We start from the raw sequence: 122,500 nt of genomic DNA on the forward strand, positions 1-122,500 counted from the left end.
CTGGCCCACATTATTTTAGCCATGTAGATCCAGTTTTGGACGTGTCGTAAAACCCCCTCCGAGATGTAGGCCACGTGTCCGTCGTGAAACGCGGGATGAGAACCTCTCGGTGAATTGAGGCGAAACCTGATATTTAGAAGTTATCTGTAGCCTGTACAAATGGCTTGTTCTCCGTTGTATATGTTCAAAACCCAAGCCCTCCTTTAGGCCTACTATAAATAACGCTGGTTCAACAGCAACGCGTGTCTTTATTCTGTCAACTTTAATTATCGTTTTTCATTCGGTTTTATGACAACCAAAGGTATTAGAATGATTCTCCTTCCTGGTTTTATGGGGACAACGTCCGCGGCGCGCTTACAATTCAACTTCTGGAGATGTGTGAATGAGATCTGATCTGTAAAATGGTTCCGATTATGTTAAAAAAAAAAGGTCTATTGGGGAGCAGTAGAACGGTGAGCGGACATTATCTCTATTCATATAGGATCTTTGTCCAGCTCCCGTGGAAAGTTTGGATGTGCGTAAAACCCTCCATAGTCTGCATTGTTTTAATATTTTATGCCCACGGAGAGAAATTATGGGGCCTGTAAATGTGACATAGCCTATTTACAACACGTTTTTATTTTGTTTAGAATTTGATTATAATTATTTATTCTCTTTTTAGGCCTGATCGATAATTCATTGAATCTTGCTTATTGACCATTTTTGGCATGTCCACGCTAAGCCATAACGTCATTTACAGTCGGCCTAGTCCCTATATCAGTGTGAACGCTTATTGAAGACATGCTGACAACAATGTGGACTGCAAAATGGGTTCAAGTTAACGTATTTAGCAAATAAAGGTCTACATTTTGTTATTTCGTTTCTGTAAGTCATTTAACAAACTATAAATGGACTAACATTGGAATTGGAGTTGATTCCACGGCAATACATAAAACACCGCAAATACACGACTTGAAGCAACCACGTATTTCGCCACGGAGCACGTTCTGATTGGCCATTGAAAAGGCTAAGCCTCAACACAGCCACAACTTGTTTATTCATCAAAACACTGCCCCTTTTTGCGCCAGCGCCAGCAAATGCACGGATCATTTTCATAGTGAAGATAGTTCAAATATTTCTGATACACTCCTAAACCTATAGCGCTATCGCCTTGGCACAGATGTACCATTGCGTTAGGTTTGTTAAAATAGAGCCCGTTGTCCGTTTGGGACAGTTGTCATCGGCTGACGGCGGGAAATGGAATTGGGGACCCCAACTATAAAGTCTTCTTAAAATGTTTTAGTGATGATGAAGACAGGAATAAAGGCGAGGTTACACACTAACCAGAGATATTTGGTCTAATTCCTTGCCGTAACTGTATCCTAGGGACTCATGATGAGGCCAAGACATAAAGTCATCCTGAATGATGTCAGGAACCCCTGGTTGTCGAGGGCACCCTGTTGTCATGGAACATCACAGAGAGCACAAGGTGGTGTTCCATTCTATATTGTAGACACACTAATGGAATGTTCAGGATTAGGATTGGGTGGGTTAGGTGTTAGGGTTACGGTTTGGGGTTAAGGTTAAGGTTAGGTTTTAGGGTTACGGTTTGGGGTTAAGGTAAGGTGTTAGGGTTAAGGTTAGGTGTTAGGGTTACGGTTACGGTTTGGGGTTAAGGTTAGGCCTGTTAGGGTTACGGTTTGGGGTTAAGGTTAGGGTTACGGTTTGGGATTAAGGTTAAGGTTAGGTGTTAGGGTTACGGTTTGGGGTTAAGGTTAGGTGTTAGGGTTACGGTTTGGGGTTAGGGTTAGGGTTACGGTTTGGGGTTAAGGTTAGGTGTTAGGGTTACGGTTTGGGGTTAAGGTTAGGCCTGTTAGGGTTACGGTTTTGGGGTTAAGGTTAGGTGTTAGGGTTACGGTTTGGGGTTAAGGTTAGGGGTTAAGGTTAGGCCTGTTAGGGTTACGGTTTGGGGTTAAGGTTAGGCCTGTTAGGGTTACGGTTTGGGGTTAATGCACCTTGGAAATTCTTAATGCACCTTGGAAAGCACCTAACCTTAACGCACCTTGGAAAGCACCTAACCTTAATGCACCTTGGAACGCACCTAACCTTAATGCACCTCGGAAAGCACCTAACCTTAATGCACCTTGGAAAGCACCTAACCTTAATGCACCTTGGAAATTCTTAATTCACCTTGGAAAGCACCTAACCTTAATGCACCTCGGAAAGCACCTAACCTTAATGCACCTTGGAAAGCACCTAACCTTAATGCACCTTGGAAAGCACCTAACCTTAACGCACCTTGGAAAGCACCTAACCTTAACGCACCTTGGAAAGCACCTAACCATAATGCACCTTGGAAAGCACCTAACCATAATGCACCTTGGAAAGCACCTAACCTTAATGCACCTTGGAAAGCACCTAACCTTAACGCACCTTGGAAAGCACCTAACCATAATGCACCTTGGAAAGCACCTAACCATAATGCACCTCGGAAAGCACCTAACCTTAACGCACCTTGGAAAGCACCTAACCATAATGCACCTTGGAAAGCACCTAACCATAATGCACCTTGGAATATTGCTGTTCACCCCTACAAGTGTTTTTATTGATGGGCCCAGCCACTCTTTGATGGTGATCTCTGCATGTGTAATTAACAGCAGATGTTTTCCACACAAGTCATTGTAAAACGCAAACTCAGATGTGATTGTGCTATTGTTTTTTTTTTTTACTACAGTTAGGTCTACAAAACACTGAGATCATAGAACATAGTACCATGTGTTTGCTTCATGGTTTACCTCATCTGGGGGCGGCAGGGTAGCCTAGTGGTTGGAGCCAAGTAACTGGACTAGTAACTGGAAGGTTGCAAGTTCAAACCCCCAAGCTGACAAGGTGCAAATCTGCCGTTCTGTCCCTGAACAAGGCCGTCATTGAAAATAACAATTTGTTCTTAACTGACCTGACTAGTTAAATAAAGGTTAACAAAGAACAAAGAACAGTGAGCAGGTTGAGAGGTACTAGTTAAATAAAATCTGGGAAACTCATACTTGCTCCCTTTCTCCATATATTGAGATATATTGCATTAAGGTTAGGTGCATATTATATAGCTTGGGTGGCCTATTGACTTCATCCTCTCCATATTTTCTCCAGTCACAATGAAAAACATTGGCACCTGTGAGGGCTACTGGGAGGACTAAAACCACATCAGCACGTGGGTCTTTCTTCCAATGCGTGAGCCACTAAGCACAGCTGACTGGATTTCATTGATCTAGTAAAAACTATCCCAAGGTAAGTGTTCCGTTTCCTGGAGCACTCGTCCCGAACTTTACTCGTTTTACAGCTCCATCAAGAACCTGTTATAAATGTTCCATTCATAGTTATGATTTTTAAAAAACTGTCAGGAATTATAGGCCGCAAAAAATAAACACTCTGATTGGGTCATGAGAAACAAAGTGAAGAACACGTGAAGCTTCTTGAGAATAGATGATTGGTCCTGAAGAGAACATGTCATTATTTTCCTATAGGTCAGAGGCCTAATAGGCATTAACCTGAGTAGATGATATGAAAACTGACAGTGAAATCCTAAAACAGGTTTTTCAGGTGGGCAGGTTTTGGTAGGTTACTTTCTAAAGGTAATCCGTTACTCCCCAACCCTGCAGGTGGGCCTATAGTTTTCCTGCCAAATTAATACAACTCAAAATATGTCAAGAATTCCAAATGGCATGTCCACGACCACATAGAGCAGTGATTTTCCATGCACCCCTAGACACACGGAGCGATAAGACCCGGGAAAGAGCTCTATCACATCTAGACAAAGGAAATAGACGCCAAAATAAATAAACGCGTCAAACGGCGAAAGAAGAGAAAGATCATCCATCCCTGAACCGTCTCTGTAAAGGCTACAGACCTACATTATGTCCTCCACCCCATATGCCATATTTGTATCTAAATGTTCAATGGGTCTCGGTTTATATCGCAGAGAATATGCTCTAGATTCTGCAACACAGTCATAACAGTTGCATATCTACGCTCCAGACGGTGGCTACCCGCGGACGGCTCGGCTCTCAGGGCTAGCTCGGTTTGCTCCCTCATCCTTCAGAGTCTTACGGAAAGCCTCTTATGGGTTATTCGGGTCCTGTGGCAGCCTTTGACCAAAGGGCAATGGACGAGAGCGAAAGGCATACAAATAACGCATAATGCAACGCAGAAAAAAACATAGAGCTCAGTTTAACTACATGAAATGGACCACAGCGTCGACGCACAGGTTCTTTGCGTCAAATACATTCAGGCAGCATAGGTTTAGTGTGGAGGTGGGTGAACTGTACCTCCAGCTGTGCATCACAACACAGATTACCCAACGCACATCAACATGAAACACACCCACCCCTCCCTGACTATGCTGTGCCCGGCTGTCTGTGCTGCAGTCTCACAGCCAGCCGCTTTCCTTCCAGCAGAGAGAGAGAGAGCGCCGCAGCGCAGTCTATCGCTCTTCCCTTATCTATCACTGTTCTCTCTATCAACAAATCCAGCTCCGCTACTCTCAACCTGTCACTTACGATTAGCGGAATGGTCCTGTGACTGTCATCTCGGTGGATGTCAGGTCGCCCGGGATGGCTCCTGCTGTCCCCGACGCGGGGTTGCGAGGCCGAGGACGGGGATGATGTGTGCGGCTTATTGTCCTGCCACAGGTAATAAAATGTTCCCAGGATCCACGCTACAGTCAAGATTGCGATGGCGTTGGCCCGTATCCTGCGCATTGTGAGCCCATAAGGAGAGCTCCGTCCCTCGGAGATATGCCCAGATGGTTCAGGTTCGGTCGGTGTTCTGCTGGATCAGAAGACCGAGCGGGAGGAGGAGAGTTGGTGATGGCTCCGCACCGCAGCAAACAGCCTCCGAGCTATTCTGATGGAGAGAACGAGCGGTCCCTATGCAGGGATTTGCGCACTCACAGAGCCGTGCGCGGTCCTAACGCCGAGAAGTTCCTTCCGAGGTGTCGTCACCCACTGGCTGCTGCGCTAAGCTGCTAAAGTCTGGCTGCATTACGCACAGATTTTCTCCGTTTGGTTTCTGTTAGAATAGACACTCATCGTACAATTTACATAAATAAAAGAGACAACCCTGACTAAACAAGGATGACAGGATTAATTGTCTCTAATGTGGTTTTAATAAATAGCCTATTTGGCAAACTCCACCAAGCAAATCAGGTCAACTAAAACGATCAAGGAGGCAAAACTGAATTACTGTTTTGGATTGTCTTCCTTCTATGTTCACAAGGGAAATTCTCTCTATTCCTTTGAGATAAAACATTTATATATTTGCAATGTTGACGGACATCTCTGACTTTTGTGGCCTTCAGAATATTACTCGCAGACAGACAGACAGACAGACAGACAGACAGACAGACAGACAGACAGACAGACAGACAGACAGGCAGGCAGGCAGGCAGGCAGGCAGGCAGGCAGGCAGGCAGGCAGGCAGGCAGGCAGGCAGGCAGGCAGGCAGGCAGGCAGGCAGGCAACGGATGGTCAGGTCCCAGCTGGGTTAAGTCTGAAGTGACACCCTATTCCCTATGTAGTGCAGCCCAAAGGCCCTGGTGAGAAGTAGTGTCCTACTGTGATAGGCTATTCTTATTCCCTATTCTATTATATTCCCTTTCCCTATTCTATTATATTCCTATACACTATTCTATTATATTCCTATTCTATTATATTCCTATACACTATTCTATTATATTCCTATTCTATTATATTCCTATACACTATTCTATTCTATTCCTATTCTATTATATTCCTATACACTATTCTATTGTATTCCTATTCTATTATATTCCTATACACTATTCTATTATATTCCTATTCTATTATATTCCTATACACTATTCTATTATATTCCTATTCTGTTATATTCCTATTCCCTATTCTATTATATTCCTATTCTATTCTATTCCTATTCCCTATTCTATTATATTCCTATTCTATTCTATTCCTATTCCCTATTCTATTATATTCCTATTCTATTCTATTCCTATTCCCTATTCTATTCTATTCCTATTCTATTATATTCCTATTCTGTTATATTCCTATTCCCTATTCTATTATATTCCTATTCTATTCTATTCCTATTCCCTATTCTATTATATTCCTATTCCCTATTCTATTATATTCCTATTCCCTATTCTATTATATTCCTTTTCCCTATTCTATTCTATTCCTATTCCCTATTCTATTATGTTCCTTTTCCCTATTCTATTCTATTCCTATTCCCTATTCTATTCTATTCCTATTCTATTATATTCCTATTCTATTCTATTCATATTCCCTATTCTATTCTATTCCTATTCTATTCTATTCCTATTCTGTTATATTCCTATTCCCTATTCTATTATATTCCTATTCTATTCTATTCCTATTCCCTATTCTATTATATTCCTTTTCCCTATTCTATTATATTCCTATTCCCTACTCTATTATATTACTATTCTGTTATATTCCTATTCCCTATTCTATTCTATTCCTATTCTATTCTATTCCTATTCCCTATTCTATTCTATTCTATTCATTTTCCCTATTCTATTATATTCCTATACACTATTCTATTATATTCCTATTCTATTCCTATTCTATTCTATTATATTCTATTCCTATTCCCTATTCTATTATATTCCTATTCCCTATTCTATTCTATTCCTATTCCCTATTCTATTCCTATTCCCTATTCTATTCTATTCCTATTCCCTATTCTATTCTATTCCTATTCCCTATTCTATTCTATTCTATTCCTATAAACTATTATATTCCCATTCCCTACATAGAACCAGTGAAAGGGTAGAACTCTCTCTCCTTCCTCTCTCCCCTCCCTCTCTCTGTCTCTCCCCTCCCAACATTCCCTCCCTCCCTCCCTCCCAGTTACAGCCGGGGGGCATGGGCTATCAGCATGCTTGAGTCCCCTGTGATGTGCAAGCTGGATATTTGATGTGTGTTATGGCTGTGCAAACACAGAGTCAGTCAGAGTACAGAGAGAGAGAGACAGCAGGAATCTGGGCAGGACAGGACAATGGATGGTCTGTGGTACAGGGTCACTATGTGGTTTAACAGTACAGGAAACTCAAAGTGTGAGATGGCTGCTTAAACAGAAAGAGGTAATTGTGTGTGTGTGTCTACTGTCCAGAGCCAGATAGCTTCCCTTCAGCCTCAGACCTCGAGTCTAGACTATTCCAGTATTTAGGTCATTCCCCAGGTCTCACCCTGTGAACGAGATCTGTTAACATCAATGTGACAATCACCTGGTTAAATAAGATATCTTAACATCAATGTGACAACTACCTGGTTAAATACGATATCTTAACATCAATGTGACAACTACCTGGTTAAATACAATATGTTAACATCAATGTGACAACCACCTGGTTAAATAACCCCATATATCACCAGCCAACCAATTATATTTTTTGGGGCCCATAGTACAGTAAGAATGAATCCCAAATGGCAACCCATTCCCTAAAACGTGGGCCCATAGGGCTCTGGTCAGAACTAGTGTGAATAGATTGCCATTTCGTGTGCGTATCCAGTCTTTGGGGCTGGTGGGACCTGCATTGGGCTAAATTGATTCAGGGCACATGGGGGATTAGGGCAGAGAAGGGAGTGTAATGTTTTCCTTCCTCCCTTCCTCCAGCCCCCTTTGAGCTGAGGAGTGCAAGTCTGCAATACTGTACAGTGTACACTTGTCCCACTCTACCACCCCCCCCCCCCCCCTCATTCTCCACTCCTTTAGAATGAGTATAGTTTTGGACCAACAGACCTCTGCAATACTGTAGCTTGTACACAGTACATCAACCAACAGTCCTCTCAGCTTAGCTCATCATAGTGTAACTGCACTGTTAGTAGGACTATGGCTCATTACAATTGGTTGTTCTGGTGCCACTTGAGCAATTTAAAATATTGATTGGGTACCTTCTTACTGAGGAATATGATTGTTTTTCAAGAAAATCTGTGTTTTATATTGTATTAGATGAAGTTCTATATGCAGGGCACCCTTGTGAAAGACTCTGGTCTACAAGGTGACTTCCTGTTTAAATTAAGATATCAAATAAATTCCCTGGTCTACAAGGTGACTTCCTGTTTAAATAAAGATATAAAATAAAGACCCTGGTCTACAAGGTGACTTCCTGTTTAAATAAAGATATAAAGACCCTGGTCTACAAGGTGACTTCCTGTTTAAATAAAGTTATAAAATAAAGACCCTGGTCTACAAGGTGACTTCCTGTTTAAATAAAGATATAAAACAAAGACCCTGGTCTACAAGGTGACTTCCTGTTTAAATAAAGATATAAAACAAAGACCCTGGTCTACAAGGTGACTTCCTGTTTAAATAAAGATATAAAATAAAAGGTGATAGTTGACTTCCAATTGAAACATATTAAATTATTCACACAATCGTATATTAGGGGAGAACAGGGACGAAAGTAACACCGTGCATTTTACAACCAGTTTTTTCCTAATTACTCACAGATCGATAGAGCAAGGGACACCATCTTGAAAACTTTTTTTTTTTTTTTTTTTTTTTTTTTTTTTTTACGACAGAAGTGTGTTTAATACACAGCGACCAACATACACCAAAACACTGTAAAGAGAGTGAATGTTGTAGCTATGTTTGCTATAAAGCTACCAAGGTTTTTTTTTTTTTTTTTTTTATTAATTTCAAATCAATACATAAAGCACATGAGGGAACACAAGCATACATAGATTACAAACAATAGACAATCGAGCTAGGGGCGGGACTGGGGGCGGGGCTAGGGGCTGTACAATATCACATTACAATTACACAAGGACCTTAAGGGACATGCATATACTTACAGTTCTAACAGCTTTTTTGTTAGTAGAGCATTTAACTGTCTTAAAATACAGTTATTTTTGTTGGGTACGAAAATGTGGTTTTCTGTTTGTAAATTTACATTTGTGTATATGAAATTTGGCCAAAAGAATAATGAAATTAATTACATAAAAATGATTCCGCTTATTTCTATTGCAGGTAAAGAATCCAAACAGTACATCTCTCCACAATAGTGTAAAATCTTCATAAATGTGTTCAATTATAAACCTACTGATGTCTTGCCACAGTTTTCTTACATGCATACAATGCCAAAAAATATGCTGTTTCTGGGTGGTCATTACAAAAGGAGCAATTTGAGTTGATGTTTTCCTTAAACTTCTTCATATAGTGGTTGGCAGGATAATATTTCTGAATCATTTTAAAGGAAACTTCCTTAATTTTGTTAACAAGTAGGTATGTATGTGTGGCAACATCCAAACTTTTTTACAACAGATATTATCAATACATCCATTCCAATAAGGCATGACATAAGGCATGACATAAGGCATGACATAAGGCATGACATAAGGTATAGATAGATACAACATCCTGCTGAAACAAGGATCGTATCGCTCTGTTGTTGAATGGACCAAAAGAGAAACAAATCTTTCCTACTGATGAGTCAAATATGTCCTCTACCATTAGCAACTGTAATGTCATTTCTAGGGTAAATGAGTTGAAAGGAAATAGAACGAGAACAGAACTACCGCAACATTACTTTTGTACCTGCTGGCGGGGCTGGAGTAACACAGCCTTGGGAGGGAAGTAACACAGCCTTGGGAGGGAAGTAGCACAGCCCTGGGAGGGAAATAACACAGCCCTGGGAGGGAAATAACACAGCCTTGGGAAGGAAGTAACACAGCCCTGGGAAGGGAGTAACACAGCCCTGGGAGGGAAGTAACACAGCCTTGGGAAGGAAGTAACACAGCCCTGAAGAAGGAAGTAACACAGCCCTGGGACGGAAGTAACACAGCCCTGAAGAAGGAAGTAACACAGCCCTGGGAAGGAAGTAACACAGCCAGCCCTGGGAAGGGAAGTAACACAGCCCTGGGAAGGGAAGTAACACAGCCCTGAAGAAGGAAGTAACACAGCCCAGGGAAGGAAGTAACACAGCCCTGGGAGGGAAGTAACACAGCCCTGGGAAGGAAGTAACACAGCCTTGGGAAGGAAGTAACACAGCCTTGGGACGGAAGTAACACAGCCCTGGGACGGTAGTAACACAGCCCTGGGAAGGAAGTAACACAGCCTTGGGACGGAAGTAACACAGCCTTGGGAAGGAAGTAACACAGCCCTGGGAAGGAAGTAACACAGCCTTGGGACGGAAGTAATACAGCCCTGGGAAGGAAGTAACACAGGCCTGGGAAGGAAGTAACACAGCCAGCCCTGGGATGGGAAGTAACACAGCCCTGGGAAGGGAAGTAGCACAGCCCTGGGAAGGGAAGTAACATAACCCTGGGAAGGGAAGTAACACAGCCCTGGAGAAGGAAGTAACACAGCCCTGGGAAGGGAGTAACACAGCCCTGGGAGGGAAGTAACACAGCCTTGGGAAGGAAGTAACACAGCCCTGAAGAAGGAAGTAACACAGCCCTGGGACGGAAGTAACACAGCCCTGAAGAAGGAAGTAACACAGCCCTGGGAAGGGAAGTAACACAGCCAGCCCTGGGAAGGGAAGTAACACAGCACTGGGGAAGGAAGTAACACAGCCTTGGGAAGGAAGTAACACTTCCTTAACATCATTTCATGTTTGTGTCGATGTGAATAGTTAATGCTATAGGTTTGAAATGTATGAAAATGAATCATGCGTCAACATCAAAATGCTGCGTAACCACTGTATTTTACCTTACAATCTTAATGGGACTACAGTGGATTACATAATAGCTAAATTGACCATCATTTTCCATCTCTCTTTAATGAGAATGTTGTGGGATATCTTTCAAACTATTTTTAATGACTATTCATGCTTAGCCAATCAGGTGCTGCAGCTGTCCTTGTCATGTGCTCCTCGTGTCTTGATAGAATAGTAGCCCTACCAATCAGGTGCTCACGATACTTCACGATACTTCTCCCAGGCTAACACCCAAGACTAGCTAGCATGATACTTCTCCCAGGTTAACACGATACTTCTGCCAGGCTAACACCCAAAACTAGCTAGCATGATACTTCTCCCAGGCTAACACGATACTTCTCCCAGGCTAACACCCAAGACTAGCTAGCATGATACTTCTCCCAGGCTAACACGATACTTCTCCCAGGCTAACACCCAAGACTAGCTAGCATGATACTTCTCCCAGGCTAACACGATACTTCTCCCAGGCTAACACCCAAGACTAGCTAGCATGATACTTCTCCCAGGCTAACACAATACTTCTCCCAGGCTAACACAATACTTCTCCCAGGCTAACACAATACTTCTCCCAGGCTAACACAATACTTCTCCCAGGCTAACACGATACTTCTCCCAGGCTAACACAATACTTCTCCCAGGCTAACACAATACTTCTCCCAGGCTAACACGATACTTCTCCCAGTCTAACACCCAAGACTAGCTAGCATGATACTTTAAACCTGTAATTTAGTCACTAGATTGATTAAGAACATGAAGTTTGGAACCTAAAACAACTAAACACAACTCTACAACCGGAAAAACAACTCCTGGTCCGTTTGTTTTTTACTTACATTGCTCAAAGCCACTTTTTGTTGATAACTCGGCGTAACATGGTCTGTTTTTTAGGGCTGATTTTTTGGTTGTTGTTGGAAGCTCGTTCTCTGCATTAAGAACATGCTGACTTCACTATGTCATTCCAGCTTCTGTCTTATCTGAGAACAGGTTACTTTCTCCCCGTGTTGCTTTGGTCCTTGCTCTCCCTTAGACATCCCAAAATGGCATCCTATTCACAAATAAATACCAAATATCAAGTTCTATTTTGACCAGAACCCTATGGGCCCCTGATCAACAATAGTGCACTAAGTAGGAAATAATGTGCAATCTGGGACGCAGACACAGTCATACAGTAGGAGGAGTGTGGAGATAATGAATTATGGGATGCAATTTTAACCAAAATCTCATCGGTTCCAAGAAATGTGTTCCATCACTCTCTCTGAAGGTGCCTTTGCTATGGCTTAGGGCTGAGCCTGTGTGTGTGTGTGTGTGTGTGTGTGTGTGTGTGTGTGTGTGTGTGTGTGTGTGTGTGTGTGTGTGTGTGTGTGTGTGTGTGTGTGTGTGTGAGTGAGTGAGTGAGTGAGTGAGTGAGTGAGTGAGTGAATGAGTGAGTGAGTGAGTGAGTGAGTGAGTGAGAGAGAGAGTGTGTGTAATAAGTCCTAGGGAAAAACCTTTGAACACAGAACAACAGGCAGTTTAGATTGAAACGCAGCACAGTAGTCTGGATTTAAAGTGGAACTGACAGCATTTTAATGACTTTGCAGATATGAAACAAACAGACCATCGTAATATCAAGTTCCCTGTTTATCCCCAGGAAACCAACTTTATAAGAGGTTTTAAAAATAGGTTCTATTCCGTGACGTACAGTAAGGCATTGCTGTTAGATGGATGTCGTTCAATGCAGATTAATATAATTCACCAATACATTTCTCGGTGGTCCAAAACATATTACGATCAGGTTGTAAATCACAGCTGGCCTGGCACATTGTTTGCCGCCTCTAACCAATCGGTATGCACCGTTTCAGTGTCAAAGACTTGATATTTTGACAAAAACGGACGACTTTAACTAAGACTGGGAATGTCGATACAATCAAACTAGCAGGAGCAATGATCACAAGTCATTTACATGGCTAATAGGCTAGCGTATCTATTTATATAGCCTTTCATTAAGAAATCTAAAAACACGGAGCTTGATGTTAGTTAACTAGTTGCTGGGAAGATGTCATGTCATTAGATGAGTGGGTGTGGCCAACTTTTCCCCCTCATATTGTTTTTCGTTGGCTACAGTTAGAGAGGCGGGTGTCATTTGGTTAGCTAGCGAGAAATTTGAATCGCTTTGCTAGCAAGCTAAGCTAAACTGAACTTGAAAGATTGACATCTAAGAAATATCTGTGCTGTGGATAACAATCAAATGTATTTGGCATCCATTAAAAGGGGCGGGCAGGCAGGAAGTTCCCATTCAACCCATTCATTAAAAGGGGCAGGCAGGCAGGAAGTTCCCATTCAACCCATCCAATAAAAGGGGCAGGCAGGCAGGAAGTTCCCATTCAACCCATCCAATAAAAGGGGCAGGCAGGCAGGAAGTTCCCATTCAACCCATCCATTAAAAGGGGCGGGCAGGCAGGAAGTTCCCATTCAACCCATCCATTAAAAGGGGCAGGCAGGCAGGAAGTTCCCATTCAACCCATTCATTAAAAGGGGCGGGCAGGCAGGAAGTTCCCATTCAACCCATTCATTAAAAGGGGCAGGCAGGCAGGAAGTTCCCATTCAACCCATCCATTAAAAGGGGCGGGCAGGCAGGAAGTTCCCATTCAACCCATTCATTAAAAGGGGCAGGCAGGCAGGAAGTTCCCATTCAACCCATCCAATAAAAGGGGCGGGCAGGCAGGAAGTTCCCATTCAACCCATCCATTAAAAGGGGCGGGCAAGCAGGAAGTTCCCATTCAACCCATCCATTAAAAGGGGCGGGCAGGCAGGAAGTTCCCATTCAACCCATCCATTAAAAGGGGCGGGCAGGCAGGAAGTTCCCATTCAACCCATCCATTAAAAGGGGCGGGCAAGCAGGAAGTTCCCATTCAACCCATCCATTAAAAGGGGTGGGCAGGCAGGAAGTTCCCATTCAACCCATCCATTAAAAGGGGCGGGCAGGCAGGAAGTTCCCATTCAGTTGTCAAAATGTGGGTTGGGACAAGCGTGCATTGGCAGACGAGTTGCAGAAGGACGAGAAGGCTACTAATTCCCTTCATTCATCAGTGCCTGTTTGACGTCCAACTACAAGCTGAAAAAGTATGAGAGGGTTTATCTACTCTTGCCTCATTCGATTTTTAGCTCATCTTGCTCTGGCTAGCATTAGTCGTTGATCTTGGGGAGGGAGACGTAGCCTACCTGTTCATGGTTGTTGATGTGTATAACTGAGGGAGAGAGAGCCTACCTGTTCATGGTTGTTGATGTGTATAACTGAGGGAGACGTAGCCTACCTGTTCATGGTTGTTGATGTGTATAACTGAGGGAGAGAGAGCCTACCTGTTCATGGTTGTTGATGTGTATAACTGAGAGAGAGAGAGAGCCTACCTGTTCATGGTTGTTGATGTGTATAACTGAGGGAGAGAGAGCCTACCTGTTCATGGTTGTTGATGTGTATAACTGAGGGAGAGAGAGCCTACCTGTTCATGGTTGTTGATGTGTATAACTGAGAGAGAGCCTACCTGTTCATGGTTGTTGATGTGTATAACTGAGAGAGAGCCTACCTGTTCATGGTTGTTGATGTGTATAACTGAGAGAGAGCCTACCTGTTCATGGTTGTTGATGTGTATAACTGAGGGAGAGAGAGAGAGAGCCTACCTGTTCATGGTTGTTGATGTGTATAACTGAGGGAGAGAGAGAGAGAGAGAGCCTACCTGTTCATGGTTGTTGATGTGTATAACTGAGGGAGAGAGAGCCTACCTGTTCATGGTTGTTGATGTGTATAACTGAGGGAGAGAGAGCCTACCTGTTCATGGTTGTTGATCTGTATAACTGAGGGAGAGAGAGCCTACCTGTTCATGGTTGTTGATGTGTATAACTGAGGGAGAGAGAGCCTACCTGTTCATGGTTGTTGATGTGTATAACTGAGAGAGAGAGAGAGCCTACCTGTTCATGGTTGTTGATGTGTATAACTGAGGGAGAGAGAGCCTACCTGTTCATGGTTGTTGATGTGTATAACTGAGGGAGAGAGAGCCTACCTGTTCATGGTTGTTGATGTGTATAACTGAGAGAGAGCCTACCTGTTCATGGTTGTTGATGTGTATAACTGAGAGAGAGCCTACCTGTTCATGGTTGTTGATGTGTATAACTGAGAGAGAGCCTACCTGTTCATGGTTGTTGATGTGTATAACTGAGGGAGAGAGAGAGAGAGCCTACCTGTTCATGGTTGTTGATGTGTATAACTGAGGGAGAGAGAGAGAGAGAGAGCCTACCTGTTCATGGTTGTTGATGTGTATAACTGAGGGAGAGAGAGCCTACCTGTTCATGGTTGTTGATGTGTATAACTGAGGGAGAGAGAGCCTACCTGTTCATGGTTGTTGATCTGTATAACTGAGGGAGAGAGAGCCTACCTGTTCATGGTTGTTGATGTGTATAACTGAGGGAGAGAGAGCCTACCTGTTCATGGTTGTTGATGTGTATAACTGAGGGAGAGAGAGCCTACCTGTTCATGGTTGTTGATGTGTATAACTGAGAGAGAGCCTACCTGTTCATGGTTGTTGATGTGTATAACTGAGGGAGAGAGAGAGAGAGCCTACCTGTTCATGGTTGTTGATGTGTATAACTGAGGGAGAGAGAGAGAGAGAGAGCCTACCTGTTCATGGTTGTTGATGTGTATAACTGAGGGAGAGAGAGCCTACCTGTTCATGGTTGTTGATGTGTATAACTGAGGGAGAGAGAGCCTACCTGTTCATGGTTGTTGATGTGTATAACTGAGGGAGAGAGAGCCTACCTGTTCATGGTTGTTGATGTGTATAACTGAGGGAGAGAGAGCCTACCTGTTCATGGTTGTTGATGTGTATAACTGAGAGAGAGAGAGCCTACCTGTTCATGGTTGTTGATGTGTATAACTGAGGGAGAGAGAGCCTACCTGTTCATGGTTGTTGATGTGTATAACTGAGGGAGAGAGAGCCTACCTGTTCATGGTTGTTGATGTGTATAACTGAGGGAGAGAGAGCCTACCTGTTCATGGTTGTTGATGTGTATAACTGAGGGAGAGAGAGCCTACCTGTTCATGGTTGTTGATGTGTATAACTGAGGGAGAGAGAGCCTACCTGTTCATGGTTGTTGATGTGTATAACTGAGGGAGAGAGAGCCTACCTGTTCATGGTTGTTGATGTGTATAACTGAGGGAGAGAGAGCCTACCTGTTCATGGTTGTTAATGTGTATAACTGAGAGAGACGTAGCCTACCTGTTCATGGTTGTTGATGTGTATAACTGAGAGAGAGAGAGCCTACCTGTTCATGGTTGTTGATGTGTATAACTGAGGGAGAGAGAGCCTACCTGTTCATGGTTGTTGATGTGTATAACTGAGGGAGAGAGAGCCTACCTGTTCATGGTTGTTGATGTGTATAACTGAGGGAGAGAGAGCCTACCTGTTCATGGTTGTTGATGTGTATAACTGAGAGAGAGAGAGCCTACCTGTTCATGGTTGTTGATGTGTATAACTGAGGGAGAGAGAGACTACCTGTTCATGGTTGTTGATGTGTATAACTGAGGGAGAGAGAGCCTACCTGTTCATGGTTGTTGATGTGTATAACTGAGGGAGAGAGAGCCTACCTGTTCATGGTTGTTGATGTGTATAACTGAGGGAGACGTAGCCTACCTGTTCATGGTTGTTGATGTGTATAACTGAGGGAGAGAGAGCCTACCTGTTCATGGTTGTTGATGTGTATAACTGAGGGAGACGTAGCCTACCTGTTCATGGTTGTTGATGTGTATAACTGAGGGAGAGAGAGCCTACCTGTTCATGGTTGTTGATGTTTTTTTTTGCTTTCACTCAGAGCTCCTCTGCTCCTCTGTGGAGATGGGAGAACCTTCCAGAAGGACAACCATCTCTGTAGCACTCCATCAATCAGGCCTTTACGGTAGAGTGGTCAGATGGAAGCCACCCCTCAGTAAAAAGCACATAACAGCCTGCTTGGAGTTTGCCAAAAGGCACCTAAAGGACTCTCAGACCATGAGAAACAAGATTCTCTGGTCTGATGAAACCAAGATTGAACTAGATGTTTGTGATTATTTATTTAAGTACCATGATATTGTAGTGGATTCGAGCTTCGACTGGAAGCCAGTGGAGTGTGCAGAGGAGCGGGTGCCATGGGAGAACTTGGGACGGTTGAACACCAGGCGGGCTGCAGCGTTTTGGATAAGTTGCAGGGGTTTGATGGCACTAGCGGGGAGCCCAGCCAACAGCGAGTTGCAGTAGTCCAGACAGGAGATTAGTGCCTTGATTAGAACCTGCACCACTTCCTGTGTGACACAGAGAAGAAGAGAGAAGAGAGGTTGACTGATCCATCTTGAAGCCTGACTGGTTCGGGTCCAGAAGATCGTTCTGAGAGAGATAAAGAAAAAGTTAATCAGAGACAGCACGCTCAAATGTTTTGGAAAGGAAAGAAAGAAGGGATACCGGTTTGTAGTTTTAGACGTTGGGAATGTTGGCTTCTTGAGGAGGGGAGCGAAGTCAGAGGCATTTGGTATTCATTAGGATTCCCATTAGCATTATTGGTCAAGGTCTAAAATACATTAATTTAAAACATCACATATAGCCTAAATATCAGTACATACACACAATATCTAGGTCTAATACATAACACAGTGCAAATTACAATACCAAATATATAAAATGGCTGGTACTCTTCACAATCCCCTTTGTGCAGTAAGGTGTTCTTTAATCTGGTTGTATTGCCAGCTTGAGTTACCTGGGTTACCAGAGAGTTCCAAGTGGTCATGTTACCTGGGTTACCAGAGAGTTCCAAGTGGTCATGTTACCTGGGTTACCAGAGAGTTCCAAGTGGTCATGTTACCTGGGTTACCAGAGAGTTCCAAGTGGTCATGTTACCTGGGTTACCAGAGAGTTCCAAGTGGTCATGTTACCTGGGTTACCAGAGAGTTCCAAGTGGTCATGTTACCTGGGTTACCAGAGAGTTCCAAGTGGTCAAGGATCTATTTAATACTGTGTGTTTCCCAGCCTCTGTTCTGGTACGCCACACAACTGAATTTACATGAGAGAAGCTTCCATGAAGGAAAACCCTTCTGTGTTGTATTAAATAGGTAACTCTCGATCCATAGTAAGGCAAAGGATTCAAATCCATAACACCGATATTTTTTGTCAGCGATAAGTTATGATCAGTGACATCAAAAGCTGGTGAAGTCTAACAACACAGCTCCCACAAACTTCTTACTATACATTTCTTTCAGCCAATCATTTGTGTCAGTGCCGAGCATGTTGAGTGCCCTTCCTTTATAAGCATGCTGAAAGTCTGTTGCTAATTTGTTTTCTGTAAAGTAACTTTGTATTTCATAAATTTCCAAAAGTTTGCTCAACGCACCTGTGAAAGGCTGATGAGTCAGCTATTCAACCATTAAAGGGTGCTCTGCTATTCTTGGGTAGCTGAATGACCGTTGACTCCCTTCATGTCTGAGGGCGCATACACTGCCTTCGAGGCATAAATTGAAGATGTGACAAACAGGAGTCACAATGGATTCTGGTACAAACTTCAACAATTTTACCGTCCAGGTTGTCGGCAGGTTTGTCCTCATTTAATGATTAGCAACAATTTTTCAACTTCCACTTTGTGGAACTCGAAACTACAGCGCTTCATTATTTGGTCCGTTGTGAATATGAAGGCTATGCATTTTGTTGTTTGCATGTTATACAGTGCCTTGCGAAAGTATTCGGCCCCCTTGAACTTTGCGACCTTTAGCCACATTTCAGGCTTCAAACATAAAGATATAAAACTGTATTTTTTTGTGAAGAATCAACAACAAGTGGGACACAATCATGAAGTGGAACGACATTTATTGGATATTTCAAACTTTTTTAACAAATCAAAAACTGAAAAATTGGGCGTGCAAAATTATTCAGCCCCCTTAAGTTAATACTTTGTAGCGCCACCTTTTGCTGCGATTACAGCTGTAAGTCGCTTGGGGTATGTCTCTATCAGTTTTGCACATCGAGAGACTGACATTTTTTCCCATTCGTCCTTGCAAAACAGCTTGAGCTTAGTGTGGTTGGATGGAGAGCATTTGTGAACAGCAGTTTTCAGTTCTTTCCACAGATTCTCGATTGGATTCAGGTCTGGACTTTGACCTGGCCATTCTAACACCTGGATATGTTTATTTTTGAACCATTCCATTGTAGATTTTGCTTTATGTTTTGGATCATTGTCTTGTTGGAAGACAAATCTCCATCCCAGTCTCAGGTCTTTTGCAGACTCCATCAGGTTTTCTTCCAGAATGGTCCTGTATTTGGCTCCATCTATCTTCCCATCAATTTTAACCATCTTCCCTGTCCCTGCTGAAGAAAAGCAGGCCCAAACCATGATGCTGCCACCACCATGTTTGACAGTGGGGATGGTGTGTTCAGCTGTGTTGCTTTTACGCCAAACATAACGTCTTGCATTGTTGCCAAAAAGTTCAATTTTGGTTTCATCTGACCAGAGCACCTTCTTCCACATGTTTGGTGTGTCTCCCAGGTGGCTTGTGGCAAACTTTAAACTACACTTTTTATGGATATCTTTAAGAAATGGCTTTCTTCTTGCCACTCTTCCATAAAGGCCAGATTTGTGCAATATACGACTGATTGTTGTCCTATGGACAGAGTCTCCCACCTCAGCTGTAGATCTCTGCAGTTCATCCAGAGTGATCATGGGCCTCCTGGCTGCATCTCTGATCAGTCTTCTCCTTGTATGAGCTGAAAGTTTAGAGGGACGGCCAGGTCTTGGTAGATTTGCAGTGGTCTGATACTCCTTCCATTTCAATATTATCGCTTGCACAGTGCTCCTTGGGATGTTTAAAGCTTGGGAAATCTTTTTGTATCCAATCCGGCTTTAAACTTCTTCACAACAGTATCTCGGACCTGCCTGGTGTGTTCCTTGTTCTTCATGATGCTCTCTGCGCTTTTGACGGACCTCTGAGACTATCACAGTGCAGGTGCATTTATACGGAGACTTGATTACACACAGGTGGATTGTATTTATCATCATTAGTCATTTAGGTCAACATTGGATCATTCAGAGATCCTCACTGAACTTCTGGAGAGAGTTTGCTGCACTGAAAGTAAAGGGGCTGAATAATTTTGCACGGCCAATTTTTCAGTTTTTGATTTGTTAAAAAAGCTTGAAATATCCAATAAATGTCGTTCCACTTCATGATTGTGTCCCACTTGTTGTTGATTCTTCACAAAAAAATACAGTTTTATATCTTTATGTTTGAAGCCTGAAATGTGGCAAAAGGTCGCAAAGTTCATGGGGGCCGAATACTTTCGCAAGGCACTGTACCTAAGTTTGCTAATCTTGTCTCAACAACAAAACAGTTAATTAAGTGGTTGACAATTACAAAGGGTTTTGTGATGAACAAGCCCTCTGCCTCAATGAAGGATGGAGACAAGTATATACGTATATACATACATACGTATATACTGTACTCTATATCATCGACTGTATCCTTATGTAATACATGTATCACTAGCCACTTTAACTATGCCACTTTGTTTACATACTCATCTCATATGTATATACTGTACTCGATACCATCTACTGGATCTTGCCTATGCTGCTCTGTACCATCACTCATTCATATATCCTTATGTACATATTCTTTATCCCCTTACACTGTGTACAAGACAGTAGTTTTGGAATTGTTAGTTAGATTACTCGTTGGTTATTACTGCATTGTCGGAACTAGAAGCACAAGCATTTCGCTACACTCGCATTAACATCTGCTAACCATGTGTATGTGACAAATAAAATTAGATTTGATTTGATTTGATTTGAAGTCTGCCTAGAATTTCATTTAACTCCAAAACTTTTTTTATATAATTTATCTTTGTTCCATAGTTTCTTCTTCTTTTTGTTTAGTTTTTGTGAATTCTCAATGTTCTGTATGTTTGTCAGACTTATTTGCTATTCCCTTTCAGCCATACAGTTTTGTAATTTCATCGTCTAACCATTGGTATTTGGCAGTTCTAACAGTCAGTTTCTCGACGGGTGCATGCCTATCAGTAACTAGACATGTGCAGTGTCCGGATGTTCCTTATTACACACCACAGACCCAAACACATTTTTTCCCCCCCATCTTCAACATAATAATCATTTGCAAAGTCTCTTGTATGATTGTTTATACACAACTTTTAGGTCCAGCCATTGTTTTTTTCTAGATATGGGTATTATATTGTGATCACTACATCCGGTTAGTGTGGATACTGCTTAAGAGCTGATTTCTGCAACATTAGTAAAGATGTGATCTATACACCACGGATGATTTAGTTCCTGTTCTGTTTGTAAATACCCCGGTAGGTTGACTGATAACTTGAACCAGATTAGAGGCACTGGTTACTGCCTGAAGCTTCTTTTTGAGTGGGCAGCTTGATGACAACCAGGCAATATTTAGCTCACCCAGAAAATATACCTCTCTGTTGATATTGCATACATAATCAAGCATTTCACACACATAGTCCAAATAGACTTTTAGCACTTGGCCAATAGCAACTTCCTACGAGAATAGGCTTTAGGTGAGGCAGATTAACCTGTAGCCATTTTACTTCCATATCATCTGACATGAGATCCTCTCTCAACCTAACAGGAATATGACTCTGGACATTTATAGCAACACCTCCTCCATTTTCTGAATTTCTATTTTCCTATATATTCTATAACCATGTATAGGTACTACTGCATCATCAAAGGAATGATCTGTATTTCCTGTATGCTCCATAACCATGTATTGTGACTATCATTAATGTGATGACTTATTTATCTAATCCACTAACTAGGTTTAATTGTCACCCCGATTAAATTAATCATGTAACAATTAACTCATTAGGAATTTGGGGCACCACGGGAAAAGTTGTTTAACGAGTTACTATCTCACGACTTAAACTCTAAAGATATATAGATTTATTTTACATCAATAACAGTCAATTATTAATTATTACCTCAGTCTCATTCTGAACGTCACATAATCCTTAGATCCCTTCTGAATATTCAGTACGACACTAATTGATTTAATCATTTATTTATTAAGTAACTAAATAATAACACAGAATGCACATGCACGCTTACATGAGATAAAAGTCTCTAGTGGACTGACAAGATATGATGGCTGGAGAGATGGAGAGATGGAGAGACAAAGAGAGACAACACTTGGATACATTTGGAAACTACGCTCATGGAAATATTAATGCATAACACTATAACCACCGCTCATTCAGTTTAGAAATGCAATATATATTTACGCGTAGCTGTACCTGATCGACATCTCTCTGTTGAAGCCAATCGATCCATCTATGGGTAGTGGCTCGATGTAAGGCTCTGGTTGTCCACCAGAGGTCACAATGTCCTTTGTAGAGCTTCTCTGGTAGTGGAGTGGTTGTTAGATTAGATACTTCTGATGTACCAGTGGTTGTCTATGGGGATTCTCCTTCCCACCTTGTGTCTTTAGTCAAAGTTCTATACATGCACAGCTGCAGACTGAATGTTTCTGGTCTCCTAGGTCTCTCTTCTCTTCTAGTGTTGAGGTTGAGAGCATTTCGTCATGCTGACACAAAGTCTGAGCTCACTTGGGCTTGGCTACTGACAGTGTATAGCTTATATGAAAAACAATTGTGTCATTAGAAAACTAAAATCACATTTATATATTTTCAAAAATACTCTCATAATTAATAATTTACACAACATTTAGATCTAAACTTGACAGAATGTGTTTCCTTCCTAAGTTACAGTTACTCTGTTAACTTTTTATGGCTGCAGGGGCAGTCCTGATTAGCTTGGATGACAAGTTGCCCATTGTAAACGGCCAGCTCCTCAGTCTCAGTTGCTAATATATGCATATTATTATTAGTATTGGATAGAAAACACTCTAAAGTTTCCAAAACTGTCAAAATATTGTCTGTGAGTATAACAGAACTGATATTGCAGGCGAAACCCTGAGGAAAATTAAAACAGGAAGTGGCTTCTATTTTGAAAACTCCATGTTCCATAGCCTCCCTTTGCTGGATTTAAAGGGATATGAACCAGATTCCTTTTCCAATCGCTTCCTCAAGGTGTCAACAGTCTTCAGACATAGTTTCAGACTTTTATTTTGAAAAATGAGCCAGAACGATAACATCGCGTCAAGTGGTCACATGAGTTTGGATAGGTATTGCTTTTCCCTCTTCTACTGTGAAAGACATTTGCGGTTGATATATTATCGATTATATATTTTACAAACAACCTGAGGATTGATTATAAAAAACGTTTGACATGTTTCTGTGGACGTTATGGAAACTATTTGGAATTTTCTTCTGCGTTGTCGTGACCGCTCTTTCCTGTGGATTTCTGAACATAACGCGACAAACAAACAGAGGTATTTAGGATATAAAAATAATCTTTATGGAACAAAAGGAACATTTGTTGTGTAACTGGGAGTCTCGTGAGTGAAAACATCCGAAGATCAAAGGTAAACAATTAATTTGATTGCTCTTCTGATTTTCGTGACCAAGCTACCTGATGCTAAGTGTACTTAATGTTTTGTCTAGTGATCGATAAACTTACACAAACGCTTGGATTGCTTTCGCTGTAAAGCATAATTTCTAAATCTGACACGACAGGTGGATTAACAAAAGGCTAAGCTGTGTTTTCCTATATTGCACTTGTGATTTCATGAATCTAAATATTTTTAGTATTATTTATTGAATGTAGTGCTATGCTATTCAGCGGTTGTTGATGACACTTATCCCGTTAGTGGGATTGCAGCCATAACAAGTTAAACCATCCTTAATGACATCACAAAATAATAAACAATGTGACAGGATTATTCTTTACATCCCCCCGAACCATTCTTAACATTCCTATCTTATTAATATTGTTCCATTAAGTTCATTATTTTGAAGAAAAAGGTTTTGGTGGCAAAAGTCTCTCTGAAACAAAGTGATTTCAGTCTTCCCCCTACTATAGAGCCAGAGGGAGAGTATCTGCAAACTATTTATGACCTGCTGTTAAGTCATAAAACCGGCCCAACTCCCCCCTCCTGTGGGAGAGAGGGGGGGGGGGGGGGGGGGGTCTGGCTATCTGTCAGTCATGTGCCAAGCTCACTAGCAGATTTAGGTATGGGCAGCATCTTGCCAGGGGTGGCATGGGGCTCCCGCACAAAACAAATTCGGAATGGGGTTTTAATACACCCAAAACAAACACGTATACAAAACACTGGGATGTACCCAAAGAAAAGAGAGTAAGAGAGAGTAAACCTCGTAGAACGACACAGGACGAGACCCGTAATACACAATTCCCAAAACACGCAGCACAGGCTGAGATAACGCATAGGTACTCACACGACCAACGGACATGGGAACAATAACCGACAGCCCAATGGGGAATCAAAGGGCACATTTATACAATTACAATCAGTGGGAATGGGTACCAGGTGTGCGTAATGAAACAGCTCCGGAGGGATCCGGAGCTGCTGTAACCATACCAACGGTGATTCTATCCACTGTTTCAGAGTAGGAGTGGTCCTTCCAGATTCTAAGGATTACTCTAGCTGCTGTAACCATACCAACAGTGATTCTATCCACTGTTTCAGAGTAGGAGTGACCCTTCCAGATTCTAAGGATTACTCTAGCTGCTGTAACCATACCAACGGTGATTCTATCCACTGTTTCAGAGTAGGAGTGGTCCTTCCAGATTCTAAGGATTACTCTAGCTGCTGTAACCATACCAACAGTGATTCTATCCACTGTTTCAGAGTAGGAGTGACCCTTCCAGATTCTAAGGATTACTCTAGCTGCTGTAACCATACCAACGGTGATTCTATCCACTGTTTCAGAGTAGGAGTGACCCTTCCAGATTCTAAGGATTACTCTAGCTGCTGTAACCATACCAACAGTGATTCTATCCACTGTTTCAGAGTAGGAGTGACCCTTCCAGATTCTAAGGATTACTCTAGCTGCTGTAACCATACCAACAGTGATTCTATCCACTGTTTCAGAGTAGGAGTGACCCTTCCAGGTTCTAAGGATTACTCTAGCTGCTGTAACCATACCAACAGTGATTCTATCCACTGTTTCAGAGTAGGAGTGGTCCTTCCAGGTTCTAAGGATTACTCTAGCTGCTGTAACCATACCAACGGTGATTCTATCCACTGTTTCAGAGTAGGAGTGGTCCTTCCAGATTCTAAGGATTACTCTAGCTGCTGTAACCATACCAACAGTGATTCTATCCACTGTTTCAGAGTAGGAGTGACCCTTCCAGATTCTAAGGATTACTCTAGCTGCTGTAACCATACCAACGGTGATTCTATCCACTGTTTCAGAGTAGGAGTGGTCCTTCCAGATTCTAAGGATTACTCTAGCTGCTGTAACCATACCAACAGTGATTCTATCCACTGTTTCAGAGTAGGAGTGACCCTTCCAGATTCTAAGGATTACTCTAGCTGCTGTAACCATACCAACGGTGATTCTATCCACTGTTTCAGAGTAGGAGTGACCCTTCCAGATTCTAAGGATTACTCTAGCTGCTGTAACCATACCAACAGTGATTCTATCCACTGTTTCAGAGTAGGAGTGACCCTTCCAGATTCTAAGGATTACTCTAGCTGCTGTAACCATACCAACAGTGATTCTATCCACTGTTTCAGAGTAGGAGTGACCCTTCCAGGTTCTAAGGATTACTCTAGCTGCTGTAACCATACCAACAGTGATTCTATCCACTGTTTCAGAGTAGGAGTGGTCCTTCCAGGTTCTAAGGATTACTCTAGCTGCTGTAACCATACCAACAGTGATTCTATCCACTGTTTCAGAGTAGGAGTGGTCCTTCCAGGTTCTAAGGATTACTCTAGCTGCTGTAACCATACCAACAGTGATTCTATCCACTGTTTCAGAGTAGGAGAGGTCCTTCCAGGTTCTAAGGATTACTCTAGCTGATGTAACCATACCAACAGTGATTCTATCCACTGTTTCAGAGTAGGAGTGGTCCTTCCAGATTCTAAGGATTACTCTAGCTGCTGTAACCATACCAACGGTGATTCTGACCACTGTTTCAGAGTAGGAGTGACCCTTCCAGATTCTAAGGATTACTCTAGCTGCTGTAACCATACCAACGGTGATCAGTGCAAATTCCTCCTTTGTTTCATTAGGTTACTCTGTTCTATCGCCCAAGGGAAATATTCTAGTTCGAAACTGGAATTGTTAACTCCAACCATTCCTCTCGAATATTTCAAAACATCTTTCCAGGAAAGTTGCACTAATGAGCATTCCCATATCGCGTGTAAAAATGTCCCAGTGTCTTTTTTGACATTTCCAACACAGAGAATTGTGGGTCAGCCCCATCTGAGGAAGCCCTGTTGGGGTCCAATAAAAACTATGTACTATCTTATATTGAGTGAGTTTCCCCCAGGCTTCCCTTATGTTCCTCCAATTTCACACTTAAAGTCAGTTTGCCATATTGTTCTGAGGTTTCTACAGTCTCTGCAGATGACTAAATATTGAGTATAAAATGGCTGCTTTATGTTTGGGTCGTTCCAAATACTCAGCTATTGGGTTCTTTCTTGGATTTTGGTGATAGCCGGTTAACAACATTCTCTCAATTGTAAATATTTCCAGGAATGTCCCTCATCTCCCACGTCAAATCTGAGTATGACATTAAAACATCTTCTTTGTACAGATCACTTATAATATTAATTTATTTCGGTAGCCATTGTTTCCAGTACACATACATATTTCCTTTCAGGAGCCTAGGATTATGCCACAATGATGAGTATCCTTGATTTAAATGTGAAATTCAACATTTCTTGTGTAATATTCTACACACCTCCACACAAAATTGAGTTGGGAGTTAACAGAACTCTCCCCTGTCAGACTGTGACAAAATATCAACAGACCTCTCCCCTGTTAGACAGAATATCAACAGACCGGCCTCCCGAGTGGCGCAGTGGACCCAAAAGGCTCAGACTTTTCTGTTTCCATCTAGGCGGGCTGACACCTGTGTCTTACAGGACCATGGCTCCTGCGAACCTGCTCTCACTTGGGGCTAAAGCCAGGCATATGGTACTTTTCAGCCAGCATTTACATAACAATGGCTAACTGGGAACTTTAACACCTCACAAAGCAGCTGTTTTGAATATGCAGAGGTTGTTGATTCTGCTCTTCACACAAGTGAACTGTTAGCGCTAGCTATGGAGACACAAGTCCTCACTGTCAGCGCTAGCTATGGAGACACAAGTCCTCACTGTCAGCGCTAGCTATGGAGACACAAGTCCTCACTGTTAGCGCTAGCTATGGAGACACAAGTTCCCTAGTATAACAAGGCTGTATACACTAGTGTAATACTGGTGTTATAGTTTGAAAAACAGCAATAGAGAACACAAATAATTTGGAACATGCTAAATGAATCACTGTGTTTATTCTGCTAACTCTCCCCAGTCCAGGCTGCCAGGACCATAATGCCTCTGCAGGATGGCTGTGTGCCCAACGGCACACTATCCCTATAGGTCCTGCTCAAAAGTAGTGCACTATATAGGGAATAGGGTGCCGTTTGGGATGAACTAGATGCCGTGCTGGAGAAAACAACCAGGAGTTTTGAACGTGTGGTCAATAGAGCGTGGTGTTGCTCTACAGTAACTGTTAGCTAATAATTTCTCTTCTCAAATTCTCCTCCCAAATTCTACCTTGTCTGTCCTCCAAGTCAGGAGTCATAGCTGGAATCCCAAATGGCACCCTGTTCCCTATATAGTGCACTATTTTTGCCCAGGGCCCTATAGGGAATAAGGTGCCATTTAGGAATTTGGTGAACCCCACACACCCTGTTGCAGAGCAGACTGAGACTGGAGATGATAACCCCTCAGACTGGCTCAGCTTAGTGTTAGCTGGAGATGATAACCCCTCAGACTGGCTCAGTTTAGTGTTAGCTGGAGATGATAACCCCTCAGACTGGCTCAGTTTAGTGTTAGCTGGAGATGATAACCCTTCAGACTGGCTCAGCTTAGTGTTAGCTGGAGATAACCCTTCAGACTGGCTCAGCTTAGTGTTAACTGGAGATAACCCTTCAGACTGGCTCAGCTTAGTGTTAACTGGAGATGATAACCCCTCAGACTGGCTCAGCTTAGTGTTAACTGGAGATGATAACCCCTCAGACTGGCTCAGCTTAGTGTTAGCTGGAGATAACCCCTCAGACTGGCTCAGCTTAGTGTTAACTGGAGATGATAACCCCTCAGACTGGCTCAGTTTAGTGTTAGCTGGAGATGATAACCCCTCAGACTGGCTCAGTTTAGTGTTAGCTGGAGATGATAACCCCTCAGACTGGCTCAGTTTAGTGTTAGCTGGAGATGATAACCCTTCAGACTGGCTCAGCTTAGTGTTAGCTGGAGATAACCCTTCAGACTGGCTCAGCTTAGTGTTAACTGGAGATAACCCTTCAGACTGGCTCAGCTTAGTGTTAACTGGAGATGATAACCCCTCAGACTGGCTCAGCTTAGTGTTAACTGGAGATGATAACCCCTCAGACTGGCTCAGCTTAGTGTTAGCTGGAGATAACCCCTCAGACTGGCTCAGCTTAGTGTTAACTGGAGATGATAACCCCTCAGACTGGCTCAGTTTAGTGTTAGCTGGAGATGATAACCCCTCAGACTGGCTCAGCTTAGTGTTAGCTGGAGATAAGCCCTCAGACTGGCTCAGCTTAGTGTTAGCTGGAGATAACCCCTCAGACTGGCTCAGCTTAGTGTTAGCTGATACCCCTCAGACTGGCTCAGCTTAGTGTTAGCTGGAGATAACCCCTCAGACTGGCTCAGCTTAGTGTTAGCTGGAGATAACCCCTCAGACTGGCTCAGCTTAGTGTTAACTGGAGATAACCCTTCAGACTGGCTCAGCTTAGTGTTAGCTGGAGATAACCCCTCAGACTGGCTCAGCTTAGTGTTAGCTGGAGATAACCCCTCAGACTGGCTCAGCTTAGTGTTAGCTGGAGATAACCCCTCAGACTGGCTCAGCTTAGTGTTAGCTGGAGATAAGCCCTCAGACTGGCTCAGCTTAGTGTTAGCTGGAGATGATAACCCTTCAGACTGGCTCAGCTTAGTGTTAACTGGAGATAACCCCTCAGACTGGCTCAGCTTAGTGTTAACTGGAGATTACCCCTCAGACTGGCTCAGCTTAGTGTTAGCTGGAGATAACCCCTCAGACTGGCTCAGCTTAGTGTTAGCTGGAGATAACCCCTCAGACTGGCTCAGCTTAGTGTTAGCTGGAGATAACCCCTCAGACTGGCTCAGCTTAGTGTTAGCTGGAGATAAGCCCTCAGACTGGCCCAGTTTAGTGTTAGCTGTTAACCACAGAATTTTTCACCTCTATATAAAACACAGGAAAATCTATATGGTTTACTGCACTCTGCTGTTAAAATACTTGTTTGAATATATATATATATATATTTACTGAGAACCATTGTGTCTGCTCTAGTGTCTTGGCTGAGATGAGCAGTCCTGTGTCATTGGAGCTTACATGTTGGCGTGACAACTCAAACTAGTTGGTTCAACCTTCCATTTGTATTGACACACTGTGTGACTAACAGGGTTTGGGCAGATCCTCTATACTCTAAAGCCAGCTCAATGTCACAGACTGAAGAGAGGACAGACTGATGCAGATAGACAGCAGGAATGTAACCGTACATTTTGGTAAAGTACCTCAACTTCTCAGATTATTATTTGACAAATCAAAATCTACGGAGTCTACTGTTGGCCTGTGAACATCAACGTAACACCTAAATGTCATTTATTCTTACAGGCTTCTTTAAAGCAACACGGTCATCTGTTTTCCCACTGTGGCCGCATGAGGAACTGCAGTAACAATAGTTGAAAAACCACAACATAACAGTCCCTCAATCTAATAGTCTTTCTGACAATCCTCATGTCCTCTCTCCTCGCCTCCTACCCAATCCAGTCGGAAGAGAAGGTCCAAGGTCCCTCCCCTCTGACCTTCTCCAGTGTGTTTTTAGGAGGCGGCGAGGAGAGAGGATGTAAAGAAATGGAGTATTTGTGTTTTGAGCTGCAGCCATGGAAGGTGAGGTGAGTGTACCTGGGGTATTACTGACATAGAAGGTGAGTGGACTAAAGGTACCTGGGGTATTACTGACATGGAAGGTGAGGTGAGTGGACTAAGGTGCCTGGGGTATTACTGACATGGAAGGTGAGGTGAGTGTACCTGGGGTATTACTGACATGGAAGGTGAGGTGAGTGTACCTGGGGTATTACTGACATGGAAGGTGAGTGGACTAAAGGTACCTGGGGTATTACTGACATGGATTAGTTGTCAGCGCTAATGACAGCTTTACAACGGTACTCAGAATGAAACAATTAGAAAATGGAAACATCCTGCCAGAAGACTTCCTCCAACTCTCAGAGCTGAGGATTGTGCTACCGACGCCACACTCTCCTGGTCATATGGGTGGATCAATCATTCACTGAAGAATTCAGAAGAATTCAGAAAAACCACTGAAGTTTCTCGGGTGAGACAGACTGGATTCACAGTCTGGTGCTGTTCACCTATGGGGATTGGTCTGGGAGACGCAACCATTTAACAACACATTGAGAGTGAACAGAAGGCCCTCCAGTGGCTTGTTGAAAAATGTGGAAACCGGGTATCATGTCTTCAGCAATAAGATCAGGAGTGATGTCACTCAGGTCACCGAGCTACTGGAGAACATAGAGACAGGAAACAGAGGAGGCCATTATGAAACAGAGAGAGAGAGAGAAGAGGACGAGAGGAGAGGTAACCTAATCAAATCAGATCATTTAGTCTGTTGTACTTGGCAATTTCAGAATAAAAAGGGCGATTATGGTCAGGGAGAAAAAAAAGGCAAATAAAAACCTAATGATTATGCCTGTTGCTGTCTGGAGATGTCTGGAGTCCATCAGTGTCCCCGGCCCGTTTTCCAGCGATAAATCCATTCGCTATAATAGAGAGGGTCAGAAGAGAAGGAGCAACGAACATCTCTTTTCGGATGCCAGCGCGCTTCCTGGAAGGAGCGTCATTGCTGCGATTGGACTGCAGGGAGTCAACACTCATCATCAAGTGAACAATTTCCCAGTTCCAACAGAGGAGGAGAACTTGACTCTAGAAAAGCTGTTTTCCACAAGAGGACGACACATCCTTCTTCTCAACGTTAGAAGTCTTCTTCCCCAGATTGAGGAAATTGACCTGCTCTCTAGTAACTGGAAGGTGTGCTTTGCTTTACTGGAACATTGTTGGATTGGTTGATAAAAAATGCTGAGATTGAAGTTAAAAATGTAGTAATTAGAAGAGACCGCAATGGCAAAGATGGGGGAGTTTGTATTTATGTAAGATCAGATACTGGGTTCAACTATAGATTTAAACCATGACGAGATTGAGTGGTTGCACATTTTATTACCAAAATATAAAACTATTATAGTTGGTACCTGTTATAGACGACCAGACCAGGAGACATTTTATGAATTGTTGGAGACTTGTTCCAACTGTACAGACTTTGGTCAATCAGAGGTTATTGTCACTGGTGATTCGAATACAGATTTGCTCTAAAAAGGGCCATGCTACTTTTAAAGCTCTTAAGAATTTCTGTAATCGGTTTGCTTTATACCAGCTGATTAATGAGCCCACCAGGGTCTGTCCATCTACCCAAACCAACATTGACCTTTGTGTTGATGTCAGATTAAAGATATCAAAACAGTGGAGTTGTAACCTATGGGCTCAGTGATCATTCCATAATTTTCTGTATTAAGGAAGGTTCTGAAAACCGTTTTTAATTGTTATAACTTCATAAAAATTAGGGCTATGAAGAATTATAGTGCAGATATTTTTGCTAATTATTTGAGCAAATTGGACTGGTCTGCTGTATTGAAATGCAATGAGGTGGAGAATGCCTGGGGCCATTTTAAATCATTCTTTTTTTTACATGCTGTAGATAAGCAGGCTCCAGTAATACAGGTTAAGCAAAGAACTGAACCACGGATAAATTATAACATTTTAAAGGCAATTAAGCGTAGAAACGAACCCTTTCTGGAGTTTAGAAAATCCAGGGCAGATGATATACTTATAGACTATAAGAAGTTGAGAAATGAGGTCAACAGGATGATACAGAAGATGGTTTCAATGACAAAACAGTTGAACATAGGAACGATCCGAGTACATTATCTAAGTGTCTGATGCTGTTAGGTAACAGTGACAGATTAAAGATCAAAGCTCTCAGTCTCAGTTTGGACATTGGAGGAAAGGTTACATCAGACAAGACCATGGTTACAGGCAGTCTGAATAGCTATTATTATTTATTTTTTTACACCTATAGCTAATTCATTAGTTAGCAAGCTACCATGTCAATCAGGTTGCTATGGGGGGAGAGTCGTGTCTAGCAGTTTCACTCAACAGCAGGGGATTCAAGTAGATGGTTTTTCATTTGAAAAGGTGTCTGAATCAACTGTGCTAGAGAGGCTGAAAGAACTTGACTGTTCCATAGCAACTGGCCTTGACAACATTCCTGACACACAACAAAAAAAAACCAGAGAAAAAACGTCCTGAGTCCTGTTCGGGTTCAAAGTGAAACTGAGGAAATCCCCAGGTTTTAAGGTGGTCGTAGGTGACAAAGTAGTCACAGCAAAGGACTCTGTTAAGTATCTTGGATGTGTGCCAGATAATCATCTGACAGGGGAGAGCACGGCACAAAACGTGATTTCCAAAGTGAACCATAAAATTACGTTTCTGGCTAGAACCTCCAAATACCTGGATAAGAATACAATGGGGACATTGTCAGGGGGCTCTTTGTTCAGTGCCACTTGAACTATGCATGCTCGTCCTGGTACAATATTGGCCCAAAGATAATACAACATCAACTGCAGGTATCTCAGAATAAATTAGTCAGGTTTATTCTTAAACTTACAGCACCTACGCATCTTGACGAATCCCCCTTTCCCTCTTCCTCCTTCCCCATTCCTCCTTCCCTCTTCCCCATTCCCTCTCTCCTCTTCCCCATTCCCTCTCTCCTCTTCCCCATTCCCTCTCTCCTCTTCCCCATTCCCTCTCTCCTCTTCCCCATTCCCTCTCTCCTCTTCCCTATTCCCTCTCTCCTCTTCCCCATTCCCTCTCTCCTCTTCCCTCTCTCCTCTTCCCCATTACTTCTCTCCTCTTCCCCATTCCCTCTCTCCTCTTCCCTCTTCAAAAGGACCACAATGGAAATAAGTTGTTAAGATTTATCGTGTTATCCTTGATGATCTTCTGAAATTGTATGTGGAGGCGTCACCGGCTGGAGGGCCCTTACATATAGTTTTGACAAATTGTCAAATAAATTCAATCAAAGAACAAATTGTTATTTACAATAGACAGCCTATTTATGGTGCTTATTGGTTTGACATTTTTTTAAAATTTGTGCCTCGTTTGATGGTCGACCCTGTTATGTGAACTGAACCCTCGTTTGATGGTCGACCCTGTTATGTGAACTGAACCCTCGTTTGATGGTCGACCCTGTTATGTGAACTGAACCCTCGTTTGATGGTCGACCCTGTTATGTGAACTGAACCCTCGTTTGATGGTCGACCCTGTTATGTGAACTGAACCCTCGTTTGATGGTCGACCCCGTTATGTGAACTGAACCCTCGTTTGATGGTCGACCCCGTTATGTGAACTGAACCCTCGTTTGATGGTCGACCCCGTTATGTGAACTGAACCCTCGTTTGATGGTCGACCCCGTTATGTGAACTGAACCCTCGTTTGATGGTCGACCCCGTTATGTGAACTGAACCCTCGTTTGATGGTCGACCCCGTTATGTGAACTGAACCCTCGTTTGATGGTCGACCCCGTTATGTGAACTGAACCCTCGTTTGATGGTCGACCCCGTTATGTGAACCGAACCCTCGTTTGATGGTCGACCCTGTTATATGAACCGAACCCTCGTTTGATGGTCGACCCCGTTATGTGAACCGAACCCTCGTTTGATGGTCGACCCCGTTATGTGAACCGAACCCTCGTTTGATGGTCGACCCCGTTATGTGAACCGAACCCTCGTTTGATGGTCGACCCCGTTATGTGAACGGACCCTCGTTTGATGGTCGACCCCGTTATGTGGACCCTCGTTTGATGGTCGACCCCGTTATGTGAACTGAACCCTCGTTTGATGGTCGACCCCGTTATGTGAACCGAACCCTCGTTTGATGGTCGACCCCGTTATGTGAACGGACCCTCGTTTGATGGTCGACCCCGTTATGTGAACTGAACCCTCGTTTGATGGTCGACCCCGTTATGTGAACTGAACCCTCGTTTGATGGTCGACCCCGTTATGTGAACTGAACCCTCGTTTGATGGTCGACCCCGTTATGTGAACTGAACCCTCGTTTGATGGTCGACCCCGTTATGTGAACTGAACCCTCGTTTGATGGTCGACCCCGTTATGTGAACTGAACCCTCGTTTGATGGTCGACCCCGTTATGTGAACTGAACCCTCGTTTGATGGTCGACCCCGTTATGTGAACTGAACCCTCGTTTGATGGTCGACCCCGTTATGTGAACTGAACCCTCGTTTGATGGTCGACCCCGTTATGTGAACTGAACCCTCGTTTGATGGTCGACCCCGTTATGTGAACTGAACCCTCGTTTGATGGTCGACCCCGTTATGTGAACTGAACCCTCGTTTGATGGTCGACCCCGTTATGTGAACTGAACCCTCGTTTGATGGTCGACCCCGTTATGTGAACTGAACCCTCGTTTGATGGTCGACCCCGTTATGTGAACTGAACCCTCGTTTGATGGTCGACCCCGTTATGTGAACTGAACCCTCGTTTGATGGTCGACCCCGTTATGTGAACTGAACCCTCGTTTGATGGTCGACCCCGTTATGTGAACTGAACCCTCGTTTGATGGTCGACCCCGTTATGTGAACTGAACCCTCGTTTGATGGTCGACCCCGTTATGTGAACTGAACCCTCGTTTGATGGTCGACCCCGTTACGTGAACTGAACCCTCGTTTGATGGTCGACCCCGTTACGTGAACTGAACCCTCGTTTGATGGTCGACCCCGTTACGTGAACTGAACCCTCGTTTGATGGTCGACCCCGTTATGTGAACTGAACCCTCGTTTGATGGTCGACCCCGTTATGTGAACTGAACCCTCGTTTGATGGTCGACCCCGTTATGTGAACTGAACCCTCGTTTGATGGTCGACCCTGTTATGTGAACTGAACCCTCGTTTGATGGTCGACCCCGTTATGTGAACTGAACCCTCGTTTGATGGTCGACCCCGTTATGTGAACTGAACCCTCGTTTGATGGTCGACCCCGTTATGTGAACTGAACCCTCGTTTGATGGTCGACCCCGTTATGTGAACTGAACCCTCGTTTGATGGTCGACCCCGTTACGTGAACTGAACCCTCGTTTGATGGTCGACCCCGTTACGTGAACTGAACCCTCGTTTGATGGTCGACCCCGTTACGTGAACTGAACCCTCGTTTGATGGTCGACCCCGTTATGTGAACTGAACCCTCGTTTGATGGTCGACCCCGTTATGTGAACTGAACCCTCGTTTGATGGTCGACCCCGTTACGTGAACTGAACCCTCGTTTTAATATGGTGAAAATATTCCTTTTTAAATAGTTTTGTTTCTAAAAGAAACATTGACCATCTAATAGTCAAATTATCGTCTAAAAGCAGGTGAGCTGATTCTATTTGTTTTTTGTTAATCTTTCTGGTGTTTTGTGGTGGAAAACGGAGCTGGTCGAATATAACACGCCAACCCTTTTACCCAGATAAGACAGGCTAGAGATTTTTCTACAATACCATTTTTTGTTTGGATCTTGCATTCAATGGCCCCTCCCTGTTGCACATCACAAGCTTCCACTGCCTGTCACAAGGGGATTCATGACTGATTAAGCTTCCACAAGGGGATTCATGACTGATTAAGCTTCCACAAGGGGATTCATGACTGATTAAGCTTCCACAAGGGGATTCATGACGGATTAAGCTTCCACAAGGGGATTCATGATGGATTAAGCTTCCACTGCCTCTGTCACAAGGGGATTCATGACTGATTAAGCTTCCACAAGGGGATTCATGACTGATTAAGCTTCCACAAGGGGATTCATGACGGATTAAGCTGCCACAAGGGGATTCATGACTGATTAAGCTGCCACAAGGGGATTCATGACTGATTAAGCTTCCACAAGGGGATTCATGACTGATTAAGCTGCCACAAGGGGATTCATGACTGATTAAGCTTCCACAAGGGGATTCATGACTGATTAAGCTTCCACAAGGGGATTCATGACTGATTAAGCTTCCACAAGGGGATTCATGACTGATTAAGCTGCCACAAGGGGATTCATGACTGATTAAGCTGCCACAAGGGGATTCATGACTGATTAAGCTGCCACAAGGGGATTCATGACTGATTAAGCTTCCACAAGGGGATTCATGACTGATTAAGCTTCCACAAGGGGATTCATGACTGATTAAGCTGCCACAAGGGGATTAATGACTGATTAAGCTTCCACAAGGGGATTCATGACTGATTAAGCTGCCACAAGGGGATTCATGACTGATTAAGCTGCCACAAGGGGATTCATGACTGATTAAGCTGCCACAAGTGGATTCATGACTGATTAAGCTGCCACAAGGGGATTTATGACTGATTAAGCTTCCACAAGGGGATTCATGACTGATTAAGCTGCCACAAGGGGATTCATGACGGATTAAGCTTCCACTGCCTCTGTCACAAGGGGATTCATGACTGATTAAGCTTCCACAAGGGGATTCATGACTGATTAAGCTTCCACAAGGGGATTCATGACTGATTAAGCTTCCACAAGGGGATTCATGACTGATTAAGCTGCCACAAGGGGATTCATGACTGATTAAGCTGCCACAAGGGGATTCATGACTGATTAAGCTGCCACAAGGGGATTCATGACTGATTAAGCTTCCACAAGGGGATTCATGACTGATTAAGCTTCCACAAGGGGATTCATGACTGATTAAGCTTCCACAAGGGGATTCATGACTGATTAAGCTTCCACAAGGGGATTCATGACTGATTAAGCGTCCACAAGGGGATTCATGACTGATTAAGCTGCCACAAGGGGATTCATGACTGATTAAGCTTCCACTGCCTCTGTCACAAGGGGATTCATGACTGATTAAGCTTCCACAAGGGGATTCATGACTGATTAAGCTTCCACAAGGGGATTCATGACTGATTAAGCTTCCACAAGGGGATTCATGACTGATTAAGCTGCCACAAGGGGATTCATGACTGATTAAGCTGCCACAAGGGGATTCATGACTGATTAAGCTTCCACAAGGGGATTCATGACTGATTAAGCTTCCACTGCCTCTAAGATGAAATCAGCAACCCTGTTTTTATTTTTACACTTCTCAAAAGGCACCCAATTGGCGGAACGACCCAATATCAAACAGGTGGACGGTTGGTTGTGTGTATGTATCCCAAATGGCATTATTCCCTGGTCTAAAGTAGTGCACTATGTAGGGAATAGGGCTCTGGTCTAAAGTAGTGCACTATGTAGGGAATAGGTCCCTGGTCTAAAGTAGTGCACTATATAGGGAATAGGGCTCTGGTCTAAAGTAGTGCACTATGTAGGGAATAGGGCTCTGGTCTAAAGTAGTGCACTATATAGGGAATAGGGCTCTGGTCTAAAGTAGTGCACTATATAGGGAATAGGGCTCTGGTCTAAAGTAGTGCACTATATAGGGAATAGGGCTCTGGTCTAAAGTAGTGCACTATATAGGGAATAGGGTCCTGGTCTAAAGTAGTGCACTATATAGGGAATAGGGCTCTGGTCTAAAGTAGTGCACTATATAGGGAATAGGGCTCTGGTCTAAAGTAGTGCACTATATAGGGAATAGGGTCCTGGTCTAAAGTAGTGCACTATATAGGGAATAGGGCTCTGGTCTAAAGTAGTGCACTATATAGGGAATAGGGCTCTGGTCTAAAGTAGTGCACTATATAGGGAATAGGGTCCTGGTCTAAAGTAGTGCACTATATAGGGAATAGGTCCCTGGTCTAAAGTAGTGCACTATATAGGGAATAGGGCTCTGGTCTAAAGTAGTGCACTATATAGGGAATAGGGTCCTGGTCTAAAGTAGTGCACTATATAGGGAATAGGGCTCTGGTCTAAAGTAGTGCACTATATAGGGAATAGGGCTCTGGTCTAAAGTAGTGCACTATATAGGGAATAGGGTCCTGGTCTAAAGTAGTGCACTATGTAGGGAATAGGGTCCCTGGTCTAAAGTAGTGCACTATGTAGGGAATAGGGCTCTGGTCTAGAGTAGTGCACTATATAGGGAATAGGGCTCTGGTCTAAAGTAGTGCACTATGTAGGGAATAGGGCTCTGGTCTAGAGTAGTGCACTATATAGGGAATAGGGCTCTGGTCTAAAGTAGTGCACTATATAGGGAATAGGGCTCTGGTCTAAAGTAGTGCACTATATAGGGAATAGGGCTCTGGTCTAAAGTAGTGCACTATATAGGGAATAGGGCTCTGGTCTAAAGTAGTGCACTATATAGGGAATAGGGCTCTGGTCTAAAGTAGTGCACTATATAGGGAATAGGATCCTGGTCTAAAGTAGTGCCTTATATAGGGAATAGGGTCCCTGGTCTAAAGTAGTGGGCTATATAGGGAATAGGGCTCTGGTCTAAAGTAGTGCACTATATAGGGAATATGGCTCTGGTCTAAAGTAGTGCACTATATAGGGAATAGGGTGCCATAGGGCTCTGGTCTAAAGTAGTGCACTATATAGGGAATAGGGCTCTGGTCTAAAGTAGTTTAGACCACAGCCCTATTCCCTCATATCAAACATCTCCAATCGAAAATCAAATCTAGAGTCGGCTTTCTATTCCGCAACAAAGCCTTCACTCACGCCGCCAAACTTACCCTAGTAAAACTGACTATCCTACCGATCCTCGACTTCGGCGATGTTATCTGCAAAATTGCTTCCAACACTCTACTCAGCAAACTGGATGAAGTTTATCACAGTGCCATCCGTTTTGTCACTAAAGCACCATATACCACCCACCACTGCGACCTGTATGCTCTAATCGGCTGGCCCTCGCTACATATTCGTCGCCAGACCCACTGGCTCCAGGTTATCTACAAGTCCATGCTAGGTAAAGCTCCGCCTTATCTCAGTTAACTGGTCACGATGGCAACACCCACCCGTAGCACGCGCTCCAGCAGGTGTATCTCACTGATCATCCCTAAAGCCAACACCTCATTCGGCCGCCTTTCGTTCCAGTTCTCTGCTGCCTGTGACTGGAACGAATTGCAAAAATCGCTGAAGTTGGAGACTTTTATCTCCCTCACCAACTTTAAACATCTGCTATCTGAGCAGCTAACCGATCGCTGCAGCTGTACATAGTCTATCGGTAAATAGCCCACCCATTTTTCACCTACCTCATCCCCATACTGTTTTTATTTATTTACTTTTCTGCTCTTTTGCACACCAATATCTCTACCTGTACATGACCATCTGATCATTTATCACTCCAGTGTTAATCTGCAAAATTGTAATTATTCGCCTACCTCCTCATGCCTTTTGCACACAATGTATATAGACTCCCCTTTTTTCTACTGTATTATTGACTTGTTAATTGTTTACTCCATGTGTAACTCTGTGTTGTCTGTTCACACTGCTATGCTTTATCTTGGCCAGGTCACAGTTGCAAATGAGAACTTGTTCTCACCTAGCCTACCTGGTTAAATAAAGGTGTTCTCAACTAGCCTACCTGGTTAAATAAAGGTGTTCTCAACTGGCCTACCTGGTTAAATAAAGGTGTTCTCAACTAGCCTACCTGGTTAAATAAAGGTGTTCTCAACTAGCCTACCTGGTTAAATAAAGGTGTTCTCAACTAGCCTACCTGGTTAAATAAAGGTGTTCTCAACTAGCCTACCTGGTTAAATAAAGGTGTTCTCAACTAGCCTACCTGGTTAAATAAAGGTGTTCTCAACTGGCCTACCTGGTTAAATAAAGGTGTTCTCAACTGGCCTACCTGGTTAAATAAAGGTGTTCTCAACTAGCCTACCTGGTTAAATAAAGGTGTTCTCAACTGGCCTACCTGGTTAAATAAAGGTGTTCTCAACTGGCCTACCTGGTTAAATAAAGGTGTTCTCAACTAGCCTACCTGGTTAAATAAAGGTGTTCTCAACTGGCCTACCTGGTTAAATAAAGGTGTTCTCAACTGGCCTACCTGGTTAAATAAAGGTGTTCTCAACTAGTCTACCTGGTTAAATAAAGGTGTTCTCAACTAGCCCACCTGGTTAAATAAAGGTGTTCTCAACTAGCCTAAATAAAGGTGTTCTCAACTAGCCTAAATAAAGGTGTTCTCAACTAGCCTACCTGGTTAAATAAAGGTGTTCTCAACTAGCCTACCTGGTTAAATAAAGGTGTTCTCAACTGGCCTACCTGGTTAAATAAAGGTGTTCTCAACTGGCCTACCTGGTTAAATAAAGGTGTTCTCAACTAGCCTACCTGGTTAAATAAAGGTGTTCTCAACTGGCCTACCTGGTTAAATAAAGGTGTTCTCAACTGGCCTACCTGGTTAAATAAAGGTGTTCTCAACTAGCCTACCTGGTTAAATAAAGGTGTTCTCAACTTGCCTACCTGGTTAAATAAAGGTGTTCTCAACTGGCCTACCTGGTTAAATAAAGGTGTTCTCAACTAGCCTACCTGGTTAAATAAAGGTGTTCTCAACTAGCCTACCTGGTTAAATAAAGGTGTTCTCAACTAGCCTACCTGGTTAAATAAAGGTGTTCTCAACTGGCCTACCTGGTTAAATAAAGGTGTTCTCAACTAGCCTCCCTGGTTAAATAAAGGTGTTCTCAACTAGCCTCCCTGGTTAAATAAAGGTGTTCTCAACTAGCCTACCTGGTTAAATAAAGGTGTTCTCAACTAGCCTACCTGGTTAAATAAAGGTGTTCTCAACTAGCCTCCCTGGTTAAATAAAGGTGTTCTCAACTAGCCTACCTGGTTAAATAAAGGTGTTCTCAACTGGCCTACCTGGTTAAATAAAGGTGTTCTCAACTGGCCTACCTGGTTAAATAAAGGTGTTCTCAACTAGTCTACCTGGTTAAATAAAGGTGTTCTCAACTAGCCCACCTGGTTAAATAAAGGTGTTCTCAACTAGCCTAAATAAAGGTGTTCTCAACTAGCCTACCTGGTTAAATAAAGGTGTTCTCAACTAGCCTACCTGGTTAAATAAAGGTGTTCTCAACTAGCCTACCTGGTTAAATAAAGGTGTTCTCAACTGGCCTACCTGGTTAAATAAAGGTGTTCTCAACTGGCCTACCTGGTTAAATAAAGGTGTTCTCAACTAGCCTACCTGGTTAAATAAAGGTGTTCTCAACTGGCCTACCTGGTTAAATAAAGGTGTTCTCAACTGGCCTACCTGGTTAAATAAAGGTGTTCTCAACTAGCCTACCTGGTTAAATAAAGGTGTTCTCAACTGGCCTACCTGGTTAAATAAAGGTGTTCTCAACTGGCCTACCTGGTTAAATAAAGGTGTTCTCAACTAGCCTACCTGGTTAAATAAAGGTGTTCTCAACTAGCCTACCTGGTTAAATAAAGGTGTTCTCAACTAGCCTACCTGGTTAAATAAAGGTGTTCTCAACTAGCCTACCTGGTTAAATAAAGGTGTTCTCAACTAGCCTACCTGGTTAAATAAAGGTGTTCTCAACTAGCCTACCTGGTTAAATAAAGGTGTTCTCAACTGGCCTACCTGGTTAAATAAAGGTGTTCTCAACTAGCCTACCTGGTTAAATAAAGGTGTTCTCAACTGGCCTACCTGGTTAAATAAAGGTGTTCTCAACTGGCCTACCTGGTTAAATAAAGGTGTTCTCAACTAGCCTACCTGGTTAAATAAAGGTGTTCTCAACTAGCCTACCTGGTTAAATAAAGGTGTTCTCAACTAGCCTACCTGGTTAAATAAAGGTGTTCTCAACTGGCCTACCTGGTTAAATAAAGGTGTTCTCAACTAGCCTCCCTGGTTAAATAAAGGTGTTCTCAACTAGCCTCCCTGGTTAAATAAAGGTGTTCTCAACTAGCCTACCTGGTTAAATAAAGGTGTTCTCAACTAGCCTACCTGGTTAAATAAAGGTGTTCTCAACTAGCCTCCCTGGTTAAATAAAGGTGTTCTCAACTAGCCTACCTGGTTAAATAAAGGTGTTCTCAACTGGCCTACCTGGTTAAATAAAGGTGTTCTCAACTGGCCTACCTGGTTAAATAAAGGTGTTCTCAACTAGTCTACCTGGTTAAATAAAGGTGTTCTCAACTAGCCCACCTGGTTAAATAAAGGTGTTCTCAACTAGCCTAAATAAAGGTGTTCTCAACTAGCCTACCTGGTTAAATAAAGGTGTTCTCAACTAGCCTACCTGGTTAAATAAAGGTGTTCTCAACTAGCCTACCTGGTTAAATAAAGGTGTTCTCAACTGGCCTACCTGGTTAAATAAAGGTGTTCTCAACTGGCCTACCTGGTTAAATAAAGGTGTTCTCAACTAGCCTACCTGGTTAAATAAAGGTGTTCTCAACTGGCCTACCTGGTTAAATAAAGGTGTTCTCAACTGGCCTACCTGGTTAAATAAAGGTGTTCTCAACTAGCCTACCTGGTTAAATAAAGGTGTTCTCAACTGGCCTACCTGGTTAAATAAAGGTGTTCTCAACTGGCCTACCTGGTTAAATAAAGGTGTTCTCAACTAGCCTACCTGGTTAAATAAAGGTGTTCTCAACTAGCCTACCTGGTTAAATAAAGGTGTTCTCAACTAGCCTACCTGGTTAAATAAAGGTGTTCTCAACTAGCCTACCTGGTTAAATAAAGGTGTTCTCAACTAGCCTACCTGGTTAAATAAAGGTGTTCTCAACTGGCCTACCTGGTTAAATAAAGGTGTTCTCAACTAGCCTACCTGGTTAAATAAAGGTGTTCTCAACTAGCCTACCTGGTTAAATAAAGGTGTTCTCAACTAGCCTACCTGGTTAAATAAAGGTGTTCTCAACTAGCCTACCTGGTTAAATAAAGGTGTTCTCAACTGGCCTACCTGGTTAAATAAAGGTGTTCTCAACTAGCCCACCTGGTTAAATAAAGGTGAAATAAAATAAATAAAAAATGTAGGGAATAGGGCTGTGGTCTAAAGTAGTGCACTATATAGGGAATAGGGCCCTGGTCTAAAGTAGTGCACTATATAGGGAATAGGGCCCTGGTCTAAAGTAGTGCACTATATAGGGAATAGGGAGCCAATTGGGAGGTAGAGAAACCTTCCACTCTGACATACAGTAGAGCTTCCTTCAGTCCTAGTCAGACGACAACATGATTTAAGAATAAAGACCTAACTTAAATCAAACCTTTTAAACCGTCATACTTCTGTGATTAGGAAGAAAATGGTCGCCGAACTGAACTGATCTTCTTTCAGGTTTTTTCACAAAATGGATTATCGATCAATCAAAAAAAATATGGATTTTTGAAACTGTGGATGTTCAAACAAAAGGCGTCTATGTCAAGACAGAAGATATTATATTTATATTGAGGCAACTGAGATATTTTTTAAAAAGAACAACAAAAAAAAACTTGTTTGTGCACATTGAACCATATTAGAAGTTTAGTCGTTACATTATAATCTGGACTGGTTTTCAACCATTTCCTGAGAAACAAACGGGTCACTGAAAACAACATGAAAAGTGAAAAGCAAAGGGCTGCTTTTTAGTACACACACACACACGCACGCACACACACACACACACACGGCATCAGCTTAACTCTTCTCCTCTATGTATAGCCTATAGCGTGTTGAGTCTGAGGATGAGATGAGTAGAGGAGGAAACGAGGCGAGGCTGATTTTTAATGGAATATCTTCATTGACGTAAAGAGGCCCATTGGATAGAGCCAGTTTACACTGTTCTGTGAAGGGAGTTTGTCTTTTAAAATGATAACCTTGGATGAGCTAACACAACGTGCCATTGGAACACAGGAGTGATGGTTGCTGATAATGGGCCTCTGTACACCTATGTAGATATTCCATTAAAAATCAGCCGTTTCCAGATACAATAGTCATTTACAACATAAACAATGTCTACACTGTATTTCTGATCAATTTGATGTTATTTTAATGGACAAAAAAATGATATTTTCTTTCAAAAAGCAGGACATTTCTAAGTGACCCCAAACTTCTGAACGATTGTGTATAATATATATATTAGTCTCCTTTATCTAATCACCATCAATATTCTTACTTTTTTTTTTACTGTTATTGTTGATTACATTATCTCACTTCGCTTTAGCAACAGTGGCTTAGTCATTCATGCTAATAAAGATTATCCGAATATTAGATAGACAGAGAGTCAGCGAGAGTCAGAGAGAGCGAGAGAGAGACAGACAGAGAGAGACAACGAGAGTCAGAGAGAGAGAGACAGCGAGAGTCAGAGAGACAGCGAGAGTCAGAGAGAGCGACAGACAGAGAGAGAGAGTCAGAGAGAGACAGCGAGAGTCAGAGAGAGAGAGAGACAGAGACAGCGAAAGACAGCGAGAGTCAGAGAGAGAGACAGAGAGAGTCAGAGAGACAGCGAGAGTCAGAGAGAGAGAGACAACGAGAGTCAGAGAGAGAGCGACAGCGAGAGTCAGAGAGACAGCGAGAGTCAGAGAGACAGCGAGAGTCAGAGAGAGACAACGAGATCGGGAGGGAGAGGAACAGCATTCCACAATTCTAGACAGAAGCAGCCAGAGTTCCAGAGATCCAGAGATCCAGAGATCCAGAGTTCCAGAGTTCCAGAGTTCCAGAGATGAGTCCAGCTGAACAGCCAAGCTGCTGTGGAAGTGTTTCAGACAAACCCAGCTCCCTGCCCTCCCTCCGTCCAGGGTGCCGCTAAGGAACATGTAGTCCACAAGAGGACACTATTTTGGTGTCACTGCTCAATAGGACACACCCCTCGGTCCTTACAGCAGAAGTAATGAACGACAACACCGTTGGGATACCTGGCGAAGGCGCTGGACAGGAGAGACAGGTGATTCAGTAACAGTTTATAAACAGAGCCTTAACTACATATTCACATGATCACTTATACAGAATGTATATGACCTAGTTGTAGGTGTTTATAAAGCATTGATGTTAGTACTAAAAGGGGATGGTGTAAATAAACTAAACCAGTGTTACCTGTTGCCTATCTTCTTCTTACAGACCCGGCAGGTCTTCTCTTCTGAGATGGTACACTTGACCTGCTGGTGGAAGATACGCTCCTCCTGGACCTGCACAAACAAACAAACAAACAAACGCACACATCCATCAGGTGGGTAGAAACGACACACAAGCACAACGTCCACCCATAGGAACTCTTGATGACCTGGTCAAATAGTTTCCTCAGCCTTACAAACACACACCCCCCCAGCTCACACCCCCCCCCCAGCTCTCACACCCCCAGCTCTCACACACACACCCCCAGCTCTCACACACACACACACCCAGCTCTCACACACACACACACCCAGCTCTCACACACACACACACCCAGCTCTCACACACACACACCCCCAGCTCACACCCCCCCCCCCCCAGCTCTCACACCCCCAGCTCTCACACACACACCCCCAGCTCTCACACACACACACACCCAGCTCTCACACACACACACACCCAGCTCTCACACACACACACACACCCAGCTCTCACACACACACACACCCAGCTCTCACACACACACCCCCAGCTCTCACACACACACACACCCAGCTCACACCACCCCAGCTCTCACACACACACCCCCAGCTCTCACACACACACCCCCAGCTCTCACACACACATCCCCCAGCTCTCACACACACACCCCCCCAGCTCTCTCACACACACACCCCCAGCTCTCACACACACACACACACCCAGCTCTCACACACACACACACCCAGCTCTCACACACACACACCCCCAGCTCACACCACCCCCCCCCAGCTCTCACACCCCCAGCTCTCACACACACACCCCCAGCTCTCACACACACATCCCCCAGCTCTCACACACACATCCCCCAGCTCTCACACACCCCCAGCTCTCACACACACACAGCCCCAGCTCTCTCACACACACCCCCCCAGCTCTCTCACACACACCCCCCCAGCTCTCTCACACACACACCCCCAGCTCTCTCACACACACACCCCCAGCTCTCACCCCCCCCAGCTCACCCGTAGGAACTCGGCCTGCAGCAGACTCTTGAGCACCTGGTCAAAGCGTTTCCTCTGAGCCTTCTCCTCCAGAACACTCTCCAGGAACACACGGATCTCTCTGATCTGAGTGTTGGCTGGCAGCAGGTTGATGGCCTGGTGGGGAGCAGAGACAGAGATGGTAGAAACAGTGGTGTTAATCAGGGGCAAAAATGACTGTGTAAAATGAATTATACAAATACTGAGCTGCCTGTATTCGGGGACGGCAGGTAGCCTAGTGGTTAGAGTGTAGAGGCGGCAGGTAGCCTAGTGGTTAGAGTGTAGAGGCGGCAGGTAGCCTAGTGGTTAGAGTGTAGAGGCGGCAGGTAACCTAGTGGTTAGAGTGTAGAGGTTAGTGGTTAGTAGCCTAGTGGTTAGAGTGTAGAGGCGGCAGGTAACCTAGTGGTTAGAGTGTAGAGGAGGCAGGTAGCCTAGTGGTTAGAGTGTAGAGGCGGCAGGTAGCCTAGTGGTTAGAGTGTAGAGGCGGCAGGTAGCCTAGTGGTTAGAGTGTAGAGGTGGCAGGTAACCTAGTGGTTAGAGTGTAGAGGAGGCAGGTAGCCTAGTGGTTAGAGGCGGCAGGTAACCTAGTGGTTAGAGTGTAGAGGCGGCAGGTAGCCTAGTGGTTAGAGTGTAGAAGTGGCAGGTAACCTAGTGGTTAGAGTGTAGAGGCGGCAGGTAGCCTAGTGGTTAGAGGAGGCAGGTAGCCTAGTGGTTAGAGGAGGCAGGTAGCCTAGTGGTTAGAGGGGGGCGGCAGGTAGCCTAGTGGTTAGAGGGGGGCGGCAGGTAGCCTAGTGGTTAGAGGGGGGCGGCAGGTAGCCTAGTGGTTAGAGGGGGGCGGCAGGTAGCCTAGTGGTTAGAAGGGGGCGGCAGGTAGCCTAGTGGTTAGAGGGGGGCGGCAGGTAGCCTAGTGGTTAGAGGGGGGCGGCAGGTAGCCTAGTGGTTAGAGTGTAGAGGTTCAGGTAGCCTAGTGGTTAAAGCATTGGACTAGTAACCAAAAGGTTGCTAGATCGAATCCCCGAGCTGACAAGGTGACTGTTGTCCTGCCCCTGAACAAGGCAGTTAACCCACTGTTCCTAGGCCCTCACCTGCCCTCCCTTCGGGAAAATCCGACCACGACGTCATCTTGTTCCTACCGTCTTATAGGCAGAAACTCAAACAGGATTTAACAGTGACTACAACCATTCAACGCTGGTCTGACCAATTGGAAGCCACGCTTCAAGATTGTTTTGATCACGCGGACTGGAATATGTTCCTATCAGCCTCAGAGAATAACATCGACCTATACGCGGACTCTGTGAGTGAGTTTATAAGGAAGTGCATTGGAGATGTTGTACCTACAGTGACTATTAAAACCTACCCTAACCAGAAACCGTGGATGGATGGCGGCATTCGCTCAAAACTGAAAGCGCGAACCACCGCATTTAACCATGGAAACAGGTCTGGGAATATGGCTGAACATAAACAGTGTAGTTATTCCCTCCGCAAGGCAATCAAACAAGCGAAATGCCGGTACAGGGACAAAGTGGAGTTGCAATTCAACGGCTCAGACACAAGACGTATGTGTTTACTGTAGGAGATACTGTATGTGTTTACTGTAGGAGATACTGTATGTGTTTACTGTAGGAGATACTGTATGTGTTTACTGTAGGAGATACTGTATGTGTTTACTGTAGGAGATACCGTATGCGTTTACCCTAGGAGGTACTGTATGTGTTTACTGTAGGAGATACTGTATGTGTTTACTGTAGGAGATACTGTATGTGTTTACTGTAGGAGGTACCGTATGTGTTTACCCTAGAAGGTACCGTATGTGTTTACTGTAGGAGATACTGTATGTGTTTACTGTAGGAGATACTGTATGTGTTTACTGTAGGAGATACAGTATCTCCTACAGTAAACAAATTCAGTATCTCCTACAGTAAACACATACAGTATCTCCTACAGTAAACAAATTCAGTATGTGTTTACTGTAGGAGATACTGAATTTGTTTACTGTAGGAGATACTGTATGTGTTTACTGTAGGAGATACCGTATGTGTTTACTGTAGGAGATACTGTATGTGTTTACTGTAGGAGATACTGTATGTGTTTACTGTAGGAGATACTGTATGTGTTTACTGTAGGAGATACCGTATGTGTTTACTGTAGGAGATACCGTATGTGTTTACTGTAGGAGATACTGTATGTGTTTACTGTAGGAGATACTGTATGTGTTTACTGTAGGAGATACTGTATGTGTTTACTGTAGGAGATACTGTATGTGTTTACTGTAGGAGATACCGAATTTGTTTACTGTAGGAGATACCGTATGTGTTTACTGTAGGAGATACCGTATGTGTTTACTGTAGGAGGTACTGTATGTGTTTACTGTAGGAGATACTGTATGTGTTTACTGTAGGAGATACTGTCGGTGTTTACTGTAGGAGATACCGTATGTGTTTACTGTAGGAGATACCGTATGTGTTTACTGTAGGAGATACTGTATGTGTTTACTGTAGGAGATACTGTATGTGTTTACTGTAGGAGATACAGTATGTGTTTACTGTAGGAGATACCGTATGTGTTTACTGTAGGAGATACCGTATGTGTTTACTGTAGGAGATACCGTATGTGTTTACTGTAGGAGATACCGTATGTGTTTACTGTAGGAGATACCGTATGTGTTTACTGTAGGAGATACCGTATGTGTTTACTGTAGGAGATACTGTATGTGTTTACTGTAGGAGATACCGTATGTGTTTACTGTAGGAGATACTGTATGTGTTTACTGTAGGAGATACCGTATGTGTTTACTGTAGGAGATACTGAATTTGTTTCTTTTTGTGTGCCCTTCCTCTCCCCCTCTCTTGGCAAGACAGGCTCTGGGAGCTGAGCCAGGGGAAATGAAAGCAGAGGCACATTAAAACCCAGTAAGGGAGAGGAGAACCACATTAAAACCCAGTAAGGTAGAGGAGAGAGCAGAACCACATTAAAACCCAGTAATGAGAACAGTAGCAGAATGTCAGCCAAAATCCATCTCCATCCAGCGAAATATGTCTCCTTGTTCTTATCTGTGTTGGAGGTCTTCAGAGTGCTGTGGTGCAGTCTACCTTAGTGGTATTCAGAGTGCTGTGGTACAGTCTACCTTAGTGGTATTCAGAGTGCTGTGCTGTGGTTCAGTCTACCTTAGTGGTATTCAGAGTGCTGTGGTGCAGTCTACCTTAGTGGTATTCAGAGTGCTGTGGTGCAGTCTACCTTAGTGGTATTCAGAGTGCTGTGGTACAGTCTACCTTAGTGGTATTCAGAGTGCTGTGCTGTGGTTCAGTCTACCTTAGTGGTATTCAGAGTGCTGTGGTGCAGTCTACCTTAGTGGTATTCAGAGTGCTGTGGTGCAGTCTACCTTAGTGGTATTCAGAGTGCTGTGGTACAGTCTACCTTAGTGGTATTCAGAGTGCTGTGGTGCAGTCTACCATAGTGGTATTCAGAGTGCTGTGGTGCAGTCTACCTTAGTGGTATTCAGAGTGCTGTGGTGCAGTCTACCTTAGTGGTATTCAGAGTGCTGTGGTACAGTCTACCTTAGTGGTATTCAGCGTGCTGTGCTGTGGTTCAGTCTACCTTAGTGGTATTCAGAGTGCTGTGGTGCAGTCTACCTTAGTGGTATTCAGAGTGCTGTGGTGCAGTCTACCTTAGTGGTATTCAGAGTGCTGTGGTACAGTCTAGCTTAGTGGTATTCAGAGTGCTGTGGTGCAGTCTACCTTAGTGGTATTCAGAGTGCTGTGGTGCAGTCTACCTTAGTGGTATTCAGCGTGCTGTGGTGCAGTCTACCATAGTGGTATTCAGAGTGCTGTGGTGCAGTGTACCTTAGTGGTATTCAGCGTGCTGTGGTGCAGTCTACCTTAGTGGTATTCAGAGTGCTGTGGTTCAGTCTACCTTAGTGGTATTCAGTGTGCTGTGGTGCAGTCTACCTTAGTGGTATTCAGAGCGCTGTGATTCAGTCTACCTTAGTGGTATTCAGAGTGCTGTGGTTCAGTCTACCTTAGTGGTATTCAGAGTGCTGTGGTTCAGTCTACCTTAGTGGTATTCAGAGTGCTGTGCTGTGGTGCAGTCTACCTTAGTGGTATTCAGCGTGCTGTGCTGTGGTGCAGTCTACCTTAGTGGTATTCAGCGTGCTGTGCTGTCGTGCAGTCTACCTTAGTGGTATTCAGCGTGCTGTGCTGTGGTTCAGTCTACCTTGGTGGTATTCAGAGTGCTGTGCTGTAGTGCAGTCTGCCTTAGTGGTATTCAGAGTGCTGTGGTGCAGTCTACCTTAGTGGTATTCAGAGTGCTGTGCTGTGGTTCAGTCTACCTTAGTGGTATTCAGAGTGCTGTGGTGCAGTCTACCTTAGTGGTATTCAGAGTGCTGTGGTTCAGTCTACCTTAGTGGTATTCAGAGTGCTGTGGTGCAGTCTACTTTAGTGGTATTCAGCGTGCTGTGGTGCAGTCTACCTTAGTGGTATTCAGAGTGCTGTGGTTCAGTCTACCTTAGTGGTATTCAGAGTGCTGTGGTGCAGTCTACCTTAGTGGTATTCAGAGTGCTGTGGTTCAGTCTACCTTAGTGGTATTCAGCGTGCTGTGGTTCAGCCTACCTTAGCGGTATTCAGCTTGCTGTGGTGCAGCTCCAGCACGTGTAGAGCAGCCTTTAGATTGGCCTGTGGCTCTGACAGCTCCATTTTGATTGGTCCAAGGCAGTGGACATCAGGAGGGGACAAATACATGCGCAGCAGAGACAGGTACACCTGTATAACAACATGACAACAACATGGGGTTAAGAGACAGGTACACCTGTATAACAACATGACAACAACATGGGGTTAAGAGACAGATACACCTGTATAACAACATGACAACAACATGGGATTAAGAGACAGGTACACCTGTATAACAACATGACAACAACATGGGGTTAAGAGACAGGTACACCTGTATAACAACATGACAACAACATGGGGTTAAGAGACAGGTACACCTGTAAAACAACATGACAACAACATGGGATTAAGAGACAGGTACACCTGTATAACAACATGACAACAACATGGGATTAAGAGACAGGTACACCTGTATAACAACATGACAACAACATGGGGTTAAGAGACAGGTACACCTGTATAACAACATGACAACAACATGGGGTTAAGAGACAGGTACACCTGTATAACAACATGGGGTTAAGAGACAGGTACACCTGTATAACAACATGGAGTTAAGAGACAGGTCCACCTGTATAACAACATGGAGTTAAGAGACAGGTCCACCTGTATAACAACATGACAACAACATGGGATTAAGAGACAGGTACACCTGTATAACAACATGACAACAACATGGGGTTAAGAGACAGGTACACCTGTATAACAACAACATGGGGTTAAGAGACAGGTACACCTGTATAACAACAACATGGGGTTAAGAGACAGGTACACCTGTATAACAACATGGAGTTAAGAGACAGGTCCACCTGTATAACAACATGACAACAACATGGAGTTAAGAGACAGGTACACCTGTATAACAACATGGAGTTAAGAGACAGGTACACCTGTATAACAACATGGAGTTAAGAGACAGGTACACCTGTATAACAACATGGAGTTAAGAGACAGGTACACCTGTATAACAACATGGAGTTAAGAGACAGGTCCACCTGTATAACAACATGACAACAACATGGAGTTAAGAGACAGGTCCACCTGTATAACAACATGGGGTTAAGAGACAGGTACACCTGTATAACAACATGGGGTTAAGAGACAGGTACACCTGTATAACAACATGGGGTTAAGAGACAGGTACACCTGTATAACAACATGGAGTTAAGAGACAGGTACACCTGTATAACAACATGGGGTTAAGAGACAGGTACACCTGTATAACAACATGACAACAACATGGGGTTCAGAGACAGGTACACCTGTATAACAACATGGGGTTAAGAGACAGGTACACCTGTATAACAACATGACAACAACATGGGGTTAAGAGACAGGTACACCTGTATAACAACATGACAACAACATGGGATTAAGAGACAGGTACACCTGTATAACAACATGACAACAACATGGGATTAAGAGACAGGTACACCTGTATAACAACATGGGGTTAAGAGACAGGTACACCTGTATAACAACATGACAACAACATGGGGTTAAGAGACAGGTACACCTGTATAACAACAACATGGGGTTAAGAGACAGGTACACCTGTATAACAACAACATGGGGTTAAGAGACAGGTACACCTGTATAACAACATGGAGTTAAGAGACAGGTCCACCTGTATAACAACATGACAACAACATGGAGTTAAGAGACAGGTACACCTGTATAACAACATGGGGTTAAGAGACAGGTACACCTGTATAACAACATGGGGTTAAGAGACAGGTACACCTGTATAACAACATGACAACAACATGGAGTTAAGAGACAGGTACACCTGTATAACAACATGGGGTTAAGAGACAGGTACACCTGTATAACAACATGGGGTTAAGAGACAGGTACACCTGTATAACAACATGACAACAACATGAGGTTAAGAGACAGGTACACCTGTATAACAACATGCAGTTAAGAGACAGGTACACCTGTATAACAACATGGAGTTAAGAGACAGGTACACCTGTATAACAACATGGGGTTAAGAAACAGGTACACCTGTATAACAACATGACAACAACATGGGGTTCAGAGACAGGTACACCTGTATAACAACATGGGGTTAAGAGACAGGTACACCTGTATAACAACATGGAGTTAAGAGACAGGTAAAACTGTATAACAACATGGGGTTAAGAGACAGGTCCACCTGTATAACAACATGGGGTTAAGAGACAGGTACACCTGTATAACAACAACATGGGGTTAAGAGACAGGTACACCTGTATAACAACATGACAACAACATGGGGTTCAGAGACAGGTACACCTGTATAACAACATGGGGTTAAGAGACAGGTACACCTGTATAACAACATGACAACAACATGGGGTTAAGAGACAGGTACACCTGTATAACAACATGGAGTTAAGAGACAGGTCCACCTGTATAACAACATGACAACAACATGGAGTTAAGAGACAGGTACACCTGTATAACAACATGGGGTTAAGAGATAGGTACACCTGTATAACAACATGACAACAACATGGGGTTAAGAGACAGGTACACCTGTATAACAACATGGAGTTAAGAGACAGGTCCACCTGTATAACAACATGGGGTTAAGAGACAGGTACACCTGTATAACAACATGAGGTTAAGAGACAGGTACACCTGTATAACAACATGGGGTTAAGAGACAGGTACACCTGTATAACAACATGACAACAACATGGAGTTAAGAGACAGGTACACCTGTATAAAAACATGGGGTTAAGAGACAGGTACACCTGTATAACAACATGGAGTTAAGAGACAGGTCCACCTGTATAACAACATGGGGTTAAGAAACAGGTACACCTGTATAACAACATGACAACAACATGGGGTTAAGAGACAGGTACACCTGTATAACAACATGACAACAACATGGGATTAAGAGACAGGTACACCTGTATAACAACATGACAACAACATGGGGTTAAGAGACAGGTACACCTGTATAACAACATGACAACAACATGGGATTAAGAGACAGGTACACCTGTATAACAACAACATGGGGTTAAGAGACAGGTACACCTGTATAACAACATGGAGTTAAGAGACAGGTACACCTGTATAACAACATGGAGTTAAGAGACAGGTCCACCTGTATAACAACATGACAACAACATGGAGTTAAGAGACAGGTACACCTGTATAACAACACGGGGTTAAGAGACAGGTACACCTGTATAACAACATGGGGTTAAGAGACAGGTACACCTGTATAACAACAACATGGGGTTAAGAGACAGGTCCACCTGTATAACAACATGGGGTTAAGAGACAGGTACACCTGTATAACAACATGAGGTTAAGAGACAGGTACACCTGTATAACAACATGGGGTTAAGAGACAGGTACACCTGTATAACAACATGACAACAACATGGAGTTAAGAGACAGGTACACCTGTATAAAAACATGGGGTTAAGAGACAGGTACACCTGTATAACAACATGGAGTTAAGAGACAGGTACACCTGTATAACAACATGACAACAACATGGGGTTAAGAGACAGGTACACCTGTATAACAACATGACAACAACATGGGATTAAGAGACAGGTACACCTGTATAACAACATGGGGTTAAGAGACAGGTACACCTGTATAACAACATGGAGTTAAGAGACAGGTCCACCTGTATAACAACATGGGGTTAAGAAACAGGTACACCTGTATAACAACATGACAACAACATGGGGTTAAGAGACAGGTACACCTGTATAACAACATGACAACAACATGGGATTAAGAGACAGGTACACCTGTATAACAACATGACAACAACATGGGGTTAAGAGACAGGTACACCTGTATAACAACATGACAACAACATGGAGTTAAGAGACAGGTACACCTGTATAACAACATGGGGTTAAGAGACAGGTACACCTGTATAACAACATGGGGTTAAGAGACAGGTACACCTGTATAACAACATGGGGTTAAGAAACAGGTACACCTGTATAACAACATGACAACAACATGGGGTTAAGAGACAGGTACACCTGTATAACAACATGACAACAACATGGGATTAAGAGACAGGTACACCTGTATAACAACATGACAACAACATGGGGTTAAGAGACAGGTACACCTGTATAACAACATGACAACAACATGGGATTAAGAGACAGGTACACCTGTATAACAACATGGGGTTAAGAGACAGATCCACCTGTATAACAACATGGGGTTCAGAGACAGGTACACCTGTATAACAACAACATGGGGTTAAGAGACAGGTACACCTGTATAACAACATGGGGTTCAGAGACAGGTACACCTGTATAACAACAACATGGGGTTCAGAGACAGGTACACCTGTATAACAACATGGGATTAAGAGACAGGTACACCTGTATAACAACAACATGGGGTTAAGAGACAGGTACACCTGTATAACAACATGGGGTTAAGAGACAGGTACATCTGTATAACAACATGACAACAACATGGGGTTAAGAGACAGGTACACCTGTATAACAACATGGGTTTAAGAGACAGGTACACCTGTATAACAACAACATGGGGTTAAGAGACAGGTACACCTGTATAACAACATGACAACAACATGGGGTTAAGAGACAGGTACACCTGTATAACAACATGACAACAACATGGGGTTAAGAGACAGGTACACCTGTATAACAACAACATGGGGTTAAGAGACAGGTACACCTGTATAACAACATGGGGTTAAGAGACAGGTACACCTGTATAACAACATGACAACAACATGGAGTTAAGAGACAGGTACACCTGTATAACAACATGGGGTTAAGAGACAGGTACACCTGCACCAGAATAACACTGGATTACCAGAGGTAATAGAGGTTTACCATAGAGTTAAATGTACAGCTAGTAAGTATTACAGTACAAGTTCAACACGTGTCAATCAGAGGGAGATACTCACATCTTTGTTTCTGTCTGTGTCTTTGTCATAATGCCGGTGACAGTACCTGAAGGGAGAGAAACACAAAATGGCACTATTATAACTGACAATAACATCAGCAAAGACACCGCCTGGAGAGAAATCATAATGTAGATAGTTTAAAAACATCTACGTTTCTTATTTGGAAATAGTTTTTTTTGAATCAGCATGTTATTGTTGATGGCTGGTGGGTTGTTTGAGTGGGAGGCTGCCGTCCCAGTAACTCATCCATAGGGTGGTCAACGGGCCGCCGTCCCACTAACTCATCCATAGGGTGGTCACCTGGCTGCCGTCCCACTAACTCATCCATAGGGTGGTCGACAGGCTGCCGTCCCACTAACTCATCCATAGGGTGGTCAACGGGCTGCCGTCCCACTAACTCATCCATAGGGTGGTCAACGGGCTGCCGTCCCACTAACTCATCTATAGGGTGGTCACCTGGCTGCCGTCCCACTAACTCATCCATAGGGTGGTCAACGGGCTGCCGTCCCACTAACTCATCCATAGGGTGGTCAACGGGCTGCCATCCCACTAACTCATCCATAGGGTGGTCAACGGGCCGCCGTCCCACTAACTCATCCATAGGGTGGTCAACAGGCCGCCGTCCCACTAACTCATCTATAGGGTGGTCAACAGGCCGCCGTCCCACTAACTCATCCATAGGGTGATCACCTGGCCGCCGTCCCACTAACTCATCCATAGGGTGGTCAACAGGCTGCCGTCCCACTAACTCATCCATAGGGTGGTCAACAGGCTGCCGTCCCACTAACTCATCCATAGGGTGGTCAACAGGCGTCCCACTAACTCATCCATAGGGTGGTCAACAGGCCGCCGTCCCACTAACTCATCCATAGGGTGGTCGACAGGCTGCCGTCCCACTAACTCATCCATAGGGTGGTCGACGGGCCGCCGTCCCACTAACTCATCCATAGGGTGGTCGACGGGCCGCCGTCCCACCCACTAACTCATCCATAGGGTGGTCGACGGGCCGCCGTCCCACTAACTCATCCATAGGGTGGTCGACCGGCTGCCGTCCCACTAACTCATCCATAGGGTGGTCGACGGGCCGTCGTCCCACTAACTCATCCATAGGGTGGTCGACGGGCTGCCGTCCCACTAACTCATCCATAGGGTGGTCAACAGGCTGCCGTCTCACTAACTCATCCATAGGGTAGTCAACGGGCTGCCGTCCCACTAACTCATCCATAGGGTGGTCAACAGGCTGCCGTCCCACTAACTCATCCATAGGGTGGTCGACGGGCTGCCGTCCCACTAACTCATCCATAGGGTGGTCAACAGGCTGCCGTCTCACTAACTCATCCATAGGGTGGTCAACAGGCTGCCGTCTCACTAACTCATCCATAGGGTGGTCAACAGGCTGCCGTCTCACTAACTCATCCATAGGGTGGTCAACGGGCTGCCGTCCCACTAACTCATCCATAGGGTGGTCAACAGGCTGCCGTCCCAGTAACTCATCCATAGGGTGGTCAACGGGCTGCCGTCCCACTAACTCATCCATAGGGTGGTCAACGGGCTGCCGTCCCACTAACTCATCCATAGGGTGGTCAACGGGCTGCCGTCCCACTACCTCATCCATAGGGTGGTCAACAGGCCGCCGTCCCAGTAACTCATCCATAGGGTGGTCGACGGGCTGCCGTCCCACTAACTCATCCATAGGGTGGTCAACGGGCTGCCGTCCCACTAACTCATCCATAGGGTGGTCAACGGGCTGCCGTCCCACTAACTCATCCATAGGGTGGTCAACAGGCTGCCGTCCCAGGGTGGTAACTCATCCATAGGGTGGTCAACGGGCTGCCGTCCCACTAACTCATCCATAGGGTGGTCATAACGGGGGCATAGGGTGGTGCCGTCCCACTAACTCATCCATAGGGTGGTCAACGGGCTGCCGTCCCACTACCTCATCCATAGGGTGGTCAACAGGCTGCCGTCTCACTAACTCATCCATAGGGTGGTCGACGGGCCGCCGTCCCACTAACTCATCCATAGGGTGGTCGTCCCACTAACTCATCCATAGGGTGGTCGCGGGCTGCCGTCCCACTAACTCATCCATAGGGTGGTCACTCATCCATAGGGTGGCGGGCTGCCGTCCCACTAACTCATCCATAGGGTGGTCCCACTAACTCATCCATAGGGTGGACGGGCCGCCGTCCCACTAACTCATCCATAGGGTGGTCGACGGGCTGCCGTCCCACTAACTCATCCATAGGGTGGTCGACGGGCCGCCGTCCCACTAACTCATCCATAGGGTGGTCAACGGGCCGCCGTCCCACTAACTCATCCATAGGGTGGTCGACGGGCCGCCGTCCCACTAACTCATCCATAGGGTGGTCCGCCGTCCCACTAACTCATCCATAGGGTGGTCAACGGGCCGCCGTCCCACTAACTCATCCATAGGGTGGTCGACGGGCCGCCGTCCCACTAACTCATCCATAGGGTGGTCGACGGGCCGCCGTCCCACTAACTCATCCATAGGGTGGTCAACGGGCTGCCGTCCCACTAACTCATCCATAGGGTGGTCGACGGGCCGCCGTCCCACTAACTCATCCATAGGGTGGTCGACGGGCCGCCGTCCCACTAACTCATCCGTAGGGTGGTCAAATTCCTGTAACTTTCCCAAAATGCACAGATTTTCCAGAATCTGTGCAATAAAAAAATACTGGAAAATAAGAGACTATTCTGTACTATAGAACAAGCAGGAAACTGCAGTTTTCTTTAAGATCCTCTGCTGAACATGTAATATAGTGTACAACGGTCCCGGGGGGGGGGGGGGGGGGTTGTGGGTGTATGTGGGTGTGGGTGTATGTGTGTGGGTGTATGTGTGTGTTTGTGGGTGTATGTGTGTGTGTTTGTGGGTGTGTGGGTGTATGTGGGTGTATGTGTGTGTATGTTTGTGGGTGTTTGTGTGTGTGTATGTGTGTGGGTGTATGTGTGTGTATGTGTGTGTGTGTGGGTGTGTGTGTGTATGTGGGGGTGTGTGGGTGTGTGTGTGTGTGTGTGTGTATGTGTGTGTGTGTGTTTGTGGGTGTATGTGTGTGTATGTGTGTGTATGTGTGTGTATGTGTGTGTATGTGTGTGTGGGTGTATGTGTGTGTGGGTGTATGTGTGTGTGTATGTGGGGGTGTGTGGGTGTGTGTGTGTATGTGGGGGTGTGTGGGTGTGTGTGTGTGTGTGTGTGTGTGTGTGTGTGTGTGTGTGTGTGTGTGTGTGGGTGTGTGTATATGTGTGTGTGTGTGTGTGTGTGTGTGTGTGTGTATGTGTGTAGCACTACTCACTCCTTGGCCATGTGTGTGTCCTTCAGGACGTGTACGTAGATGAAGAGGGCCTGTTCGTGTTTCCCCATCCGACCCAGCAGCAGGGCCCGCTCCTCCAGAAGACCTGACAGAAAAACGGCATGGCTAGGTTGACGATACAAAGGCTAAAGACAAGTTAGCTTTTAAAAAACACATTCATGAGACCAGCGTCGTTGGTAACTAGCATCGCTGGTCCCATTGTTAAGAATTGTTACTCATTCATGCAAAGACCTCTGGGATATCACAATCAGGACTGCATACGACCACTGCAAGTACAACCAGCCAGGGGGAAGCACAAGAACGGTTGAATCCAATCCATCCAATCCTCACCATCGAAGGGGAAGTCAGAGATAAGTCGGCCTGGTTCGTAGCTGGTAGAGACCTCCAGGAAACACACTAGCTTGCTCCTGAACTCTCCCAGGTCCCCCTCCTCCTTCCCAGCAGCCACTGCAGGAACTCCTACAGGAAGACGGAACAGATAGATTTGATTAGAATATCATATATCAGCTGTGGAGGGAAAGGGGGGATACCTAGTCAGTTGTCCAACTGAATGTCTTCAACTGAAATGTGTCTTCTGCATTTAACCCAACCCCTCTGAATCAGAGAGGTGTGTCTTCCACGTTTAACCCAACCCCTCTGAATCAGAGAGGTGTGTCTTCCACGTTCAACCCAACCCCTCTGAATCAGAGAGGTGTGTCTTCCCCGTTTAACCCAACCCCTCTGAATCAGAGAGGTGTGTCTTCCACGTTTAACCCAACCCCTCTGAATCAGAGAGGTGTGTCTTCCCCGTTTAACCCAACCCCTCTGAATCAGAGAGGTGTGTCTTCCACGTTTAACCCAACCCCTCTGAATCAGAGAGGTGTGTCTTCCACGTTTAACCCAACCCCTCTGAATCAGAGAGGTGTGTCTTCCACATTTAACCCAACCCCTCTGAATCAGAGAGGTGTGTCTTCCACGTTTAACCCAACCCCTCTGAATCAGAGAGGTGTGTCTTCCACATTTAACCCAACCCCTCTGAATCAGAGAGGTGTGTCTTCCACATTTAACCCAACCCCTCTGAATCAGAGAGGTGTGTCTATCAGGTTTAACCCAACCCCTCTGAATCAGAGAGGTGTGTCTTCCACGTTTAGCCCAACCCCTTAACTGCCTTGTTCAGGGGAACAGTGGGTTAACTGCCTTGTTCAGGGGAACAGTGGGTTATAACTGCCTTGTTCAGGGGAACAGTGGGTTATAACTGCCTTGTTCAGGGGAACAGTGGGTTAACTGCCTTGTTCGGGGGAACAGTGGGTTAACTGCCTTGTTCGGGGGAACAGTGGGTTAACTGCCTTGTTCGGGGGAACAGTGGGTTAACTGCCTTGTTCGGGGGAACAGTGGGTTAACTGCCTTGTTCGGGGGAACAGTGGGTTAACTGCCTTGTTCAGGGGAACAGTGGGTTAACTGCCTTGTTCAGGGGAACAGTGGGTTAACTGCCTTGTTCAGGGGAACAGTGGGTTAACTGCCTTGTTAACTGCCTTGTTCAGGGGAACAGTGGGTTAACTGCCTTGTTCAGGGGAACAGTGGGTTAACTGCCTTGTCAGGGAAGGGTGATGGTGCCAAACACCATTTATTTTTCTGTTATATCGATGATACTAGATTTTCCTCAGGACCCCATAAAGTCTTTAGTCCGTTTTGGCAGTCCAGTAAAATACGGAGATTACTGCTTTTCAGTCCAGTAAGATACGGAGATTACTGCTTTTCAGTCCAGTAAGATACGGAGGCTGATAGTGCTGAGAGATTACTGCTTTTCAGTCCAGTAAGATACGGAGGCTGATAGTGCTTAGAGATTACTGCTTTTCAGTCCAGTAAGATACGGAGGCTGATAGTGCTTAGAGATTACTGCTTTTCAGTCCAGTAAGATACGGAGGCTGATAGTGCTGAGAGATTACTGCTTTTCAGTCCAGTAAGATACGGAGGCTGATAGTGCTGAGAGATTGCTGCTTTTCGAGGTTGGTTCGACTTCGGTTTCAATAACAAAAAAATTAAAACACGAAATGCACTGTGGGTTGAATGTCGTAACTCGGAATAAAACAATGAATAAAAGTCCCCTGATGGAAGTGATGGTAGTGACGGTAGTGAGGGTAGTGACGGTAGTGAGGGTAGTGACGGTAGTGAGGGTAGTGGTGGTAGTGACGGTAGTGAGGGTAGTGAGGGTAGTGGTGGTAGTGACGGTAGTGAGGGTAGTGACGGTAGTGAGGGTAGTGACGGTAGTGAGGGTAGTGGTGGTAGTGACGGTAGTGAGGGTAGTGACGGTAGTGAGGGTAGTGACGGAAGTGAGGGTAGTGGTGGTAGTGACGGTAGTGAGGGTAGTGACGGTAGTGAGGGTAGTGACGGAAGTGATGGTAGTGAGGGTAGTGACGGTAGTGAGGGTAGTGGTGGAAGTGACGGTAGTGAGGGTAGTGGTGGTAGTGACGGTAGTGAGGGTAGTGGTGGTAGTGACGGTAGTGAGGGTAGTGACGGTAGTGAGGGTAGTGACGGAAGTGAGGGTAGTGGTGGTAGTGATGGAAGTGATGGTAGTGAGGGTAGTGACGGTAGTGAGGGTAGTGATGGTAGTGAGGGTAGTGAGGGTAGTGATGGTAGTGAGGGTAGTGATGGTAGTGACGGTAGTGACGGAAGTGAGGGTAGTGGTGGTAGTGATGGTAGTGATGGTAGTGATGGAAGTGATGGTAGTGAGGGTAGTGACGGTAGTGAGGGTAGTGATAGTAGTGAGGGTAGTGAGAGTAGTGACGGTAGTGACGGAAGTGAGGGTAGTGGTGGTAGTGATGGAAGTGATGGTAGTGAGGGTAGTGACGGTAGTGACGGTAGTGAGGGTAGTGATGGAAGTGACGGTAGTGAGGGTAGTGATGGTAGTGAGGGTAGTGATGGAAGTGACGGTAGTGAGGGTAGTGGTGGTAGTGACGGTAGTGAGGGTAGTGAGGGTAGTGACGGAAGTGAGGGTAGTGGTGGTAGTGATGGTAGTGATGGTAGTGATGGAAGTGATGGTAGTGAGGGTAGTGACGGTAGTGAGGGTAGTGATAGTAGTGAGGGTAGTGAGAGTAGTGACGGTAGTGACGGAAGTGAGGGTAGTGATGGAAGTGATGGTAGTGATGGTAGTGAGGGTAGTGACGGTAGTGATGGTAGTGAGGGTAGTGATGGAAGTGACAGTAGTGAGGGTAGTGACGGTAGTGAGGGTAGTGAGGGTAGTGAGGGTAGTGACGGAAGTGACGGTAGTAGTAGTAGTAGTGATTGTAGTAGTGGTAGTAATAGTAGTAGTGGTAATGGTAGTAGTGGTATTAGTAGTGGTAGTAGTAGTAGTAGTATATTAGTGATAGTAGTAGTATATTAGTGATAGTAGTAGTAGTAGTAGTATTAGTAGTAGTAGTAGTAGTAGTAGTGGTAGTAGTGATAGTAGTATTAGTAGTAGTAATGATAGTAGTAATAGTAGTGATAGTAGTAATAGTAGTAATAGCAGTAGTAGTGGTAGTAGTAGTATATTAGTGATAGTAGTAGTAGCAGTAGTGGTAGTAGTGATAGTAGTATTAGTAGTAGTAATGATAGTAGTAATAGTAGTGATAGTAGTAATAGTAGTAATGGTAGTAGTAGTATATTAGTGATAGTAGTAGTAGCAGTAGTGGTAGTAGTGATAGTAGTATTAGTAGTAGTAATGATAGTAGTAATAGTAGTGATAGTAGTAATAGTAGTAATAGTAGTGGTAGTAGTAGTAGTATTAGTAGCAGGTCTTACATAGTAGTAGTATATTAGTGATAGTAGTATTAGTAGTGGTAGTAGTAGTAGCAGGTCTTACCCTCGGGCAGGGAGTTGAGGTACTGCTTCATGAGCCCCTGGACCCTCTCCAGGTACAGCTGAATGAGGACGTTATGGAACTCTGGCTCCGTCTCCTCCCAGACGTGTACGATGTGCTCCAGGTAGGGGACAGCCAGCTCCTTAAAGCCCTCCTTCAGGAAGTTCAGGACCTTGTCTCTGGGCAGGGTCTCAACCTCCGTCAGGTCCTCAGTGAAGATCTGGGACAGAGACACACAATATAAATACTGCGATAATTTTCTTGTTTTATGATTTTCAGTGTTTAGAAAATGATGTATTTGTTGATTCCTTTGTTTGATCTCCAAGCCGCTCTCGATTCTGCAGTGTGACTTCATCGAGTGCAGGGGTTTAGGGAAAGGGGTAGATTTGGAATTGAGCCAGTCTCACCTTCAGTCCGTCTTCAGGACAGATCTTCAACACCCAGGGAGAGAACTCAAAGATGATGCCTAGATTCTCCATCCCTGAGGAGAGAAAGAGAGAGAGAGAGGAGAGTGGGAGTGTGTTATAACTGTGTTCAGGTGTTCTCTGTCAGTCGAACACTAATCTGTCTGTCTGTAAAGCCTATTGTATGTCTGTCTGTAAAGCCTATTGTATGTCTGTCTGTAAAGCCTATTGTATGTCTGTCTGTAAAGCCTATTGTATGTCTGTCTGTAAAGCCTATTGTATGTCTGTCTGTAAAGCCTATTGTATGTCTGTCTGTAAAGCCTATTGTATGTCTGTCTGTAAAGCCTATTGTATGTCTGTCTGTAAAGCCTATTGTATGTCTGTCTGTAAAGCCTATTGTATGTCTGTCTGTAAAGCCTATTGTATGTCTGTCTGTAAAGCCTATTGTATGTCTGTCTGTAAAGCCTATTGTATGTCTGTCTGTAAAGCCTATTGTATGTCTGTCTGTAAAGCCTATTGTATGTCTGTCTGTAAAGCCTATTGTATGTCTGTCTATATGTCTCTAAGCCAGTTCTGGATGGTTTAAAACAGTGTTGACGTGGTGTGGGGAGAAACGCTCACCCAGTCTCTGGAGGTACTGCACAGTCCTCTCATGCCCCTTTAGGGGAGAGTTAGCCTTGGTGGACTGGTCCAACAACACCTGTAGGGCTGGGGGAGGAAGAGGGGAGAGTTAGCCTTGGTGGACTGGTCCAACAACACCTGTAGGGCTGGGGGAGGAGAGTTAGCCTTGGTGGAACTGATCCAACAACACCTGTAGGGCTGGGGGAGAAGAGTTAGCCTTGGTGGAACTGATCCAACAACACCTGCAGGGCTGGGGGAGGAAGAGGGGAGAGTTAGCCTTGGTGGAACTGATCCAACAACACCTGTAGGGCTGGGGGAGAAGAGTTAGCCTTGGTGGAACTGATCCAACAACACCTGTAGGGCTGGGGGAGAAGAGTTAGCCTTGGTGGAACTGATCCAACAACACCTGCAGGGCTGGGGGAGAAGAGTTAGCCTTGGTGGAACTGATCCAACAACACCTGTAGGGCTGGGGGAGGAGAGTTAGCCTTGGTGGAACTGATCCAACAACACCTGCAGGGCTGGGGGAGAAGAGTTAGCCTTGGTGGAACTGATCCAACAACACCTGCAGGGCTGGGAGATGGAAACACACACAAGGTGAGTTACAAGACCAGGGGAGGATTGAGGTTACAGTATCATTACGGTCTACTGAGCACAAGTCCTTGAATATTCAGGAGAACACACTCCCAATGGATTACTGTCCTGGATCTACTAGAGGTCGGAGGTCGACCGATTAATCAGAATGGCCGATTAATTAGGGACGATTTCAAGTTACAACAATAACAATCGGAAATAACAATCGATTTTTAAATATATTTTTTAATACCTTTATTTAACTAGGCAAGTCAGTTAAGAAAACATTCATATTTTCAATGACGGTCTAGGAACAGTGGGTTAACTGGCCTAGGAACAGTGGGTTAACTGGTCTAGGAACAGTGGGTTAACTGGTCTAGGAACAGTGGGTTAACTGGTCTAGGAACAGTGGGTTAACTGGTCTAGGAACAGTGGGTTAACTGGTCTAGGAACAGTGGGTTAACTGGTCTAGGAACAGTGGGTTAACTGGCCTAGGAACAGTGGGTTAACTGGCCTAGGAACAGTGGGTTAACTGGCCTAGGAACAGTGGGTTAACTGGTCTAGGAACAGTGGGTTAACTGGTCTAGGAACAGTGGATTAACTGGTCTAGGAACAGTGGGTTAACTGGTCTAGGAACAGTGGGTTAACTGGTCTAGGAACAGTGGGTTAACTGGTCTAGGAACAGTGGGTTAACTGGTCTAGGAACAGTGGGTTAACTGGTCTAGGAACAGTGGGTTAACTGGTCTAGGAACAGTGGGTTAACTGGTCTAGGAACAGTGGGTTAACTGGCCTAGGAACAGTGGGTTAACTGGTCTAGGAACAGTGGGTTAACTGGTCTAGGAACAGTGGGTTAACTGGTCTAGGAACAGTGGGTTAACTGGTCTAGGAACAGTGGGTTAACTGGTCTAGGAACAGTGGGTTAACTGGCCTAGGAACAGTGGGTTAACTGGTCTAGGAACAGTGGGTTAACTGGCCTAGGAACAGTGGGTTAACTGGTCTAGGAACAGTGGGTTAACTGGTCTAGGAACGGTGGGTTAACTGCCTTGGTAAAAATCTGTCGTTCTGCCCTTGAACTTGTCAGCTTGGGGGATTCAATCTTGCAACCTTACAGTTAACTAGTCCAACACTCTAACCACCAGCCTCTCATTGCACTCCACGAGGAGCCTGCCTGTTACACGAATGCCTGTTACGCGAATGCAGTAGAAGCCAAGGTAAGCTGCTAGCTAGCATTAAACTTATCTTATAAAAAACAATCAATCAATCATAATCACTAGTTATAACTACACATGGTTGATGAAAAATCATAATCTGTCGACCTCTAGTATCTACACCTTTAAATTGAGACAGAGAGACAGAGAGAGAGAGAGAGAGAGGCAGAGAGGGAGAGGCAGAGAGGGAGAGAGAGAAACACACAGAAACCTCAGCAGCATTACATCACTACAACAGCTTGTGGCAGACTAATTAAAAACACACACTGGCCTGGCCCAAAACCAGCACTAATAGCATGAAGACAGCTATGATCTAAGAGGTATGAGGATGACTGTCCAACCACAGTGTGGGCCAGCCTCCAGTCCTGGGAGACAAACCATGGGGACTCCCGAGTTTATCTGGGAGGGATCCTTCATTCAGACAGGACACACCACAGAGAGCAGAGCTCTGGGAGGGATCCTTCATTCAGACAGGACACACCACAGAGAGAGCAGAGCTCAGAGGGATCCTGCATGCTCAGAACAACAGATGCTCTCTCTCTCTGGTTCTCCTGCATGCTCAGAACAACAGATGCTCTCTCTCTCTCTGGTCCTCCTGCATGCTCAGAACAACAGATGCTCTCTCTCTCTGGTTCTCCTGCATGCTCAGAACAACAGATGCTCTCTCTCTCTCTCTGGTCCTCCTGCATGCTCAGAACAACAGATCCTCTCTCTCTGGTCCTGCTGCATGCTCAGAACAACATATCCTCTCCCTCTCTGGTCCTACTGCATGCTCAGAACAACAGATGCTCTCTCTGTAACACCGTCTTCTACTCTCACTAGCACAGACTTTGTAGGTCGCAGCTATTTCGGAAGGTTTTAGCCACAATGATGGTGTTGGTATGTGGTTGTTTTACCTATGCAAGTTGAATGCACTAATTCTAACTCTGGATAAGAGTGTTTACTAAATGACTAATATGTAGTGTAGTGTTATTGCTCCACATACCCCGCACGCTGTGACTGATGTCTAGCGTCGATACGCTGCATTTACACATGAAGCACAATTATTGTCAAGGGAGCTGATCTGATTGGTCAAAAGAACCATTAGTGAAGAAAAAACAAAGATCAGATTTGAGCTGCCAGAGCGACAAGTCTCATTACCTTTGAAGCATTGAGGAGGAGGTGTGTTAGTGTTCATTACCTTTGAAGCATGGAGGAGGAGGTGTGTTAGTGCTCATTACCTTTGAAGCATGGAGGAGGAGGTGTGTTAGTGCTCATTACCTTTGAAGCATGGAGGAGGAGGTGTGTTAGTGCTGATTACCTTTGAAGCATGGAGGAGGAGGTGTGATGGTGTTCATTACCTTTCTGATGCAGGCCCTTCTTCTCATAGAGGATGATGAGCTCGCTGTACTTGTGGGCCTTCTTCAGGATGTACTCACTCTCCTCAATGTGACAGTGGTTATTATCCAGACGCAACAGAGGGGACACCAGGGCCACGTTGGTCTGGAGAGAGGAGAGAGACACTAGATTAACACAGGGGACACGTTGGTCTGGAGAGAGGAGAGAGACACTAGATTAACACAGGGTCTGGAGAGAGACACTAGATTAACACAGGGTCTGGAGAGAAGCACTAGATTAACACAGGGGACACGTTGGTCTGGAGAGAAGAGAGAGGCACTAGATTAACACAGGGGACACCAGGGCCACATTGGTCTGGAGAGAGGAGACACTAGATTAACACAGGGGACACCAGGGCCACGTTGGTCTGGAGAGAGGAGACACTAGATTAACACAGGGGGTCTGGAGAGAGGAGAGATACACTAGATTAACACAGGGGACACCAGGGCCATGTTGGTCTGGAGAGAGGAGAAATACACTAGATTAACACAGGGGACACGTTGGTCTGGAGAGAGGAGAGAGACACTAGATTAACACAGGGGACACGTTGGTCTGGAGAGAGGAGAGAGACACTAGATTAACACAGGGGGACACGTTGGTCTGGAGAGAGACACTAGATTAACACAGGGGACACGTTGGTCTGGAGAGAGGAGAGAGACAGTAGAATAACACAGGGGACACGTTGGTCTGGAGAGAGACACTAGATTAACACAGGGGACACATTGGTCTGGAGAGAGACACTAGATTAACACAGGGGACACGTTGGTCTGGAGAGAGGAGAGAGACACTAGATTAACACAGGGGACACGTTGGTCTGGAGAGAGGATAGAGACACTAGATTAACACAGGGGACACCAGGGCCATGTTGGTCTGGAGAGAGGAGAGAGACAGTAGAATAACACAGGGGACACGTTGGTCTGGAGAGAGACACTAGATTAACACAGGGGACACCAGGGCAAATTGTTAAAAAGTTGTTTATTAAACTTTACCATGGAATTACCATGGAATTATCCATACGTACATGCAGGTAGCATTACAATGGAATGGGGGAGTACATCTGAGGTATCCATACGTACATGCAGGTAGCATTTGAGCAGCGTGGTGTCGATGATCTGCAGGAGTTTCTTCCTGCTCTTGATGGTGGGAGTCCCTTCCATGAGGGGAGACGGGGTGGACGGCTCGGAGTCGTTCAGCTGCTTCACCAGGTGGCTGCGTTTCTGGAACGCACACATTTCATTGTATTTATGGAGCCAGGATAGTCCCCTAGGTCGAGATAGTCCCCTAGGTCGAGATAGTCCCCTAGGTCGAGATAGTGCACTAGGGAAGGATAGTCCACTAGTCACTGAGTCGTGGGTTCCATAGAATCAAAAACATACACACGTCATCTAACAGGGACAATACGCATCATCTAACAGGGACAACACACATCATCTAACAGGGGACAGGACACATCATCTAACAGGGACAATACGCATCATCTAACAGGGACAACACACATCACATCATCTAACAGGGACAACACACATCACATCATCTAACAGGGACAACACACATCATCTAACAGGGACAACACACATCATCTAACAGGGACAATACACATCATCTAACAGGGACAACACACATCATCTAACGGGGACAGGACACATCATCTAACAGGGACAACACACATCATCTAACAGGGACACATCATCTAACAGGGACAATACGCATCATCTAACAGGGACAACACACATCATCTAACAGGGACAACACACATCACATCATCTAACAGGGACAACACACATCACATCATCTAACAGGGACAACACACATCATCTAACAGGGACAACACACATCATCTAACAGGGACAATACACATCATCTAACAGGGACAACACGCGTCATCTAAGAGGGACAACACGCGTCATCTAACAGGGACAACACACATCTAACAGGGACAACACACATCATCTAACGGGGACAATACGCATCATCTAACGGGGACAACACACATCATCTAACGGGGACAACACACATCATCTAACAGGGACAATACGCATCATCTAACAGGGACAACACACATCATCTAACAGGGACAACACACATCACATCATCTAACAGGGACAACACACATCACATCATCTAACAGGGACAACACACATCATCTAACAGGGACAACACACATCATCTAACAGGGACAATACACATCATCTAACAGGGACAACACGCGTCATCTAAGAGGGACAACACGCGTCATCTAACAGGGACAACACACATCTAACAGGGACAACACACATCATCTAACGGGGACAACACACATCATCTAACAGGGACAATACACATCATCTAACAGGGACAACACACATCATCTAACAGGGACAACACACATCATCTAACAGGGACACATCATCTAACGGGGACAACACACATCATCTAACGGGGACAACACACATCATCTAACAGGGACACATCGTCTAACAGGGACAACACGCATAATCTAACAGGGACACATCATCTAACAGGGACACATCATCTAACAGGGACACATCATCTAACAGAGAACACACATCATCTAACAGGGACAACACACATCACATCATCTAACAGGGACAACACACATCACATCATCTAACAGGGACAACACACATCATCTAACAGTGACAACACACATCATCTAACAGGGACAACACACATCATCTAATGGGAACAACGCACATCATCTAACGGGGACAACACACATCATCTAACAGGGACAACACACATCATCTAACAGGGACAACACACATCATCTAACAGGGACAACACACATCATCTAACAGGGACAATACACATCATCTAACAGGGACAACACACATCATCTAACAGGGACAACACACGTCATCTAACAGGGACAACACACGTCATCTAACAGGGACAACACACATCTTACAGGGACGACACATCATCTAACAGGGACACATCATCTAACAGGGACACATCATCTAACAGGGACACATCATCTAACAGGGACACATCATCTAACGGGGACAATACACATCATCTAACAGGGACACATCATCTAACAGGGACAACACACGTCATCTAACAGGGACACATCATCTAACAGGGACACATCATCTAACAGGGACACATCATCTAACAGAGACAACACACATCATCTAACAGGGACAATACACATCATCTAACGGGGACAACACACATCATCTAACAGGGACAACACACATAATCTAACAGGGACAACACACATCATCTAACAGGGACAACACACATCATCTAACAGGGACGACACACATCATCTAACAGGGACGACACATCATCTAACAGGGACGACACATCATCTAACAGGGACACATCATCTAACAGGGACACATCATCTAACGGGGACAATACACATCATCTAACAGGGACAACACACATCATCTAACAGGGACACATCGTCTAACAGGGACACATCATCAAACAGGGACACATCATCAAACAGGGACACATCATCAAACAGGGACACATCATCTAACAGGGACAACACACATCATCTAACAGGGACAACACACATCATCTAACAGGGACAACACACATCTAACAGGGACAACACACATCTAACAGGGACACATCATCTAACAGGGACACATCATCTAACAGGGACAACACACATCATCTAACAGGGACAACACGCATCATCTAACAGGGACAACACACATCATCTAACAGGGACAACACACATCATCTAACAGGGACAACACACATCATCTAAAAGGGACAATACACATCATCTAACAGGGACAATACACATCATCTAACAGGGACAACACACATCATCTAACAGGGACAATACACATCATCTAACAGGGACAACACACATCATCTAACAGGGACAACACACATCATCTAACAGGGACAACACGCATCATCTAACAGGGACGACACACATCATCTAACAGGGACAACACACATCATCTAACAGGGACAACACACATCATCTAACAGGGACACATCATCTAACAGGGACAACACACATCATCTAACAGGGACAACACACGTCATCTAACAGGGACAACACACATCATCTAACAGGGACAACACACATCATCTAACAGGGACAACACACATCACATCATCTAACAGGGACAACACACATCATCTAACAGGGACAACACACATCATCCAACAGGGACAACACACATCATCTAACAGGGACAACACACATCATCTAACAGGGACAATACACATCATCTAACAGGGACAATACACATCATCTAACAGGGACACATCATCTAACAGGGACAACACACATCACATCATCTAACAGGGACAATACACATCATCTAAGAGGGACAACACACATCATCTAACAGGGACAACACACATCATCTAACAGGGACAATACACATCATCTAACAGGGACAACACACATCATCTAACAGGGACAATACACATCATCTAACAGGGACACATCATCTAACAGGGACAACACACATCACATCATCTAACAGGGACAATACACATCATCTAAGAGGGACAACACACATCATCTAACAGGGACAACACACATCATCTAACAGGGACAATACACATCATCTAACAGGGACAACACACATCATCTAACAGGGACAACACACATCATCTAACAGGGACAACACACATTATCTAACAGGGACACATCATCTAACAGGGACACATCATCTAACAGGGACAACACACATCATCTAACAGGGACAACACACGTCATCTAACAGGGACAACACACGTCATCTAACAGGGACAACACACATCATCTAACAGGGACAATACACATCATCTAACAGGGACAACACACAACACTGAGTGGCTGCTGCCAACACACTGACACTGACTCAACTCCAGCCACTTTAATAATGGGAATTGATGGGAAATGATGTAAATATATCACTAGCCACTTTAAACAATGCTACCTTATATAATGTTACTTACCCTACATTATTCATCTCATATGCATACGTACATACTGTACTCGATACCATCTACTGTATCTTGCCTATGCTGCTCTGTACCATCACTCATTCATATATCCTTATGTACATATTCTTTATCCCCTCACACTGTGTACAAGACAGTAGTTTTGGAATTGTTAGTTAGATTACTTGTTATTACTGCATTGTCGGAACTAGAAGCACAAGCATTTCGCTACACTCGCATTAACATCTGCTAACCATGTGTATGTGACAAATAAAATTTGATTTGATTTGATTTTTTCATCTAACAGGGACAACACACATCATCTAACAGGGACAATACACATCATCTAACAGGGACAACACGCATCATCTAACAGGGACGACACACATCATCTAACAGGGACAACACACATCATCTAACAGGGACAACACACATCATCTAACAGGGACACATCATCTAACAGGGACAACACACATCATCTAACAGGGACAACACACGTCATCTAACAGGGACAACACACATCATCTAACAGGGACAACACACATCATCTAACAGGGACAACACACATCATCTAACAGGGACAACACACATCATCCAACAGGGACAACACACATCATCTAACAGGGACAACACACATCATCTAACAGGGACAATACACATCATCTAACAGGGACAATACACATCATCTAACAGGGACACATCATCTAACAGGGACAACACACATCACATCATCTAACAGGGACAATACACATCATCTAAGAGGGACAACACACATCATCTAACAGGGACAACACACATCATCTAACAGGGACAATACACATCATCTAACAGGGACAACACACATCATCTAACAGGGACAATACACATCATCTAACAGGGACACATCATCTAACAGGGACAACACACATCACATCATCTAACAGGGACAATACACATCATCTAAGAGGGACAACACACATCATCTAACAGGGACAACACACATCATCTAACAGGGACAATACACATTATCTAACAGGGACAACACACATTATCTAACAGGGACACATCATCTAACAGGGACACATCATCTAACAGGGACAACACACATCATCTAACAGGGACAACACACATCATCTAACAGGGACAACACACATTATCTAACAGGGACACATCATCTAACAGGGACACATCATCTAACAGGGACAACACACATCATCTAACAGGGACAACACACGTCATCTAACAGGGACAACACACGTCATCTAACAGGGACAACACACGTCATCTAACAGGGACAACACACATCATCTAACAGGGACAATACACATCATCTAACAGGGACAACACACAACACTGAGTGGCTGCTGCCAACACACTGACACTGACTCAACTCCAGCCACTTTAATAATGGGAATTGATGGGAAATGATGTAAATATATCACTAGCCACTTTAAACAATGCTACCTTATATAATGTTACTTACCCTACATTATTCATCTCATATGCATACGTACATACTGTACTCGATACCATCTACTGTATCTTGCCTATGCTGCTCTGTACCATCACTTATTCATATATCCTTATGTACATATTCTTTATCCCCTCACACTGTGTACAAGACAGTAGTTTTGGAATTGTTAGTTAGATTACTTGTTATTACTGCATTGTCGGAACTAGAAGCACAAGCATTTCGCTACACTCGCATTAACATCTGCTAACCATGTGTATGTGACAAATAAAATTTGATTTGATTTGATTTTTTCATCTAACAGGGACAACACACATCATCTAACAGGGACAATACACATCATCTAACAGGGACAACACGCATCATCTAACAGGGACGACACACATCATCTAACAGGGACAACACACATCATCTAACAGGGACAACACACATCATCTAACAGGGACACATCATCTAACAGGGACAACACACATCATCTAACAGGGACAACACACGTCATCTAACAGGGACAACACACATCATCTAACAGGGACAACACACATCATCTAACAGGGACAACACACATCATCTAACAGGGACAACACACATCATCCAACAGGGACAACACACATCATCTAACAGCGACAACACACATCATCTAACAGGGACAATACACATCATCTAACAGGGACAATACACATCATCTAACAGGGACACATCATCTAACAGGGACAACACACATCACATCATCTAACAGGGACAATACACATCATCTAAGAGGGACAACACACATCATCTAACAGGGACAACACACATCATCTAACAGGGACAATACACATCATCTAACAGGGACAACACACATCATCTAACAGGGACAATACACATCATCTAACAGGGACACATCATCTAACAGGGACAACACACATCACATCATCTAACAGGGACAATACACATCATCTAAGAGGGACAACACACATCATCTAACAGGGACAACACACATCATCTAACAGGGACAATACACATCATCTAACAGGGACAACACACATCATCTAACAGGGACAACACACATCATCTAACAGGGACAACACACATTATCTAACAGGGACACATCATCTAACAGGGACACATCATCTAACAGGGACAACACACATCATCTAACAGGGACAACACACGTCATCTAACAGGGACAACACACATCATCTAACAGGGACAATACACATCATCTAACAGGGACAACACACATCATCTAACAGGGACAATACACATCATCTAACAGGGACAACACACATCATCTAACAGGGACAACACACATCATCTAACAGGGACAACACACATTATCTAACAGGGACACATCATCTAACAGGGACACATCATCTAACAGGGACAACACACATCATCTAACAGGGACAACACACGTCATCTAACAGGGACAACACACGTCATCTAACAGGGACAACACACATCATCTAACAGGGACAATACACATCATCTAACAGGGACAACACACAACACTGAGTGGCTGCTGCCAACACACTGACACTGACTCAACTCCAGCCACTTTAATAATGGGAATTGATGGGAAATGATGTAAATATATCACTAGCCACTTTAAACAATGCTACCTTATATAATGTTACTTACCCTACATTATTCATCTCATATGCATACGTACATACTGTACTCGATACCATCTACTGTATCTTGCCTATGCTGCTCTGTACCATCACTCATTCATATATCCTTATGTACATATTCTTTATCCCCTCACACTGTGTACAAGACAGTAGTTTTGGAATTGTTAGTTAGATTACTTGTTATTACTGCATTGTCGGAACTAGAAGCACAAGCATTTCGCTACACTCGCATTAACATCTGCTAACCATGTGTATGTGACAAATAAAATTTGATTTGATTTGATTTTTTCATCTAACAGGGACAACACACATCATCTAACAGGGACAATACACATCATCTAACAGGGACAACACACATCATCAAACAGGGACAACACACATCATCTAACAGGGACAACACACATCATCTAACAGGGACAACACACATCACATCATCTAACAGGGACAACACACATCATCTAACAGGGACAACACACATCATCTAACAGGGACAACACACATCATCTAACAGGGACAACACACATCATCTAACAGGGACAACACACATCATCTAACAGGGACAACACACATCATCTAACAGGGACAATACACATCATCTAACAGGGACAACACACATCATCAAACAGGGACAATACACATCATCTAACAGGGACAACACACATCACATCATCTAACAGGGACAACACACATCATCTAACAGGGACACATCGTCTAACAGGGACACATCATCAAACAGGGACACATCATCAAACAGGGACACATCATCTAACAGGGACAACACACATCATCTAACAGGGACAACACACATCATCTAACAGGGACAACACACATCTAACAGGGACAACACACATCTAACAGGGACAACACACATCTAACAGGGACACATCATCTAACAGGGACACATCATCTAACAGGGACAACACACATCATCTAACAGGGACAACACACATCATCTAACAGGGACAACACGCATCATCTAACAGGGACAACACACATCATCTAACAGGGACAACACACATCATCTAACAGGGACAACACACATCATCTAAAAGGGACAATACACATCATCTAACAGGGACAACACACATCATCTAACAGGGACAACACACATCATCTAACAGGGACAACACGCATCATCTAACAGGGACGACACACATCATCTAACAGGGACAACACACATCATCTAACAGGGACAACACACATCATCTAACAGGGACACATCATCTAACAGGGACAACACACATCATCTAACAGGGACAACACACGTCATCTAACAGGGACAACACACATCATCTAACAGGGACAACACACATCATCTAACAGGGACAACACACATCACATCATCTAACAGGGACAACACACATCATCTAACAGGGACAACACACATCATCCAACAGGGACAACACACATCATCTAACAGGGACAACACACATCATCTAACAGGGACAATACACATCATCTAACAGGGACAATACACATCATCTAACAGGGACACATCATCTAACAGGGACAACACACATCACATCATCTAACAGGGACAATACACATCATCTAAGAGGGACAACACACATCATCTAACAGGGACAACACACATCATCTAACAGGGACAATACACATCATCTAACAGGGACAACACACATCATCTAACAGGGACAATACACATCATCTAACAGGGACACATCATCTAACAGGGACAACACACATCACATCATCTAACAGGGACAATACACATCATCTAAGAGGGACAACACACATCATCTAACAGGGACAACACACATCATCTAACAGGGACAATACACATCATCTAACAGGGACAACACACATCATCTAACAGGGACAACACACATCATCTAACAGGGACAACACACATTATCTAACAGGGACACATCATCTAACAGGGACACATCATCTAACAGGGACAACACACATCATCTAACAGGGACAACACACGTCATCTAACAGGGACAACACACGTCATCTAACAGGGACAACACACATCATCTAACAGGGACAATACACATCATCTAACAGGGACAACACACAACACTGAGTGGCTGCTGCCAACACACTGACACTGACTCAACTCCAGCCACTTTAATAATGGGAATTGATGGGAAATGATGTAAATATATCACTAGCCACTTTAAACAATGCTACCTTATATAATGTTACTTACCCTACATTATTCATCTCATATGCATACGTACATACTGTACTCGATACCATCTACTGTATCTTGCCTATGCTGCTCTGTACCATCACTCATCCATATATCCTTATGTACATATTCTTTATCCCCTCACACTGTGTACAAGACAGTAGTTTTGGAATTGTTAGTTAGATTACTTGTTATTACTGCATTGTCGGAACTAGAAGCACAAGCATTTCGCTACACTCGCATTAACATCTGCTGACCATGTGTATGTGACAAATAAAATTTGATTTGATTTGATTTTTTCATCTAACAGGGACAACACACATCATCTAACAGGGACAATACACATCATCTAACAGGGACAACACACATCATCTAACAGGGACGACACACATCATCTAACAGGGACAACACACATCATCTAACAGGGACAATACACATTATCTAACAGGGACAACACACATTATCTAACAGGGACAATACACATCATCTAACAGGGACAACACACATCATCTAACAGGGACAATACACATCATCTAACAGGGACAACACACATCATCTAAGAGGGACAATACACATCATCTAACAGGGACAACACGCATCATCTAACAGGGACGACACACATCATCTAACAGGGACAACACACATCATCTAACAGGGACAACACACATCATCTAACAGGGACACATCATCTAACAGGGACAACACACATCATCTAACAGGGACAACACACGTCATCTAACAGGGACAACACACATCATCTAACAGGGACAACACACATCATCTAACAGGGACAACACACATCATCTAACAGGGACAACACACATCATCCAACAGGGACAACACACATCATCTAACAGGGACAACACACATCATCTAACAGGGACAATACACATCATCTAACAGGGACAACACACATCATCTAACAGGGACACATCATCTAACAGGGACAACACACATCACATCATCTAACAGGGACAATACACATCATCTAAGAGGGACAACACACATCATCTAACAGGGACAACACACATCATCTAACAGGGACAATACACATCATCTAACAGGGACAACACACATCATCTAACAGGGACAATACACATCATCTAACAGGGACACATCATCTAACAGGGACAACACACATCACATCATCTAACAGGGACAATACACATCATCTAAGAGGGACAACACACATCATCTAACAGGGACAACACACATCATCTAACAGGGACAATACACATTATCTAACAGGGACAACACACATTATCTAACAGGGACACATCATCTAACAGGGACACATCATCTAACAGGGACAACACACATCATCTAACAGGGACAACACACATCATCTAACAGGGACAACACACATTATCTAACAGGGACACATCATCTAACAGGGACACATCATCTAACAGGGACAACACACATCATCTAACAGGGACAACACACGTCATCTAACAGGGACAACACACGTCATCTAACAGGGACAACACACATCATCTAACAGGGACAATACACATCATCTAACAGGGACAACACACAACACTGAGTGGCTGCTGCCAACACACTGACACTGACTCAACTCCAGCCACTTTAATAATGGGAATTGATGGGAAATGATGTAAATATATCACTAGCCACTTTAAACAATGCTACCTTATATAATGTTACTTACCCTACATTATTCATCTCATATGCATACGTACATACTGTACTCGATACCATCTACTGTATCTTGCCTATGCTGCTCTGTACCATCACTCATTCATATATCCTTATGTACATATTCTTTATCCCCTCACACTGTGTACAAGACAGTAGTTTTGGAATTGTTAGTTAGATTACTTGTTATTACTGCATTGTCGGAACTAGAAGCACAAGCATTTCGCTACACTCGCATTAACATCTGCTAACCATGTGTATGTGACAAATAAAATTTGATTTGATTTTTTCATCTAACAGGGACAACACACATCATCTAACAGGGACAATACACATCATCTAACAGGGACAACACGCATCATCTAACAGGGACGACACACATCATCTAACAGGGACAACACACATCATCTAACAGGGACAACACACATCATCTAACAGGGACACATCATCTAACAGGGACAACACACATCATCTAACAGGGACAACACACGTCATCTAACAGGGACAACACACATCATCTAACAGGGACAACACACATCATCTAACAGGGACAACACACATCATCTAACAGGGACAACACACATCATCCAACAGGGACAACACACATCATCTAACAGGGACAACACACATCATCTAACAGGGACAATACACATCATCTAACAGGGACAATACACATCATCTAACAGGGACACATCATCTAACAGGGACAACACACATCACATCATCTAACAGGGACAATACACATCATCTAAGAGGGACAACACACATCATCTAACAGGGACAACACACATCATCTAACAGGGACAATACACATCATCTAACAGGGACAACACACATCATCTAACAGGGACAATACACATCATCTAACAGGGACACATCATCTAACAGGGACAACACACATCACATCATCTAACAGGGACAATACACATCATCTAAGAGGGACAACACACATCATCTAACAGGGACAACACACATCATCTAACAGGGACAACACACATCATCTAACAGGGACAACACACATCATCTAACAGGGACAACACACATCATCTAACAGGGACAACACACATTATCTAACAGGGACACATCATCTAACAGGGACACATCATCTAACAGGGACAACACACATCATCTAACAGGGACAACACACGTCATCTAACAGGGACAACACACATCATCTAACAGGGACAATACACATCATCTAACAGGGACAACACACATCATCTAACAGGGACAACACACATCATCTAACAGGGACAACACACATCATCTAACAGGGACAACACACATCATCTAACAGGGACAACACACATTATCTAACAGGGACACATCATCTAACAGGGACAACACACATCATCTAACAGGGACACATCATCTAACAGGGACACATCATCTAACAGGGACAACACACATCATCTAACAGGGACAACACACGTCATCTAACAGGGACAACACACGTCATCTAACAGGGACAACACACATCATCTAACAGGGACAATACACATCATCTAACAGGGACAACACACAACACTGAGTGGCTGCTGCCAACACACTGACACTGACTCAACTCCAGCCACTTTAATAATGGGAATTGATGGGAAATGATGTAAATATATCACTAGCCACTTTAAACAATGCTACCTTATATAATGTTACTTACCCTACATTATTCATCTCATATGCATACGTACATACTGTACTCGATACCATCTACTGTATCTTGCCTATGCTGCTCTGTACCATCACTCATTCATATATCCTTATGTACATATTCTTTATCCCCTCACACTGTGTACAAGACAGTAGTTTTGGAATTGTTAGTTAGATTACTTGTTATTACTGCATTGTCGGAACTAGAAGCACAAGCATTTCGCTACACTCGCATTAACATCTGCTAACCATGTGTATGTGACAAATAAAATTTGATTTGATTTGATTTTTTCATCTAACAGGGACAACACACATCATCTAACAGGGACAATACACATCATCTAACAGGGACAACACACATCATCAAACAGGGACAACACACATCACATCATCTAACAGGGACAACACACATCACATCATCTAACAGGGACAACACACATCACATCATCTAACAGGGACAACACACATCATCTAACAGGGACAACACACATCATCTAACAGGGACAACACACATCATCTAACAGGGACAACACACATCATCTAACAGGGACAACACACATCATCTAACAGGGACAACACACATCATCTAACAGGGACAATACACATCATCTAACAGGGACAACACACATCATCAAACAGGGACAATACACATCATCTAACAGGGACAACACACATCACATCATCTAACAGGGACAACACACATCATCTAACAGGGACAATACTACATGCTGGTTTACAACCCCCCCACCCACCTGTGTCAGGTAGTCTATGAGCGCCAGGTGAGCCTTCTCCAGTTCTGCTCCAGACAGACTGGGCAGGGGGTTGGGGTAGTGCAGCTGTTTACGGTAGTCAGCGGGGAGCAGGTCTGGATACAGACCAATCACATGGGTGGGATCTGTTGGAAGGGAGAAGGTACAGCGTTACTACCACCCTCTGTTCCCTGTACACTGCTGTTGACCAGAGGCTTTATATTAGTTAACATTAACTTTAATGTCCCAGATGGGACGATGGTACGCAGTACTGCTGTACACAACGTAGGTAAGGCAGCATATCTAAAGTAGCACACTACGTAGGGAAAAGGGTGCCATTAGAGACCTGACAGACCCGTTCAGGTAGTTAACGGACAGACCCGTTCAGGTAGTTAACGGACAGACCCGTTCAGGTAGTTAACGGACAGACCCGTTCAGGTAGTTAACGGACAGACCCGTTCAGGTAGTTAACGGACAGACCCGTTCAGGTAGTTAACGGACAGACCCGTTCAGGTAGTTAACGGACAGACCCGTTCAGGTAGTTAACGGACAGGTAGTTAACGGACAGCCAGAAGCTCACCTGTGCCGAGCTTAGCAAACACCTGCATGGAGTCATCGAACCTCTTCTGACAGAACAAATTGAAGGCATAGAGATTCTGGATGTGGTGACAGAACAAATTGAAGGCTGCTGAATCTGCTGTCTCTTATCTCCTTCCACATCATCCTTCATATTCTGGGGGAGAGAGGGATGGAGGAGGGGAAAGAGGTAATGAGGATGGAGGAGGGGAAAGAGGTAATGGGGAGGGAGGAGAGAGGGATGGAGGAGGGGTGAAGAATAAGAGGGATGGAGGAGGGGAAAGAGGTAATGGGGAGGGAGGAGAGAGGGATGGAGGAGGGGTGAAGAATAAGAGGGATGGAGGAGGGGAAAGAGGTCATGGGGAGGGAGGAGAGGAGAGAGGGATGGAGAGAGAGGCATATAGGGATGTAGTGAGTCACACCATGACAGGTCAGTATCATATCTCTGTCCCACTGCTAACCCTCTGACCTATATATTATCTCTGATCCCCCTGAAGGAGTGGTCCGGATCTCCCCCCCCCCCCCCACCCCCTTAAAGGAGTGGTCCGGATTTTAAAACGCAGTGTGTGAATCCATGTGGTAATGGTGGTAGTGGTGGTATGGTGAACTTACTAAACGACTGAGAGTTTGACCGTGTGATATTAGATTGCTTCTTGTGTAAATATTTTCTGCCTGGATTTTAATGATTTGTATGTCAGTGGTAGTGGCGGTATTAGTAGTAGTAGTAGTAGTAGTAGTATTATTAGTAGTAGTAGTATTAGTGGTAGTAGTAGTAGTATTAGTATTAGTAGTAGTAGTATTAGTAATATTAGTGGTAGTGGTAGTATTAGTAGTAGTAGTAGTATTAGTAGTAATAGTAGTATTAGTAGTAGTGGTAGTATTAGTAGTAGTGGTATTAGTAGTAGTAATAGTAGTAGTAGTAGTAGTAGTAGTAGCAGTAGTATTAATAGTACAGATAGTGGTAGTAGTAGTAGTGGCAGTAATAGTATTATTATTATTATTAGTAGTAGTAGTATTAGTATTAGTAGTAGTGGTAGTAATAGTAGTATTATTAGTAGTGGTAGTATTAGTAGTAGTGGTAGTAATAGTAGTATTAGTAGTAGTGGTAGTATTAGTAGTAGTGGTATTAGTGGTAGTAATAGTAGTAGTAGTAGTAGCAGTAGTATTAATAGTACTAATAGTGGTAGTAGTAGTAGTGGCAGTAATAGTAGTATTAGTGGTAGTGGTGGTATTAGTAGTGGTAGTAATATTAGTATTAGTACTGGTAGTAGTAGTAGTAATAGTAGTAGTAGTAGTAGTAATAGTAGTATTAGTACTGGTAGTAGTAGCAGTAGTACTGGTAGTAGCAGTAGTACTGGTAGTAGTAGTAGTAATAGTAGTAGTAGTAGTAGAAGTAGTAATAGTGGTATAATAGTAGTAGTAGTAGTAGTAGTAGTAGTAGTAGTAGTAGTGGTAGTAGTAATAGTTGTAGTAGAGGTAATAGTAATAGTAGTAGTAGTGGTAATAGTGGTATAATAGTAATAGTAGTAGTAGTAGTATTAGTACTGGTAGTAGTAATAGTAGTAGTAGTAGTAGTAGTAGTAGTAGTAGTAGTGATAGTAGTAGCAGAAGTAGAGGTAGTAGCAGTAGTGTGGGATTCTGTGTTTTAAATTATAGCCATTACCATATATATGATTAAATATTATCTGATGTTGGCTGTGTGAGGTATCTGCATTTGTTCACTTGAGTACTAATAGTGTTAGTAGTGGCAGTAATAGTAGTATTAGTAGTATTAGTGGTGGTGGTGGTGGTATTAGTAGTGGTAGTAATAGTACTGGTAGTAGCAGTAGTACTGGTAGTAGTAGTAGTAGTAGTAGTAGTAGTACTGGTAGTAGTAGTAGTTGTAGTGGTAGTAGTAATAGTAATAGTAGTAGTAGTGGTGGTAGTAGTAATAGTAGTAGCAGAAGTAGAGGTAGTAGCAGTAGTGTGGGATTCTGTGTTTTAAATTATAGCCATTACCATGTATATATATATATATATGATTAAATATTATCTGATGTTGGCTGTGTGAAGTATCTGCATGTGTGCACTTGAGTACTAATAGTGGTAGTAATAGTAGTGGCAGTAATAGTAGTATTAGTTGTATTAGTGGTGGTGGTATTAGAAGTGGTAGTAAAGTAATAGTAGTATTAGTACTGGCAGTAGTAATAGTAGTAGTACTGGCAGTAGTAGTAGTAGTAATAGTAGTAGCAGTAGTACTGGTAGTAGTAGTAGTAGTACTCACAGCAGTATTAATAGTAGTATTAGTAGTACTAATAGTGGTAGCAGTAGTAGTGGCAGTAATAGTAGTGTTAGTAGTATTAGTGGCAGTGGTAGTAATAGTAGTATTAGTACTGGTAGTAGTAGCAGTAATCGTAGTAGTAGTAGTAGTAGTAGTAATAGTAGTGGCAGTATTAATAGTAGTATAAATAGTAGTACTAATAGTGGTAGAAGTAGTAGTAGTGGCAGTAATAGTAGTATTAGTAGTGGTGGTAATAGTGGTAGTAGTACTGGTAGTAGCAGTAGTACTGGTAGTGGTAGTAGGAATAGTAGTAGTAGTAGTAGTAGTAATCGTAGTAGTAGTAGTAGTAGTAGTATTAATAGTAGTATAAATAGTAGTACTAATAGTGGTAGAAGTAGTAGTAGTGGCAGTAATAGTAGTATTAGTATTAGTAGTGGTGGTAATAGTGGTAGTAGTACTGGTAGTAGCAGTAGTACTGGTAGTGGTAGTAGGAATAGTAGTAGTAATAGTAGTAGTGGTAGTAGTAGTAGTAGTGGTGGTGTTAGTAATGGTAATAGTAGTATTAGTAGTAGAAATAGTGGTAGTAATAGTAGTATTAGCAGTAGTAGTAGTATTAGTAGTCGTGGTAGTGGTGGTATTAGTAGTGGTAGTAATAGTAGTAGTAGTAGTAGTAGTAGTAGTAGTAGTAGTAGTAGCAGTACTGGTAGTAGTAGTAGCAGTAGTAGTGGTAGTAGCAGTAGTAGTACTAGTGGTAGTAGTATTATTATTAGTAGTAGTGATAGTAGTATTAGTAGTAGTAGTGGTAGTAATAGTAGTAGTAATAGTAGTATTAGTATTAGCGATAGTAGTACTAGTATTAGTAGTATTAGTGATAGTAGTAATATGAACAGTAGTACTAGTATTAGCAGTATTAGTGATAGTAGTAGTAGTGATAGTAGTAATAGTAGTAGTAGTGATAGTAGTAATAGTAGTAGTAGTACTAGTATTAGTAGTATTAGTGATAGTAGTAATATGATATGAATAGTAGTAGTATTAGTGATAGTAGTAGTAGTAGTAGTGGTATTATTATTATTAGTAGTGATCGTAGTAGTAGTAGTAGTGGTAGTATTAGTAGTAGTGGTATTGGTATTAGTAGTAGTGGTAGTAATCGTAGTATTGGTAGTAGTATTAGTAGTAGTAGTGGCGGCATTAGTAATAGTAGTATTAGTAGTAGTGGTGGTATTAGTAGTGGTAGTAATAGTAGTAGTAGTAATAGTACTGGTAGTAGTAATAGTAGTAGTAGTAGTAGTAGTAGTAGTAGTGGTAGTAGTAATAGTAGTAGCAGAAGTAGAGGTAGTAGCAGTAGTGTGGGATTCTGTGTTTTACATTATAGCCATTACCATATATATGATTAAATATTATCTGATGTTGGCTGTGTGAAGTATCTGCATTTGTGCACTTGAGCATCATCGTGAGATTAAACAACTGCTTGCTACATCTACTTGCCTGTTTGCGTGTGTGTGACAAGAACTGAGTAACATGGTGTGACCTGCGTGTTGCAAAACTGTAGATAACAGCCCAGCAGATGCTTTGTCCTTGTGTTTGGATGTAACAATATTGAGCACATGGTGTGACTTGCTGTATCTTACAAAGTTGTGGTCATTTAGGTATAGGGAGGGGTGGTCATCACGAGGTTTAACTGAGATGGAAAAATACTGAACACCACAATAGCAGGAACTGAGCAAATGTTCTAACTAGGCTGCGATACCAGAACAGTAAGGATCTATACATCGACGGAGGGAGGACTCGAAGAAGCGCCAAGAGGCGGGGACCCGCCTGAGCACCTGCGATAGGCTGAGCAAGTTTAAACCACGCCCAGTCTCTACTGTGATAGGCCAACAGACGGGTTGGAACTGTCTATCTAAGAACACTGTTTACAGTGAGCCCGTATATACGAAAGTTGCATTTGCCATTTATTACTTAGCTAAAAAAAAAATACATAGTATAAAATCGGTGACTCATTGTTATATTTATCCTGATACCAGATTAAAATTTACGCAACTCTAACAGTAGTAGTACTGGTAGTAGTATTAGTAGTAGCAGTACTGGTAGTAGTAGTAGGTAGTAGTAGTAGTGGTAGTATTGGTAGTAGTAGTATTTGTAGTAGTAGTAATGGTAGTAGTAGTAGTATTTGTAGTAGTAGTAGTATTTGTAGTAGTAGTAATGGTAGTAGTAGTAGTATTTGTAGTAGTAGTAGTATTTGTAGTAGTAGTAATGGTAGTAGTAGTAGTATTTGTAGTAGTAGTAGTAGTAGTAGTAGTAGTAATAGTAGTGATAGCGTAATTACTCACCGCCAGCTGCAGGGCCAGTTCAAACTGCTTGTCCTGTAGTAACTGTCTGATCTGACTGGCGATGGACACAGGTACCAGGCGCCAGACAAAATGGTTGCTGGCAACGTACACTATATTAGGCCTGGGACAGACAGAGAGGAGGAGGGAACAACAAGAGAAGGGAGAGATTGTTTTTATTACGAGTGTGTGATGGTTGACAAAAACGTTCTACATCAAAAACATGGGATAGTTGATCCAGCAAAGCTATAAAATAACGGCGTCTCATCTGCGTGGCATCTGATCTGCGTGGCATCTGATCTGCGTGACATCTGATCTGCGTGGCATCTGATCTGCGTGACATCTCATCTGCGTGACATCTCATCTGCGTGACATCTCATCTGCGTGACATCTCATCTGCGTATCTGCGTGGCATCTGATCTGCGTGGCATCTCATCTGCGTGACATCTCATCTGCGTGACATCTGATCTGCGTGACATCTGATCTGCGTAACAACATCTGATCTGCGTAACATCTCATCTGCGTGACATCTCATCTGCGTGACATCTCATCTGCGTGACATCTCATCTGCGTGGCATCTGATCTGCGTGGCATCTGATCTGCGTGGCATCTGATCTGCGTGGCATCTGATCTGCGTGGCATCTGATCTGCGTGGCATCTGATCTGCGTGGCATCTGATCTGCGTGGCATCTGATCTGCGTGGCATCTGATCTGCGTGGCATCTGATCTGCGTGGCATCTGATCTGCGTGGCATCTGATCTGCGTGGCATCTGATCTGCGTGGCATCTGATCTGCGTAACATCTGATCTGCGTAACATCTGATCTGCGTGACATCTGATCTGCGTAACATCTGATCTGCGTAACATCTGATCTGCGTGACATCTGATCTGCGTGACATCTGATCTGCGTGACATCTGATCTGGTTAACATCTGATCTGGTTAACATCTGATCTGCGTAACATCTGATCTGCGTAACATCTGATCTGCGTAACATCTGATCTGCGTGACATCTGATCTGCGTGACATCTGATCTGCGTAACATCTGATCTGGTTTCCAGTACGGTTGGTTGGATTCCCTCCTTCAGAAAACAAAAGGTACATATCTGGACAATACATATCCTCTCACCCAGCTGAGGTGATGAATCGTGGTCTCTGTAGCTCCACACTCTGGACCAGCAGTCTGGGTTCAAAGGTCCTGATCTCCACATAGCGAGGCAGGACAGCTATGATGTAGGGGGGCTGATGTTCTGAGAGAGAGAGAGAAACACACAGAAACCTCAGCAGCATTACATCACTACAACAGCTTGTGGCAGACTGATTAAAAACACACGCTGGCCTGGCCCAAAACCAGAGAGAGAGAGAAAAGCTATGACGTAGGAGGGCTGGTGTTTTTCTTAGACAGAGAGACAGAAGAATCTAATTGAAGAATCCATACAATCGAACTACTTCTGGGGATATTGGAACGTACTAAATAAACAACACCACGAAGAGTCATCTATCCAAAACAGAGATGTATGGGTAAACCACTTCTCCAAGCGTATTGTCTCAATAACAAAAAGAACAGAGAGCAAAAACATATACAGGATCAATTACAAATCTTAGAATCAGCTATAAAAAGACTACCAGAACCCACTGGATTCTCCAATTACATTGAACGAACTACAGGACAAAATACACAACCCTTAAACCTAAAAATTCCCGTGGTGTTGAAGATATCCTCAATGAAATTATAAAATATACAGACCACACATTCCAATTGGCTACAAATTACATTTGGCTATACTTAAACTCTTTAACATCATCCTCAGCTCTGGCATCTTCCCCAATATTTGGAACCAAGGACTGATTACCCCCAATCCACAAAAGCGGAGACAAATTTGACCCTAATAACTACCGTGGGATATGAGTCAACAGAAACCTTGGGAAAATCCTCTGCATTATCATTAACAGCAGACATTTCCCACCTGAAAACAATGTACTGAGCAAATGTCAAATTGGCTTTTTTACCAAATGACCATATGACCTTAAATGTCTTACGATCTGAAATGGTCCACCCACACAGACAGTGAGGTAAAGAAAGCTCAACGGCGCCTCTTCAACCTCAGGAAGCTGAAGAAATGAGTCTCGGCCCCTAAGACACTCAAACTTTCAGATGCACCATTGAGAGCATCCCGCCTGGCTGTATCACCGCCTGGTACGGCAACTGCACCGCCCGCAAACGCAGGGCTCTGCAGAGGGCGGTGAGGTCTGCAGAACGCATCACTGGGGGCAAACTACTATATACATAGAATCACTGGTCAATGTAATAATGTTCACATACTGCTTTACTCATCTCATATGTATATACTCTATTCTACTGTATATAGAATCACTGGTCAATGTAATAATGTTTACATACAGTGTATACAGATGAGTAAAGCAGTATTTTAGTCAATGCCACTCCGACTGTCACGCTCTGACCTTAGATATCTCTGTTTTCGTTATTATTTTGTTTAGGGCAAGTGGTGACGAGGGTAGGTATGTTCGTTTTTGTATTGTCTAGGGGGTTTCGTATGTCTAGGGGTGTTGGTAGTTCTAGGTATTTGTAAGTCTATGGTGGCCTGAATTGGTTCCCAATCAGAGGCAGCTGTTTATCTCTGATTGGGGATCCTATTTAGGTTGCCATTTACCCCTTTTGGTTTTGTGGGTTGTTGTTCTGTGTTTAGTGTCAGCACTCGTTTTGTATAGCTTCACGTTGTAAGGAGGAGGCGCAGCTTCACGTTAGTTTTGTTAGTTTGTTAGTTTGTTAGTTTGTTAGTTTGTTATTTTGTTAGTTTGTTAGTTTGTTATTTTGTTAGTTTGTTCAGTGTCTCATTCATTTAATAAAGAAGAATGTACGCGTTTCACGCTGCGCCTCCTCCTTACAACGTGACACCGACATTGCTCATCCTAATATTTATATATATTTCTTAATTCCATGAATTTACTTTTAAAATGTCTGTATTGTTATGAGGAAAAGGAAAAAAAAAGCATTTTGCTACACACACACACACACACACTAATAATGTAGATTTGATAGAACAAGATTCTCTGTTCTGATGAAACCAAGATTGAACTCTTTGGCCTGAATGCCAAGCGTCACGTCTGCAGGAAACCTGGCACCATCCCTACAGTAAAGCATGGTGGTGGCAGCATCATGCTGTGGGGATGTTTATCAGCGACAGGGACTGGGAGACTAGTCAGGATGGAGGGAAAGATGAACAGAGAAAAGTACACAGAGATCCTTGATGAAAACCTGCTCCATAGCGCACAGGACCTCAGACTGGGGGCAAAGGTTCACCTTCCAACAGGACAACGACCCTAAGCACACAGACAAGACAACGCAGGAATGGCTTCGGGACAAGTCTCAGAATGTCCTGGAGTGGCCCAGCCAGAGCCCAGACTTGAACCTGATCGAACATCTCTGACGAGACCTGAAAATAGCTGTGCAGCAATGCTCCCCATCCAACCTGACAGAGATTGAGAGGATCTGCAGAGAAGAATGGGAGAAACTCCCCAAATACAGGTGTGCCAAGCTTGTAGCGTCATACCCAAGAAGACCTGAGGCTGTAATCGCTTCCAAAAGGTGCTTCAACAAAGTACTGAGTAAATGGTCTGATTACTTATGGAAATGTGATATTTCATTTATTTTTTTTGTGCCAAAAAAATGAAAAATGTTTTTGCTTTGTCATTAGGGGATATTGTATGCAGATTGATGAGAAATATTTTTAAATCCATTTTAGAATAAAGCTGTAACGTAACAAAATGTGGAACAAGTCAAGGGGTCTGAATACTTCCTGTATATACTGTATACATTTTTCAACCCCGGTGACCTCTTGCATTAATCCAGCCTTGATTAAAACACATTAAACTACTATTAAAAAACCTACAATTATTAACTAACTATTATTAACTACTATTATTAACTACTATTATTAACTACTATTATTAACTACTATTATTAACTACTATTATTAACTACTATTATTAACTACTATTATTAACTACTATTATTAATTAACAAAAAGCAAAACAATCTAAAACAACAACACATTCTTCAGTAAAAAGGTCATTCTAACAACTGTCTGAAATGCCCTAAAAGGCATCAATTCCTCCCATTTTAAAGTGCATCGTAGATCATTCAACACGGCCCCCCCAGAACAACTGAAAGCAGATATACCCAACTCAGTGTAGATGGAAAGGGTCTGTAGAGTTATTAGAAAAAGGTCTAGTATCTCATTAAAAGACTGAAGTTTATGCAAGAGGGCTTTATAAACAACAAAAAGAGTGTAATGATCTACAGTCCCTTGAGACATTTTCTCCATTTTGTTGTGTTACAAAGTGAGATTAAAATAGATTTTGTTTTTAAATTGTCAACGATCTACACAAAATACTCTAAAGTCCTGTCAAGTCGGTGGTTGATCATGGCTAGAAAGCCATTTTCAAGTCTTGCCATAGATGTAAGCAGATTTAAGTCAAAACTGTAACTCCGCCAATCTGGAACATTCCCTGTCTTCTTGGTAAACAACTGCAGTGTAGATTTGGCCTTGTGTTTCAGGTTATTGTCCTGTTGAAAGATGAATTCATCTCTCAGTGTCTGGTGGAAAGCAGACTGAACCAGGTTTTCTTCTAGGATTTTGTCTGTAAGCCTGTGCTTACATTATAGTATTGTGGAGTAACTACACTGTTGTTGATCCATCCTCAGTTGTCTCCTATCACAGCCATTAAACTCTGTAACTGTTTTAAAGTCACCATTGGCTTCATGGTGAAATCCCAGAGCGGTTCCCTTCCTGACTAAAAATGTTTAATTTATAAATGTAGAACATTTTCTACTAACAAAATTCCACTTTAACATTATGGGGTATTGTGTGTGTGTGTAGACCTAATTTTAATCCATTTTAAATTCAGGCTTCAACAACTAAATGTGTAAAAAGTCAAGGGGTGTGAATACCTTCTGAAGGCACTGTACCAAAAACTTCCAAGAGAGGGCCAGCCTACTTTCTGAAACAATGTAAATAGTCACACCCTGGTCTTAGTATTTTGTGTTTTCTTTATTATTTTGGTCAGGCCAGGGTGTGACATGGGTTTATTTATGTGGTGTGTTTTGTCTTGGGGTTTTTGTAGGTCATGGGATTGTGGTATAGTGGGGTTGTCTAGAAAAGTCTATGGCTGCCTGGAGTGGTTCTCAATCAGAGGCAGGTGTTTATCGTTGTCTCTGATTGGGAACCATATGAATTGTTCAGTTTTCATGTTACGTTTATTGTTTTTGTAGTCTTATCACCGCAAGGCATTTGATTAATTGTTTGGGGGGTAGAAGCTGTTAAGGAGCCTTTTGGACCTAGACTTGGCGCTCCGGTACCGCTTGCCATGTGGTACTAGAGCCAACAGTCTATGACTGGGGTCACTGGAGTCTTTGACTATTTTTAGGGCCTTCCTCTGACACCGCCTGGTATATAGGTCCTGGATGGCAGGAAGCTTGGCCCCAGTGATGTACTGGGCCGTACACACTACCCTCTGTAGCGCCTTACGGTCGGTCGGACGCCGAGCAGTTGCCATACCAGGCGGTGATGCAACCGGTGAGGATCAGGACGATAGTACGCTATGTGTCCCATGGCGTCAATACAGTGGCAGCAGGCATTTACACTGAACACAAAAATAAACACAACAAGTGTTGGTCCCATGTTTCATGAGCTGAAATAAAAGATCCCAGAAATGTTCCATACTGCACAAAAAGCTTATTTCAGTCAAATGTTTTGCACAAGATAATCCATCCACAACAGGTGTGGCATATCAAGATGCTGATTTAACCGTATGATCATTACACAGGTGCACCTTGTGCTGGGGGACAATAGACTGTTCTCTCAGCTTGATTAAAAATGGCGCCAACAGAGAAGTGCCTCGATTCTACTCGTTCGGAAACTGTGCAGTATTTAGTTAAATATATTATTTCTTACATTGTTAGCCCAGAAAACCTTACATGTTATTACATACAGAACTATTGGATATCAGAGAGACTAAATTAGACTGAATGCTGCATATTGTTAGGTTAGATTACTGGTTAGATATTACTGCACTGTCGGGAGCTAGAAGCACAAGCATTTCACTACACTCGCATTAACATCTGCTAACCATGTGACCAATAACATCTGCTAACCATGTGTATGTGACCAATAACATCTGCTAACCATGTGTATGTGACCAATAACATCTGCTAACCATGTGTATGTGAACAATAACATCTGCTAACCATGTGTATGTGACCAATACCATCTGTTAACCATGTGTATGTGACCAATAACATCTGCTAACCATGTGTATGTGACCAATAACATCTGCTAACCATGTGACCAATAACATGTGCTAAACATGTGACCAATAACATCTGCTAACCATGTGTATGTAACCAATAACATCTGCTAACCATGTGACCAATAACATGTGCTAAACATGTGACCAATAGCATCTGCTAACCATGTGTATGTGACCAATAACATCTGCTAACCATGTGACCAATAACATCTGCTAACCATGTGTATGTGACCAATAACATCTGCTAACCATGTGTATGTGACCAATAACATCTGCTAGCCATGTGTATGTGACCAATAACATCTGCTAACCATGTGACCAATAACATGTGCTAAACTTGTAACCAATAACATCTGCTAACCATGTGTATGTAACCAATAACATCTGCTAACCATGTGTATGTAACCAATAACATCTGCTAACCATGTGACCAATAACATGTGCTAAACATGTGACCAATAACATCTGCTAACCATGTGTATGTGACCAATAACATCTGCTAACCATGTGACCAATAACATGTGCTAAACATGTAACCAATAACATCTGCTAACCATGTGTATGTGACCAATACAATTTGATTTGAATACAAGGCCACTAAATAGTGCCGTTTTGTTACACAACACAATGCCACAGATGTCTCAGGTTTTGAGGGAGCGTGCAATTGGAATGCTGACTGTAGGAATGTCCACCAGAGCTGTTGCCAGAGAACTAAGCCGCCTTTAGAGAATTTGGCATAACGTCCAACCGGCCTCACAACCACAGATCATGTGTAACCACGCTAGCCCAGGACCTCCACATCCGGCTTCTTCACCTGATGTCACAATTGTGAACAGAGTGCCCCATAGTGGCGGTGGGGTTATGGTATGGGCAGACATAAACTACCGACAATTAACACAATTGCATTTTATCAAAGGTCAATTTGAATGCAGAGATACTGTAGCGACAATCAGTGTGGCCACTATCCATAATACACAAGCATTAACTCCTCGGGGTGGCAGGGTAGCCTAGTGGTTAGAGCGTTGGACTAGTAACCGAAAGATTGCAAGATCAAATCCCCGAAATGACAAGGCAGTTGACCCGCTGTTCCCCTGAACAAGGCAGTTGACCCGCTGTTCCCCTGAACAAGGCAGTTGACCCGCTGTTCCCCTGAACAAGGCAGTTGACCCGCTGTTCCCCTGAACAAGGCAGTTGACCCGCTGTTCCCCTGAACAAGGCAGTTGACCCGCTGTTCCCCTGAACAAGGCAGTTGACCCGCTGTTCCCCTGAACAAGGCAGTTGACCCGCTGTTCCCCTGAACAAGGCAGTTGACCCGCTGTTCCCCTGAACAAGGCAGTTGACCCGCTGTTCCCCTGAACAAGGCAGTTGACCCGCTGTTCCCCTGAACAAGGCAGTTGACCCGCTGTTCCCCTGAACAAGGCAGTTGACCCGCTGTTCCCCTGAACAAGGCAGTTGACCCGCTGTTCCCCTGAACAAGGCAGTTAACCCGCTGTTCCCCTGAACAAGGCAGTTGACCCGCTGTTCCCCCGAACAAGGCAGTTAACCCGCTGTTCCCCCGAACAAGGCAGTTAACCCGCTGTTCCCCCGAACAAGGCAGTTAACCCGCTGTTCCCCCGAACAAGGCAGTTAACCCGCTGTTCCCCCGAACAAGGCAGTTAACCCGCTGTTCCCCTGAACAAGGCAGTTAACCCGCTGTTCCCCTGAACAAGGCAGTTAACCCGCTGTTCCCCTGAACAAGGCAGTTAACCCGCTGTTCCCCTGAACAAGGCAGTTAACCCGCTGTTCCCCTGAACAAGGCAGTTAACCCGCTGTTCCCCCGAACAAGGCAGTTAACCCGCTGTTCCCCCGAACAAGGCAGTTAACCCGCTGTTCCCCCGAACAAGGCAGTTAACCCACTGTTCCCCCGAACAAGGCAGTTAACCCGCTGTTCCCCGGTAGGTCGTCATTGTAAATAAGATTTTTTTTTCTTAAACTGACTTGACAAGTTAAATAAAGGTAAAATACATTTTAAAAATGAATCATCAGATAAATTTTTCAGTGTTTTGGATACTACCTACAAAGGAATAAGACCGACTAAAAGTGTTCACAAACAACTTTGGGATCAGAAATTTGCCTCAAGTCTTCCAACATGAGGTGTCTGGCTGTGTAGAGACTGGAGCCCTGGAGGCTAGCAGGGCAGGGAGGAAATCTTGGTAGCGCCAGCTATCTACAGCCATAGAATAACATATTAGAACGGCCTGGGACGATGGATGGCTGAACTGAGGAGAAGGATAGGGGGGGGTGGGGACTGGCTGAACTGAGGAGAAGGATGGGGGGGGTGGGGACTGGCTGAACTGAGGAGAAGGATGGGGTGGTGGGGACTGGCTGAACTGAGGAGAAGGATGGGGTGGTGGGGACTGGCTGAACTGAGGAGAAGGATGGGGGGGGGACTGGCTGTACTAAGGAGAAGGATGGGGGGGTGGGGACTGGCTGAACAGAGGAGAAGGATGGGGGGGGGGACTGGCTGAACTGAGGAGAAGGATGGGGGGGGGGACTGGCTGAACTGAGGAGAAGGATGGGGTGGTGGGGACTGGCTGAACTGAGGAGAAGGATGGGGGGGTGGGGGGGGGACTGGCTGAACTGAGGAAAAGGATGGGGGGGGACTGGCTGAACTGAGGAGAAGAACGGGGTGGTGGGGACTGGCTGAACTGAGGAGAAGGATGGGGGGGGGGGACTGGCTGAACTAAGGAGAAGGATGGGGGGGGGGGACTGGCTGAACTGAGGAGAAGGATGGGGGGGGGGAAATGGCTGAACTGAGGAGAAGGATGGGGTGGTGGGGGGGGGGACTGGCTGAACTGAGGAAAAGGATGGGGGGGACTGGCTGAACTGAGGAGAAGAACGGGGTGGTGGGGACTGGCTGAACTGAGGAGAAGGATGGGGGGGACTGGCTGAACTGCGGAGAAGGATGGGGTGGTGGGGACTGGCTGAACAGAGGAGAAGGATGGGGGGGGGACTGGCTGAACTGAGGAGAAGGATGGGGGGGGGGACTGGCTGAACTGAGGAGAAGGATGGGGTGGTGGGGACTGGCTGAACTGAGGAGAAGGATGGGGGGGGTGGGGACTGGCTGAACTGAGGAGAAGGATGGGGGGGGTGGGGACTGGCTGAACTGAGGAGAAGGATGGGGTGGTGGGGACTGGCTGAACTGAGGAGAAGGATGGGGTGGTGGGGACTGGCTGAACTGAGGAGAAGGATGGTGGGGGGGACTGGCTGAACTGAGGAGAAGGATGAGGGGGGGGGGGACTGGCTGAACTGAGGAGAAGGATGGGGGGGGACTGGCTGAACTGAGACGGATGGGGGGGGACTGGCTGAACTGAGGAGGATGGGGGGGGACTGGCTGAACTGAGGAGAAGGATGGGGGGGGACTGGCTGAACTGAGAAGAAGGATGGGGGGGGACTGGCTGAACTGAGGAGAAGAATGGGGTGGTGGGGGGGGGGACTGGCTGAACTGAGGAAAAGGATGGGGGGGGACTGGCTGAACTGAGGAGAAGGATGGGGATGGGGGACTGGCTGAACTGAGGAGAAGGATGGGGATGGGGGACTGGCTGAACTGAGGAGAAGGATGGGGGGGGGACTGGCTGAACTGAGGAGAAGGATGGGGATGGGGGACTGGATGAACTGAGGAGAAGGATGGGGGGGGGGACTGGCTGAACTGAGCAAAAGGATGGGGGGGGAGGACTGGCTGAACTGAGCAAAAGGATGGGGGGGAGGACTGGCTGAACTGAGCAAAAGGATGGGGGGAGGACTGGCTGAACTGAGGAGAAGGATGGGGGGGGGGCTGACTGAACTGAGGAGAAGGATGGGGGGGGGACTGGCTGAACTGAGCAAAAGGATGGGGGGGGAGGACTGGCTGAACTGAGCAAAAGGATGGGGGGGGGGACTGGCTGAACTGAGCAAAAGGATGGGGGGAGGGACTGGCTGAACTGAGGAGAAGGATGGGGGGGGGACTGGCTGAACTGAGGAGAAGGATGGGGGGGACTGGCTGAACTGAGGAGAAGGATGGGGGGGGGACTGGCTGAACTGAGGAGAAGGATGGGGGGGGGGACTGGCTGAACTGAGGAGAAGGATGGGGGGGGGGACTGGCTGAACTGAGGAGAAGGATGGGGGGGGGGGGCTGGCTGAACTGAGGAGAAGGATGGGGGGGGGGACTGGCTGAACTGAGGAGAAGGATGGGGGGTTGGGGACTGGCTGAACTGAGGAGAAGGATGGGGGGTTGGGGACTGGCTGAACTGAGGAGAAGGATGGGGGGTTGGGGACTGGCTGAACTGAGGAGAAGGATGGGGGGGTGGGGACTGGCAGAACTGAGGAGAAGGATGGGGGGGTGGGGACTGGCTGAACTGAGGAGAAGGATGGGGTGGTGGGGACTGGCTGAACTGAGGAGAAGGATGGGGGGGGGGGGGGGGACTGGCTGAACTGAGGAGAAGGATGGGGGGGGGGGGGGACTGGCTGAACTGAGGAGAAGGATGGGGTGGTGGGGGGGACTGGCTGAACTGAGGAAAAGGATGGGGGGGGACTGGCTGAACTGAGGAGAAGAACGGGGTGGTGGGGACTGGCTGAACTGAGGAGAAGGATGGGGGGGGGGACTGGCTGAACTAAGGAGAAGGATGGGGGGGGGGGGGACTGGCTGAACTGAGGAGAAGGATGGGGTGGTGGGGGGGGACTGGCTGAACTGAGGAAAAGGATGAGGAGAAGGGGGGACTGGCTGAACTGAGGAGAAGAACGGGGTGGTGGGGACTGGCTGAACTGAGGAGAAGGATGAGGAGAAGAACGGGGTGGGGGGACTGGCTGAACTGAGGAGAAGGATGGGGGGGGGGGACTGGGAACTGAGGAGAAGGTGGGGTGGTGGGGGGGGGGACTGGCTGAACTGAGGAAAAGGATGGGGGGGACTGGCTGAACTGAGGAGAAGAACGGGGTGGTGGGGACTGGCTGAACTGAGGAGAAGGATGGGGGGGACTGGCTGAACTGAGGAGAAGGATGGGGTGGTGGGGACTGGCTGAACAGAGGAGAAGGATGGGGGGGGGGGACTGGCTGAACTGAGGAGAAGGATGGGGGGGGGACTGGCTGAACTGAGGAGAAGGATGGGGTGGTGGGGACTGGCTGAACTGAGGAGAAGGATGGGGGGGTGGGGACTGGCTGAACTGAGGAGAAGGATGGGGGGGGTGGGGACTGGCTGAACTGAGGAGAAGGATGGGGTGGTGGGGACTGGCTGAACTGAGGAGAAGGATGGGGTGGTGGGGACTGGCTGAACTGAGGAGAAGGATGGGGGGGGACTGGCTGAACTGAGACGGATGGGGGGGGGACTGGCTGAACTGAGGAGGATGGGGGGGACTGGCTGAACTGAGGAGAAGGATGGGGGGGGACTGGCTGAACTGAGAAGAAGGATGGGGGGGGACTGGCTGAACTGAGGAGAAGAATGGGGTGGTGGGGGGGGGGGACTGGCTGAACTGAGGAAAAGGATGGGGGGGGACTGGCTGAACTGAGGAGAAGGATGGGGATGGGGGACTGGCTGAACTGAGGAGAAGGATGGGGGGGACTGGCTGAACTGAGGAAAAGGATGGGGGGGGGGACTGGCTGAACTGAGGAGAAGGATGGGGATGGGGGACTGGCTGAACTGAGGAGAAGGATGGGGGGGGGACTGGCTGAACTGAGCAAAAGGATGGGGGGGGAGGACTGGCTGAACTGAGCAAAAGGATGGGGGGGAGGACTGGCTGAACTGAGCAAAAGGATGGGGGGGAGGACTGGCTGAACTGAGCAAAAGGATGGGGGGAGGACTGGCTGAACTGAGGAGAAGGATGGGGGGGGCTGACTGAACTGAGGAGAAGGATGGGGGGGGACTGGCTGAACTGAGCAAAAGGATGGGGGGGGAGGACTGGCTGAACAGAGCAAAAGGATGGGGGGGAGGACTGGCTGAACTGAGCAAAAGGATGGGGGGAGGACTGGCTGAACTGAGGAGAAGGATGGGGGGGAGGACTGGCTGAACTGAGGAGAAGAATGGGGGGGGGGGACTGGCTGAACTGAGGAGAAGGATGGGGGGGGGGGGCTGGCTGAACTGAGGAGAAGGATGGGGGGGGGACTGGCTGAACTGAGGAGAAGGATGGGGGGGGACTGGCTGAACTGAGAAGGATGGGGGGGGGGGACTGGCTGAACTGAGGAGAAGGATGGGGGGTTGGGGACTGGCTGAACTGAGGAGAAGGATGGGGGGGGTGGGGACTGGCAGAACTGAGGAGAAGGATGGGGGGGTGGGGACTGGCTGAACTGAGGAGAAGGATGGGGTGGTGGGGACTGGCTGAACTGAGGAGAAGGATGGGGGGGGGGGGGGGGGGCTGGCTGAACTGAGGAGAAGGATGGGGGGGGGGGGACTGGCTGAACTGAGGAGAAGGATGGGGTGGTGGGGGGACTGGCTGAACTGAGGAAAAGGATGGGGGGGGACTGGCTGAACTGAGGAGAAGAACGGGGTGGTGGGGACTGGCTGAACTGAGGAGAAGGATGGGGGGGGGACTGGCTGAACTAAGGAGAAGGATGGGGGGGGGACTGGCTGAACTGAGGAGAAGGATGGGGGGGGGGGGGACTGGCTGAACTGAGGAGAAGGATGGGGTGGTGGGGGGGGGGGACTGGCTGAAATGAGGAAAAGGATGGGGGGGACTGGCTGAACTGAGGAGAAGAACGGGGTGGTGGGGACTGGCTGAACTGAGGAGAAGGATGGGGGGGACTGGCTGAACTGAGGAGAAGGATGGGGTGGTGGGGACTGGCTGAACAGAGGAGAAGGATGGGGTGGTGGGGACTGGCTGAACTGAGGAGAAGGATGGGGGGGGGGGGGGCTGGCTGAACTGAGGAGAAGGATGGGGGGGGGGGGGACTGGCTGAACTGAGGAGAAGGATGGGGTGGTGGGGGGACTGGCTGAACTGAGGAAAAGGATGGGGGGGGACTGGCTGAACTGAGGAGAAGAACGGGGTGGTGGGGACTGGCTGAACTGAGGAGAAGGATGGGGGGGGGGACTGGCTGAACTAAGGAGAAGGATGGGGGGGGGACTGGCTGAACTGAGGAGAAGGATGGGGGGGGGGGGACTGGCTGAACTGAGGAGAAGGATGGGGTGGTGGGGGGGGGGACTGGCTGAAATGAGGAAAAGGATGGGGGGGACTGGCTGAACTGAGGAGAAGAACGGGGTGGTGGGGACTGGCTGAACTGAGGAGAAGGATGGGGGGGACTGGCTGAACTGAGGAGAAGGATGGGGTGGTGGGGACTGGCTGAACAGAGGAGAAGGATGGGGGGGGGGACTGGCTGAACTGAGGAGAAGGATGGGGTGGTGGGGACTGGCTGAACTGAGGAGAAGGATGGGGGGGTGGGGACTGGCTGAACTGAGGAGAAGGATGGGGGGGGTGGGGACTGGCTGAACTGAGGAGAAGGATGGGGGGGTGGGGACTGGCTGAACTGAGGAGAAGGATGGGGTGGTGGGGACTGGCTGAACTGAGGAGAAGGATGGGGGGGGGACTGGCTGAACTGAGGAGAAGGATGGGGGGGGGACTGGCTGAACTGAGGAGAAGGATGGGGGGGGACTGGCTGAACTGAGAAGGATGGGGGGGGACTGGCTGAACTGAGGAGGATGGGGGGGACTGGCTGAACTGAGGAGAAGGATGGGGGGGGACTGGCTGAACTGAGGAGAAGGATGGGGGGGGACTGGCTGAACTGAGAAGAAGGATGGGGGGGACTGGCTGAACTGAGGAGAAGGATGGGGGGGGGACTGGCTGAACTGAGGAGAAGGATGGTGGGGGGGACTGGCTGAACTGAGGAGAAGGATGGGGGGGGGGACTGGCTGAACTGAGGAGAAGGATGGGGGGGGACTGGCTGAACTGAGAAGGATGGGGGGGGACTGGCTGAACTGAGAAGGATGGGGGGGGGACTGGCTGAACTGAGGAGGATGGGGGGGACTGGCTGAACTGAGGAGAAGGATGGGGGGGGACTGGCTGAACTGAGAAGAAGGATGGGGGGGGACTGGCTGAACTGAGGAGAAGGATGGGGGGGGACTGGCTGAACTGAGGAGAAGGATGGGGGGGGGGGGCTGGCTGAACTGAGGAGAAGGATGGGGGGGGGGACTGGCTGAACTGAGGAGAAGGATGGGGGGGGGGGGCTGGCTGAACTGAGGAGAAGGATGGGGGGGGACTGGCTGAACTGAGGAGAAGGATGGGGGGGACTGGCTGAACTGAGGAGAAGGATGGGGGGGGGGGACTGGCTGAACTGAGGAGAAGGATGGGGGGGGGACTGGCTGACCTGAGGAGAAGGATGGGGGGGACTGGCTGAACTGAGGAGAAGGATGGGGGGGGGGGACTGGCTGAACTGAGGAGAAGGATGGGGGGGGTGGGGACTGGCTGAACTGAGGAGAAGAATGGGGTGGTGGGGACTGGCTGAACTGAGGAGAAGGATGGGGGGGGGACTGGCTGAACTGAGGAGAAGGATGGTGGGGGGGACTGGCTGAACTGAGGAGAAGGATGGGGGGGGACTGGCTGAACTGAGGAGAAGGATGGGGGGGGGCTGGCTGAACTGAGGAGAAGGATGGGGGCGGGGACTGGCTGAACTGAGGAGAAGGATGGGGGGGGACTGGAAGAACTGAGGAGAAGAATGGGGGGGGGGCTGGCTGAACTGAGGAGAAGGATGGGGGGGACTGGCTGAACTGAGAAGGATGGGGGGGAGACTGGCTGAACTGAGGAGAAGGATGGGGGGGGACTGGCTGAACTGAGGAGAAGGATGGGGGGGGACTGGCTGAACTGAGGAGAGGGATGGGGGGGGGACTGGCTGAACTGAGGAGAAGAATGGGGTGGTGGGGGGGGGGGGGACTGGCTGAACTGAGGAATAGGATGGGGGGGGACTGGCTGAACTGAGGAGAAGGATGGGGGGGGGTGGGGACTGGCTGAACTGAGGAGAAGGATGGGGGGGGGGACTGGCTGAACTGAGGAGAAGGATGGTGGGGGGGACTGGCTGAACTGAGGAGAAGGATGGGGGGGGGGACTGGCTGAACTGAGGAGAAGGATGGGGGGGGGGGACTGGCTGAACTGAGGAGAAGAATGGGGGGGGGGACTGGCTGAACTGAGGAGAAGGATGGGGGGGACTGGCTGAACTGAGGAGAAGGATGGGGATGGGGGACTGGCTGAACTAAGGAGAAGGATGGGGGGGGGGGGGCTGACTGAACTGAGGAGAAGGATGGGGGGGGGGACTGGCTGAAATGAGCAAAAGGATGGGGGGGAGGACTGGCTGAACTGAGCAAAAGGATGGGGGGGAGGACTGGCTGAACTGAGCAAAAGGATGGGGGGAGGACTGGCTGAACTGAGGAGAAGGATGGGGGGGAGGACTGGCTGAACTGAGGAGAAGAATGGGGGGGGGCTGGCTGAACTGAGGAGAAGGATGGGGGCGGGGACTGGCTGAACTGAGGAGAAGGATGGGGGGGGACTGGAAGAACTGAGCAAAAGGATGGGGGGGAGGACTGGCTGAACTGAGCAAAAGGATGGGGGGAGGACTGGCTGAACTGAGGAGAAGGATGGTGGGGGGACTGGAAGAACTGAGGAGAAGAATGGGGGGGGGGCTGGCTGAACTGAGGAGAAGGATGGGGGCGGGGACTGGCTGAACTGAGGAGAAGGATGGGGGGGGACTGGAAGAACTGAGGAGAAGAATGGGGGGGGGGGCTGGCTGAACTGAGGAGAAGGATGGGGGGGACTGGCTGAACTGAGAAGGATGGGGGGGAGACTGGCTGAACTGAGGAGAAGGATGGGGGGGGACTGGCTGAACTGAGGAGAAGGATGGGGGGGGGGACTGGCTGAACTGAGGAGAAGAATGGGGTGGTGGGGGGGGGACTGGCTGAACTGAGGAAAAGGATGGGGGGGTGGGGACTGGCTGAACTGAGGAGAAGGATGGGGGGGTGGGGACTGGCTGAACTGAGGAGAAGGATGGGGGGGTGGGGACTGGCTGAACTGAGGAGAAGGATGGGGGGGGGACTGGCTGAACTGAGGAGAAGGATGGTGGGGGGGACTGGCTGAACTGAGGAGAAGGATGGTGGGGGGGACTGGCTGAACTGAGGAGAAGGATGGGGGGGACTGGCTGAACTGAGAAGGATGGGGGGGAGACTGGCTGAACTGAGGAGAAGGATGGGGGGGGACTGGCTGAACTGAGGAGAAGGATGGGGGGGGGGACTGGCTGAACTGAGGAGAAGAATGGGGTGGTGGGGGGGGGACTGGCTGAACTGAGGAATAGGATGGGGGGGGACTGGCTGAACTGAGGAGAAGGATGGGGGGGGTGGGGGGTGGGGACTGGCTGAACTGAGGAGAAGGATGGGGGGGTGGGGACTGGCTGAACTGAGGAGAAGGATGGGGGGGGGACTGGCTGAACTGAGGAGAAGGATGGTGGGGGGGACTGGCTGAACTGAGGAGAAGGATGGTGGGGGGGACTGGCTGAACTGAGGAGAAGGATGGGGGGGGGACTGGCTGAACTGAGGAGAAGGATGGGGGGGGGGGACTGGCTGAACTGAGGAGAAGAATGGGGGGGGGGCTGGCTGAACTGAGGAGAAGGATGGGGGGGACTGGCTGAACTGAGGAGAAGGATGGGGATGGGGGACTGGCTGAACTAAGGAGAAGGATGGGGGGGGGGGCTGACTGAACTGAGGAGAAGGATGGGGGGGGGACTGGCTGAAATGAGCAAAAGGATGGGGGGGAGGACTGGCTGAACTGAGCAAAAGGATGGGGGGGAGGACTGGCTGAACTGAGCAAAAGGATGGGGGGAGGACTGGCTGAACTGAGGAGAAGGATGGGGGGGAGGACTGGCTGAACTGAGGAGAAGAATGGGGGGGGGGCTGGCTGAACTGAGGAGAAGGATGGGGGCGGGGACTGGCTGAACTGAGGAGAAGGATGGGGGGGGACTGGAAGAACTGAGCAAAAGGATGGGGGGGAGGACTGGCTGAATGAGCAAAAGGATGGGGGGAGGACTGGCTGAACTGAGGAGAAGGATGGTGGGGGGACTGGAAGAACTGAGGAGAAGAATGGGGGGGGGGCTGGCTGAACTGAGGAGAAGGATGGGGGCGGGGACTGGCTGAACTGAGGAGAAGGATGGGGGGGGACTGGAAGAACTGAGGAGAAGAATGGGGGGGGGGCTGGCTGAACTGAGGAGAAGGATGGGGGGGACTGGCTGAACTGAGAAGGATGGGGGGGAGACTGGCTGAACTGAGGAGAAGGATGGGGGGGGACTGGCTGAACTGAGGAGAAGGATGGGGGGGGGGGACTGGCTGAACTGAGGAGAAGAATGGGGTGGTGGGGGGGGGACTGGCTGAACTGAGGAAAAGGATGGGGGGGTGGGGACTGGCTGAACTGAGGAGAAGGATGGGGGGGTGGGGACTGGCTGAACTGAGGAGGATGGGGGGGTGGACTGGCTGAACTGAGGAGAAGGATGGGGGGGGGGACTGGCTGAACTGAGGAGAAGGATGGTGGGGGGGACTGGCTGAACTGAGGAGAAGGATGGTGGGGGGGACTGGCTGAACTGAGGAGAAGGATGGGGGGGGGACTGGCTGAACTGAGGAGAAGGATGGGGGGGGGGACTGGCTGAACTGAGGAGAAGAATGGGGGGGGGGACTGGCTGAACTGAGGAGAAGGATGGGGGGGACTGGCTGAACTGAGGAGAAGGATGGGGGGGGGACTGGCTGAACTGAGGAGAAGGATGGTGGGGGGGACTGGCTGAACTGAGGAGAAGGATGGGGGGGGGCTGGCTGAACTGAGGAGAAGGATGGGGGGGGGGACTGGCTGAACTGAGGAGAAGAATCGGGGGGGGGGACTGGCTGAACTGAGAAGAAGGATGGTGGGGGGACTGGAAGAACTGAGGAGAAGAATGGGGGGGGGGCTGGCTGAACTGAGGAGAAGGATGGGGGCGGGGACTGGCTGAACTGAGGAGAAGGATGGGGGGGGACTGGAAGAACTGAGGAGAAGAATGGGGGGGGGGCTGGCTGAACTGAGGAGAAGGATGGGGGGGACTGGCTGAACTGAGGAGAAGGATGGGGGGGGACTGGCTGAACTGAGGAGAAGGATGGGGGGGGACTGGCTGAACTGAGGAGAGGGATGGGGGGGGGGACTGGCTGAACTGAGGAGAAGAATGGGGTGGTGGGGGGGGGGACTGGCTGAACTGAGGAATAGGATGGGGGGGACTGGCTGAACTGAGGAGAAGGATGGGGGGGGGTGGGGACTGGCTGAACTGAGGAGAAGGATGGGGGGGGGGACTGGCTGAACTGAGGAGAAGGATGGTGGGGGGGACTGGCTGAACTGAGGAGAAGGATGGGGGGGGACTGGCTGAACTGAGGAGAAGGATGGGGGGGGACTGGCTGAACTGAGGAGAAGAATGGGGGAGGGACTGGCTGAACTGAGGAGAAGGATGGTGGGGGGGACTGGCTGAACTGAGGAGAAGGATGGGGGGGGGGACTGGCTGAACTGAGGAGAAGAATGGGGTGGTGGGGGGGGGACTGGCTGAACTGAGGAAAAGGATGGGGGGGTGGGGACTGGCTGAACTGAGGAGAAGGATGGGGGGGTGGGGACTGGCTGAACTGAGGAGAAGGATGGGAGGGGGGACTGGCTGAACTGAGGAGAAGGATGGTGGGGGGGACTGGCTGAACTGAGGAGAAGGATGGTGGGGGGGACTGGCTGAACTGAGGAGAAGGATGGGGGGGACTGGCTGAACTGAGAAGGATGGGGGGGAGACTGGCTGAACTGAGGAGAAGGATGGGGGGGGACTGGCTGAACTGAGGAGAAGGATGGGGGGGGGGACTGGCTGAACTGAGGAGAAGAATGGGGTGGTGGGGGGGGGGACTGGCTGAACTGAGGAATAGGATGGGGGGGGACTGGCTGAACTGAGGAGAAGGATGGGGGGGGTGGGGGGTGGGGACTGGCTGAACTGAGGAGAAGGATGGGGGGGTGGGGACTGGCTGAACTGAGGAGAAGGATGGGGGGGGGACTGGCTGAACTGAGGAGAAGGATGGTGGGGGGGACTGGCTGAACTGAGGAGAAGGATGGTGGGGGGGACTGGCTGAACTGAGGAGAAGGATGGGGGGGGGACTGGCTGAACTGAGGAGAAGGATGGGGGGGGGGGGACTGGCTGAACTGAGGAGAAGAATGGGGGGGGGACTGGCTGAACTGAGGAGAAGGATGGGGGGGACTGGCTGAACTGAGGAGAAGGATGGGGATGGGGGACTGGCTGAACTAAGGAGAAGGATGGGGGGGGGGGCTGACTGAACTGAGGAGAAGGATGGGGGGGGGACTGGCTGAAATGAGCAAAAGGATGGGGGGGAGGACTGGCTGAACTGAGGAGAAGGATGGGGGGGAGGACTGGCTGAACTGAGGAGAAGAATGGGGGGGGGGCTGGCTGAACTGAGGAGAAGGATGGGGGCGGGGACTGGCTGAACTGAGGAGAAGGATGGGGGGGGACTGGAAGAACTGAGCAAAAGGATGGGGGGGAGGACTGGCTGAACTGAGCAAAAGGATGGGGGGAGGACTGGCTGAACTGAGGAGAAGGATGGTGGGGGGACTGGAAGAACTGAGGAGAAGAATGGGGGGGGGGCTGGCTGAACTGAGGAGAAGGATGGGGGCGGGGACTGGCTGAACTGAGGAGAAGGATGGGGGGGGACTGGAAGAACTGAGGAGAAGAATGGGGGGGGGGGCTGGCTGAACTGAGGAGAAGGATGGGGGGGACTGGCTGAACTGAGAAGGATGGGGGGGAGACTGGCTGAACTGAGGAGAAGGATGGGGGGGGACTGGCTGAACTGAGGAGAAGGATGGGGGGGGGGGACTGGCTGAACTGAGGAGAAGAATGGGGTGGTGGGGGGGGGACTGGCTGAACTGAGGAAAAGGATGGGGGGGGACTGGCTGAACTGAGGAGAAGGATGGGGGGGTGGGGACTGGCTGAACTGAGGAGAAGGATGGGGGGGTGGGGACTGGCTGAACTGAGGAGAAGGATGGGGGGGGGACTGGCTGAACTGAGGAGAAGGATGGTGGGGGGGACTGGCTGAACTGAGGAGAAGGATGGTGGGGGGGACTGGCTGAACTGAGGAGAAGGATGGGGGGGGGACTGGCTGAACTGAGGAGAAGGATGGGGGGGGGACTGGCTGAACTGAGGAGAAGAATGGGGGGGGGGGACTGGCTGAACTGAGGAGAAGGATGGGGGGGACTGGCTGAACTGAGGAGAAGGATGGGGATGGGGGACTGGCTGAACTAAGGAGAAGGATGGGGGGGGGGGCTGACTGAACTGAGGAGAAGGATGGGGGGGGGGACTGGCTGAAATGAGCAAAAGGATGGGGGGGAGGACTGGCTGAACTGAGCAAAAGGATGGGGGGGAGGACTGGCTGAACTGAGCAAAAGGATGGGGGGAGGACTGGCTGAACTGAGGAGAAGGATGGGGGGGAGGACTGGCTGGACTGAGGAGAAGGATGGGGGGGACTGGCTGAACTGAGGAGAAGGATGGGGGGGGGACTGGCTGAACTGAGGAGAAGGATGGGGGGGGGACTGGCTGAACTGAGGAGAAGGATGGGGGGGGACTGGCTGAACTGAGGAGAAGGATGGGTGGGGGGGGCTGGCTGAACTGAGGAGAAGGATGGGGGGGGGGACTGGCTGAACTGAGGAGAAGGATGGGGGGGGGACTGGCTGAACTGAGGAGAAGGATGGGGGGGGGACTGGCTGAACTGAGGAGAAGGATGGGGGGGGGACTGGCTGAACTGAGGAGAAGGATGGTGGGGGGGACTGGCTGAACTGAGGAGAAGGATGGGGGGGGGACTGGCTGAACTGAGGAGAAGGATGGGGGGGGGACTGGCTGAACTGAGGAGAAGAATGGGGGGGGGGGACTGGCTGAACTGAGGAGAAGGATGGGGGGGACTGGCTGAACTGAGGAGAAGGATGGGGATGGGGGACTGGCTGAACTAAGGAGAAGGATGGGGGGGGGGGCTGACTGAACTGAGGAGAAGGATGGGGGGGGGGACTGGCTGAAATGAGCAAAAGGATGGGGGGGAGGACTGGCTGAACTGAGCAAAAGGATGGGGGGGAGGACTGGCTGAACTGAGCAAAAGGATGGGGGGAGGACTGGCTGAACTGAGGAGAAGGATGGGGGGGAGGACTGGCTGGACTGAGGAGAAGGATGGGGGGGACTGGCTGAACTGAGGAGAAGGATGGGGGGGGGACTGGCTGAACTGAGGAGAAGGATGGGGGGGGACTGGCTGAACTGAGGAGAAGGATGGGGGGGGACTGGCTGAACTGAGGAGAAGGATGGGGGGGGGGGCTGGCTGAACTGAGGAGAAGGATGGGGGGGGGGACTGGCTGAACTGAGGAGAAGGATGGGGGGGGGGGGACTGGCTGAACTGAGGAGAAGGATGGGGGGGGGGACTGGCTGAACTGAGGAGAAGGATGGGGGGGGGGGGGACTGGCTGAACTGAGGAGAAGGATAGGGGGGGGGGGGCTGGCTGAACTGAGGAGAAGGATGGGGGGGGGGGGGGACTGGCTGAACCCAGGGGGAGATCCAAGGTCTTAGAGTAAGCATTAATAGCAAATATCAGACAAATTATCAGACTATGTACTGTGTGTGTGTGTGTGTGTGTGTGTGTGTGTGTGTGTGTGTGTGTGTGTGTGTGTGTGTGTGTGTGTGTGTGTGTGTGTGTGTGTGTGTGTGTGTTTGTGTGATGAGCATGACCGTGAATATAGAGATGTGTGGACATAACGCTTGGCCGATTCTCTTCCTGTCCAGCCTCCTGCCAAAACCACACGATTGGTCGGCTCAATGTAAACGAGGAAATTGCTGTTTGAATTGAAACCTCCGTAGCTTGGAGCCTTCATTTCCCCTTTCAGACTGTTACTTCTGCATTCCAACGATGCAGACGGAAGACAAAGAGTCTTTAAAAACAAAAAAAGACTTCATTTGCATCTTCTTTTGTCTGAAAAAGGCCTTTAGCAAAGCGGACACGTTCAGGGCAAAATAGACAGCTCCACATTATGTTCCCCAGGTCACCTGTACTCAAACTAACAACACAGCATGTCCTGGGTTGGGTTGTCCTCAGTTGGTTGAGTATGGTGCTTGCAATGGCAGGACAGTGGGTTCGATTCCCTGGACAACCCATATGAAAACGTGTATGTACGGTTGAACTAAGTCGGGATAAAAGCATCTGCTAAAATGGGATATATTTATTATATATTAACTGTAAGATATAAAATGACACTGAGGACAAGAGAAAAAAAGAATGAAACATTGTTTATAGAAAAGAGAGTGATTGTGGATGAGAGAGCTAACAAGGAGTCCCTGTCTAAAATACAATCCCCTCAAAACTCATCTCACCTACCAGATAGGACCATCAAACCGGAATCTAATACCCCTGTCGTCCAGCAGGGGGCAGTAACAACCAACCTGGACGACAGGGGTATTACAACCAAACTGCCTCCTCCAACCACTAGGCTACCCTGCCTCCTCCAACCACCAGGCTACCCTGCCTCCTCCAACCACCAGGCTACCCTGCCTCCTCCAACCACCAGGCTACCCTGCCTCCTCCAACCACCAGGCTACCCTGCCTCCTCCAACCACCAGGCTACCCTGCCTCCTCCAACCACCAGGCTACCCTGCCTCCTCCAACCACCAGGCTACCCTGCCTCCTCCAACCACCAGGCTACCCTGCCTCCTCCAACCACCAGGCTACCCTGCCTCCTCCAACCACCAGGCTACCCTGCCTCCTCCAACCACCAGGCTACCCTGCCTCCTCCAACCACCTGATGTGAAGTGCCTAGTCCACGTAATCGCCCCCCAGATTGGATTCTAATGTCACACGGGTCCGTCCGTTCCCCTCCCTCCCCATCTGATTTGTTACATATGTGATATTAGACTGGAGGATGAGCATTACAGAGTGAACAGTAGGATTTTAGGTGGTCATCTCTAGTCAGCAGATGGCAGTATTGCAGCTCTTGTTAAAGTCGTTTAATCACGAGTCCAGAGGACTCATATCAACAGTATTAAGGGAGTAACACTGGGCTGTATCAGTATCTGATGGAGAATTACTTCTACTTGATAAAAGTCATGTAACTCTCTGACTACGGAAGGCACAGTACTACATAGAGTCATGACCACATGGAACTCTATTCCACAGTACTACATAGAGACATGACCACATGGAACTCTATTCCACAGTACTACATAGAGCCATGACTACATGGAACTCTACTCCACAGTACTACATAGAGCCATGACTACATGGAACTCTATTCCACAGTACTACATAGAGCCATGACCACATGGAACTCTATTCCACAGTACTACATAGAGTCATGACTACATGGAACTCTATTCCACAGTACTACATAGAGCCATGACTACATGGAACTCTACTCCACAGTACTACATAGAGCCATGACCACATGGAACTCTATTCCACATCAAGGAACTCATGCCAGCTGTAAAATTAGATTTAAAAAAACATTTTTTTTTTTTTAAAACACCTTATTGGACAGCGGGGACTGTGAAGCAACAAACATTGGCACAGACACACACACGATAACATACGCACTACACACACACGCATACACATGGATTTAGTACTGTATATATGTGGTAGTGGTGGGGGAGGGGCCTGAGGACACACAGTCAATGTATTGTAATGTTTTTAAAATTGTATAAACTGCCTTCATTTTTGCTGGACCCCAGGAAGAGTAGCTGCTGCCTTGGCAGGAACTAATGGGGATCCATAATAAACCCTAGGAAGAGTAGCTGCTGCCTTGGCAGGAACTAATGGGGATCCATAATAAACCCCAGGAAGAGTAGCTGCTGCCTTGGCAGGAACTAATGGGGATCCATAATAAACCCCAGGAAGAGTAGCTGCTGCCTTGGCAGGAACTTATGGGGATCCATAATAAATACAAAAACAAATTATAATTTTCTGTAGACTTCTATAGGAAGTCTAACATAGCTATAGCCTACATCCATTCACATCAGACAGTGTCCTAATGTCCTAACCTACTAATGCATATGGCACTTTGTATGGTACACCCTCAATTCACGATCAACCCCATTAACCACCTTGGTCCTATTTCATATGTCGCCTTGGCTTGCAGGCCACTGAGGTGAAAGCCTTGGCTTGCAGGCCACTGAGGTGAAAGCCTTGGCTTGCAGGCCACTGAGGTGAAAGCCTTGGCTTGCAGGCCACTGAGGTGAAAGCCTGGTGGTGCCTACCCATGAAGCGACTACGCCCCCTCCTGGTGGGGAGATGTTAGCCTACACTATCACTAGTTGGCTGTATTCTTATGCCTACAGCGTTCTAAAGGCTTTATAATAATCATCCACTTCATCACATTAGTTTTGAATCGAGCAACAAGGAAAGCAACAGTTTTTTCTCAACAAAAAAAGTCTTGACACGAAGTGGGTTCGAACCCATGGTTAAAGTACACTATGGACTTGGTCAACCACTTCAGCAGTGGGCCACTATGGTCTTGGAGTCAACCACTTCAGCAGTGGGCCACTATGGTCTTGGTCAACCACTTCAGCAGTGGGCCACTATGGCCTTGGAGTCAACCACTTCAGCAGTGGGCCACTATGGGTCAACCACTTGGAGCCACTATGGACTTGGTCAACCACTTCAGCAGTGGGCCACTATGGTCTTGGAGTCAACCACTTCAAGTGGGCCACTATGGTCTTGGAGTCAACCACTTCAGCAGTGGGCCACTATGGACTTGGTCAACCACTTCAGCAGTGGGCCACTATGGTCTTGGAGTCAACCACTTCAGCAGTGGGCCACTATGGACTTGGTCAACCACTTCAGCCACCTAAAAGTGATGGTGATCATGGCTGATATTTGACAAAGGCTCTTTGCTTTTCTTTTCACGATGCATGATAAATGTCCATATTTCATCCATAAAACCACATGGTTTTCGTTAAAACCGCAGTAACATCTGCACGTGACCAATAAACGTGATAAACAGATAAACAGATAACGTGGCAGTTGTTTCATACATGTGAAAATGTCTAACATTAGTAGTAGTCTTGCCAAGGATCAATGTTGGCACACAACATTCTGTTACAGACCAAAAGGAACAAACGCAAACCTTGAATTTCTAGGTTTAAAATATCCCTCTAGTGGTTGGTGGTTTGACCTATTTTAAGAAATACCATTGGTTGGTGGAAATAAAGTCTAAACTCTTTGATAGGCTGATTAAAATTGTAAAAAAAAAAAAAATGTTTCAGAATATAAATCACTGTCACCTGGCGAGGTTAGCACAGGGCTAATGTTAGCTATGTTATCTTATGGGACCAGCTATAATTTAGCATTCTCTCCCGTGCAAGTTAAGCGACAATTTTTTTTTAAATTCGAAAAATTAGTTTAAATTTAAAATGGCTGCTTATGTTCGCAAGTACGGCCCCATCATTTTCACGTTCCAACCATAACACGCCGAGTAGTCCAAATAGAAAACGAAGTGACATTCAGTCTGTAGACGACAAAACATAGCCAACAGTAATTCATTGGTTTTAGTGTTTAAAGTAATATTGCATCGTAAGTGTGAAGTAGGCTACACAAAAACTTGAAACAAAAAAGAAGTAGCAAGTCTGGAGACAAACAATATGGCGTAAAGTCATTTAAGCATATCCATTATCTAATACCAGAAAGGCAGGATATGAATGTACATACTGCTGAGCCACGGGAAAGAAACTATAACAAGGGAACATAAGTACCCATATCAATGGGGATGTCAGTCCAGTTGAGGGCACACTTCTGAGTGCAGACCCCCTCCTCGTTGAGCACCACCGTGAGGTCATCCTGGCCCACCGCCACCTTCCCATCAGCCAGGGGAACCACCAGGGGCTCCAGCTGCTTCCCCGTGGGGAAGAGCTCCTTGATGGAGCCACGGCCATCCATCTGGAGGATAACAGGGGAGAGGTCTGAGGATACAGAGGGGTAAAAACACACAACCTCCTTCTATCCACTCCTGTCCTGATTCGGAGCTGAAACCACTGACCAGGTGAATTATAAGCTTCGACCATACCATTGTTAACTTGTCAAGCCTTCTCCGATCAGTGCAGACGAAGAGGGTAAATTGAGAAAGAGGTCAAAGCCCCTCTTCAGAATAATAGCTCGTATACATAATATATCATATTAGAAGATGTCTCCCACAGGTTCACATGAAATCCACACACAGTGTTTCCTGTTTTGTGCCCCACTGACCCGGATGAGGTAGTAGTCCCTCTTGAAGCCTACACAGATGGAGTTCTCACACCAGGCCATGGACTTCGGGATGTCTGGAGCAGAAAAGTCCCCCTGAAAGACAAACAAACAACACTTATTGGTTAATACTTATTGGTTAACAAAATCCTTCTAAATGTGAGGTCTGCATTTTCCTCAATCGTTCCCATGTTCTCTGGTAAGAGTCTGTCCACTCACACGCCCATCTTGAAGGCCTGGAATTTCGTGATTTTATGGGTAAGGTCATTTGGCCTTCAAGAGGAGCCCAATCTGCCAGGCCACCTGCCAGGCCACCGAGGCCACCTGCCAGGCCACCGAGGCCACCTGCCAGGCCACCGAGGCCATCTGCCAGGCCACCGAGGCCATCTGCCAGGCCACCGAGGCCATTAACCAAAATAGCCAACTTAAATTGATTTGAAAAACACTAGCTATTCTGTTAAGAAAAACATAAGTGTATGTAAATGCCCATAAATAAAGATCCTGTCAAGCTCTGTCAGGTTGGACGGGGAGCATCGCTGCAAGGTTGGACAAGGAGCATCGCTGCAAGGTTGGACAGGGAGCGTCGCTGCAAGGTTGGACAGGGAGCATCGCTGCAAGGTTGGACGGGGACTCCCTGTCTCACCTGTAGCTCATAGAACTCCCTGTCTCACCTGTAGCTCGTAGAACTCCCTGTCTCACCTGTAGCTCGTAGAACTCCCAGTCTCACCTGTAGCTCATAGAACTCCCAGTCTCACCTGGAGCTCATAGAACTCCCCATCTCACCTGTAGCTCATAGAACTCCCTGTCTCACCTGTAGCTCATAGAACTCCCTGTCCTTCCAGTAGTACAGCTGAAGCTTCTTCTTCACTGCAACACACATCCTCAGCTGGGCCTCTCCTGAAGGGGACAGCTGCAGGAAGAAGAAGAAGAAGAAGAAGAAGAAGGGGAAAACATAAATATGTGATACAATTTCACATCTTTACAGGAGCTACAGATAAATACAATGAACTGGTTGGCATCAAGACATTTACAAACTATGGTCTATTTTACCTGCAGGTCACAGGCGAAGAGCGTTGCCCCTTTGGCCTTGGAGACTACAGTAATCTGCTGAAAGGTCAATAGGTCGTGGACATGGATGTTGTTCTCTGTAGAGAGGAACACACACGCAGACACACACGTACGCATGCACAGACACACACAAACAGACAATATTTAAAACAACCTTTGACCTATGGATTACTGAGATAACCAAACCTCATGTTCATGTGAACAATATGGCCGTTTGTTTGCTGAGGAAAATGTTTTACCTAGTAGACTGATGAGGATCTTGTACTGTGAGACAATGAAGAGCTGCGAGGAACAGAAGAAAGAGACCAGAGGTGGTGACTGAGATGGTGACAATGGTAACCTGAGTGAGTGTCAGTCTGTGAAGTCACCAACTCCTTGTCAGTCAAGGGCAGAAACGGAGTTGGCCATAGCACATCACAGATCTGGGACAACAGTGTCACCTAGATTTTGTCTCAATCTACGCTACTTTTTGTTATTTGTAATTCCTGTCACATCAACAGAATGTGAAGTGTGCCTACATTACCAGAGACAAGTCACTGAAAGGGGTCCTCTTGGGACAGTTCCTTAAAAGCCTGGAGGGGGGGGGGACAGAGAGAGAGAGACCTCCCAGCCCCCTCCATCCCCACTTCATCTGCCTACCTGCTGGATCTTCTTGGAGAAGTTCTTGTTGGATTTCTCCAGAGTCACCTCAAACCTGTTGGTACCTACGAGTAAGAAAGAGAGAGCGGATATGTTTCCTTGTTTGAGACATCTGCTACGAGATGGACGTAATAACACTGGAAACTATTGCACACCGAAGCCAACAATACACACACAAAAACACAGGACAGAGGCTAAAAGCAGAGGTCTCTCTCTCTCTCATTCACCTGCATCCTTTTTGATTCTGTAGAGCAGCAGATGGCCTGGTTTGGTCCCAACTAGAAGCCAGTCCTCTGTGACGTGATAGGAAATAGGAAATAGAAGGACCTCAGCATGGTCATGTCCCAAACGGCACCCGTTTCCTTATGTAGTGCACTACTCTTGATAAGAACCAATAGGAATTAGGGTGCCATTTGGAACACACACTATGAGGACATCAACTGGGAGCCATTAAAATACAATGCTATTCACTAAATATGACTTGGTCTCTAATAAATCTCTCTGTCATCGACAGGGTGGCCCAAGACAGGGTGACTTTGTTTACAATGATCTGTCACCTCAAAACTCATCAAGCTATAAACTGGTAAAGATATCAGCTGGCTAACGTTAAAATGGTAAACAAACCAGCCAGCTAGAGTGGTCTTGTGTTGTTAGTTAGTTAAGATGATAGATAGATATAGAGATAGAGATAGAGAGAGAGATGACAATATCAACTTACCCCAGGCCGCAAGGCAGTCAATCTGGAGAGGCAGTTTCTCCAGGATAGGTACCGGTTCGTAAGCGTCATGCATTGTGGAGCTTTCCTGCTAGCTATATGCTAATGTTTACTTAGCCAATCAGTATGACAATAAAAAAAACACTGTCACGTTGAGCAACGTTACAAGGCACAACTACAATACCATGTCTCCTCTCTCCACCACCCAACCGATCAAACCGTTTATTTCATCCGTATTGGTGACTTGAAGATAATTCCTGTCACTTCGTTGAAGCCATGACATCCAAGCAAGTTAAATCCAAAAATTAATCACGAAGAAATTCGTCTATCCAGCTAGCTGAGTTAGCGTTAACAAACACACACAAATGCTAACGAAGCTAGCTAGCAAGCCAACTAAATTCCATATCCATCATCCCATTACTAGTCTTGACCCGATCACTTGATAAACTTACATTTTGACAAGAAAATCAGAAATGACTAGATAAATAATATTCGTGCAAATTACTCTGTTTGCTAAAATGTTAAATAAAAAAAGGCTAGCTAGCTGGCTGGCTAGTTCCGTCTGCTACAGACTCGGGTTCTGCAGACATGTGACTGAAGTCGGTACAACTCACCAGGGACGAATTAAAACAAGACGCACATTCACGATCCGTTAAGCACCGGGTCGAGGAGAGAATACCGTGCATTGATGTAGGAAGCTTGGGTGAACAACACGCAGGTCAATTCCATCTCAAATGAATACTATTTACATGTTGTATTCATTTTGTATAATAATAACAACGTGGGATTAATATAAATACACTTTAATCGCAGGATAAACAGCAAAAAGACATACAATAACCTTACAAATAAGAAATTACAATACAGACTCACCTCAATGTTGTCCTTATTTCCTGCTACAAAAACATACCAAACCCCTGGCTGCAATGCATGACAATCTAACAATACAAAACCATATAGTGTACAATAATAAATGACTAGTCCTGGACTGGCCACATATTACAGTTGAATAAATGACTAGTCCTGGACTGGCCACATATTACAGTTGAATAAATGACTAGTCCTGGACTGGCCACATATTACAGTTGAATAAATGACTAGTCCTAGACTGGCCACATATTACAGTTGAATAAATGACTAGTCCTAGACTGGCCACATATTACAGTTGAATAAATGACTAGTCCTAGACTGGCCACATATTACAGTTGAATAAATGACTAGTCCTGGACTGGCCACATATTACAGTTGAATAAATGACTAGTCCTGGACTGGCCACATATTACAGTTGAATAAATGACTAGTCCTGGACTGGCCACATATTACAGTTGAATAAATGACTAGTCCTGGACTGGCCACATATTACAGTTGAATAAATGACTAGTCCTAGACTGGCCACATATTACAGTTGAATAAATGACTAGTCCTAGACTGGCCACATATTACAGTTGAATAAATGACTAGTCCTGGACTGGCCACATATTGCAGTTGAATAAATTACTTGTCATATACCTAAAATTACCTTAGGTGGTGGCAGAATACTGTGGCAGAATAGATTGAATAGAGTGGCAGAATAGATTGAATAGAGTGGCAGAATAGATTAAATAGAGTGGCAGAATAGATTGGCAGAATAGAGTGGCAGAATAGATTGGCAGAATAGAGTGGCAGAATAGATTGGCAGAATAGATTAAATAGAGTGGCAGAATAGATTGGCAGAATAGATTGAATAGAGTGGCAGAATAGATTGAATAGAGTGGCAGAATAGATTAAATAGAGTGGCAGAATAGATTGGCAGAATAGATTGGCAGAATAGAGTGGCAGAATAGATTGAACAGAGTGGCAGAATAGAGTGGCAGAATAGATTGAATAGAGTGGCAGAATAGATTGAATAGAGAGGCAGAATAGATTGAATAGCGAGGCAGAATAGATTGAATAGAGTGGTAGAATAGATTGAATAGAGTGGCAGAATAGATTGAATAGAGTGGCAGAATAGACTGGCAGACATAGAGTGGCAGAATAGATTGAATAGAGTGGCAGCATCCTGAATAGACTGGCACATATTACAGTTGAATAAATGACTAGTCCTGGACTGGCCACATATTGCAGTTGAATAAATTACTTGTCATATACCTAAAATTACCTTAGGTGGTGGCAGAATACTGTGGCAGAATAGATTGAATAGAGTGGCAGAATAGATTAAATAGAGTGGCAGAATAGATTAAATAGAGTGGCAGAATAGATTGGCAGAATAGATTGGCAGAATAGATTGGCAGAATAGATTGGCAGAATAGAGTGGCAGAATAGATTGGCAGAATAGATTAAATAGAGTGGCAGAATAGATTGGCAGAATAGATTGAATAGAGTGGCAGAATAGATTGAATAGAGTGGCAGAATAGATTAAATAGAGTGGCAGAATAGATTGGCAGAATAGATTGGCAGAATAGAGTGGCAGAATAGATTGAACAGAGTGGCAGAATAGAGTGGCAGAATAGATTGAATAGAGTGGCAGAATAGATTGAATAGAGAGGCAGAATAGATTGAATAGCGAGGCAGAATAGATTGAATAGAGTGGTAGAATAGATTGAATAGAGTGGCAGAATAGATTGAATAGAGTGGCAGAATAGATTGGCAGAATAGAGTGGCAGAATAGATTGAATAGAGTGGCAGCATAGATTGAATAGAGAGGCAGATTATATTGAATAGAGTGGCAGAATAGATTGGCAGAATAGAGTGGCAGAATAGATTGAATAGAGTGGCAGAATAGATTGAATAGAGAGGCAGAATAGATTGAATAGAGTGGCAGAATATATTAAATAGAGTGGCAGAATAGATTGAATAGAGTGGCAGAATAGATTGAATAGAGTGGCAGAATAGATTGAATAGAGAGGCAGATTATATTGAATAGAGTGGCAGAATAGATTGGCAGAATAGAGTGGCAGAATAGATTGAATAGAGTGGCAGAATAGATTGAATAAAGTGGCAGAATAGATTGAATAGAGTGGCAGAATAGATTGAATAGAGAGGCAGAATAGATTGAATAGAGTGGCAGAATAGATTGGCAGAATAGATTGAATAGAGTGGCAGAATAGATTGGCAGAATACATTGGCAGAATAGAGTGGCAGAATAGATTGGCAGAATAGAGTGGCAGTATAGATTGGCAGAATAGATTGGCAGAATAGATTGGCAGAATAGAGTGGCAGAATAGATTGGCAGAATAGATTAAATAGAGTGGCAGAATATATTGGCAGAATAGATTGAATAGAGTGGCAGAATAGATTGAATAGAGTGGCAGAATAGATTGAATAGAGTGGCAGAATAGATTGGCAGAATAGATTGGCAGAATAGAGTGGCAGAATAGATTGAACAGAGTGGCAGAATAGAGTGGCAGAATAGATTGAATAGAGTGGCAGAATAGATTGAATAGAGAGGCAGAATAGATTGAATAGCGAGGCAGAATAGATTGAATAGAATGGCAGAATAGATTGAATAGAGTGGCAGAATATATTGAATAGAGTGGCAGAATATATTGGCAGAATAGAGTGGCGGAATAGATTGAATAGAGTGGCAGCATAGATTGAATAGAGAGGCAGAATAGATTGAATAGAGTGGCAGAATAGATTGGCAGAATAGAGTGGCAGAATAGATTGAATAGAGTGGCAGAATAGATTGAATAGAGTGGCAGAATAGATTGAATAGAGTGGCAGAATAGATTAAATAGAGTGGCAGAATAGATTGAATAGAGTGGCAGAATAGATTGGCAGAATAGAGTGGCAGAATAGATTGAATAGAGTGGCAGAATAGATTGAATAGAGTGGTAGAATAGATTGAATAGAGTGGCAGAATAGATTAAATAGAGTGGCAGAATAGATTGAATAGAGAGGCAGACTAGATTGAATAGAGTGGCAGAATAGATTAAATAGAGTGTCAGAATAGATTGAATAGAGTGGCAGAATAGATTGAATAGAGTGGCAGAATAGATTGAATAGAGTGGCAGAATAGACTGGCAGAATAGATTGAATAGAGTGGCAGAATAGATTGAATAGAGTGGCAGAATAGATTGAATAGAGTGGCAGAATAGATTAAATAGAGTGGCAGAATAGATTGAATATAGTGGCAGAATAGATTGGCAGAATAGATTGAATAGAGTGGCAGAATAGACTGAATAGAGTGGCAGAATAGATTAAATAGAGAGGCAGAATAGATTGAATAGAGTGGCAGAATAGATTGTCAGAATAGATTGAATAGAGTGGCAGAATAGAGTGGCAGAATAGATTGGCAGAATAGATTGGCAGAATAGATTGGCAGAATAGAGTGGCAGAATAGATTGGCAGAATAGATTAAATAAAGTGGCAGAATATATTGGCAGAATAGATTGAATAGAGTGGCAGAATAGATTGAATAGAGTGGCAGAATAGATTGAATAGAGTGGCAGAATAGATTGGCAGAATAGATTGGCAGAATAGAGTGGCTGAATAGATCGAACAGAGTGGCAGAATAGAGTGGCAGAAAATATTGAATAGAGTGGCAGAATAGATTGAATAGAGAGGCAGAATAGAGTGGCAGAATAGATTGAATAGAGTGGCAGAATAGATTGAATAGAAAATATTGAATAGAGTGGCAGAATATATTGGCAGAATAGAGTGGCGGAATAGATTGAATAGAGTGGCAGCATAGATTGAATAGAGTGGCAGAATAGATTGGCAGAATAGAGTGGCAGAATATATTGAATAGAGTGGGAGAATAGATTGAATAGAGAGGCAGAATAGATTGAATAGAGTGGCAGAATAGGTTAAATAGAGTGGCAGAATAGATTGAATAGAGTGGCAGAATAGATTGGCAGAATAGAGTGGCAGAATAGATTGAATAGAGAGGCAGAATAGATTGAATAGAGTGGCAGAATAGATTGAATAGAGTGGCAGAATAGATTGAATAGAGTGGCAGAATAGATTGAATAGAGTGGCAGAATAGATTGAATAGAGTGGCAGAATAGATTGAATAGAGTGGCAGAATAGATTGAATAGAGTGGCAGAATAGATTGAATAGAGTGGCAGAATAGATTGAATAGAGTGGCAGAATAGATTGAATAGTGGCAGCAGAGATTGAATAGAGTGGCAGAATAGATTGAATAGTGGCAGCAGAGATTGAATAGAGTGGCAGAATAGATTGAATAGAGTGGCAGAATAGACTGGCAGAATAGATTGAATAGAGTGGCAGAATAGATTGAATAGAGTGGCAGAATAGACTGGCAGAATAGATTGAATAGAGTGGCAGAATAGATTGAATAGAGTGGCAGAATAGATTTAATAGAGTGGCAGAATATATTGAATAGAGTGGAAGAATAGATTGAATAGAGTGGCAGAATAGATTAAATAGAGTGGCAGAATAGATTGAATAGAGTGGCAGAATAGATTGAATAGAGTGGCAGAATAGACTGGCAGAATAGATTGAATAGAGTGGCAGAATAGATTGGCAGAATAGAATAGATTGAATAGAGTGGCAGAATAGACTGAATAGAGTGGCAGAATAGATTGAATTGGCAGAATAGATTGAATAGAGTGGCAGAATAGATTGGCAGAATAGATTGAATAGAGTGGCAGAATAGATTGGCAGAATAGATTGAATTGGCAGAATAGTGGCAGAATAGATTGAATAGAGAGGCAGAATAGATTGAATAGAGTGGCAGAATAGATTGAATAGAGTGGCAGAATAGATTGAATAGAGTGGCAGAATAGATTGAATAGAGAGGCAGAATAGATTGAATAGAGTGGCAGAATACCATACATACAAAATAGAATACAAATATAATTATAATGCACTCATGGCTAATATCAGACAAGTGATCCTACTGTACCTAGTGTGTGGCAATACTAGTATAGCTAGGTGGCAGTGGCAGACAGGGCAGACTGACTCACTCACTCTCTGGGCCACGTGACGTAGGCTGTTTGAGTCCCAACTTGCACCCTATTACCTATGTAGTGCACTACTTTTGACCAGGGCCTATAAGAAATAGGTTTCCATTTGGGATTTAGCCCTAGATTATAATATAGGTACAGTACTGTCAGCCCACTCATCACTATACTGTACAGTACTGTCAGCCCACTCATCACTATACTGTCCAGTACTGTCAGCCCACTCATCACTATACAGTACAGTACTGTCAGCCCACTCATCACTCTACAGTACAGTACTGTCAGCCCACTCATCACCACAGTACAGTACTGTCAGCCCACTCTACTCTACAGTACAGTACTGTCAGCCCACTCATCACTCTACAGTACAGTACTGTCAGCCCACTCATCACTCGACAGTACAGTACTGTCAGCCCACTCATCACTCTACAGTACAGTACTGTCAGCCCAGCCCACTCATCACTCTACAATACAGTACTGTCAGCCCAGCCCACTCACCACTCTACAGTACAGTACTGTCAGCCCACTCATCACTATACAGTACAGTACTGTCAGCCCACTCATCACTCTACAGTACAGTACTGTCAGCCCAGCCCACTCATCACTCTACAGTACAGTACTGTCAGCACACTCATCACTATACTGTACAGTACTGTCAGCCCACTCATCACTCTACAGTACAGTACTGTCAGCCCAGCCCACTCATCACTATACAGTACAGTACTGTCAGCCCACTCATCACTCTAGAGTACAGTACTGTCAGCCCAGCCCACTCATCACTCTACAGTACAGTACTGTCAGCCCAGCCCACTCATCACTATACAGTACAGTACTGTCAGCCCACTCATCACTCTACAGTACAGTACTGTCAGCCCAGCCCACTCATCACTCTACAGTACAGTACCGTCAGCCCACTCATCACTATACTGTACAGTAGTCAGCCCACTCATCACTCTACAGTACAGTACTGTCAGCCCAGCCCACTCATCACTATACAGTACAGTACTGTCAGCCCACTCATCACTCTAGAGTACAGTACTGTCAGCCCAGCCCACTCATCACTCTACAGTACAGTACTGTCAGCCCAGCCCACTCATCACTATACAGTACAGTACTGTCAGCCCACTCATCACTCTACAGTACAGTTCTGTCAGCCCAGCCCACTCATCACTCTAGAGTACAGTACTGTCAGCCCACTCATCACTCTACAGTACAGTACTGTCAGCCCACTCATCACTCTAGAGTACAGTACTGTCAGCCCAGCCCACTAACCTACTAGCTATATCACAATTATCTTTCCCTCCCCCCAAAGTGTGCACTTGTTCACTTCCCTTCACTTATTTGAAAGGAAATTACTGGTATAAGAAATATGGTGGGAAATCCCAGTAGGCCATGCCCACCAATCCAATACCATTAGACTTGAAGAAAGTAGTGAACGAGTGCACACTTCAAGTAAAA

The 122,500-nt window shown here is 45.7% G+C and overlaps 1 protein-coding gene and 1 pseudogene across 1 annotated transcript in view; both read right to left on the reverse strand.

Annotated features, from left to right (window-relative positions):
- The window catches only part of LOC139374402 (polypeptide N-acetylgalactosaminyltransferase 16-like), a 74,888-nt gene extending 69,991 nt beyond the window's left edge, over nt 1-4,897 (reverse strand). Inside the window, exon 1 of the mRNA XM_071115452.1 lies at nt 4,533-4,897. Within this exon, the coding sequence (XP_070971553.1) occupies nt 4,533-4,733 (201 nt within the window). The 5' untranslated portion in view covers nt 4,734-4,897. The remainder of the gene's footprint in view (nt 1-4,532) is intronic.
- Nucleotides 4,898-43,791: 38,894 nt separating this feature from the next.
- On the reverse strand, nt 43,792-115,728 carry LOC139375476 (vam6/Vps39-like protein; annotated as a pseudogene).
- Between the last annotated feature and the right edge of the window lie 6,772 nt (nt 115,729-122,500).

Source organism: Oncorhynchus clarkii, chromosome 19 (assembly GCF_045791955.1).
Source record: "Oncorhynchus clarkii lewisi isolate Uvic-CL-2024 chromosome 19, UVic_Ocla_1.0, whole genome shotgun sequence".
In the NCBI taxonomy this organism is placed as follows: Eukaryota; Metazoa; Chordata; class Actinopteri; order Salmoniformes; family Salmonidae; genus Oncorhynchus; species Oncorhynchus clarkii.